The sequence below is a fragment of the Falco punctatus genome (genome assembly GCF_963210335.1).
Source record: "Falco punctatus genome assembly, contig: scaffold_28, whole genome shotgun sequence".
NCBI lineage: Eukaryota > Metazoa > Chordata > Aves > Falconiformes > Falconidae > Falco > Falco punctatus.
The window spans coordinates 670098-812152 of record NW_027660251.1 but is presented as its reverse complement, the minus strand read 5'-3'; the positions used below and the strand labels follow the sequence as shown (position 1 = coordinate 812152).

The window sequence follows — 142055 nt, the reverse complement described above, 5'->3', positions numbered from 1 at the left end:
CCCACCCTTCAACACCAGGCAGGCTGGTAGTGGCTTCTTACCAGTGCTGAGAGGTGGGGAAACCTTCTGCTTCCCTAAGCAGCATCCTCTCTTGGCTCTAAAGCTTCACTGTAGTGCATGAACTGATGTTATTATTTCCGTTTGTGTTTAGTGCTAGCAGACGCAGACAAACTTGTTTTGTTTGGTGAGTTTTTAAAGATCTTGTTTCCTGTGTTATCCAAAGGTGTAAGCCAGGCTCTGACACCGTGGTTATTACAAGAGGCTGCTCTAGCTTTCCCTTGGACTGTCAGGCATTTAAGAACTTTGCAAAGGGATTTTCCTTTCTGCTTGTCTCGGGTTGTGAGTGCATGTTGTGCTTTTCTTCCTTCACTTGTGAGAATTCCCAGCAGGATTGGCTAGTTTCTGTCGGACTTTTATGTTCTTGTATGTCTGCTTCAAAGCAAGTGCAGGGTGGCATATACTGTAGGCAAAAAAAGGTGTAAATAGGAGTTCGTGCAATTATATGTTGACTTTGCATCTTAATCACAGCAGCACTGCAATGGACTGAGGATTGGTAACTAATACTTTATACAAATAATTGGTTATATAGGCTTTTATAGTTCAAATCAATTAGAATGATGGGCGAGTATAATTGGTCTCCAAAGTGTTCCTTAACGTCAGATCAGCTAACAGTTAACAACAGTTTCCTGTCTTTGTTCCCCTTTTCCACAACTGCTTGTAACAATGATTTTTCTTTATATATACTGTTTTAGATAAGGTTGTTACATTTCTTGCAAACAGAGTATGGCCTTCGCCCCTCTCTAGGACCTTGTGTTTCAAAGCCGATGGTCTGTCGCTTTGAGGGTAGAAGAAGAGAAATTAGGTTTGTGCTTCATTTGCTTGATTTTTTTTTTTTTTTTTTTCCCATGGCTTTATATCTTCAAAACTACGTAACACCCCTTCTGACAAAAATGCTGCTAAAGCAACCTGTGGAGTTGACTGCAGGAGCACGGCTGGGGGGTGGGTGCTAAGAGGGCTATTTGGAGGTTAAAAGTCCCCTTTTGGCTGTTTTGTTCATCCCCAGAAGCAGACTTCCAGGTGACGCCGCCTATCCCGTTCTTAGCCTGTGAAGGATTTCTGGAAGAATGTAGTTCTCATCTCTTTGCAGGGCATCCTGGACTGCAGCTTGTCTCTTCTATCATCAATGGAAATCACTAGTACGTTCTTAGGTGCCATGAACCCTGGATGCATTTCAGGGCAGAACTGACCATTCATTAGTCTCCTTTCCTCGTGGATCAATCAGCGTTTGCTGAGAAGCAGAGGAGTAGCTTGAAGGGTGATTGATTTATGAAGTGGCGTATTAAACATGCCTTTGCCAGGCAATCAGAATGAAGATTCCTGCTCTGTTTTTCCCCGTGGGCCAAAAGCAATGTTTCAGTTGATCAGGGACCCCAGCGTACCATGGCTGTAGTACCAATAATGATTAAAAATAGCCCACGGCATCCTGGATACGCGGCAGCGCTGTCTTGCGTTATCCAACAGTTTCATTGTCCTTTCAATCCATTCTGCGAGTCTCCTTCATGCTGGGCAGCACAAAGCCTCTGTGCTGGCTCCCAGATATTCCTGTGCTGGAGTATTTCATCCTGTAACAAAGCCAACAGCCCTTCCTAAGCACGGTGCGGAGGAGGTAATGGGTAATACTTTGGGTGATCCATTACAGGAGGATGCAACAAGGAGCCTGGTGGAAAGCAAAGTGACTCCTAAGTGCAGGAGAGCTGTCTGAAGAGCCTGCGACCTGTCCCGTAGACGCTGTGGCTGGTCATTGCTCTCCATCTCCCTTTTCCTCCCCATCTGTTGTCTCACGGTGGCTTGCATGCCCTGGGGTAGCAGATCCTTTCCTTGCAATGGGCTGCATGGGCTCAGAGGGGGCTTTGCTGGGGACTTTAGCTGTTGACAGCATCACCTGTGGCAGCAGTGATGATTAGGGTGCCCTGAGCTTTGTTGTAGCCTGGGCAATGGTCCTGCAGAAACCCCTGTGTTGGCAGCAGTTATTTAATGGTGAGGTTTATAAACAACCTGCTCCTAGGGCTGGAGTAACCAGCACGATGGTTTTAATGATGTCTGAAGGTAGCTCATGAACACTGCCTCAGAGGAACACTTAAAAATGATTGTCACTGCCCTGTGTTTTGCTCTAGTGCTGGAAATACAAACGTGGGGACTGACAGGTGGCCTTTGTCAGAGATCCAGCACACTTTGAAGGTGATGCCATAAGCTTCCTGACACCAAAACAGCTCAGAGCAGCGCTCCTGACTCTGATCGAGGCAGCTCTATGGGAGGTGCAGCAAAAAGCATATGGTGGGGAGGGCTGGATCCAGCTGCAGGGGACTCCTCTCACTTTCCAGAGATTGCTAGCCTGGTGAAATGACTCCCGTCTCCGGTGGTGAAGTGGTACCAGTAGACCTTTGCATGCTGTTTGAAAAACCAGAATATGCTGGTGGTGGTGAGGCAGTTGGGTATCGTGATAGTAGCAGGAGCAAAAGAGCTGCTCAGAGGGTCGATGTGGAGGTACAATGACACTCTTCTGAGTGAAGAGCTTGGCTTTCGTTGCTTGCTTGTATTTTCAGTGAAAAAGCAGCAGGACCTGCCTCTTTTAGAAGAGGTGAGAGCCAGGCATAGTTTTCTGACAAACTGGGCAAATTAACTTAAACTTGCTTTCCCTGTTACCCAAATATTCTGAACCTGATTGTCATGCACTCCTAAAAAGGTTTAAAATCCAAATTCAGCAAGGAGAGAGTTACAGGGATAGAAGAAGAATATTATGGTGAGGACGAAAGGCAGCAGAGTGCTGTTTTGTTTCTCTTCAGCCGTATCCATCTGGCTACCAGATTCCTAATATTTAGAGCAGTAATCGATGGAGGAAGGTACTGGCTGTTGAATGCTAGGAACACATTCTTCATAAAACCTGAAATTTGTTTTGAAATCGTGTTCAAGGGTTTGCTTTGATCAAGGGAAAGATATTTTAGCTCTTCTGTAAATTCCCTCTCCTCCTGCACAACAGGCCCCACAGAGGATGGCCCAGTGCTGGATTTCTTACTTTCAGATAGTTAAAAGTTACCATGATGTGCTAAGATACCGGTGTCCATAGCCATGCAGATGGATGCTGGAATAAAACACGGTGGTGTTCCTGCTGTCTCAAAAAGCATCGTTCAGGAGTGCACAGCCGAAAGCATCTGCTCTACTGCTGTATAAGAAGCCTCTCTTTTAATTTCAAGTTCAGGTGTCACTTTGTTCAGGTTGCAGTGAGCTGTGTCCTGCTCATGTAAGAATGTAAGAATGAGAGAACTGACAGCCTGTAATAAGATCGTGTTGTGTAAGTAACGATAGGGCAGGTACGTCTGGCTTCAGTAAACGTGCTTTCATGGCAGCAAAGCATCCCAAACCACAGACCCATGGACATTACCCCGTCAAGTGAAATACCTAGGGCTACATTGCTGTTACAGTACAGAGATTGTTTTGTTGTGGTTTGTTTTTTTTTTTCCTCCAGACTTATATATTAAACAACCAAGAGTCTTAAATAAATGTCACATCTAATTTGGCACCCAGGACATGAAGCCTGCAGCTGCCCTGGGCCAACCCTGACAGCTCTGCTCTGTGTCAGTTTATCTGCCTGGCAGAAAGACCTGCTGCTCCCTCCTGACTCGCTGGCATCCGCACGCTCTCGTCTGTACCGGGAGGTTTGTGTGTTTACACAGTCAGCACGATGCCAGATCCTTCTCTCTGTGGTAGAAGGTGCTCCGGCAAAGCCCTCCAGCCTTCGGAAGCATCCTCGGTGCCTGCAGCCAGGAGTGTAAGTGCTCTCCAGGAGAGCAGCAGTAGGGGATGCTCAGCAAAGCGTGTAGAAGCAGGCAGTGCATGTGCTTTCTCCCTCGTGGGCCTTGGAGGTAGCATTTTTCTGTGCTGGAGGCTTTATTCACGTCTTTGTTTAATCACTTCTGATGGTTTTACCTTCCAAGCCTTTGTCCAGTTGCTTTGTGGATTTATAGCGGTGAGCGTCTGCAGGCAGCTATGGCAGCATGTTCCAAAGGAAGGAATATTCCTTGGAAAAGTACTAGTACTACTTTTCTCTAATTTTGACTAATACTATTTCAGGCCCTCAGGTTCCTGTTTTATGACAAATGCTGACAATTTTTTCCTCGTTCACTTTCTCCCAGGCCATTCATACTTTTACAAACCTACCTGTCTCCTATATCATTTCTAGGTTGAGGAATCCTGTTCAGTCTTTGTATAGAAGCTGCTCTGTACTTCGGAGAAGGGCAGAAAGAACAATTAAATTTCAAAGGCTTCAGCTTGGCTTTTTAAGATCAGAACTATACCCATTATTTCAAGACCCACGTGGCCATGGGTTTAGAAGTGAGACCATGATAGTTTTCGTGGAGTTTATTTTGCCGTAGTTAGTTGTCCCGTAGAGCATTAGGTCATGTTTCCATGAACCGGAGTTGTGCATGCTCAAAGCACTGTGCATGTCTCCCATTTCTTGGGTCCTGCTTCCTCTGCTTGCCAACGTATGCCGAGGATTCAGCGGAGGGGGAAGGCAAGGCTTATAAAGCACGCCTGCCTCTGTAACGCTTCTGAACCTTATTTTTGTACGCTGAGTTGTCTGTTATAGAAAGCAGGCTGTCCAGTCATTGGAGACATTGCTGTTTCTCGCAACATAACTCATGTCTGGCCACGAATCCCTCCCACTCCTCCTGGGCTCCCTTAAGAGCAGAGAAGTTGAGGTTATACAGGCACGAAGGCTGAACTCTCCATGTGTGGAGATGAAGGAATGGCTGCAGAGATCTGTTTGAAGGGTGATTCATTCCCCAACCTCCCTTCAAGAGAGGGGCTCTCTTTCTTCTGGCACGACTGTGATTCGCCGCATTGTGTCTGGCTTAGGGTTTAAGGAGTCCACCCAGAAGGCAGCCAGCTCTCCCCCGTGCTGTTGCGTGGCAGCCTTGGAAAGGCAGGTCCATCCCCTGGCTGCCTTGCTGTAACCCGTGCAGCGAGGGGAAGGCTCTGCCTCGGCAGGGGGATGCTCTCCAGGGATGGCCGGGTCGCTGCCCTTCTCAGCTGGGGCTGGCTCTGAGGCTTTAAACACGCTCCACAGAAGTGCCATTTCAATTGAGAATGTCTCGTGTTTGGGGTTTGCTTCTCACCTGGGAGACCCTCACCTGCAACAGGCAGAGTAGGCTCGGTGCTCAAGTTTGAGCTTAGTTGACTCCCGGGAGTTGCTTGGTTGGGAAGAATGAAGGTTTGGAAGCTCTGGCAGTGAGGGCGCTTTGGTGGGGGTCTCTTCTGGAGGGTGAAGGGCTGGCAGGTGCTCCAGCAAGACTCCAGGCGTTAATCGGCTGCTGTGCGCAGCCAGGGGCTCTCTCCTCTTCGGTCTGAGGTGGAAGGCAAAGGTGTGCTCGCTCGGGTTGTGGGACAGCTTGGGAATGCTCGGTGCAGGCTTGCACGCTCGGGCACAGGCACCGACAGGCTCCAGGCAGAAGAAATGGGCTTGCAGGGCTGGAATGGGCAGGTGGGTGTGGGCCGTGCCCCACCGGTCTCGTTCCGACCTATCTTCACAGACCCACAGCAAGTGAGGGCACTGCTGCTCCAACACGGTGAAGTTCTCATCTGCGTCCCATCCTGCCGTGGGCTGTCACTTTGCCTGTTTCTTTTTATCTCCCTCTTCTGCCTACGTGCCCCAGGCACCTTCACTTGTTGGCAACAAGGGATCAGGAGAGACACAACCCTGGTGGCGTGCTTGCAGGAGACTCTGGGCGAGCTGTGACCGAGGTGGGGTCTCCTCAGTCACCTGAACGACTCAGATGCAGAATTCCCTGTGACCCGCGTGGGATGGTGACCCAAAGGCCACCTGGGCACACTGAAAACATCTCCCTGTAGATAGTGTCGCCTTGGGGATAAATCTTTACAAGCCCACCCAGAAATAAGGTGCTTAAGGTGGTGCCCAGGACATCCTCATGCTGTACACATGCAGCTCTCGGGATGCAATAAATATATTGATCTGTGGAACTGCTCACACAGCTAAAAGCTGTGACACTTCTGTTCCCTGTGGCTTCCTCCGTTCCTTGTACTCCCATCAGCAAGGGCGATGAGCAATGTCTGCCTTTTGCTTTGTTCTAGGTGAAGATACGCACACAAGCCTTCATGGAGCCGCTGAAGATGTCAACATTAGGCTGGACAGAAACTCCTTGGCAGTTGGGAAGACCTACATCACGCTGTCAAATCACAGATGTGTGGTCATCCACAACCGGAGTAAAATCATAGCCCACTTCCAGTGGAAGGCTTTTCTTACTCAAGAGGAGGAGGATCAGGAGAAGCTGAGGTTCGTTGGAAAGATTCCTTTCAGTAAGACACACTGCCCAGGGGTGAAACTACCATACGGCCTGAGAGGGATGTTGGTGCTTTTTTGGATGGTGTAGGAGAAATAAAGCATCCACCGCATCCGGGTCTGTGTCCCTGGGCTTCAGGGTAATGGAGCTCGGTGCTTCCCATTCTGGTTCCATCCATGTTCCAGCTGATGTTTTGGGGAGGAAAGGTTGATTGCAAAGACTGCATTTCCTCGGAGAGCAAATTCCCACCTGTGGGAGCCCTAAATCAGTGAGGCCTGGTCCCTGGGCTGGCAGGGGGTCTGTGAGGCTGAGGAAAGTGTCGGCACTCCTTACCTGGGACGGCGTTGAGCAGTAGCACCTAACAGCTGCAGGCAGCGTACCTGCTGTGATATTCACTGCAGTTTCTTCCCCTCCAGCTCTGGTTGGACAGCAACCTCCTTCAGCCTGCTTTTGCAGTAGTGCGCAGGGCAGGGTGCTTTGCTGGCCCCGAACGTTGAGGCCATCCGGCTGTAGGATGCTGAATTGCCTCGCGCTGTCCCGGCTTCCAGCACAACGAGGTATCCCTCACGGTGCTGAGAGGTGGGGCAGGCTCTCCAAAGGGTGTCTCTGAAGCTTTGAAATTCCGTTTGGGGCAGCAAGGAAATGCTTCTGGCCCAGGGGGAGGCACTGGAAACGACACTTCAAAGCTGGGGTGATTTAGGGAGTCCTTGTGTGACTTTTCAGAGTTGGACGGCTGTAGGTGTATAGGAGTTAGTCTGAACCCAGAGCTGATCAGGAAACTGCCTTCAACTGGAGCACTTTTTAAGGGCTTCTGAGCAAATAAAGTTCAATGTAATTAGGTCAGAAATGCCTTGAAGGCCAAACCTAGTTTCCCACTGTTCTCTGTTTTTAATTGCACAGTGCATGACTTCTCTGCAAGATCAGTGTGTTAATAGAAAAAGTCTGTAGTTACAGAAAAAGTTTGTAGTCCCTGCATGCACAGGCTATCTGCCCTGGCTGAAACCTGACAGGATAACAAACGGTGATTGCTTCAGGCAGCTTCCCTATGCAGATGTCCCCGGAACCCCTTTGGAAGAGTAACCCAGAGAGGGTGCTTCAGGGAAACCGCAGGCACTTCCAAAGCGTGGAACTAATGAGCAGGACATGCACGGGAGAGTCTGTGTTTAGTAGCCACCTTATAGCTTGAAGTGAGCGATTCTTATTTGCTTTCCAAATCCATTTTCCTCTTGCCTAACCCAATTGGAAGAGTGAGTTCCACCGCATTTTTTTGTGATGTACTGAATGTATTCTTTTTTAAAAGCAGGTGCCACCTTCTTGGCTTTGCTTCACGCTTTGTGCTGTCCCTTTTTTCTATGTACAAGAAACCCCACTGAAGACAGAGCGTTGATGGTTCTATTCAGCTGCAGGGGAACTGCCATGGCGGCTGTAAGAGAGGGGCAGGGCCGGGCGCAGGCCGGGGGGTTTATCCGTTCTGAGCCCCTCGACCCCAGCTGCGCATATCTGACAGCCCTGCCTCGCTCACAGCCGCTGTCCCAGAGGGAACAAAGCCCAGGAGAGAAAGTTCTCTGTCGGCTCAGGGGAAGCACCATGCAGGGGTGCAGCACCCTCGTGTTGCAGCCAAAGTGATAAACGGGCCCTGCTTAGCGCAGCTCTCCGTGCAAAAACCTCCGTGGCTGCAAGGATCTCAAGCCTCGACTCTGAGCGCTCGATGGAGCTCCCTCCCAGCCAGCCGAGATTCCCGACCGTCCTGACGTGGCGCTTTCCCTCCCAGCAGCGCCCATGCCCATTGACTGCCTTTCGCTTGCGGCCGGCTGTAATGCCGGCATCAACCCTGCACTCCAGTTCTTGGCCTCTCTGAGTGTTGCTCACTAGGATAGCCCCGAGAGTGACACCCCCCCACCCCCACCCCCACCCCCTCACCCCCAACCCCCGTGCCGGCTGCCCCCATTGTGTCCATAGGGATAGCGGTTTGCCTGCGGGCATGGTGGGATGGTGTTTCTTCCAGGAACCACACGGGTGGCAGGGTGAGCCCTGGGGGGGCTTGCGCCGCCCGGGCTCACAGCTGGGGAGGCGGATTCCCCGCTCGCAGGGGCTGGGGGCCAGAGGGGAAGTGTTTTAGGGACGGACCGTGGGGGCCGGAGGGAGGGGTTTGAGGGACGGACGCCGAGGAAGGCCTCATCCCTGCAGCGATGGCTCAGGCCCAGGGCAGGGCTCTTCTCTGGATGCCACGGGGTCGACTGCAAAGGACCAGGCTGCCCCATGCAGGGAGCAGGTGCGTGCCGGGGCTGCCAGGGGCCCTGCCTGCCTGTTCCCAGCCCAGCCCCAGCTGGGGCCAGCCCTGCGCTGCAGCCCTGGGGCCGAGGCGCACGGAGCCGGGCATTGCTGAGGGTGCTGCACCCTGACGGGCCCCGCCGCCGGCTGCCGGCTGCCCTGGGCTGCCCCTCGCTCTCCCCAGCTCTGCCTGCTGCCAGTGCCGGGGTACCACCACGGGGCTTGCCCTCTGCCCACAGCTGCCCTGACCCACATCTGCAGCTGTACGTGGTGCCCACATCGCACAGCTGGGGCGGGGGTGGCAGGTCTCTCTGGTGGCAGCCTGGGACTGGGGGCAAAGCCAAGCCCATCCCTCGCTTGTGATCTTTGTCCCCAGGGAGAGCCAGTGCAGACGTGTGCTGCGCTGGAGAGTGTCGCGCAGAGAGGTGACGGCCGACTGCAGAGCAGCACTGAGACCCGCGCGACAGCAACGGCAGCCGGTGGCTGCAGAGCAGCCCAGGGGAGCTGGTTCCCTCGACGGGCCCCAAAGCAGCCTTCCTCAGCCCCAGCTTTTGGTGACGTGTGGAGCAGCGCAGGGATGTCTCTCAGGATTACAAGGTTATGGTATGCCACTGGTTAAGCGAGTAAAGTGTTAAAGCATGTTATTGTTATGGACAGAATGTGGGTTTGCTGACCTGGGTTCCTGGGGTAATGGTAGTGTGATCTTGTGTTCTGTGTGTGTGGGTTTTTTTTTTGTGGAGAGTGCCTTTTCTCAGCTTTTTGGCCTTTGCAGGGTTTGGATGGGGGCCATTGGTTTGTGTACGAAGTTTCTTCTGGTTGTTTTTCTGCTGTGCTGGTGGATGGTGGTGTTTTTTCTGTCTTGAAACCATCGTTACTGGTCTAATATATCTCCTGCAGGTCAGGCAGTGTCACTTCTGGTGTGGTCTGACTCATTTCTGGTGAGTTGGTAGGTAGGTATGGAGGACTTGTGGTCCCTCCATGGAGGATGACTGCTAGAGGACTAAGAGGCAGATCTGTGGAGGGGTGAGAGGACTGCTGGCCCATAAGCAGTGACTGTCAGAGGACTAAGTGTACTTGAATTTACGTGGGCTTCCAAATTCATGGTTGTTTCTCCTGCCTTGCGGAAGAGCCATGGGAAGTCACCAGCCACACGGAAGGACAAGGGGTTTCCCAAGGCTACGTGGCTTTTTGGGGTTTGCTTTTGAGTAAGAAAGTCTTGTCTCTACATGAGCGCAACTGTGAACGGTCAATTTTGCTGACTTTAGAGAGCAGGGAGCTGCACTTTTGTGCTGTGCCTCACATGGCTGTAAGGACAGAGTGAGAACCAGCAAGAGGATTCCTTCCTGTCACCTTCTCCAGGGGAACAGTGCTGCACTTTCACAAGGTGAGCTCTGGTTCTGCATGAGTGCACAAGTTTTTGGTCAATTTTCTCACCACAGGAAGCAGGGAGCAGAACTTTTGCTCTGTGCCTCATCACATGGCTTCCAGGTCAGGGTGAGAAACAGCCAGAGAATTCCTCCCTGTCACCTTCTCCAGGGGAGCACTGCTGCACTTTGTCAAGGTGAGTTTCTTTGGGCTGTACATGATTGCCAATGAAAAGAGGTCAATTTTCTCACCACACAAAGCAGGGAGAAGAACTTTTGCTCAGTGCCTGACAGGGCTACCAGGGCAGGGTGAGAAGCAGCAAGAGAATTCCTTCCTGGAACCTTCTCCAGGGGAGCCATGCTGCCCTTTCCCAAAATGTATTTTTTGGGCTCTGCATGAGTGCAAAAGGTTTTGGTCAATTTTTCACCACAGAAAGCAGGGAGCAGAACTTTTATGATGTGCGTCATATGTCTGCCAGGGCAGGTTGAGAAGCAGCAAGAGGATTCCTTTCTGGCACCTTCTCCAGGGGAATTTCCCAGTTCCCGAGAGACTGCTGGTGCCGGCTGCAAGGGTGCTGCCAGACAAAGGGTGGTCCTGTGTGATGCTGGGGTTGGAATTGGTGATGTCTCCTTTCCTTAGTCTCGTTAAGGCTTTGCAGTGACAATTTGGTGCTTCGCTCCTATTGCTCTTTTATCATATCGCTCACAGTAACTGCCACTGGTTCCTTTTATCATATTGCATGCTATTTTCTTTTATTGCAATATAAGAAACTGCATTTGATATATTCCATTATTTGATATAATTGGTAGATTTTATTATATTTGATGTGGAGTTCAGCTTTGCTGGGTATCCAGCCGGTCAGCAAAACATAATTTGCTGTAGTCGGCAGCGTACGAAGTAAAAATCTCTCTATTTAGGAAAAAAAAAAATGTTCCTTGACTTGCTGTTGTCAGGTGGGAACCATTGCCTTATGGTGTTTGGGCCAGAGTGGTCTGGTGGTGCTGGGCAGTTGGGCCATGCCAGGGACAGAGGGACGGGGGCAGGGGAGGGGGCGGGGGGAAGGGGTTTAGGGACGGACGGGTGGGAATGGATGAAGGTGTTTAGGGATGGAGCGGGGTGTGTGAGGGTGGGGCAAGGATGTGTGTTTGTGGGAGTGGGTGTATGGGGGGTGGGGGGTGGGGGGAGGTGGGGTGGGGGAGTGGGGGAGGTGGGGGTATGTGGGGGGGTGCGTATTGATACACGGGGGGGGAGGTGTTGAGGCTGTGTGTGTTATTTAGAGAACAGAGTGGGGAGTCTGGGGGAAGGGTTTTAGGGACGGATGGGCGAGGTTGATGAAGGCCTTTAGGGAAGGACGGGAGGGGAGGTGTTGGGGTTGGGGGAAGGACTTTAGGGACGGACCGAGGGTGGGGGAGGGACTTTAGGGCCGGACCAGGGTCTGGGGGAGAAGTTTTAGGGCCAGGGCAGGGAGGTGGAGGTGGGGGATGATTTCAGGAACAGCCTGGGGTGGAGGAGGGTGTCAAGGGAAGTCTTTCAGGGTTGTTTGGGGGGAAGGATTTTAGGGACGGATGTGGTGTCTGGCGGGACGTTTGATGCCACCGTATAGATTCCACCGTATATACATTTATGTCCAGGGATTCTGCTAAGGGGAAGCTGCTGGCTCGGCAAAGGGACAAGATGTCTGAGCTCCCCAGTTGCCACGCTCTGATTTGCTGTGTAGCTCTACGTTAAACACACCTGCGCACAAAGGTTAGGCCAAGCTGACTCTCTAAAGCTGTTAGAAGTGACGAATTAAGGGACCTCTCATCCAGGGAGTCAGCCTTGGGAAGGATGGGGAAGAAAGAATGGGTGGGGAAAAGATCTGCGTTCTCTTCGGTGATGCAGAAAGAGCCTCCGGGTGAGGACGTTATGGTCGCAGGAGGAGACAAGCTGATAGAGTGCTGCGATCCGCAGAATGTTGGTTGGAATTCGGACAAAGGTAATTGTTGTGGGGGGAGATCGTGACCTCTGACTCAGATAGCCCCCCGAGAGAGGGCAAGGCCCCGCCTGGGGAGCACGGGGAGCTAGTAAAAAACCTCAGCAGTGCTGTCTGAGGGTGTGTGCTCGTTTGCATTAAAGCAAGCAACTTGTAACCCATCCCGTGCCTGACTGAAAATGCATGTGTAATGCGCTATGAGTGTGCAAGTGCTCTGCTGTCCATAGTGCGTACCCTCGAGGAACTGGGTGAGCACGCTCAGAGGAAACATTCCCCCGTGCTCCCAGCACTGCCATAAAGAATGCCGGCCTTCTGAAACTTGCAAGCAAGTCTTAGAGGGTTTTTCTCCCTGACCGACTTTATGGTATCATTCCCACCATACTGGAGAGAGCAAATCTTTTTCTCTTTGGTGGTGAAAGCAGCTTGGGGAGCGTCACTGAAGTGCAGCACTTTTTTAACCTCAGGTCTAAAGTGCCACTGGTCCTACCGGGGAATACATCCTTCCTCAGGCTTTCACCAAATGGAAAGGATGCATCAAACCCACCCGACAAAGACGTCCTGTGTTTCTTTTATCTTTCCTGGAACGTGGGGACATGACCCTGCTGGGCCATCAGTGCCACCTGCCTGGGAGCCAAGATGGTGCCTTTACATTCCAGGCTAAGGACTTACCTTCTTTTTTTCCTTTTCAGCGACTTTAGAGCCATCCTTAGGGAGGCTGGTTAAGCTGGTTTACTGCACAGCTGGTCGCCAGTGGAGGGAAACGGTAAGCTCCGCTATTGCCTTTGGTGTTTACTTGTTACCTTGTCGCTCATTTGAGTGATCTTACCATGCCCCGGCAAGCAGAAGCTATCACTCCACTTTAGGCCTTGGTCTAAAAGCCATGCAAAGCAATATTGAAAGTCATTCTGAGATGTGGAACAGGTCCCAATATACATTTTATAAAAGTGCATCTTGGCTGCTCTTTATCTTTGTATGGGTGTTTTTCCCTTTTCTCCAGACTGTTGAAGCTCTGAAAGGCGCCAATGAGCTGCTCTCCCTCAGTTTGCTCCTTTGCCTTTGGGGAGTGCGTTTCATGTTTTCTTCATGGCTTTGCAGAGGAGAAAATCCATGAATACACAGCCTTGCTTGAATTGATCTTGCTGGAAAGTGGTTGAAAGCTTATTGCTGCCCCATCTTGCAAATGGCATACATTCTGGTTCTGATTTGATGGGCAGCGTGTCGGCTTGTCAGATAACTGTAGAACGATTCAATTGCTCAAAGCAGCAATGCTGATAGGGAGAGTTTATGTACTTCCTTGCACAAAGCAGTACCGGGCTTTTTTCCCTCTGCGTGTGTTTCTGTGCAGACATGTGCGTGAAACACAGGTGTCTCTCTGTGCCACAGGTGGGACTGATGACAGCTTTTCATTTCATTTCAACTAGAATTTAAACAAAGATTGTGCCTGCAAAAGAATTTGAGCAGCTGTCCTTGTTTCCCAGAGCAAGCATCCAAGCACTGGGGAGCAGTTTGCAGGATCAGAACCTGAGCCTGCTCTGGGTGGTAAATCCTCAGGAGAGGAAAGAGAAACCCCAATTTTTTCAATACAGATCTAGTTCCCTTAATATTTTGAGCAGCAGAGGGGGGTGAGATGGGGTGGTGTGGTGACAGGAGAGGGACAGGAGAGGGACAGAGGAATGAAGAGAACAGGGGTGGATCTGGGCAGGGAGTGGAGGAAGGAAACCCCTGCTGAAGAGTCAGCAAACCATGAAGTATTCCTATGTGCTAAATTTCATCACACTAGCCTGTTTTCCACAGCAAAGACTCCAAAGTTACCCAAAGAAACAAGGAACAGAGCAATTGGTACTAGTGATGGCAAACACGATGGAGTTCTTGGCAGCATGAGGAAATAGATAACTACTGTAGGAAGTTCAATGACCTAAACTGATGGAAATAAATCTCTGAAACATTTAGGGCAGCTATTGCATAATTTTTATGTCTGTCTGACTATATATCGATCGATCGATCGATCGATCTTGCAGAAGACCCAGTTGCAAGACCCTACAGTAATATACCTCTGTTCCTGGTAATAATACTTAGCCCTAAGACTCGACCTTAAGACTCAATATTAAAACTCAACCTTAAGACCTAACCCTGAGACCTAAATTTAAGACTTAAGCTAAGACTTAACCCTAAGACATAATCCTAATACCTAACCCTAACACCTAACCTAAAGACCTAACCCTAGAGACTGAACTCTAAGACTTAACCCTAAGACTTAACCTTAACACTAAACCTTAACACTTAAACCTAAGACTTAACCCTAAGACCGAACCTAAAGACTTAACCTGAAGACATAACCTTAATACATAGCCTTAAGAATTAACCATAAGACTGAACCCTAAAGACTCAACCTTAAGACGTAACCCTAAGACTTAACCCTATAGACTTAACCCTATAGACTTAACCCTAAGAACTAACCCTAAGACTTAGCCCTCAGACTTAACCTTAAGCCTTAAATCTAAGACTTAACCCTAAGACTTTATCCTGACTCAGTTCTAAGACTTAACCATAAGAATTAACCTTAAGAATTAACCTAAAACTTAACCATTAGGCCTATCCCTAAGACTTAAACCTAAGAACTAACCCTAAGACCTCACCATAAGAATTAACTCTAAGATTTATCCTTAAGACTTAATGCTAGGACTTAACCTTAAGATTTAATCTTAAAACAGCCAGAAGACATAATCCTAATACCTAACCATAAGGCCTAACTCTAAGACTTAAGCCTAAGACTTAACTCTAAGACTGAACTCTATAAACTTATCCCAAAGACTTAACCCTAAGACTAAATCTTAAGACTTAACCCTAACACCTAAACTTAAGACTTAAGCTAAGACTTAACCCTAAGACTTAATCCTAATACCTAACCCTAAGAGCTAACCTAAAGACCTAACCCTAGAGACTGAACTCTAAGTCTTAACCCTAAGACTCAACCTTAAGACTTAACCCTTTGAATCTATCCCTAAGACCTAACCCTAATACCTAGCCTAATGACTTAACCGTAAGACTGAACCCTACGACTTAACCTAAAGACTTAACCATAAAACTTAACCTTAAGACTTAACCCTAAGACTAAATTGTAAGACTTAGCCCTAAAACTTAACCCTACATATAACCTTAAGACTTAACCCTAAAACTTGACCCTAAGACTCAACATTAAGACTTAACACTAAGACCTAACCCTAAGACCTAAAATAATGACCTAACCAGAAGACTGAACCCTAAGACTTAACATTGAGACTTAACCATAAGACTTAACGCTAAGACTTAACCCTAAGACCTAAACGTAAGACTTAGCCTTGAATCTTAATCCTACGACTTAAGCCTAAGACTTAAACTTAAGACTTATACTTAATACTTAAACCTAAGACTCAATCCGTAAGATTTAACCCTGAGGCTTAAGCTTAAACTTAACCCTGAGACTTAATTCTAAAACATATCCCCAAGACAACTCTAAGACTTAAACCTAAGACTCAATCCATAAGATTAAACTTAAAAATTAACCTTAAGACTTAAACTTAAGAATTAAACATAAATCTTAACGCTGACACTTAACCCTAAGACGTATCCCAAAGACTTAAACTTAAGACTTAACCCTAAGACTCAAAGCCTAGGACTTAAGATTTATAAAGACTGAACACAAAGACTTAACCCTAAAACTTAAATTTATGAGTTAACCTTAAGACTTAACACTAAGACTTAACCTTAAGACATAACCAGAACACTTAAATTTAAGACTTAACCTTAACACTTAACCGTACGACTTAACCTTAAGATTTAACCCTAAGACTTAAATTTAAGACTTATCCTTAAGACTTAACCCTAAGACTTAAATTTAGGTCTTAACCTTAACAGTTAACCCTAAGACATAACCCTGAGACTTAAACCTAATACTTAATCTTAGAGACTTAACCCTTAGACTTAACCTTAAGACTTAACACTAACACTTATAATTAAGACTTGAGCTTAAGACTTAACCTTGTGACTCAACCTTAAAAACTGAACCTGAGACTTAACCCTAAGACTTAACATTAAGACATAACCTTAAGACTTAACCGTAAGACTTAACTCTTAAGATTAACCTTAATTCTTACCCTTAAAACTTAACCCTAAGACTGAACTCTAAGCCTTAAGCCTTACACTTAAACTTAAGACTTTATCTTAAGTCTTTACTCTAAGGCTTAACCCTAAGACTTCATCCTATCTTAACTTAAGACTTACCCCTGAGACTTAAACTTAAGACTTAACCCTGAGACTTAAAGATTTTAACACTAAGAATTGACCCTAGGTCTTAAATTTAAGACATAACATTAAGACTTAACCCTAAGACTTAACCTTAAAACTTAACCCTGAGACCTAACCCTAAGACTTAACATTAAGACTTAACCTTAAGACTTAACCAAAAGATTTAACCTTAAAAATCAACCCTAAGACTCAACCTTAAGACTCAACATTAAGACTTAAGCCTAGGACTTAACACTAACACTTAACCCTGAGACTTAGCCTTAAGAAGTAACCCTAGGACTTAACCCTGAAACTTAACCTTAAAACTTTAACACTAAAATTTAAGACTTAACCTTAAGACTTAACCCTGAGATTTAACCTTGTACGACTTAACCCTAGGACTTAAATTTTAGACTTCACCCTAAGACTTAACCCTAAAAGTTAACCTTAAGACTTAACCCAAAGACACAACACTGATACTTAATGTTAAGACTTCACCTTAAAACTTACCCCTAAGACTTAACCCTGAGACTTAATCTTAAAGATTTTAACCCTAAGAATTAACCCTAGGTCTTAAATTTAAGACTTAACCCTAAGACTTAAACATAAGACTTAACCCTAAGACATAACGCTGAGACTTAACCCTAAGACTGAACCCTAAGACTTAACCTTAAGACTTAACCCTAAATCTTAACCCTGAGATTAACCTTGAGACTTATCCCCAAGACTTAAAATTAAGACTTAAACTTATGACTTAAAATTATGACTTAACCATAAGACCTAACCCTGAGATTAAATCTTAAGACTTTAACCCTAAGACTTAATAGTAATACTTAACCTTAAGACAAAACCCTAAGACTTAACCCTAAGACATAAACCTAAGACGTAAACTTAAAGATGTAACTATAAGTCTTATCCTTAAGACTTAACCCTAAGACATAACTCTAAGACTTAATCTTAAGTCTTAACCCTAAAACTTAACCCTAAGACTTAACCCTAAGATTTAACCATAAGACTTCACCTTAAGACTTAACCTTAAGATTTAACCTTAAGACTTAACCCTAAGACATAACCCTGAGACTTAACATTGAAACTTAGCCTTGAAACTTAACCCTGAGACTTAACCCTAAGAATTATCCCCTGTTGCGACGGAGGGAAGACACAGTCACTCAATATGAGTGATCAGCAGACTTCATTTATTGTCCCTTACAGTCACCTTTTATGCCTTCTTATAATTAGCTCATACATATTACAAAAGTTAAGCTCATTATTGGTTAGTTGCCTAAATACCAAGCCCGCCCCTAGTTTCTCTTCTGTAGTTACCTGTTCCCACCTGCAACATTCTTTTCCCACTGCAGTCTTCCTGTTATTGTGTAACTTTTGCTTTACTTCAGATAAGCTGAGAGCGATGTGCATTTTTGTCCAGCCAGCTGGACTATGTCTATGAGACCTTTTTCAGCTAGCCAGTTATCCACAATTCCCCCGTTTTTATTTTGGGCGACATAGGCTTGGTTGACCATTTTCAATAACAGTGTTTTAACACAGGAAAATACACAGCCAACTTATAAAATCTCAGTTCAGAAGGATAATTCCAGAAATACTTGAAAAATAAAGTTAGCTTGAAGCTTTAATTTAGATGCTCTTTCTGTTCCAGTGATATAAAAAGTTTTAAAACTTCAAAGGTAATTTTAAAGTTCTGAACATGGACTAATGCAAGCTCAAAACCCAAAAAGAAACCAAACTGATGTTTGACTAGGAATATTTGCAAATATTTTAGTGGAAAATCCCTGACCATTAACAATTTTCTGTCCAAATAACAACTGCCCTTATGCAACCAACCAGTCCATACATTTTCTGAAGAATACCTCATTGATATCAAAGAATTAACAAAGGGAAAAAATTAGTTCTAAGCTATATACATTCATAAGTGGATTTTTCAACAGTTACATACAGATTTACACACTAAGCCATAATGGCTTGTAGGTGATACACACAAGAAGAGTACCATGCTTATCTGTCTGAATGTCTATGCTAAATTTGACAACTATGCCACAAGCCAAGCCTACATGGGTACTGTGTGTTATGCACGTTCCTTAACAAACAGTATAATAGACAAATTCCCAAGATCTAGTCCCCAACCTAATTATATTATTTTGTAGCCAATTAAGGAAAATAACACAAATGTGCATATCTACGTGTGCACACACCTTTTAGTTCAGAACCAATCTGTGATAAAAGGCCTTAGCCTTATGGCATCATCAAATCTTAACGAGTACAGTAATTAAAAATGCAGTCTTACTGTAAGTGCGATTTATGCTGACATTCCCTCAAATGCTACACGTGAGTATTTCTCACTCAACTGCCTCAAGTTAAAATAGTAGTATTTGTTAATATGTATTAAAAAATCATTAATTCTCTACAATAGCAGTTGACTTCCACAACACTATGTAAGCAAAAGAGGCTTAAGATGGGTTTTCTGAATACTAACAACTTATTTTAGACTGTCTAAACTCAGGTCTTGAAAGATTTCACTCTGCCAGACATAGAAACACTGTTGCACTCCAGTTGTGATATCCCTTTTCCCATGCACATCCCTTGTCACATGCACATCTCGCTCAAGCAACATTATTGTTAAAGTTTCTCTCTGCTACATAAAAGCATATTGCACTTGTAGATATAAAAGCCAGCACCCTTACTTAGCTTATTACCTTATTACCTCATAACTCTTAGTATACCTTGTATCTCTGATTTCATCACTTCAAAAATTCACCAGTAGCAGATAAAACCACAGCATCAGACTAAACTACACCTTAACTGCTGATTCAAATAAAGGCATTCTCTTCAGATATGCCTAATGTTTACAAAAAATTTTGGCTGGTTTTGATCAAAAAACTATTATTACAATAATGATCAAAAATAATAATCCCGTTTGCAAAATGCCTTTAAGCCAGCCTCCTAGTCCCAACCAATTTCCACATTCAGAATACAGCATAAATACAGAATACAGAATAAATTATCTCCATCAAGGCAAAAAGGCTTCATTTTAAACACAGAGATGTTTGCTAGTTCAAGGCAGAAACCCATTTCTTGTAGAGGACATCTGAAGCACTTTTTTTTTTTTTTTTTTTTTGGGGGGCTTGTAATCAATTCCGTATTTTTCCTTGAGAAGCTTAAGCTGTTCCTCTTGTTTCAGGAGTGTTTTCAACTCTGATTTGTCGAATAGGTCCGTATTTCCCAAATATATCATACATTTCCTCCGCTGTGATTTTATACGGCAGGTTCCGAATATAGAGGATCCGATTGACCTCTGGGGGCAGCCAGATGTTAGCTCGCTTGGCCGCTTGCATCGCCATGGCGACGATCGGAGGGGGGGGGGGGGGGGGCGGGGGGGGTGCCGCCTTGGAGAGAAACCGTGGCCGGGAAGGGGCCTGCCGGGCTGCGCGCCGCCGCTCGCCGCTGCCGCGGGGGTCCCGGATGCTATCCCATACGCTAATAACCCGGGTAATTCCTTGTTACAATCTATGTCCTGCACGCTCCGCTTCTCTAAAAAGCATATGAGCGAATCGTACGTCGCTTGTCTCTCCACACCTTCGTTAGCGCTGCTGCAGCCTTTGCGAGACTTCGGCGACGCGTGGCCGGCGGGACCCTCTGTAGCTGCTCCCGGGCGCGGGGACTGTGCCCTGCCGCCTCCTGCGCTGCTTTCAGGACCGGTACCCGAATCTCTGTCGAACCGTGGCTCGCAGGTTCAGACCTCTCTAGGGTCCCTGTTCGGGCGCCATTTGTTGCGACGGAGGGAAGACACAGTCACTCAATATGAGTGATCAGCAGACTTCATTTATTGTCCCTTACAGTCACCTTTTATGCCTTCTTATAATTAGCTCATACATATTACCAAGCCCGCCCCTAGTTTCTCTTCTGTAGTTATCTGTTCCCACCTGCAACATTCTTTTCCCACTGCAGTCTTCCTGTTATTGTGTAACTTTTGCTTTACTTCAGATAAGCTGAGAGCGATGTGCATTTTTGTCCAGCCAGCTGGACTATGTCTATGTGAACTTTTTCAGCTAGCCAGTTATCCACAATCCCCAAGACTTAAACTACGGACTTAACCTTTAAGACCTAACCCTGACTCAACCTAAAGATTCAACCTTAAGTCTTAACCCTGAGATTAACCTTGAGACTTAAACCTGAGATTAAACCGTAAGACTTTAACACTAAGTCTTAAACTTAAGACTTTAACTTAAGACTTAACCCTGAGATTTAATCTTAAAACTTTAACCCAAAGACTTAACCCTAGGACTTAACCCTAAAACTTAACCCTAAGACTTCACTGTAGGACAAGGCCTCAAGGACAGGAGTCCAAGTACTGATAGCCTGATGAACAGAGACTTGTTAGAACTTGCAGGGCACAAGCCCTGGGAACCAAGGAACAAGCCAACTGCAGACCCCTGAGCCGTTACAGCTGAGGAGGCAGCCAGGCGGACAGAGAAACAAGTAGCCAGATAAGGGAACGGATGGCGCCGATATGTAATCAAGAAAGCCGCGTAGAAAGAAACTCCTTAACTTTGGAATAGAAATTATTGCTATGTCAAGATAAACTAATAAGTTCCTATTGTTCTAACGGTGTGCCTTAAATATCAACCAATCAGTGTTTTTTACGCTTAAGATTTAACCAATCAGTGTGTAATATGTAGAAGGTAGAAACATATGTAATTGTAAGAAAATCACTAATAAACCGACAACTTGCTTGCATCAAGCTGTGTCCCGTCTCTTCATTCGCTGCAAATTGGTGACCCCTACGTGATTTGGTGAAGGATCTGATGTGGAGGGACTCTCGAATCGCCTGACTGAGCAACATGCAGCAAATCCCACAGAACTTTGAATGATCTGCTGAAAGGAAGCAGGAGCCGGCCTGAAATCCCTCCGGAGTTGAGAGGTGAGCTGTGGGAAATCCGTAATGGGGAATCAGGTTTCGTCCCCAGAAAGAGACGTTTATGAGCTTATGAAAGGTCTCCCTAACAAACATGAGAAAAGTATTTCTGGGCATGACCTTAAAGCAATGCTTAAGTGGGTGCAAGTAAATATGCCTGCAGTGACCGCAACTACAATTTTCACGCGGGAACTTTGGGACGACACAGGGGTGAAATTGTGGGATTCTGCGACAAAAGGCAATACCGAGTCCCACCGTCTGCTCTCTTCGTGGAGAGTTATTTTTGAGACTCTGAAAGCACAAAAAGAAAAGGCAGAGGAAGGAGAGGAGGAGGAGGAGTCGCAAGCTCCTATAGCCCTGTCCTTATCAGCCTCTAAATCACAGTGCTCTAAACCCCTGGGTGTCAATGCAGTGGAGTATCTGCCAGAAGAAGATCCCTTTGACCCACCACTGGTAGAGCCTGAACAAGAACCTGATTTATACCCTCCTGATCTACGTGATGTGTGGGCAAAAATAAAGAAAGAAGCCTTAGAGGAGGGGGATCTAGAAATGGCTAAAACTATAGTTGCTCCGGTCTTGTATTCTCAGGGTCGGGCAGGGGGAGCACGATGGGAGGCGCTTTCTTTTTCGGTTGTTAAAGAACTGCGCCGCACGGTTATGGAACGTGGTATTTCTTCTCCCTGTTTTATAAGTCTGTTATCTTCTGTGTTTGATACTTATGTCATGACTCCTCATGATTTGAAATCTTTAGCACGATTGCTGCTAACCCCGACTCAGTACACGTTATGGGAGTCGCACTGGAGAGGGGGACTGCAAGCACTCCTGCTCACGTACGTTAACCATAATGATGCTGCATCAGCTGCACTGGCAATAGAGCATCTTACGGGCACCGGTGCACGTGCTGACCCGGTAGCGCAGGCTCAACACTGCCCCCGTGCGGCTCTCGAGGCAATTAGAGAAGAGGCGAAAAAGGCTTTTTTCCAGGTCCCTGACGTACAAAAGCCACAAAAAGCTTTTACTAACATCACTCAGGAGTCTCGAGAACCTTATATGCAGTTTATTGGTAGACTAAAACAGGCTTTGGAACGTCAAGTAGATAATGCGGAAGCTCGGGATATATTGATAACAAAACTAGCTGTTGAAAATGCTAATGTTGATTGTAAAAGGCTACTGAAGTCTCTTCCCAACCCGAACCCCACTCTGGTGGAAATGGTGGAAGCATGTAACCGAATCGGTACGGTTGACCACAAGTTTGAAGCTATGGCTGCTGCTTTTGCAGCAATGTGTGGTGTGGGAAATTGCTATGGTTGTGGTAAGCCTGGTCATCTAAAGAGAAATTGTCTTGTGAGGGCTGCGGGGAATAAACAACAACCTCCTGGTCCTGGATTTTGTCCGAAATGTCAGAAAGGGCGTGATTATGCTAATCGATGTTGACCTAAGTATGACTTCCAGGGACAACCGATACAGGGAAACTGACCACGGAGCGCGGGGCAGCGACGCACGCAGACACAAGTGCCACAGCTGACATTTCAACAAGCTCGGAGAGAAGCACCGACACCTCAAGTCTCTGTCCAGCAACCTCAGGCAGCGCTGGACTGGACCTGGCAACCTCACACACAGTAACACTGCTCGATTCCTTGGTTCATTTATTATCAACAAATGTCAAAGGACCATTACCCCCCGATACACAAGCTCTGTTAATCGGTAGATCTTCCACAACATTGTCTGGTCTCTTTGTTTTACCAGGTGTTATTGACTCTGACAGTGTGGACGAAATCAAAATCATGGCACGGACTCCATTTCCACCTTGTACGATACCTCAGGGTAGTCAAATAGTGCAATTGATTCTGATTCCAGCAAGGGTAAACTCTCTTATCACTGATCATCCTCTGCAGAGGAGAGGAGGTTTTGCATCTACAGGGTTACCTCACATTTTGTGGGTACAATCCATTTCTCCACAGCGGCCTATGTATCAGTGTACCCTTATTTACAATGACCAACAAATAGCACTGAATGGGATCATTGACACTGGAGCTGATGTCACAGTAATTTCTCAAGCCAAATGGCCTCCGCAATGGCCACTGACTAATGTCTCTCAGACACTGGCTGGGATAGGGGGGACTGGTAACAGTCGTCAGAGTTTGGAACTAATTCGAATTCAAAGACCAGAGGGACGTGTGGCTTCTGTTAAACCTTTTGTGCTGCCTGTCCCTATGGTTTTGTGGGGATGTGATGTATTGTCACAATCGGGAATGTCCATCCGTACACATTTTTAGATGGGGCCACTGAAGTGCGCAATACCCTAAAAATAACCTGGAAAACTGATGTTCCTATTTGGGTGGATCAATGGCCCCTTCCTTTGGAAAAACTTCGCGCACTTCAAAACTTAGTCTCAGAACAACTGTCCCAAGGACACATTGTACCTTCTACTAGCCCATGGAATTCACCTGTTTTTGTTATTGAAAAACAAACTGGCAAGTGGCGCTTGCTCCATGATCTTAGAAAAATTAATGATGCTATGGAAGATATGGGAGCCCTCCAACCCGGGCTCCCATCCCCGACTATGATCCCCTGACATTGGCATCTAACTGTCATAGATCTTAAAGATTGTTTTTTCAGTATCCCGTTACATCCAGATGATGCCCCGAAATTTACCTTGTCAATTCCAAGCATCACCATGCAAGCTCCGTTGCAGGGATATCAGTGGGTTGGACTGCCACAAGGTATGAAAAATAGCCCTACAATGTGTCAATGGTACGTTGCAAAAATACTCAGTCCTGTCCGAAATGCTATGCCTACTGTGTTATTGTATCATTATATGGATGACCTTTTAGTGGCAGCACAACATCACAAAGTCATGGAGAAAGCTGTAGCCCTTGTCACAGATGCCGTGAATTCGGCAGGTCTCTCTATAGCACCAGAAAAGGTCCAGAAGTTTCCCCCTTGGAAATATCTGGGCTGGCGAATAAGAGCACACACTATTGTTCCTCAACCATTGCAGATCAATACCAATGTAAGAAACCAGCATGATGCACAAAAATTACTGGTAACAATAAATTGGGTTTGACCACTATTGGGAATTTCTAATACAGACTTGGGTCCTCTGTTTGACCTACTAAAAGGGGACACTAATCTTTGTTCGCCACGTAGTCTTAACTCTGAAGCAGATACATCTTTACAAAAGGTTGCCTCAGCTATCGCTTCTCGACAGGCCCACCGATGGGCTCCTGAACTACCTTTTTACTTGATTATTTTAAACCCTGCTCGACAGCCTCATGCCCTGATATTTCAATGGGACCTTCAGAACTCAGACCCCCTGTCGATTATTGAATGGATCTTTTTACCTAACCAGTCTACAAAAACTATTTTGACACAACACGAAGTGTTTGCCTCTCTGATTGTTCAAGCTAGATCACGCCTGTTAACCTTATCAGGGAAGGATTTTGTCTCTATTTGTCTGCCAATAACAACAGTATACTTACAATGGCTTTATCAGCAATCAGACACCTTTGTTATGGCACTTGCCGACTATACAGGTCAAATAACTTCTCATCCACCTTCACACAAACTGTTTAACATTGACTTTCGTCTGATGTTAAAACCCAAAAGAAGCAAACAACCCTTACAGGCACTTACTGTCTTTACAGATGGATCAGGCAAATCACATCAATCTGTTCTCCTATGGTGGGATGATCAACAGAGACAATGGGACTCGGACATAGAGACAGTCTCCGGTTCACCTCAAATAGTAGAACTGAATGCAGTTGTTCGTGTTTTCCGAAAATGGAACGCACCACTCAACCTTGTTACTGATTCCACTTATGTTGCAGTTGTTGTTAAACGAGCCGAAGCTTCTGTGCTGCGGAATGTTTCACATTCACAACTTTTTACCCTGTTACAGGAACTTATTTTCCTTTTGGACTCTCGATCTGCACCTTATTTTGTTATGCATATTAGGTCTCACACCTCACTACCTGGTTTTCTTGCAGAAGGTAACCGACGAGCTGATCTATTGACGTTACCAGTTCAAGTATTGCCAGACCACATTGCACAAGCTAAACTAAGTCACTCTTTTTTCCATCAAAATGCTGGAGCTCTTAAACGACAGCTTGACCTTCCTTCTCAACAAGCGCCAAATATTATTGCTGTCTGTCCTGATTGTCAAAAACATTCTTTCCCATCAATTGCTGCAGGAGTTAACCCTAGAGGATGACAAAGCCTACAATTATGGCAAACAGATGTCACACATTATTCTGAATTTGGTAACCTTAAATATATCCACTCTTCCATTGATACATTTTCAGGTGCCTTGTTTGCCTCTTGTCACACAGGGGAAAAGGCACGAGATGTTCGTAGACATTTAATGCGTGCTTTTGCTACTTTGGGTATTCCCTTAAAGATAAAGACAGATAATGGTCCAGCTTATGTTTCAACAACTATAAAAACCTTTTTTGCCCTATGGGGTATAACTCATATTACTGGCATTCCTCATTCCCCCACCAGTCAATCTCTCATTGAACGGTCTCATCAGTCGCTAAAACATCTATTACAACAACAAAAAGGGGGAATGGGAATGGCTATTCCAGAGGAACGGTTACAGAAAGCATTGTATGTTTTCAATTTTTTAAATTGTTCTTTAATAGATAACAACCCACCGACAGTTCGACATTTTACTGCAAATACCTTCTTCAAGGCACGGGTTAAAGCCCCAGTATTGGTTCGAGATCCAGAAACAGGTAAAATTATGGGACCATATCCTCTTGTTACATGGGGAAAAGGTTATGCTTGTGTCTCCACAGAAAAAGGACCCAGATGGATCCCAGCAAAGAATGTAAGACCTTTCCGTGAACCTTTACCGCAGACAACTGATACCGACACCGACCCTACAGAATGAAATAAAAACTGTGTGAGGATTTCTGTTTTGCATTAATGTCAGGTAACCAAATTCAGGATATAGCATCTAGATTTCACTTTTTACAGCGCTTGGAACGGACAATATCGCCCTGGATTAAACCACTTAACAAAGGTAATACGTTTGGACCAGACCAGATCCCCAACGCACTGACGGCACCGCTAGCAGATATTATCTTCCATTACATCGACTTTCAACGACACTGTCATGAACCAGATTGGACAGCGTCTCGATTTCTACAGTTATGTTGCTATGAACATGGACCATCTTGTCGACCGTGGATCAAGGTTCATCGTGAACTCTGTGATCACGATCGCTGGTGAGTTGTAAGACTAAGGGACAGATGGGGTCATTGGATGTGTTCTGAGTGTAATAATCAAATATTAAGGTTTAATCATATACAGTGGGCTGAACGTTTTATGGGAAAACCTCTTTTGGAATTAGAGGGAGTTATAGGGTTAGGTTCTGAGATTTTGCCAGACTTAGTTTTTGCAAATTTTTTATCATTGATTGAAAGCCTAGAAGTACGGGCTATTGCACGGTTGTTGTTTCAATATATTGTATTAGCAAGCAGAATTTATATTATTAACAAGAACATTACTGTAGGATTAGAGTGTGGACAATCAATTGCAGTGCCTCGGTCATGGACAGTACGACCAGAAGAATGGCTGGTTGTAAAAAGACGATGGAAAAAGAAAAGGAGAAACAAGCGTTGTCAGTAATATGGATAAAGATGTTCACATCTGGACCTTGGCCTATTGAAGGTGGCTCTTATCCCCCTTTTCTACCAAAGGTAAATATTTGGGTCACGTTGGCGAACTTGACTGGACAGCATACTCTGTGTCTTGCTATGGCCACTCCGGATCAGCCTTTTTCCACGTCTTGTGGGCTTACCATTAGATGAATGGCCTATACCTAGGGACCTTCAAAGTCTTTTTCCACCCAAAAACGTATCAAAAAATGTGACAGACAATTGGGATGTATGGATACCCCATCTCCCACTGGCCACTTTGGAACCACAAGAAATTGAACTCCTTGGTTCTGTAAAAATGGATTTTTGCATAAAATTTAACTACATGGGAAAGAATCAATCTAGGGCATGGGACGTTTCCCCTACTCATCCTGTTTTTAGAAATGCAAGTATCTGGTGTAATTACACTGCTAACGACTTGTCTAAATCTAGCAATGCTCTGCTCTCACTACCTGCTGGAGTATTTTTTATTTGTGGTGATAGAGCATGGCCTGTCATTCCTTCTCATATAAAAGGAGGTCCGTGTAGCTTAGGGCGACTTTCCGTCCTGACTCCTAACACATCTATGATTTTACAACATTGCTACTCTCGAAGGACAAAGCGTGGCGTTCATGCATTTGCCTCCGACTGTGATGATAACATGCAATTTTGGTCCTTTGGCCAACGCTTTATTGCATCTCTTCTGTTGCCTGGAGCTGCTGCAGGAAAGGCTCTGGCAGCATTAGATAAGCTTGGCTGTTGGCTTGCCAAACAAACTAATGCCACAAGCAGTGCCCTGTCTGGTCTTTTATTAGATGTTGATAGTGTTCGCCACGCGACATTACAAAATAGAGCTGCAATAGATTTTTTGCTTCTGGCACAAGGTCATGGTTGTGAAGAGTTTGAAGGGATGTGTTGCATGAACCTTTCAGATCATTCGGAATCAATTCATGCTAGCATCCAAAGATTGAGGGATGGAGTTTGTCATCTTCAACAAAGTGATACTGGGGATTGGTTAGATAAACTGTTCAGTGGTTGGGGCATTTCAGGATGGTTAAGAAGTTTAGTGAAGATGATTATATATGCTTTAGTTGCTTTTTTGTTTGTTTTATTACTTATACCTTGTCTTTTACAATGCTTACAAAAATTAATAACTCATTTGATTTCAGGGGTTCTTTTTGTGCAACAGGAAGGGGGAGATGTAGGACAAGGCCTCAAGGAAAAGAGTCCAAGTACTGATAGCCTGATGAATAGAGACTTGTTAGAACTTGCAGGGCACAAGCCCTGGGAACCAAGGAACAAGCCAACTGCAGACCCCTGAGCCGTTACAGCTGAGGAGGCAGCCAGGCGGACAGAGAAACAAGTAGCCAGATAAGGGAACGGATGGCGCCGATATGTAATCAAGAAAGCCGCGTAGAAAGAAACTCCCTAACCTTGGAATAGAAATTATTGCTATGTCAAGATAAACTAATAAGTTCCTATTGTTCTAACGGTGTGCCTTAAATATCAACCAATCAGTGTTTTTTACGCTTAAGATTTGACCAATCAGTGTGTAATATGTAGAAGGTAGAAACATATGTAATTGTAAGAAAATCACTAATAAATGGACAACTTGCTTGCATCAAGCTGTGTCCCGTCTCTTCATTCGCTGCAGCACCTTACCATCCAGACTGGGTGGAAGCAGCTCCCCAGTGTGGCTCAATGCCCTTTCGTCCTCCACAGCCGCCATCCAGTTGTATTCCAGGGCCACATTCCCCGTGTTGGACAGCATGGAACTGAAAAGCAAGAAGGAGGAGTGAAAAGACAATGACCAATAAATACAAAGCAGGTAGAAAAGTAACACTGTATGGTGAGCTTCTGGTACCCCTTCCTTGATGCTCAGGAGTATCTTTGTCCCCAGGCAACTCTGCCATGTCTAGACCACTGCCCTGGGCTACCCGGAGACAAAGTGTTTCAAAGTTTGGAGGTTAAAGAGGAAAGGGCAGGCATGGTGCCCAGGAGACTTAATCCAAGGGTCTTATTCTGGTCTTTACATCTCAGTTTGACATTATTTTGACTGCAAACCTGTCCTCGAGCAGATGAGGACAGGCAACACGCAGTGGAAGCAAATCCATGGTTGTTGTCAGCAGAAAGGCATGGCAGAATTGAACCTTTCCTGGCACGCCTTGGCAGGACGGTGGCCACCATCTCCTGCTTGGCTTTACGTGCAGATACGCAGGCCCCAGCACCCTGCCAGGACTTGGACAGGATGAAACAATACATGATTTGTTTAAAGAGAAGAACAGCAGGTGAGACTGAACACAAAGCCCTAGAAGGGACTCGAGTCCACATGTGAGGCATCTCCAGGCGCCCAGGATGTGTGGAAGCTGAAACCTCAGAACCAGCAGGCAGCAGCACACACACCCCTGCCCCCACCCCCCGCCAGGCCTAATCACCCAGTTAGAAATTAGAAGAGGTTTATTAAGTGGCCAAACAATAAACATGTCAGTGTTTTATTTTTTGCCTTTATTGGCACTTTATTGCCTTTATTTTCACCAGACCACGAGCAGAAGGAGAAGCAGAGGCCACCAGAGAGCACGGCACAGCTCCGGCGAAGCAGGCACCAGGTCAGCCCTGGGCAAAGGCAGCTCCCACGCACGGGTCCCTGCCTGGCCTCTGGCTCTCACGTGAATGTCCTCGTCTGGAAGGGCAAGGTCTCCTTGCACTGAATCGTGTCCGTATCCAGCTTGAGCTCAGCGTAGTCGACAACAGCACTGAGGCAAAGCTCCACCTCACGGCTGCTCTCCTCCAGGACAGTGTGAGCTGGTTCTGGGTCTGTCTCAATCACCTCCAAACAGGAAAGGGAAGAATCACTGAGCAGAGCCTAGAAAGCCTGGCTGAGCAAGAGGAGGCTTTTGGCCTCCAAGATCAGCCTCGTACAGGGGCTAGAAAGGACCATTCCCATTTATTTCCCCGGGAAGGTGACAAAATTTAACCCTTCCATTACAGTGTTTGTTTCTACCAACTGAACACCATAATCACCACCATGACTGAGAATACACCCATGGGGACAATGACTGGGTCATAGGTACCTGTCCCTGTGTTTCAACCCTGTAGAGTGTCAGACCTTTTTCATGGCCCGCTACAGATCCAGCAGGCCTCTAAATTAGGATTAAGTTCCCCTGTGGGAGTTCTGTGGATGGAGAACCCCAAGACTGAACAAAACCAGAAAGCACCTTTTCCCTCTTGTCTTAGCGGGAGGTGCTTTCCAGACACCATGTGTGGGGCAACAGCCACGCTGGTGAGGGCTGGGGACGGGCGTTTTGGAATGGGGACGAACTCACTAGGAAAGCCTCCGACTGCTGCTGCTGATGGGGAAGAAGAAGGGGTTTACAGCTCTTAAAAAGGCTCAGAAACTAGGGAGGAACACGTGCCAGGTACGTGTGTGTGGCACTTTCTGGAGCGATGCTTCTCCAGACTGCTGCACGACTGCCACGCAGCACCTGGGCTGCTCCACAATGAGATATCCCACACAACATGGGCACCACCACCAAAATCTCTGCTATTGGTGTAGGCAGAGCTGACAGCTCACCCACCATGTGCCGGTGGGCTGGCCAGCGCACACACAAGAGCACTAGTGTGGCTCTCCACTCCAAAACAAGAGTCAGAGTGCAGCGCCTTAAACTCCTTGTTGGTGAAAAGGCACTGAATTCGACGAAGAAATTTTAACACCACAAAACGTGATAAAATCGTAAAATGTGCCCTCCCGTTCAACACAGGTTGCAACACTTCAGCTTTTGGCAGAGACCGGTAGTTTGCATGTGGCTAAACATGTCTTGTCAAAAGACATTTTGTGTTGGTGTCACAGGTCACTGCATCTGCCTCTCCCCCAAAACGCACTGCGGGTGAACCTCACGGGTGGATTAAACGTCAGGAGGACGCAGGAGCTGCTCAGCCAGCAGAGATGGTGGCCTGCCAGGGTTTTTTGTAGCAGCTCCGTTAGCTTTTCCTGTTTGCGTTTCTTACCTTCTTCTTCACAGGCCACGTGGCTCCTGGGCCCCTCATGGTGGTATCCACCCACTTGATGGTGCGCAGGCAGTCATCCCAGTCTTTAATCTGCTCCGGTGGCAGCGGGAAGGTGATCCTAGCCACCTTGCACTTCACAGGGTGCATTTTGAAGGTGACCGCGACATCCGATTTCAAGGTCACTGTGATGGCCTTAGCACAGCCAGCATGGAGGTGTCCCACCTAGGGAGAACCAGAGAGCCAAGACCTAACTGGAATCACTAGCAAGGGCAGGACTGACAGCAAAGAGATCGATCGATGTGGTGAGCAGCTGTGCCAGGAATCTGCCTCTTACCGTGTATTCATCTGGGGTTTGACAGAGGAAAATACAAAAGATGCCACCTCCCGTAACACTGAGCCTTTTCTGTGGGGTTGACAGCCCCGTGCCAGCTAAGCCAGGGATTGCAGCTCCTTTGTGGCACTGAAACAGGCTCTCACCGGTACGTGGTGACTCCCTGCCAGCTCCTGGGAACCCGCCGGGCAGGGCTGGAGCAATGGGAAAAGGCAGAGCCATCCAAACTCACCTTGGGGGAGAAGTGAAATGGGGTGTCTGCCAGCCACTCAAACCGCATCGCCTCCGTCCTGCTGCGGTTGGTGATGGTGAAGGTCACGCTGTAGGGTTTCCCGATGTGACAGTCCCCGAATGGGATGTGATTCACTCTGGGAGCTGCTAGGAATGAGAGCAGGAGGTCTCAGTGTGCCTGAGGTCCATCCACCCTCCTCACATCCACAGAGACAGGCGTGGCCAACTCTTCCTTGCTCCAAGCCTTCCTCCCTGGGGAGACGCAGTTCCCCATCCTACCGCTTCCATGGAAGCGCCCTGCCACATCCCTAAACCCGTGGCTGTGGCTGTGCAGAGCCACGCAGCACAGCATGCACTGCCCCTCTGCACAGAGCCAGCACGCTCCCAGACCGCCAGGCCAGGGGGTGACAGCACAGGCTGCGTATATCGAGGGCACAAATCATTAGACACGGGCTTCATCTCCATAGCATACCATGGGCTGGCAGCCCTCCTTTTGGAGATACTCAGCTGAACGCGGGTATCTCTGACCCTTCCCTGCTAGCCTGCAAGCTTCTCCCTTGACAGACGATCTTCTCTTCTGCTCTCAAGCTGCCTCTTAAGCCTCTGCAGGCTACAGAAGGCAGCAGGATCTGGCTGCTAAAGCTGGACCGCAGGTGCGTGGCACAGGGTGAGCAGAAACGTCTGTTTTCCTGTTCCTTGATCCACCTGGGCAGCCTTTCCTCTCTTACCCTCAATTACGTCTTCCTCTAGATTGCCCTCAGCATTCTTCTCCTCCTCACTGTCTGCCACCAGTCCATGGATGTTATCTAGCGTGAAGTCATCCTCGTAGCCTTCGCCCACCAGCTGAATGTCGGTCTCCTCATACGGGTTGTTCACCACCGACAAGTGGATCCTGCCTTCCACATGCTGGGCCAGGGTGGGTTTGAAAAGCACGTCAAACTCTGCTAATTCCCCACGGAGCAGGACCAGGAGAGCGGTGTGAGGCTTCCTCTCTGCACAGCAATGAAATCAGCGACAAGTGATACAGCTGTACCGCTGAAATATTTCTGTGGGGTGTAAGGGGTTGAAACCCAGCTACCTCTAAGCACAGGTTCTCCCACCAATGGTGCCAGACCCTCCTCCTATGTTCACAAGGCTACGACAGCACCACGCGTATCACTGCTGAAGTGCCTTAAACACAGGTTAACACCCAGCGCTCACTCAAACTGCAGTCAGTCAGCTCCTGCCACACGTAAAGCTGAGCCAAAGAATGGGTTTGGCTTCTGTTGGCTGGCTGTGGGCTCAGGGGCTGCCTCCATTCAGGCTGCTACTCCCACACGCAGCAAAGACCTCAGATGGTCCGCTGAAGTGGTGACAGCCCCCTGCAACTCAACCCACCATGTCCAGAGGAACAGAAAAAACTTCCAACCACTTTCTAGGAGGAAGCCGTGCGCAGAGTCCACATGAAAAGCTGGGGGTACGGAGAGCCCCAGCGAAGAAACAACATCTAACATTTGGCGGCTGCTTGGCCAAGCCAAGAGCAGGGCACACATTTCTCCCCTGTGTGGATGACCGCGCTTCACGCTTACTGGATTTACCTCCTGCAGGAGAGTCCTCCTTCACGCCCCCAGCTTGGTAGACGCATTGTGTGGTGGGCCTGGCTTTCAAGAAGAAAACTCCCGCTTCATCCAACAGGTCTATCGTCAACTGAGAAAAAGGAACACAGAGCACAACCACACTGCTGTGGGTACAGGGTGACACGTGGGTTGGCACCGTACTGGTGCTGGTCCAGCACGGGGCATCCAGCATGCTTCCCCGCTTCAAACACAGCTCTTAGCTAAACTTACAAAGTTCAAGTAAAACTAGACAGAAAAAAGAAGCGTTCAGAGGCGCTGGGATACAAAAGTAATGAACAGAATTTTTCATTAAAGTGTAGTAAAATGGGATCAAATACAATCTAATGCAACTAGGACATCACACGTGCCCACCCGAGAATCAAAGCGTGAGAAGAGAGATGGGGGGAAAACACCCCACCAACTTTCTTGCGTTGTATTTAACTGAAAAGGATAGGCTAGTCAGAAAAATCGCATTTCCAAGAGGAACTCTCTTCCTGGAAATTACAAGTCAGTCATTTGCTTAAAAAGAATTTCTGAGAGCTGTTTCCAGGTCTGCCATGCTTTCTGGGACCTTTTCTCCACGAGACAAGCACTTGTTCCCAGACCAGAGCGTTCCCTGAGCAGGTCCTCACCTGGACAGGTAGGGTGCCACCATTATGAAGGACCAGAGGGAGCTTTTGTGAATCACCCAGCAACAGCTTCTTAAAGACCAGCAGAGGGTTCCCTCTCTTACTGTGAAGTACCGGGCGCAGGACTGTCACCCGAGGCAGAGTCCCATCTCCACTGACACGGAAGGTCAGGCTTTGCGCTTTAATTGCTGCAGGGCTGCAGGAAAGGCAGAGGAGAGATCGTGACGGCCGGCACTAACCAATTTCCCACCTGGCAAGCAACAAAGAGGGGCCACCCACTGCGTTTTCCCTGGCTGGTGCTCCTGTACCCCACGACACAGGTCTCCTCCACCCCCCTCCTCCCAATCCAATCAGGGCCATTCACAAGAGCTCTGAAGAGCCAGAGCCTTCCAGAGTAGCAGTTAAAGAACATGTCACTGAATCGAATCATGCAGCACAGCAGGTAAATAATGAGGCGACAGGTGAGACATGGCAAATTCACTGGCTGCGATGATATGAGACACATGCAAAAAGCACGAGCGCAGCATGGAAATAGTATAAAAGCAAGAAGGGAAAAATAAATGGCACCATCAGTAATGATTATTTCCAAGGACGCTAAAAAAGGAATTGCATACTAGAGCAGAAAGCTGACTTGTCCTGACTCAGCCACTAAACGGCTGGGGAAGAGCCGGTCAGAGCCCTGGTACACACGTCCCAGGACAGGGGAACTGGGCTCCTCTTTTAGAAGGGCTCCAGTTGCTCCTTTGACAGAGAATAGCTTAACATACCCCAGGTAATCACATACAATCATCTCATTTTAACAGAAACAAGGAGGAAATAATGCACGCTGGCTGGCTGGCACAGAAACGGCTTCATCTAAACCTTTGTCCTTGGAAAGCCCCAGCTCAACTGTTGCACATCTCCATTTCTTGCTGATTCACTAACTCCCAGCTGGCTACCAAATGCTGCACTGTCTTCACAGTCACTCGCAGAGGCTAAGCTATAACCCCTTCTCTTTCTACTCTGTCTAGTAGTTACCGCCTCCTCTATTCTCTAATGCTAAGCACTCTGCCTAAGGCTACCGAGAGCATCAGGGTTAACAAGAGGTCGGGGTCCTCCCAGAGGAGGGGCACCCATCAGGCAGGTCCCCCCGCCCAGATTTCACAGGGGGAGTTACCTCGCCAGGACATCGAGGGAAGCCTCAAAAGTGCACTGGTAGCTCTGCATCATCTGTGGAGTGAAGGTCACCGTAGCAAAGGCGTGGGAGCAGCTGGGCACGCACATCCGAATGGGATCCACCTTGAAAATGTCACTGATGGGGCTGTGAAACTTGGGGGAACCCACAGAGCCGTGTTAGGAGGAAACATCCTTCAGTGTTTCGTACGCAGTCTTATTCTTATATGCGTCACCGGGAACAGCCCCAGACAGCGTGTCTCCCTTCCTGCTTGCCCTGGGCAGGCTCCTTCCATCGCAGGGGTGACTCCAAAGCGGTGCTGACCTTGCACAGGGAGCCCAGGAGCGCAAAAGCTGGCTTTGAGCACTGGGCAGCCACCCCAGCACACAAGGGAGGGGGGCACTGCACGGAAACCCCGCAACTAACCTCAAACTGGCCTTTAAAGAGAAGGAAAAGGCCAGGGAGCCTGAGGGAATGGTCTGCTTTGAGCCCAGGCACGTCAGGCCAGTAAAGGCCCCCTCTGAGCGGGCTTCCAAGAGATGTGCAGAAGGGTTTGGGTCTCCCACCAAAGACCCAGCCAGAGCGGTGAGCCAAAGCCTTGCTCGAGACGTGCCAAATTCAGAACTGCCACCCTGGCACTGCTGCTCCCCCCTGTAGCCTGACCTGCACGGAGCTGGACTAGGGCGGGCAAGAGGAAGCAACGAGTCTGGAGAACAAGGCAGCGCAGCCTGTAAAGAGCAACGGTCACCTTGGCCTCTTGTTCTTACCTCACCGGCGATGGGTTTGATGGAAAGGACCACATTGCAGGGGACTTTGTTGACATTGTGGATCTTGAAGCGAGCTGTGGCCCGGTGCCCAACCCGAACGTCGGTGAAGATAAACTTGTTCTCATCTCTGACATACACACCCTTGTCTCGCACCGTCTGCGGGGTCTGGCAGAGGTTGACGTTGCTGCAGATTCGATGCTCCTCAAAGATGGACTCGATGTCATCAACCACAAATGCTGCGGAGCAGAGCAGAGGGAGGGCTGAATGCTGAATTCCTGATGAATTTTTCGGGACCCTGCTGGCCTCTCGGAAGGCTTGATAAACCCTTTCTGCCCAGGTCACTGCAAAACCCAGCCTTGGGCGGGGAGTCGGCTGCGAGGATGGAGCTCAGTCCCAGTCAAGGAGTATTGCTTTCCTTTTATCCTTCCATGCATCCCTCCCAGCCTCTCCCCGCTGGCTGACTTGAAAAGAACTGGAACCTCTGAGGATTTTAGGGTTTAGCTTCAAGGTCAGGGCGCCTCTCTAACCAAGCAAGAAGTTCAGGTGCTGACCAGCAGCAGGTCTGGCTGTGGGAACCTGTGGACGGGGCGTACCTGGGAGGCAGGACTCAGCCAGCAGGGTATAGGGGATGCCGAGGGGATTGTCCTGGGGGTCTCTGTCGCTGATATCGATGCGCAGGTGCTCCTCGCACGTCCCCAGTGATTCCGCAGAGCAATCCACCGTGATCATCTGCTGGCCCCCAGGAGGGATGGAACCAAAGCCAGGGTACACCGTGAACATGCCTAGAGTGAGGCGAGCCTGCAGAGAGTCCCAGGAGAGGCTGACGTCCAGCAGCCCAGCCTTGAGCATCCCCAGCAAGGAGTACGCCACTCCTCAACCTCCAGCCAGGCCGAGCCCCCAGTCCCAGGGCAGGGAGGGATGACTCCACGGCCCAGAGGCAGCCCCAGGACGAGAGGGACAAGCCAGGAGGAGCTGCAGGCCTATCCTGGCTGGCACAGAGGACGGAGTTTGGGTGTAAAAGGTGAAGGTGCTAGCTGGGATCCTCCAGCCTCAGGGGTAAAACAGGAGAGCAGAAATAACTGTGAGAAGTGACGGGAGGGAAGGGAGGGGACTGGGAAGACGAAAACACAAGGTCATCTGGTATCTATGGAGTGGGACTTCAAACAGGAACGTGCCCACATCTGTGGTATTCACAGTCCTATTTTGGCTAGCAGCCACCAAAACACGGGACCTGCTCCTCTCTCTTGACCCCACAACTCCAAGTCTGAGCCAGAGCACGGGACTGTCAGTGCAACTGAGCAGCTCCTGCCTCTGCTTGTGGCTGGGAGATGACGGACCTCCATCGTGCAGACCATGTCCCACCCCACGGTGATGAGCCCCCATCAGCGTCCTCCCCCAGCACCCGCAGCAGTGTGTCTTGGGGAGCGGGAGCCACCCACCTGCATGGAGGGGCTGGCAACCTTCTGCAGCGAGCGCTTGCTTTTCTTGGCTGAGGAAGTCCTTTGGTGTAAGTTCTCACTCTTGCCAGAGTGGGCAGATTTCATTTGACATCCACTAAGAGCAGAAAGCAGAAACACCCATCATGCTGAGCCCCCACCCTGCCTTCCTCTGAAGCCAAAGCTGACCTTCCCCTCCCCACAGAGGAAAGCCTCCCTGCCCCTCGCAGCCCCGGCGGCACCTCCTGCAGCTTACAGACAGCTCAGCTGTATCACCAGTTTTGCCCGACACACGGGGACACTGAGGCACTTCTCCACTCCCTGTTCACAAGCAGGTGACGTGAACTGGACAATAACCCAGGTGTCTGGGCTGCCTGTCACACACCAGCCACGCTGTCGTGCCTCCTCAGGCAGGACAGGTGATGCAGGTCTTCTCTCACCTTTTCTCTTGCAATCGGGATGCGTCCTGGTCTGCTCGGTAGATGAGGAATTTAAAGTCAAGGCTGCCTTTGTTCTCCAGCATGAAGGTGCAGGTTTTCCTGCTGCCCTTCACCATGGCACCGAAGTTGATGAGCGAGGCGGGGTGAATGCTGTACTTGCTGAACACAGCTTTCGCCGACACCCTCACTGGGATGACGGCGACGGTCTCGCCTCCTCCGCAGATGCTGGGCTCCATCACCTGCAGCCAGAGGAGGGCTTGGTAAAACCAGCAAAGAGGCCAGCCTCTGACTCTGTTCCCTGATCCCATCCCAGGTCCCCATCAGCTCACCCTCCCTGTTTCAACGCCTCCTCCGGAGCCAGACTTTCAGCTCCGCTTAGGAAGCATCACAATGTTTTCTGAGACATTGCTGTCACCTATGAGAATTACCCAGCTAAAGCCCTCCTTCCAGAAGGCACCTGTCCTGCTCACGCTCCCAAGACGTGCTGTGCCACCACTGCCTGGCTGGGGCAGCTCACCTGGTAGTGCAGGACGGGTTTGTCCTCGATATTCACTTCCGTCTTGGGGTGGAAGAACACCTGGACCTGCACAGGGCGCCCCGAGGCAGCCAGCAGGCCCTTCTGCGGCTGGATAGTGAAGTGGCTTGCCAGGTCTGGTATGGTGGTGCCTGCAGCTTTCAGCTGGAAACTGGGGAGAAAGGGAAGGAACAAAGACCTCTGCAGTTAAAAGTACAAGTGCCACCAGCACAGCCAGGACTTGACATAAGACCATAAAAAAATTAAAAGGGAAAGAGTCCAGCTCTGCTTGGGGAATCTCAGATCTTGAGAGAGTGCAGACCATCATGAGTGTTGCAAACTAACCTCGACAGCCAATTTTCTCATCCCCTCCTTTAAAGAGTCATAAAGAGAAAGGAGCTGCCCCTCAGAGGAAGGCAATGGATCTCAGCAGTGAGTGGCTTCAATTTCAGGGCCTCTCCTTCTGGTTCCTGCTCAGCTGTGAAGGACTTCTGGTGTGGGGCTGCATTCTCCCTTAAAGTCTTTGAGATTAGGGAGCCCGGGCTTTTTATTTAACCAGACCACGAGGCAGCCAGCACGGGAAGCGGTTCTAGCCATGGGCAGGAGGAGAAGGCAGGCCTGGGCAGATGGTGGCACCACGCGTTCACAGACCAGGCAGCTGGACCCACCTGTACGCAATCTCGTACTTCCCCTTGTTCCTCAGAGTCAGCACTTGCTTCGCATCATCCAGGACTTTCAGGACTCCAAAATCCACGGTGCCACCTGCACCTGCAGAAAACCCGCAGAGCCAGGCAAGAAACGGGGAGTATTAGTGAGCTGCTACAGACCACACCAAGTGACAAGACAGATATTTCAACACTTCCAGGCCCATTTCAATTGGCCTCTCAATACTGAAATGGGGCTTATAAGAAAGGTGGGGACAGGTGTTTCCTGGGGGGCTGTAGTGACAGGACAGGGGGCAATGGCTTTGAACTGGAGGAGGGGAGATTTACATGAGCTGTTGGGAAGAAATTCTTCACTGTGAGGGTGGCGAGGCACTGGCAGAGGCTGCCCGGAGCAGCTGTGGCTGCCCCACTCAAGGCCAGGTTGGACGGGGCTTGGGGCAACCTGGACTAGTGGAAGGTGTTCCTGCCCATGGCAGGGGGGTTGGGACAAGACAATCTTTGAGGTCCTTTCCAACCCAAACTGTTCTATGACACCGGGAGTTCTCAGGCAGCCCAAAACCCTTCTCAGGAAGTTTCCGTTCTTGGAAATTTTCTTTAGCTACTTTGCTGCCCTTGCTCTTCTTACTCGGAGAATATCTGCAGGGTTTAGCAGGTGAGGAGCTGGGTTTCTGTCTTCTTGCTTCCAAGCACTGATCCAACAACTTTATGTGCCCTGCTGAGCCCTCAGGAGCTGCCAATTGCTCGCTCACATCGCTGTGGTTTCTAAGCCCCCAGACCAACCTGCACACTGCAAAGCTCAGGGGCGAGAGACTCGAGGCTGGCTGTGCCCTGACAGCCCTTCACTCCACTCAACTTGCAGGATACGCGCTTTATGTGACCGGGCCACGCTTGCATGCTACCCCATCCCAAGCGCTTTGGTTGCTCACCTGCCAAGGCAAGGCAACGCACCCAGACTGCTTTGTTTTGGGGCATCCACTGACCTTTAGGAATGTTGATGATTGGAGCAACATCATAGCCCTCTGCAGAAATGAGGATATTTTCGGTCTGGACAATCCCCAGGATGTTTTCTGCATCTGAAACCTGAGGCAGCGAGAAACGAACAGTGCTTAGACCGTTCTCTTAAATTCTTTTGGTAGACAACATACGAGTCCTTGTCTCTGCTGGCTGCTTCCACCATGGCCTCCCCTGCTTGACAAGCACTTGTAGATTCCCAAACTCTCCCAACCTGCTCATCTCACGGGCTGACCCAGCGAGATGCTGCTGCAGTAAGAAGCCCTACCAGCCCAGCTCGGCACTCCTTCAGCAGGGAGTGCTGCCGCGGAAGCACCCGGGGAGACACAGCGATGGAAAAACAATCTCAAGAATTGTGAGGTGTCCCAGAGCAGGTGGCATTGACCGTCAACCCTCTCCCCTTCAATCACCCAGCATCCTCACTGAAGTGCAGCCCCCAAACACGGGGAACAAAAGCCCAGGGTGACAGCTTGTTGCTCTCCGTTAAGAGCCCCGGACAGGCTCCAGCATGGGCGCAGGGAGCACGCCGAGGTCTGGACAACCAAACAACAGCATTCAACCACACACAGCGGCAAGGTGGCTGTAACGCGGGCTCAGGACACAGCGCCTGGTTGTCTGGGCTGACGCAGATGCTCAGGGATGCACCATGTGCTCTGGTGAACCCAGGCTGAGGCAGCAGAAGTTGGGGTCACAGCAGCCTTGTGTCCCTCAGGTGCAGCTCTTCCTGGCCCGGCAGCACACATGCCCCCTGAAGCTCAGCTATAAGAGCAAGTTCCTTGCCGCTAAGGGCCTGCCCCCCCGGCGATGCGGGTAGAAAGGAACCTCGGGAAGGCTCATCCTTTGTCCCCCTCTTTGCAGGGAACCCTTCAAGCACAGCCTCCACCCCAAAGATCTCGTTGCCCTGCCAGGGAGGGCACAGTCCCCCTCACCTCCAGTCGGATCTTCTTCTCAATGTTGAGAGCCTTTGTGGGCTTGAAATACAGATGCACGTCAAACTCCGTGCGCGGACCAACGATGCCCTCACATTGTGACACGGAGAAGTCCTCGCCCAGGTTTTCCAGCCCACAGAGCCGCCAGGCCACAGGCAGCAGGGTGCTGTTTCGCAGGACCAGGGTCTTGCTGTCCTCCCTGCAGAGGCAGAAAGACACCCTGCACCAGCTGCTCGATGGTCAGGATAGGCCTTGCAACTGAATGCATCTTGGAGCAGCCCTATGCATTAGTTTATATATATATCTTTATCTATACACATCCAGTATTTATAGTATCCATAACATTAGTTAAGTGTTTTCTCTGTGTCACAAGTCTCAGAGGTGAGGTCCTGGGGAAGGGCTGGGTGCTAACGGTGTATCCAACAGAAGGGACATAAGGAGGAGCAACTGCACTGCTCTCCGAACCAGCAGACGAGATACAAATGAATCAAGATGCCCATTGCACCACGTTGCTGGGGGGCTACAGAGCTTGCGGCTGTCCTGAGAGAACCAAGCCAGCAAGGAACGGTGAGCAAGAGACCGGGAACTGCTGGCAGAAAGAGGGACGCCAGCCCAACATCCAGCCTGAAGGGCCATGCAGCCAGCCAGAGAGGCTGAAGGGGAGCTCACCGACAGCACCCGTCCCCAGCAGAGGGGCCGCGGGATGACTGACCTGTGCAGAAGCAGCCTGTTGAAATGCACGCGCTTGGGGCTGACCCTCAGCTCCACCTTCACCCCCTGGCAGCACAGGGGGAAGACCACCGGCTCTGGGTTCTCCTTAATGCGGCAGACGAGCTTGTCTTCCACCAGACCAGCTGAAGTGGGGTACGCCCAAATGCTCAGCTTCTAGCCCCGTCCCCGAAACAAGAAATACAGAAGAGCACTCAGTGAGCAGGAGGAATGGCTCCTGGGCACTTACACCAGTGCCTGCCCTACCTGCTGTCCCCTACCTGCTTCTCGTTCGGTTTCAGCCTCATGCTGGGAGGTTCTACAAGGAACGTGTCCGCCTTGAGAGCGCGCTCAAAGGAGAAATGAGCCTCTACTTCCAAGGGGGTGACGTTGAGGATGGTTATCGTCTCACAGTTGCTGGGACAGTCCAGTGCCTTGTACCTGTCCGCAAAAGGGGAGAAGGCTGCAGAGGAGACCGTCGCCTTCATCCCACACCAAGGAAAGCGCCATGTCCTGGCAGCGGGAGGCTGCACTGCAAGACCATGTTCCAACAAGCAGGCCAAGAAAAAGGATCATTTTCAGGGGCACACTGGATGCTATGTGTCTCCATCCTTGCGTTACTTTGATGTCCACCCCTGTACTTGGTGCCTCCAGCCCAGACACGTGATGATGCACAGGCCACTTAAAGAGCATTTTACAAATTAGAAATTCAAAGATGCCTGGAAAAACAGAGGTACTGCAGGCACGTGGGTTCTCCCCCTTTCTTTGTTGGGTTTCCTTCCCTGCAGGGTAGAAAGAAATGCTCTTGGAAAGAGCTTTTAAAAATAGTTTAGCTTTTGTCTTCCAAAACAGTCACGAGATTGCCTTGTATTTCACAGGTTAGCTCAAAGCCTGAGGGAAGGAAATAGAGAGGATTCATTCCCAAGAGGAATGCTGAATTTAAAAAAAACGTCCCTTCCCTCGGGTATGGAGCAGATTTGGGAGTTAAAGGGTTAAAAAGCACAAACAGAAACCCAAGGCCATGCAGCAGCCTGACTAAAGATCCTCTTTTGGTTTTTGAACTGTTTTGATTTCATTTGCTTGGGTTGTCAAAATACCACTAGCTCTCCAGAGCTCCCATGAAGAGGACAACTTAATTTCTACTATTGAAAAAAAAAGCTATGTTAAAAATAGAAATGCGCCAGCAGCTACAATGGCAACTTTTTCAGGCAGACTTTGTCCAGCATTGAGGACGGGGAAACAGAATTTCCATTTTCATTCCTCTGCAGATCCCCCACGCCCCCATATCGGCAGGTCGAATCATAAGGCCTTACTAATATTACAAACGGATGAATGTTTTACAAAACCATCAGCAGAGTAATTGCTTGTTCAGTCCACCTGTAGAGCTCAAAGCACTTTTAAAAAACACCATAAAGTTCATTTCGTAGGTGGCGAAGCTGAGATGTGGCGGGGGGACACAAGCTGCTCCAAGTGACCTTCAGGCTGGAAGCAGCACATGGCTCTGGCCACCAAGGCACCCACCAGGGAGGAAGATCAGCTCCGTCTCTCCCCTGCTCCTCCAGGACTCACTTGCCCATCATCTGCTCAAGTTCACACATCTGTGGCCCTTCAGCCCCCTGCATCTCCCAGGCAGGTCTCCACCTGGGCCTGCCCTGAATTGTGCCTCTGGGACGGCTCGTCCCCAGACGTGTCCGTGACAGCACGAGGCCCTGGAGGTGCCATCCCAACGTCCCATGCTGTGCAGGCAGCACATCAGGATGCTCACTCAGGGCGGGGAGCACGTACCAGTCTCTTGACTTCCCACACAGCAGCGGTCCAAAGTGGAAGACACCCGTCTCCGTGACATACTGCTTGAAGACAATGTCATCGTCTCCCTTGCTCTTCCTTCGGTGGGGAAACACCAGCCTGGGCAGAGAAAACAGGGAATGAAGAGCTGTGAGATGCTCCAAGTAGAAAACCTGGTCAGAAAGCCGTAACCCTTACTGGTGGCCGCGGTACCAGTACGCCCAGCTCCAGGCATGGGACAAGATGCTGGGCGGCTCAGGCAGCACGCTCTGCCCGAGCCAGAAGGTCACCGGGGTACAAGGGGCAGCCCTGGCTCTGAGCCCAGGGGGGAGCAGCGTGGGAGGCTCCCAGGGGCAAGCCTTACCGTGGGTCTTGGCTGATGGTGGGGTACAGGCAGGTGCCCCTGCAGGGCAGCTGGTACAGTCGCTTTGTCCCCAGGATCTCGAAACACAGCGTCTGCTCAAACTGGCCCAGCACCGTGGAGCTGAAGTGGACCTTCAGTTCCACCTCGCCGCGGGCAGGCACTATCCACCGGCAGCTGCTCAGCCTGGCAGTTAAAGAGAGGGCTTCAGACACGGCTAATGAGCAAACAAGACGAGGAGGAGGGTTGTGGACTCGCCATCCCACGGAGGCACCAGCAGAGGGGCCCTGAGGAGCTGGGGATGACAGACCTCACTTGACAGGGTGGCCGCGAAGCAGAAGGATCTCCTCAGCCCTCAGCTCACCTGACATGTCTCGGCGGGGATGGGACCGTGTCCTCGCCGCTTTGGTGCGCCCCAGGAGAAGATACGGGTCCTTCCCTGTCCAGCCCCTGGAGACATCTCCTGCCCTGACTGGAGCTCTGCTTCTCTCTCGCAGCCTCCCAGCTGCCCGCAGCTTTCTCCTCGCTCGACTGGCTCCTCACAGGGGCGACCTGCTCCTCTGCGGTCTGAGCCACAAGGGGAGGGAGAAAACAGAGAGGTGAGACCTGCCCCGAGACATCCCCCTCCGGGAAAGCAAGCTGTGGGTTTGTTAACAATTAGGGGAAGCACTAAATAAACAACCACATCTGCCCAGGGACTTGGTCTTCCTCATCAGGTTTAGTTTTGCCTACAACACTCTCCTTGCCCAGGACCTCAAGGCAAGGCGAGGGCTTGAGGGGTTTTTTTAAACCGTTATTCTCATCTTACAGACATCACAGTGATCCTTCCCCACCCACCCCCCTGCCCTGGCACCTTCACTTCGGGCACAACGGGGGCATCCACGAGACTTACGGCAGCATTCTTGTCTTCTTCTGCAGTGGCGCCTTCTGGCACAACAAAGACAAAGTGCTTGAGGGCTTCTCCTGCTGCAGGGGCCATCCGCTCTGCCGGGTAGTGGATCACGGAGTAGAAAGCAGTAGGGGGAATGGGAAGCCCGGAGGGACCCAGTCCAAGGCTATCCAGGACCTAAAGCGTAAGAGAAAACCCTGTTTGTACCCCTGTCACCTTCATCCTCACACTCACTCCTTAAAGGCACGGAGCTTTCGGCAATGTGGTGGGGCTTTATTTATATGGGGCACAGCGCTTCTTCATGCCCAGTGGAGTGGGTAGGCTCCAGAGCAGTGCCAGGACCTACAAGTGGGACCTCGAGAGAAACCTCTCCCCGGAGTGACTCAGCTGAAGGAAACCTGAGCTGCCCTGCCCTGGGACCATTTGCAATGATTTCCAGGCTGGGAAATTCTCTCAACAGACGGGATGCTTGTACAGAGAGCACTCCTGCTTCCCACCCACCTGAGGGATGGTGAGAACCTCCCCAGCCATGGGGCTGCTGCGGAGCCATTGTGGAACATCATCGGTGGCCTGGACCGGGGCCCAGGAGCACGGCAGGCTCAGCCTCCGAGCCTCACAGGGCTCTACCTGCTCTGCCGCTGGCAGCTCGCTGCTCTCCAGGATCTTCCTAGTCATATCTTCTGAGCCCAGCACCTGGATGTCCAAGCAGGGCACCCCGACACCCTGGCCTCTGGCTGACCCTTTTGCACCTTCCCCTTCCAGCTGAGGTATTCTGGCATCCTCAAGAGCCTTCAGTTTTGCCAGATGCTCTTTCTCCAGCCTCTCCTGATGCTCCTTCTCTCTGTCCCTCCAGCTCCTGGGGCTGGATGCGTGCTGGGGCTGCTCTTCTGCTGGGTGCCGTGCGTCCTCGTGGTTCAGGGGGAACAGCAGGATACCCTGAACCCTGTCCCAGGATGCCAAAATACGCGCAACATCCCTCTGCGACGTCTCGTAGATATTAAACCTCAGGGCCAAGTTCTCGCTGTCACTCTGGGCCTCATTTTTTGTTTCCCCCTCTTCCAGGTCTGTGGGGTGTGCAGCCGCTGCCAGGTGGGCATCCATCAGGGTGACCTTGCTCTGCTTTTGCTCATCTTCCTTTGTGCAGCGTGCAACAGAGCCCAGGCGCTTCCTTACAGATCGTGTCTTGACCACCCCCTTGGTGACCTCCGACCTCTGGCTGTTGGATGTGTTGGTGTTGCTGGTGGGACTGTTCATGCCCTGGGCAGGAAGAGCAAAAAAAGCAGGGAGCATTTCAAAGCACTGACTCAGGTGCTGTAGGGCAGCAATGATCTTTACAATAGCACCCCAAACCTCGCTCCAGACCTGTGCTAGGCACCCTACAAATCCCAGTTCAGAACATAGCTGGTACCCAGTTTAGCTCAACAAACCAAACTCTTCAGTGTCAGACTGATGAGGGGTCCTGCAAGCCAGCTGAGGAACAGAACAGGTTCCCAAACCAAGCAGAGAACTTAAGACACCTCCTTACTCCCGTGCAGTCCTCTGGGTTCATTTCTGGTGCGCTGAGCATCCCTGTGGCTGGCTGATTCTTTGCAAAGTCTGCCTGCTTCTTTGCAAAGTCTGCCTGCTAATGAATACCTAAGGCCTGGGGGCATCTCCTGCCAGACATGTAGGAAAAGACCCCACATCCCAGACAGATCATGGCTCACAGGTGTAAGTCACAGGCAGAGTGGGAAGAAACGCTGGACTAAAACTACCTAGGGCTTCAGTAGTCAATATGTGGAGTTACATGAAGCCAGGACTCAAAGGCAGCATGATCTTAGTAGAGCAGCTCTAGCAGCAAACCCATGGGAAGACACCCCGGTGCAGCAGCAGCACGATCAGACCCCGGTGGTTGTTTCCCAGCGCAGCCCCACATGTTGCTCCTGCCAGGTGCTCGTCCCCAGCACTGCGTGGGGCTCCCTGAGGCACGGCGCAGCTCCGTAGGAAGGTCCCCAGGGCTTTCAGTCATCTCTGTAAACAACCACGCACCTGCTTGACACCAGGCCGGCTTTTCCTCCTCAAAGCATTCTCTTGGTCTTTTCCAGTCTTTCTCTTCCCCTGCTCAGAATTCTTCAGCTCTTCCTCCTTCAAGCGTTCCAGCTCCTGCCGACGCTTTTCCTCAAGCTCTCGAGCTAGCTGCTCCATCTCCCTTCAGCAAGCCAAACAGAAAACACGCCCGAGAGTCACCACCAGAAGTCTGGGCTTGCCGCCATCCCAGCTGGTCCTGCACTTCATTCCCTGACCCTGAGGCCAGGCAGAACCGTTAGGCCATCTCTGTGGACCTCCCTCAGCCTGGGGAGGCTGGGAATATCCCAAGTGAGGAGAGGTGGGAGGGGACCTCCAGGGCCAGCCAAACCTCAGCCTTGCTTCATAAGGTCAGCCTGGGCTGAACGAAGTGCGGAAACACACGCTCGCTTTAAGCGGGTCCCCCTCCCAGTTTCGGACTTAGCCTGCGCATCCTCCTCAACCCCTGCGGCCTCCCCTCCTGGGCTGCTTTGCTGGATCAGAGCTTCTCCCAGGCTGACCTGCTGCTGCAGCTGAGGGTGAGCCCAAGAGCCACCGGCTTCTATGGCCGGTGTCGCTCAGGAAGGAAAAACCTGGGAGATCAGCAAGGACTTCCCCTACGGCAGGACTGGGATCTAAACCAAGCCAGCACGGCTGTGCCTCACACCAAGCCACACCACAACCCCTCTGGTGTGGGGAAGAAGGGGGGTGAAGATGAGAATCAACGTAATTAACTTAGAGACACTTCTAAGGAGCAGCGGCCAGGCAAGCCCAGAGCCCAGGTGCCGGCAGCCACCGTCTAAACCCGCGGGCTCCCCGCTCAGCTGGAGAGAAGATGTTCTCTCCCGGGAGGAAGGGCCTTCCTCTGCTGGGAACCTGGGGGTGGAACTGCCCACTTGGAGCAGACCCTTTCGGGCCTTCGCTCCGTGACCCCTCTGAGCTCAACCGAGGTCTCCGGAGCAGGAAAACCCTGCAGGGGCACCCTCCTGGGGAGTTACAGGCGCACAGACCTCTGCCTCCTCTCGCGCTGGACTTGGCGTATCTGGTTATGAAGCTGAATTTTCTGCTCCGCAGTGAGGGCATCATACTCATCCTCGTCCATCTCCCAGAGACGTTCTCTCTCCCTGCGGGCAGCTTCTTCCTGCTCCCGTCCTTCAGCCAAGGCCAGAGGAGAAACCATTAGCAGAGCTTGCTGTTGGGGGTGAGCTGCCAGGATTCACAGCTGTGTCCCGAGCCAGCCGATCATCCTGCCAGGAGGTGCTGGGGAGCTCACAGCCCTGCTCCAAAATTCAGATCAGCCCCTGAACTATCAACAGTTCACGGCGAGTTCCCGCGCCTTGCCTGGCTCCTGCGCACCAGCGTGGCGGGCAGCTGCTGCTGCTGCTTCGGTCCTGAGCCACAACAGCTGGCACTTGTGCCCAGGCTTTCACGGTAGAGACCAAGGGAAGTCTTCACAGCCTCAGCTCTGCTCTGCTGCATTTTAAGCAACTGTGAGCTGAGCGCTGGCTACACCCAGGCAGAAGGTGGAAGGATTAATAAGACCACTTCTTACAAGCCCTGCTGGTAACCCAGATACACACAGATAAGGCTGAGTGCTTGACAGGGAAGATTTGAGAGGTGCGGAGATGAAAAGTCTCACCTTCCTGCTCTTTTGCAGCTGTCTCCCTGGCTTTAAAGGACACATAATCCTGGAACAGGTTCACGACATAGATGTGAGGCCGATTTCCAACAGCTTTGAGCAGGCAGAGGAGAGCAGATGCCATGTTGTGCGCAAAGAGGGTTTCCAGGCCATCAAACACCACGCCCTGGTAGCAGTCACTCAGCTGCGAATAAAGTTGAAAAGGAACAGCTTTTCTAGCCAGCTGTGGCACACACGGGGCTCTCAGCCAGTCAGTAAATGTCCACTGTCAGCAGATGTCAAAGGACACCAGCCATCGTTGTGTCCAGCACATCGGCCCAGACAAGCTCTGATCTTTCCCCACGTTCTGCCACCTTGGGGCATCTGCAGCTTCCCCCAGGGATCCCTGTGTGCAGCTCGGGGCTCCTCCGAGAGCAGATACAGACCTCCTCTCCAAACTGCCTCGCTGCCTGTCTCTGCGGAGCAGGAACGCAGCATCTGCCCCCACCCCACCCCACCCCACGTACCTGGAGCCTTTCGGAGAGGATGGCCACCAGCAAGTCCTCGGGCAGCACGCAGCTCAGACAGCCCAGCCCTCCCTCTGTGCTGCCACCGATGCTCAGCCATCGCTGCGCAGGGACGCAGGGAAGGGGAGGGTGGAGATGAGAAATGGAGGAGCCCTGCAATGTTGAACGCCACAAGTAAACCAAACCACTTGGGTAACCCCTGAACAGTTCCAACTGCTGGGCTTGCAGCCAGGGTTTCCCACTAGCGGGAGGCTCGAACCAACCCTGCAGGCCAGCAGCTCCAGGGGACAACCCTGGAGGACACATCCCGTGGCTTGCAAGCCCCCGGCACAGCATCCCGCAGCTTTGCCCACTGCCTGCGGCCACATTAGCCAGGACTGCACTTTGCCAACAAACTGTTGAGGCCCAGTCGAGATTTCTGCCAGAGCACAGGGGTTTGTTCCCACCCCAAGCATGCCCAGCTGGCGCTCTGCACCACACACCCACACACCAGCCCCCACTCTAAGCAGCCCCTTCGCTTCTCAGATGCAACAGAAAGGACCCAGGCATTACCCAGCGCAGATCACGCTTCACCTGGCAGCTTGTCGAATCCCTTCGATGCTGTTCCCGGGATTGGGATGCACGGCCATGCGGCTTCCTCTTGCTTGCTGCAGTGCTCACCGGCCTTTGGGAACTCGGGGACTGCAGGCTGCCGTCCTCCTCAGAGCTGGACTGGCGCAGCGCTGAGCTGTGCCCGGCCTTGGCGCGGCACTGCACGCTGAGAGACACATCTGCATTGTGACCTGCAGAGGGGACAGACGGCTCAGCGGGGCTGGCGATGGGTGCTGCGGGGAGCAAGCAGGCACCTTCCACCCCTGGCAGGGACACAGCACTTGTCCCCCAGCCTGCTGGGCACTAGCAGCGCTGCTCTCCAGAAGCAGCTCCTGCCCTGCTTCCCTTACTAGCACGATAAAGCTGAGAGAGGACGGAAAGGCCAGAGAGTTTGTCGTGCACAGCCCCGTGTCCCTCCTTAATAAACATGCACACAGGTGACACTTTGCACAGCAGCTCCCCTATGGATCAAGCCAAAGATTCGTCCCCCAGCACCATCATTTTCCTACCTTGCACCCATCCTGCCTTCTCCCGTGGAGACTGTAACGGGCAGCCCTGCCCCAGCAGCATCACCCATCTCCATGGAAGCTAAACCCTCTGCCTGGGACAACCCCACCTGGCACCCAGAGCCTTTTCCCTTCCACCAGCTCCCAACCACCCAGGTTCAAAGCTGAGCAATGTAAAACGTCCCCTGCCAAGGCCAGCGTCTGGCCTCACCCTGCAGAGCTCAGGGCAACAACTGCCCAAGAAAGTTTCCCCAAAGTCTCCAGTCTCACATGGAGCACAGCACAGCACGTGCCAGCTCCGCAACCTGACAGTGTCAGTATAGGGGGAAAAAAAAATACATTTCCAGAGAAAAAGAGCTCATCTGCAGTGCGTCTCATCCAAAACTCCTCCAAGAGGTTATTCTTCCCTTCCTCTCATGTCTGTGAAGCCACACTCACAGTCAGTCACCTAGAGCTTAATGAGCCACTTCGGAGGGTTATTCCTTGTTCAAGCGGGCAGCAGTTCTGCCTGATGGCCACAGGGAGCAAGCTGGATTCAGCTCGGAGAAAATGTGTTTATAAAGCTCTGAGAAAGGTATGGGTGTGCTTCACCACTCCCAGAAAAAGGAACGTGTGTCAAGAAGCCCAGAGGCAGTAAAAATGCCTTTGTCTGACCCCTCAAAACAGAGCTTCTTATTCACCCGAGCTGTGTTATGAAATGGCTCTGCATTTCTACACGCTTGCACCCGTGCTCCCCAAGAGACCCAAGGGCTGCCAAACTCCTCTGGAGCAAGCAGAAGCAGGTGGCCATGGTGGGTTTCCAAAGCGCCGCTCTGCGCCCAGTGTTCCTCCTTACCCTCATCCTCTGTCTCCTTGTGGCTCTGCTCAGCGGCAGCCCTGATGCACAGCTCCCGGGCACGGAGCCCTGCCGCGCTGCTCCCGTCAGAGATGGCTTCTGTCACCACGGCGTCGATGGACAAGCAGGCAGCGCCGTAATATTTGGACAGGGCGACCGCTGCCGCTGTCTTTCCTTGAGAGAGAGAGGAAGGCGGCTTGGTGACATTTGCAGGTGAAGCATTCTCAGCGACAGGCTCTGGAAAGCCCCCCCAGAGGCTTTGCAGGTTTCAAGGACGTTCAGAAAGCACATGTCCCTTTAGGGGACACCACGAGGGAGGCAGCTTCAGCACGGTCAGAAGCGCTGAACTCCAGAGCCAGGTGGATCGCCTCCACCTCCGGTTCAGCCCAGGACTTTGTCCCTTGTGGTGTGACCTCAGCCCTGGGCCAGGACATTGTTTCGAGCCCTGGCCCACCACCACCGTTCGCTACCCTGTGCTGGTGGGTGCCAGCTGGGCGCAGTCTGGGGGTCAGCATGGGCTAGGGGCTGCTCCCATGAGGAAACACGGGCACCAGGCAATGTGGTCCCATGCAGCAAGAGGGACATGGCCACCCCATCTGGGGGGACAAGAGCCTAGCTATAGGGACACAAGATGAGCCACAGCACTGGCACCAGCTAGGCAGAGGCCTGGGACCGTTTCACGGACCAGCAGAGCTGTGGCTTGCCTCGCTTCGCTTCAACTGGCCGACCAAGCACCACGGCCCACCAGGATAAGTCTCTCCTGCTTCCCGCTCTCCTTGCAGCCAACAGCTCACGCACCTGTCCGAGGTGCCCCATGGACGATGATGACGATCCCTCTGCGGCTTCCGCCTGTGCGCCGTTCGGCAGAGATATCGATGCCCAGGTGGCGGGCGATGGCCCTACGGACAGGGCTGTCGGCCAGCTCTCCTGCAGCCTCCTTGCTGCTGCTGGTGCTCTGCTGGTGCTCTGCTGTGTAGAACCAGGTAGAAAAGTCAGCCTCCTGCCTCCCTGGGACCCTGATCGCCCTCCCCATCCCCTCAGACCCTGGGAGAGGAGACTGCTGAAAGCAATGTCACAGCCCAGATCTCATCGTGCCCGTCCTCGAGGCTCGCGCAGATCCAGCTGCTGGCGAAGGGGCCTGTTCAGAGCACAGTAAGTGGGGTGGCAGGAGGAGGAAAGAGCATCTGGCAACACCCAGGAGGCCTGGGCCACATCTTCCATGAACCCTCCCCACGGTCCTCATGGGAGTTTGGTCCCGGGTCCTGGTGCCTAAGGGGGGTGACAGGTGCAACTGGGCATTGGGAACAGTCCCGAGGGAGATGGCACCAGGCTGCAGTGAAGCAATGGAGGTGGCACTGAAGTCCACCGCTGGGGCCCTTTTGCCACAACGGACAAAATAGGTGAAGAGCTTCGGGTTACCACCCGTCCCGCGTCTTTCCTTAACACCTTCCTCCTCCTCTTCCCCGCATTCAGATTCTGAATTCACCCTGTTGGACTGGCTTTCATCGAAAAGGGAGGGGGGAACGACCGAGCTACGGGCTGAGGTGCTGCCAACAACCCCAGCGGAGTGCTTTCTGCCCCCATCTGACAGGTGCCAGGCACCTTCAGAGCTGGCCGAGGAGGAAGGACGTGGGGAAGGAATGGCAACCTGCTCTTGGCCATTCCCACTTTGCAGGGCCACAAGCAAAAGCAAAACTCTCCTAAGGAGGGAGACTCCCAAGGCACCGAGGAGCCTGTCCAGGGGTATTCTGAGCTTGTGCTTGTGTTGCCGCGAAGGAACAAATCTAAACCAGCTCGTTATATTAGACTTGGTCCTACAGGCTGAAGAACTCATCTGAGCCTGCTCTTTGTGGCTGAGGGACACAAGGGGACACCCTGATGATTTCCCCAGTGTGTGGCAGTAAGATATGAGCTTGCTTTAGCTGCACTCAGAGCTGCGAGAGGATGCGTCTTACAAGCCACAGGTTTTCACCTAGCAATTCCTCCACCAAGCTGGGGAACAGGCGGCTGCTAAAAGCACGGGCTTTCCGTGGAGAATGAGGTCATGGAGAACTCAGGGTACGCAGCCTGGACTCCCTGCTGTGTCCACACTCAGGACAGACCATGCCAAACCCTCACCCTTGTCCTGGTCCGCTGGGTCCCCAGTCTTGGGCTTTGCTTGATCATCCTGCAGCCCCTTCTGGTCCTGAGAGTACTCCAGCACCTCTGGGGGCAGCTTCTCACCCGGGCCACGCAGAGGCAGCAACAAGGTGTTGCGGCTGTCGTAGTCTTTCAGCATGCGCAGGACCTGTGCGTGGAGGGACGAGAAACCACATACAGGAGGGGTTTCTTGACCACACGAACACACTGCCCAGCCAACCAGTCTTCTCCCTCATGCCTTCCTCCCAGCACGGACTACCCAAGCACCCCCCTCGGCCTGGCAGCAGGGCTGGCTGCCCCTCAAGTGCCACCAGGCTGTGCCCTGGGGACTGCCTCCATCTCCCTGGCGCAAGCCCGGGAATGCCACCACAGCACTGTGAAGCTACGGCAGCACGCACACGGGGACCAGACCTTCCCGCTCACCTGCTCCTCCTCACGGTACTGCTGGTCAAACTCCAGCGAGTAAAACTCGATGGGAAACTCGCACGGGTTCTTCACCACCACTGTCCCCTCCGCCCCATGGCTGTATGGCAGCACCGGTCCCAGCTCAAGCACTGGGGGGCTGAACTCCAGCTGCGGCTCCAGACCTTGTCCCGAGACCTGCAGCTGGAGGTGCTGGCTGCTCTGGCAAATGTTAGTCTTCAGCCTCCTTCTGTAGGACTTCTGAAAAGAGAGAAGCACAGAAAGGTCCTGCGCTAAGTCCCAGGTGACAAGGGCCTGGAATTCAACCCTTGCCCCAAGGTCAGCGGTGTCATCGGTACCTCTAAGGTGAATGGAAAACAGGTATTTAATTATAGCAGAGGCTGCAGCACCTGCATGCTGGCTCCAGGTAACTGGGATGGATCCTGGGTGAGGTGTAACTGGCTGTTTGGTGTCAGATCTGAAACAGTCTGTCACATGTTTTCACCCAGTCACGAGGGAGCGCAGCGCTCATGAGAAAGGTCCTCGGGGTTACGCTGCCCAGACACAGCTGTGGCACTGCTGCATCAGGCAAACACCAGCCACGCAAGAGGCAGATGAGCTCTCGCTGGCTAGAAATAAGGGTCATCTTCTCTGCTCAGCGTTTGGCTCTGGCCAAAGCCCAACACAAGCTGGTGGCATCCCTACTAGCAATTATACCGTCCCTGGGACTGTTCCCAGGCATGGAAGCACTTGTGTCCATGCTGTCACACACTGCCAGCTTCCAAGTCACTGTGGCCACATGCAAACTGCCTTTGGGAATGCTCCATCGCTTAAGCTGACTCCCAGACCGCGTGGGAACACGCAGGCAGGTTGGGCCAGAGCCACAGGGACTGCTGGCAGTGTACCGCTACAGGTGACAGTCCCGCCGTGCCCAGGAAGGTGTCTGGCGGCTGTTTTGTCTGCTGGTACCGGCAGCAGGATTAGCCCAGGTTGGCCCTTCCAGGGTTGTCCCCCGCGAGCATGCCAGCTGCTCTGCGCCGGGGCGTTGCAGCCTGCAGATATGCCCACACGAGGTGGAAGGTGAGGGGAGACAGGTGGATCTCCTCCATGTGCCGAGAGGGAGCCACACCGCCGAGCCTGGATGCTCCCTGTGCAACTCCCCGTGGGGATTCCAAAGCGCTTCTCAGAAGTGCGCGCTACAGGGGAAACTGGGGCACAGTGGGTACGGGGCTGGCAGAAAGCTCCATGCGGAGGCCAGACCTCATCCCCTGCGCTGGGCTCTCATTTCCACACTGCCCTGCCAGACCTCCGCGGGGTGACACCTGCCAATCTCACCTCTTCCACGGGTGAAAACCTGACTCGCATGTTGCATCGCTGTCCGGGAGCGAGGGTTCCGGCCGAGGGCAGTGCCTCAAAGACACGGGGCTTGGCTTCCAACTCCTGCAGCAGCTTCCGACGCATGCTCGCTGACAAGCATTTGTCCACCTGGGCACAGAAACCAGGCGTGTGAGGTGGCCTTTGTGGGGACAGACTCTTGGTTCCTGCCGTGCTCTGAGATACTGCCACGGTGCGAAGAGCACCCACGTCCAAACCAGACGTGGCCACCATAACCTGGTGGCACCATAAACGGGAGCAAAGATGTGTAGGCAGGGCAGGCAGATGGGGAGGCGCTGTCCTCAGAGGAGGAGGAATGGGTGAAGATGGCAGAGAAGTGAAGCATCAGCTAACGAACAGGTCCAGGCGAAGCAGCCTTGCCCCGTACCCTCAGAAGCTTCCTCAGCCGAGCTGTAGCCCAAGCGCCCCGGCAGCCACGGGGGCAGAAAGGGCAAGAGAGGCAAAGAAAACCCAACCAAGAAGTTACGTGTCACACCTTGTCTGTGCTTTACCTTAACAGGCTCGTGCACGGTGACGAACCATTGACAGGGGACCTGGAGCTGATTGTGGAGCTGGACAGTTTCTTCCCGACACTGCCCACACTGGACAGCGGAGAACTCCAGCCTGTCCCTGGAGAGGCAGAGGGACGGCACAGTCACGTCGGCACGGAGGCGGACATGGAACGTGGGGCCACCTGCTACCTAGTGAAGGACAGAACATCCAGCTGAGAGACCAGGTGACATCTGCTGCTGTGTCCAGCCTGCTGCCTGCCCCAAAAGGTGGTACCTTGATGGGCAGGAGCACGTCCACCTCTCCCAGTGGCAGGTTGGCGCTTTGTGGGTCAAAGCGCACTCTGAAGGTCTTAGTCTTGCAGCAGGGCAGGCACTTCACATGGTCCAGATCCACACTGAAACCTTGAACAGATGAAAATAAAGCAGCTGAGATACATCTCATGTCGCTTGTGTGTCACAAGCACGTTAAGGCCACGCGGGCGTCCTGGCTGGCAGCTCTGCGAAAGACCCCCTTGTATCCCCGGAGAAGCCTGCTGCTCTTTCTCCCTTGTCACCGCCCAAGGAGAAAGCGTTTTCGCAGCCAGAATCCAAGGTCCACATGGTAAAAATGAAACCCATCAGGCTGAGCTTCAGCAATTCCTTCCTTGGGCATCTCAGGGAAGGATGCACAGACCTCCCCGAAGGAGAATTTCCAACGAAGATTCCGCCATGCTGCGGTGTTCCCTGGACAACAACTTAGAGAAGACACCTGACCACCCCTCAGACACAGCAAGTCACCCTTTGATGGGACACAGCCTTGCCTCAGGGCCTGTCGTGGAAGCCTGTTTTGATACACCAGAGGATCTCACAGGCTCTTTTCTCAATAAAGGCTCAACTGAAGGGCTATGACATCATGAAGTCTAAACAAAGCACTTCCAAACCACAAAGGGTCCCGTCCGTTTGCAACACGAGCCCACAGAGAGCACAAAACCTCGGCTGTCACTCATGGTAGCCAAGAGCAGAAGATGATGAGAGGTGACCAAGGTGATCAGCCCACCTAGTCCCTGAAATGAGGTGTCAGGGCAGTCCCAGGCAGACCAGGTCTCTGGGCACTGCTGGCCAGGAGAATTCAGGCTCTAAAGCACCGAGCAGGGGGCAGTCAGGAAGAAAAAAGCTGTACAAACAGGCACGCAACACGCCCCCACACACCCAGTGACTTAAGCTCATCTGTCAAGCCCACGGGAAGTCCCTCCAGCACTGGTTACCTGTGCCACACAAGGCACGTCTATCAGCGAGGAAGGACACAGGCAACCGCCCGGGGTTGGTGATCTTCACAAGGTGCGTGCGGACGGTACCAGGAATGACACAGCCAAAGTCCAGGATGTACTCAGGCAGCTGAACTCTGAAAGGAAGAGAGACATTCCTTAAACCACAGCCCGGCTACATCTCCAGGTGGACAGAAGACACAAATAAAGTGGGTATTTGCTGCTGTAAAAACCCAGCTCAAGCCTGTGAAAGCCAAGGCCTGACCACCTGGTAGTAACACTTCGGTAAGTCATGGAGGGTGCAGGTCCTAGGTTTTATCAGCTACCATTGGGACCTCAACACAAAATTGTGTTTAACTGGTCACAGCTCCTCGGCTACAAAGAGCCACTGTGGCTAAGTCCACCAGACCTCCACTGGCCTCAGTGGAACTGCTAACCTGGTGTACAGCCCAAGCCTGAAATCGCTTCAGGACCTTGCAATGAGATTCGCCTGCACAGGCAATCTTCCCCGCTCTGCAGCCAGGTCTGTCCCCAGAGCAGCCCCGGGAAAGGCAGGAATCGGCACCGACAGCGTTCAAGGGCAGCTCCTTCTCCAGAGCAATCCCACTCGGGAAAGCGCATAAGTGGTCTGTTTTGCAGAGCATTTTCTTCCTGAACTGGAGCCTACCGTGCCCCTGCCTCATCAGGAAGGAGCAGAGGGAAGGACCAAGTCACCCAGGCAAGCCCTACGGTCCCACCAGCATCTACACCCCCTGCTTTAGGGTTTCTCAGCCCGTGCGATTCCCTGCTGGCTTTGCTTAGCGTGGCCTGTTAGTTGGAACAAAGATGCCAGCTTTGAGTTGCCTCTTTCAGAGCTGGTCAGCAGGGACGGTGTCTGTGCTGTCTGGAGGGGCTGGATGGTCTGCACTGGACCCCCTCAGCACTAAGAGCAGAACCCAGCATCTGTGGGGAGCTGAGCACCCCAGGGTGGCACTATGAAGTGAGGACACTCGGCTGCTCACAAGGAGCACGTCAAAGCTACCAGGGTCAGACCCTTTCTGCAGTGCCCAGCTACTGCCAGCTCTGCAGACACCAGGAGCTCTCGGGAGCAGGGGTGCACTGCTGGGTGTCACCCTCGGGGCACCTGGAGTCTCTACTAACTTGAGAAGCCTCCGACGAGCACGCTGGTCAAAGGCCGCTTCCTCTGGGGGGCCGGAGCTGAGAGCTTTCTGCTGCTCCAGGGCATGTTCCTCTATCAGCAACTGCTCCACCTGCAGCTGCAGCTGCGTGTCCCACTGAGGCAAGGAAAGAGAGCGGCTGGTTAGCAAAGGTCCTGCCCAAGGCACAGGCTTGTCTCTGAGAGAGGATCCCACCCTGATCTTGTTGAGAGGGGCGATGGAGTCCCTCTGCCTCGCTGCTCAGCGTCTGTGACACCTCCTGCTCCCTTAGTCAAGACCTGATCTCAAGGGAAACAGACTCCAGCACCTTCGCCTGCCCAGTCACTGCCATAAAAGCTGATCTGGCCAGACAAACAGACAGGCAGGCCAGGAACCTTCCAGAGCTCCGAGTATTTGCCTGCCCCCAACCAGTGCCAGAGCAGCTTGGACAGCAGCTCTCTTGGAAAGGGAGCCACGAGAAAGCTGATGCCTCTTGGAGATGACCGCTGACAGCACAGCCCCAGGGCGCAGTCAGGCTGCTGCTGGTAAGCTGGGTCGTGAGCAACAAACCCCTCAGACACGACCCGCAGCTCCTTCAAAGTGCCGGGAACTCAGTCACTTGAGCACGGCCTTCAGGAGCTCTCCCTGAGGCAGTCGGGGAGCTGGTGCATCTGCTGGAGGGACAACAGCCAGAGCTGGGCAGCCCCTGGGGCAGCGCTGAGCTGACACATGCTCGTGGCCAGGTGCGGGCAGGGAGGTCCCAAGTGCCAGCAGGGCCCCAGGAAGCCTGCTGTGAGGTGCCCAGGGCTCGAGTGACACAGGGGCAGGGTGGCACATGCCAAATGGGGCTTCTCACTGCGGTGTCCGCGTCGTCCCTGGGTGGCTCCGCGGCTGCAGCCTCCCCCAGAGCAACTGCTTCAGCTCTCTGGCTGTCCTTTGCCATCTTCTCTTTGGCCTCTTTGAGGACCTTCTCATATTTTGCATTTCCTGGAGGAAGAAGCGATCCACAAATAGAAGCGTGGACGCCGTGCCAATCCCACTTAAGCTGGGAAGCCCCACTCCCCTGATGCTGGCCTCTCCCAGAAACAAACTCCTTGAGCAATCTATGGGAAGTGGATGCTGCTGCTCCTCTCTGAATCCTGACGTTCACTACCACCCACCTTCCCCCCTACAGAGGAGCATCCCATCCCCTGCAACGCGATGGCAAATCCAACCCTGCCAACATCCCTGCCAGCCCGCGTTACAGCTTCCCCAAGCTTTTCTGCCCGGCCGCCACCTTCCCAGGCCTCCGACAGATATGCTGGCAAGCTCTGCAGGGTGGTTCCTGGGGCAAAGCCCACATGGGCTCACCTGCTAGAGACCCAGGAAGCAACCCGAGGGTTGAGTGTTGCTCTGACAGCCCTGAAACCTCCAGGCTCGGTGGGGGTGGGGGTGAGCTGCCCTGTGGGCATATGGCATGGGGAAAAAGCCAGGGGACCTTCCCGTGGAGCAGAGAGGCAGTGCTCACCGCTGATGTTCCTGGGCAGGTCCAAGCAGATCCTGGGAAGGGTCCCTTCTCCTCTCAGGGTGATGCTTGCTGGTTCCAGGTGACCCACTTGAATCTGCAAAGCCCTGCAGAAGACTCCAGGCACTCCTGGCAGGTAACAGACTTTGAGCACTTGCTCCTTGCCAGGTCCAATGTAACCCTGCAGGGCATGGGAGACAAGAGAGGGAATGCACCAAAGAGCGTTTGGTGGGGGGACGGCTCAGGCGATAGGCACACTGAGAAGAGAAAACAGCTTCTCCTATGGAAGAAAACGTCAGACAACACGGCCTTCTAGCTTTCTCGTATCCTAAAAGCTCGAGCCTCCTACACCAGGGTGCAGTATGTCCTTCAGAGGGCTCGTAAGGCTGCATTCCCACAGCACAGACTGCCCTTTGCTCAGCGGGAGCGCAGCTCTGCTGCTCACAGTGCTTACCCTCTGCTAGAAAGAGCCAGACTGAATAAAGAAAAGCTCTTTTACCAGCTGCTGCGGAAGACGAGCTAAGGCCCATGCCCTCAGCAGGGCCAGCAGCTCCTCACACTGCACGTCAGCGGTTGCCAGGCTGCTGCTGAAGGGCCTGACTCATTCATCATCCCAACCAAACATCTCCTGCCTGCGTGGTTACACCAGGGGTGCGTGAGCCCATCCAGACTCACAGCGACCTGCAAACATACATCTCTGGAAATGCAGGAGCAGACCAGGACAAATTCTAGGGAAGAAGGTGTTGCTGGGAAGGACATCTCCTCCCTGGGCTTCCAGAAAGGCTCTCCAAGCCTCAGGCTGGGCTCACACCAGCCACACTGAGAGCACATGGAAGCAGACAGCAGCATGGCTCTGGGTGACCGGGCACAGACGCAGACGCCTTTGGCTCGCCGTCTGCACGCTGGGCTGGACCCTCGGCTCCCCGCTCCCCTGCATGCTGCAGGGGAAGCCGCTGAGCGGGACAGCTCCTGCCACTTGGTCCCCTGAGCCCGTACTCCAGCGCACAGCGCAGCTGCAGCAAAGGTGAGCCCTGCCAAGCTGCCAGCACCCACGCTGCTGCTGCAGCAGCTGGCTGCACGGGTCCAAGCAGAGCTGCGTCTTCGGAAGCCCGCGGGAAGAGGGCATCAGTGTGTCATCCCTTGTAGGAGACGGGCATGAAAACAATGTGAAAGCCATTTGGCTTCCTCTTCCCCTTGCAAAAGGGACAAAGATAGGAACGCTGCTTCAGCTCAAAGACAGCCACGCGGGACTAAGAAGCTGGGGCGCCGGGATGCTGCAAACTCCTCTCCTGGCTGTTCCAGCCCCGATCCTCCCTGACCCCCTCGCTGCCCCACAAAACTGCTGCAAAGCAGCAAAGCTGGAGGAGGGACCAATACAAGGGCTGCTAAAATTTCTGGCAAAGCAGCTTCATGCCCAGGCAAGACAGTATTTCAGCCCTGCTTAGTGCTGGCAGGGGGCAGGTGAGTTCTTACAGGCAGGGACAGGGAGTACGTCCTGCTTGACCACACAACCTGGGGAAGGTGACCCTCACAAGAGCCTGCACCGTCTGGCTCCAGTGTCGGCACAACCACAGAGCTCAGCACTCGGGGTCCAAAGAGCTACCGAAGCCCTCGTGCCTCCCGCCGGCGGCTGCTGCAGGATGCCAGAGCCACCCACCAGCAAAGGCCATGAAGGGGCTCTAGTAGGACCGCGCTTGCTCGACCTTCTCTGCCACCCAGCAGCAGTTGCTTACAGCCCTGGCTCTCCGTGCCGGTTTTGTGGCTCTGTCTTCCTTTTCTTTTTTTCCACCTGCCCCACCACCTTTTTTCCCTATAACCCTCTCCTGCGCAGCCTGGCCAGGGTGAATCACTTGTGCTACTCACCGTGCTGGGCACGGCCAGGGGCACGCCGAGCGGAGGGCTGTCCGCAGCGGCTGCGCTGGAGCCGAGCACCACGTAGGTGAATCCCACCTTCCCTCTGTTCTGCAGGGTGACCTCCGCTTCCTTGACTTTGTTAAACAGCTGGAGAGAAGACAGAGGAGCGGGAAGTTACAGACGCAGGTCTGCTGCTGGGAGTCTCCTTCCCTTTTCCCTGGCTTGAAAGCACATGAACACAGCGCAGAAGCAGGGAGCGCAGGGGAGGTACAGGCACTGCGGTGTCCTGGGTTAACCTGGGCGACCCCCAGCCACAGGGTACCCCTTAGCCCTACGCAGGAACACTATTGACGGCAGCACGTAGAGGTGCAGTAATAAATAAACCAGGGGATACAAGCCCTCTGCTCTTTAAGGTGTCACCTAACAGCCAGCTGAAACAAAAGAGGAGGCATCGAGGCATTTCAGAATAAGAGGCACCTGCATACAAGTATTTGCAAGCAAAACAGAAGCAAAAGTAGAGACAGACAGGGCAACAGCCAAACAGGGCCAACAGCTGGAAGGGTCTGTGGGGATTTTAACTGAAAAGAAGTGCCAATTGTTCTGGGACATTCTCTCCAGCTGCAGTGACTGGAAGCCCAAGTTAACTTCCTCCCCAGTTTATTTTGTTGATTAATCAAGAGCATTAAAAGAAAGCATCTCCTTGGACCTCAGGCTTTAGGAACGGATGGGCGGATGAGGGTCCTGGGGACATGTCCCTTTGGAGATCACCACAGGGTCCTTGCCTGTCCCGGGAGGCAGCGCTCGTTACCTTGAAGAGGAGGAAATCCCAACTATTGGGGGGTAGGGATGGCCATTAAAAAACAACTCTGATGCAGAACGTATCACCCAAAGGCAGTACTTCCAAGCGACAGAGCCAACAGAGTAGCTGGGAAGGGAAGAGCGCCCTAGACCTAGGTGGGCAGCAACGCGCCGGCGACAGTTCCAAGACAAGGACCTCTGCCAAGAGAAGCGTGCGGTACCTGCAGCCCGCAGTCGATCTCCGTCACGTCAAGGAAGTAGTTGATGAGCGAAGCCTCCCCACTCAGCGCAATCTCGTAGGTCGGGCCTCCCTCCACACTGCACAGCGCCGTGACACGGGCAGCAATGTTTGTGCGGCCAACGAAGGTGAAGGTGACGCGCTGGCTCTTGCCCGGCGGCAGCACGCCGTACAGTGGCAGGACATCAAAAACCTGGAGGCAGGGGAGGAGAGATGGAGATGTCGAGCGTGGAAATTGATGCAGTAGAGCAGCCGTGGCTTGGAGCAAAGTACAGATGTGGCTGGAGGGGCCTCTTCATCACAGGCGAGATCACCCTAATCTCATTCTGCATCCATTCCACTTACCGGTGGGAGAGACCCTGGGAAAAATCTTCTCCCATACTAATTAATGTATTAATACACTAAATTAATTTGGGATGTCTCCTGGCAGCAAGACATTCTCTCAGCTGAAGAACTTGCCTTTAAAAACACTTTTTACTGCCTTCAGAAAGACACAAGACTTGGAGATGAGAGCCCTTGGAGCTGGGGGTGGACTCCAGCCCAGCTCGTCTAACTCCTGACACTTTTCACTCTCTCTCCGACCCGCACACTGCTCTCGCAAAAGCTACTGCAAAAATTTCCTACCGAGCACCTGATGAGTAACAAGACGAATAACACCCTCCACAGGCGCTGCACAGGCAGGACCCTCGGTCAGCCCTACATGGCCGGTTGCTTCAGCAGCGCTGCGCAACGTGCTGGGAGGGATGCGAGGCCACTCCGTGAGCAGCACCGAGGGCCACCAGTGGCAGCGGGGGCTACGTAACTGCTTGCCACGCTGGGAGCCCAGCGGGGAAGTGAGACAGATGCCCACTTACCTCCTCCGGTCCCGAGGGGAGGGGCTCCACCTCCACAAACCGCATCCTTTCCTGGGTCCTCACTGGCCTCCGACTTTCCAGCTCCACAGCAGCGGACGGCAGCAGCTGGAAAACAAGCACCATGGGCTACAGGAGGCAGCTGGCTGGGCTGAGGGGGATCACTGTGCTGCAGGCTCCACCGCCTCATCGAGCCAAGAGCAGCTAAGATGGGACACAGGCACACACCAAGTACGGGGACGCCTGTGCCATTAGCCGAGTGTGGGTCCAAGACCCGTGCGGATGAGACACGAGGTGCAGGTGGAGCCCGTGTCACACCGGCAGGCGGGCTCGGACCCACCGGCTTGCACGAGGAAGCGGGGTGCTCCCAGCACCCTGTCCTGGCAGGGACCTCGAGGGCACGTTGCACCCTCATGCCACCCCAGCTTTGCTCACTCCTGCCCAAGAAACGCACCAAACACCCCACCCCTGGACAGCTCAGGTTCTCCATGACAATAATAGGAATGCAGCTGCAAGCGAGAAGTGTCAAAAATGGGAAATAAGGACTTCAGAAGTCCTTGGCACAGCTGTCCCATTTCAGGTGGTGCTTAGCTTTCCCCTTGTGCACTCATCAGTGCTGGAGGGCTGAGGATCGCCATTTCTCTCGAATAACACCATCCTGAAAAAGGCAGCTGAGATGTTTTTCTGTCTTGCAGCAGCTGAGGGCTGGTGTTTAACCTCAGAGGTGCCATCCTTTAAACGGAACCTCGTCCCTGGGCTTCTGACCCCTATTTATAAGCAAGGGCTTTGTGATTGCTCTTGAAGTTTAAGAATACCTGCTGCTTCGGTAACATGAAGGAGGGCTTTGCGCTGGGGCTCTGACATGGGCAGGGTATGTACAGCACATCCTCAGACCTAACCAGAGGCTACATCTCTCCAAGGAGATAAAGCACTGGGGAGGGCTGAGCCTTCTCACATCTCAGTGCTCTTTCTGTTGTCTCCACATCTTCCAGCCTGCAAAGCTTTGCCAAGGGCATATTCCCAAAGACGCTAACCCACATCTTTCCCAGGCTTATGGTCTCCCACCTCCCCAGGAAGGCTACATGGGCATTGCCTTGATACAGTGACACAAGCAGAAGACAACGCTGCAACCCAGATATATCCTTTGAAGCAATTTTGGATCCTACCTAGCCATATCCCCTTGAATTTCCCTGCTTTATCTGTGCATACATGGCAACAAAGCAGGGCACAAAAATGATTTCATGCTTCTATCTGAAAACATTCAGCCGCGCTATTCTTTATGCCTACCAGGTATCCTTTTTCCTGATTCAGAAAACACGTGCAGAGCTACAACATTAAAACCACTGATATTTAGATGTCAGCAGGTGCGACCCCCCTCCTTGAACTTAACACCAACTCCGGCACTTTCAGAACCTCCTGTGCTCTCCTATATCCTTTTTTATTGCCCCAGGAGCAGCCTCTGTCCCACGTGATGCAAAAGGCGCCATCAGCTCCCACTAGCACCGAGGCCAAGCTCCAAAGCACCGAGGCTCACCAGGAAGGTCAGCAGACCAAAGGCTGTTTTCCATACGAAGAGGAAAAGACAGCAACTTTGTCAAGTCTCCATTTATAAAAAGGCAGCTCTGTGGCCATCGCTGCAATACCAGGGCTCGGGCGAAGGCAGAGACGTGACAACGGGTGGCTCTAGCTGGGGCTGAGAAGATGGCACATGGAGACCAGTACTGGGCAGGGCTTGACAGAGGAAGGGAACTGGAAGCCTCCACATCACGGTGCAGGTAAAACCCCTCCTTTCACAGTGCAAAAAAAACCCAACCAAAAAACCCCAACCTCACCATAGGTCAGGAGGACCTGAATGGGCTTCTCCAAACAACACTACCCTACTTGTCCCTCCCCATAAGCCCCGTGTCCAGCTGCTGGCCCTGCTGCCCAGCCCACTCTCAAGGCACATGGCAGCAGGGCAGCAAAAAAGGGACGCTGGCACCAGCACGGCTTTTTGGTGGCAAGCTGGGGGAGGCAACGCAAAACAGTGAGTGTACAAGAAAATCTACCTTTGCTTCCAGGGAGTCCTCTGCATCTGCTGGCTCTTGGGCAGGATCCCCCACTGCTCCCAGGGCTTCAGCTGGCTCCTCTATGCATCCATCAGTGACACTGCTCTCTGCAGATGCCGAGTGCTCCGAGCAGGCTCCCTCCTCCTTTGGTGGCTGGGGTTTGATGAAAGGTTTAGGTGCTGGAGGGCTGAACCTGGAAGAAACCGTAACTTCAATCATGAAGCTGCAGCAGGAGGGAGGAAGACCTGGAGAAGCAGTTCCTTGGCAGGACGTGGCCCCTGGGTGGGCACTGGTGCCGCCAGCCCAGGAATGGATCCGACCTGGCAGCTCCAGAACCAGGATGCAGCAGGTCAATGCTGGGGGCTGCCCAGGGACAACGCCGGTCCAGCAGTGGCAACTGCTTGCAATGAGGAACTGCAGATATCAGAGGTGAACACCTTGCAGGGAGACAAAAGGACAAACTGCACAAAAAGGTGGGACTGAGACACAAAGGGGCAGATCTGGATGGTGATGAGCCAGCACAGACCCAGTGCCGCAAGGAGGTTTTCAGCTCTTCTAGGTATTCACCCTGAATTTTCCCCTGGGCGGTTACGCACAGCTGCGGGTCAGGACCAGCAGTGGCGATGGCAGGAGCAGGGACGGAGCCCGCCGCCTGCTGTGCCTGAACCCCGACGGAGCCGGCACGAGCCCAGCACGGGACACCTTCGCACACGCAAGGAACACGGGAAGACATGTCAAGCGGCTCCAGGCAGAGACTCACAATTAAACAGCCCATTGATCCCCGATGAGCACCAAAGCAGCCGCGATTAGTGCTTTGGGGAAGGAAACGCTGGTCATTTTTAATCAATCTATTCCAATCGCGACACCGAGATTCAGCTCCCTGCCGTGCCGCAGGTACTCCCTGGCTGCAAAACAGCAGCTCGAACCGCACCTCGCGCCAAAAAGGCTGCAGCTCTGCTGAAACGAGCTTCTAACCGGTGTGGCACGTCCTGATGCCATCATTACCTCCCCAGCATTTTCTAAACACAAACTGTTGGAGGACAAATTTGACAAATGGTTCAGCAAAGCAGTTCAACCGCTCGTTTTGCAAACAGAGCCGAGTTTATCCTTTGAGCAACAGCAGCCAGTAAAAAGCGTATGGGTTAACGTTTTCAGAATTCCCAAATGACTCCAACTATGGTCCCTGTATGAAATTGCAGCAGGTGCTCACAGTAGCTCTGCTTGGATTTCCAACGCCACGTGGAGGGACGCGCTCGGGCCATGCCTACCTGCCGCTGTTCCTATTCGTAAACGTTCCCCCCGCAGTCAAACACGGCACATTTTTTACAGCTGGGAATTCAGTGCCTTGAACCACGGGCTCCAAACAAAGATTTGTCTTTAGTATCTAAGGCTGGTTTTCGTTTCTGGATTACAGGCTCTGCTCTTTACAACCTGGAAGAGATCCCGCCTGACTTGCCCTCCCTACAGCGACATGCAAGAACACGGCTTCGCCCAGGTGAGCCCCTGACAGCCCTCCCTCCGCCTGCTGCTGGGACGCCACGGGGACCCCGAGCAACAGCTCGGCACCATCCGTGGGGAAGAACAAACCAGGGCTGGAGGGGATGAAGGCGCTCGCTCAGCCCTGCAGCGCATCGCCCACCTACGGTCCCACCCACGCAACCTCTGCTCCTCTCAGCCCAGGCACCCGGGTGCATGTTGGGGGGCCCTGACGGGCGACCAAACTGCCCAACACCTCCAGCGGCCGCTGACTTGGGCAGCTCCGTAAGGATGAGATAAATCCAGCTCAGCTGGGACAGTGGTGCTTTTGGGCAGCCTGCAGCTGCACGCTACCTTTCCCTGGCGGCAGGGGAGATGCCCACAGTGTCGGGCCACCAAGAGGAGCACCTCAACACCCTCCAGCCACGCACCAGCCCACGCACCCGTTGGGCGCCTGGGTCCGGCTGTCATCGCGGCAGCTGTCCCAGAACCGCTCGCTACGATGCACATGGTGAGGAAATGAAACCGCAGCTCTTAGAGTGGCTCGTGATAAATAATGCGGCTTAGTAACAGCTCCCGAGGAGAGGGAAACCCCCAAGATGGAAAAGCCATAATCATTTATTAAGGTACCTCTAGTTCTACAGAATGGTTTGAGGCAACTTCACCAGACCGTGGTGCCTAGACAACAACAGTATTTTTCCCTCTAAAGTAGAAGCCCTCCGGGACCCAGTGCTGGGAGATGATGTGATTAGCAAGTCCTGCTGCAGAGAAGCGTGAAGCAGCACAGCCAGGGACTCTTTCCAGTGGGGGAAAGTCAAAAAGAACAACAATGAGCATCACATGAAAAGGAAGGGAGTGAGGAACCTGAGATGTCAACAGAAAGCTGACCCCAAGGACACGACATCTTCCTGGCACTGAAGGAAAGGGGGTTGGTCCTGGGAAAGAAGGGCAAGATGATGAGATGTTCGGCATCAGCCCAGGCTTGAGGTAACCCTTTCTCAGAATCGGGACCTTCTGGGCAGCCTCCAGCACTTTCAGAGCAAGGCTGTGAACGCAGGGATGAAGGCAAGGAGCAGAGAGCGGCTCCTCCACCTGCAGAAGGCACCAGCCCCAAAGCAGAGGGGCCAAAGGGCTGCGGAAGTGCCTCCACCAGCACGCTGGAGTGGAGATGAGGAGCCTCCTGACATAAGCAGGTCAGCCTGGGGCTGGAGGGGCTGACAGCAAGGTGTTAACCCCCCTGCGTCCATCTCACCCAACCTGACCACCCGTCAGATGAGACAAAATGGATCCAGGTATTAACAGGGGGGATTCAATGGCAGCACAGGCACACTGACAGCAGGGAGAGAAGAGTCCTTCCTGCTAGGGCCAGGACAGCCTTGTGCCACCCACCATCCAAACCGCTGAGACATTAGGAAAAAAAATCATCTCAGCCTGTCTCTTGGTTTCTGAGCCTCCTAAGGACACAGCTTCACACCACTCCCCACACCCACCTCCCAAAATAGAGGAGCCAGAAATCACACCGCTTCTGCAAACCGCACGTGAAGATTCAGGCAGGATGACGTGACCTTGCCAGCTCAGGCTGTGCGAGAGCCACCACCAGCAGGACAGACACCCCAGAACGGTGATCGGAAGGCCCGAGGTCCCTGCAGGTCCTGCCAGCACCAAGGACACGTGCCAGGAGCCACCACCCCTTTGCATTAAATGCAGGAGTTTTAACAGCGCTGAGGCTGCTGCCCTGGTGCGTGGCACCCACACGCCCAGCATCCTTGCCCAGGCCCCCAGGAACCACACGCTGGTGCATCCCTTAGGCACAGCCGAAGTACCGGGGGAAAACAAGCCCCCCAACAAAGCCCCAGCTCTGTCACAGGGCAAAGCACCAGAGACCATGCACCCCTGAGGCATCTAAACAGGCTTATGGACCCCGACGATGCACTTTGATTTGTCCTGCAGGCCAACAGACTTAGATTGAAAAGGGACTTTGGAACAAGCAAGACAGCTCAAGGGTGTTTGAAACTGAAAACAAAACAATGTGATACAGAAGTAAACTCAAAACCTGCCCAGTGCACCCTGTGGGAACACGTGGCTTGAGCTGGGCCACCTGGCCAGCAGCTGGGGAAGGTGGTGGTGATGGTCTGCCCTCGCCAAGAGCAAACTCGAAACTGCATTTTGTCCCAATGCCCTGATGCCTATTTCTTTGCTAGGATAAATTCCTCTGCTGAGCTAAGATTTGTGCATTTACTGAACCACCTGTTGACATTCAGACCAGGCAGCGCGGAGACAGAGAAGCAACATCATTGCAGTGAGATCCGACACCTCCAACTGTCACTGTGCGCGCCCTGGAAATGACTAATCGCACAGCAATGGCTGGACTGTGTTGCTGATACGATTGCTCAAAGTAGCAGCAGTGACTAAAGAGTAAGGAGGAAAAAATGGGTTGACCAATTAGAAGAAACAAAAAAAACAAACCCACTTTAAGCACAAATAGTCTTGTCCAGGCAGAGAAACAACATTTTTCTCTCCTGGCCAAAATAAATGTGTGTGTCTGATTGATGCTGGGAGTCTCTGGCAATCAGCTCCAGCAAGGTTAGAAGTGTGGACGCTTCAATTCTATCGATCTCGCCTTCACGAGACCTGATGTTTGATTCCCTCGATGTCAGACCGAGTTAGTTTGATCTGATAATTTAGAATAGCAACAGTGCTTAATGTAGACCAGAAATAATATCTGACATGCTGCCCTTCTGCTGGGCTCTTAATGAGCAATCTGAGGTGTTAATAGCCTGGAGACCATCTTCATTTCCAGCCCTGACATGGAGAATCACATGGTGTCTGCCGAGGGACCCAGAGCGAGCACATTACTGCTTAATTAACATGCAGAGCAGAAAAGGGAGCTGTCCTAACGTCCACAGCACTAACGAGCCAGCAAAGGGGCTATGCCAAACCCTCTGGAGCAGGGGCTGCTATCCTGCCAGATGCTCAGGACCCTCAGCTGCTACCAACTCAGAGCTGGGTGACTCAGCGTCTGCCGGAAGAACCTGCAGGCTCAGGTCCAGCAAAGCCAACTTAAGTGGAGATGGGGGAATTAAAAGCTGAAAACTGATTCAGCAGTCACATTTCCAAAACCCTAAAAAAAAAAAAAAAAAAAAAAAAGTCGATACAAACAGGCAACTGGCCAATAAGTGGCCCCAGAGGAAATTCATTCCACACAGGCTTTGCTCCAATGTGTGTGTTTCTCTGTTATCATAAAATATATGCATTGTTCTATCATCAACGTTAGATTTTTCCCTTAGCTTGTAATTAAACCCTAATCTAATTTACCAGGAGATGACAGGGGCTTCCGAGCAAAGCTTACAGCCCTGTTACTCTTTCCCTGTCCACCTCCTTGCACCTGCTTTTGCAGACTTTCCCCTGCATTTTAGGGTCTGTTCTTGAAGGCGCCGCGCATGAAGGGCCACACCAGACTGGCTGTTACCTGGTAAGACCCCGCTGTGAACGGGCTACCCCAGTGTCCACAGCTTCTCCCCCAAGCCCTCCTCACCGCCATGGCTAATGCCAGTGCCCAGTCTCCTCTAAGCCAAATTCCAACTCCCTAAACAAAACTGTTTATTTATGATCTCTGTTATTTGCAATAGCAGCACTTCAACGCGCAGTGGTTAACTTTGCTCGGTTTCCCAGGGCATTATGGAAAAACCAGTTGCTACTGTCATTAAAACCGCCCAGACTAGGCTTCTGTACTACGCAGAGAGGCCACAGCGGGAGGAACTGCTAGAAATGTGTTTATAGATGTGCTGCAGCACCACTGCAAGAGTGCTCTTGGGCTTGGAAACCACTGACCAGGGCTGGATGCCCTGCCTCCCAAGGATGCTCAGACAAGCGCTCCCACCGACACCTGCAGCTGGACCTACAGCCCCAGCAGAACCTGCCGTTTTGGCGAAAAATGCTGAATCAACTGCACATCGCATTCACAAAACAGCTAACAGACAAAAACTCCCTTCTCCAGGGTGGTGTTTGCCTCAGGCCACCAGGGTCTGCGAGCACAGCTCTCCACAGCAGCTTTCCTTCCCGGGGAACCAGTACGGGAGCTACAGCAAAGCAGCAGCAAGGGACCGGGGCAGCAGCAGGTCCTTCTGGTGGCAGCGCCTATGTAGGTTCTTAGGATGAAATGACAACGTACAGGGTCGGCAGGGATGGAAAACCGGTGATGTTACCGTCCACCTGCCTAAGCGTGGCTTTGTAGCTCCAGAGGCACAGCAGGACTCCAGGGTATGGGCTAAGCAAAAAGCGTTAGTAGTGTCATACAGCCCCAGCTCGGCTGGAGAACAGGGTCTCCCCCCCAGCGTCCAGCTGGCGGAGATCACCTTTTCCCTGAGCATCTAGCCTGACCACGGCTGGCAGGTGTTATTCCCACCAGGGAGAGCTGACAGCTGCTTGCCAGATCCCAGGCAAACGGCCTGGGTCTTCGCCAGGTACAGACAGGACACTAGGAAGAGGAGCTTCAAGGAGAGGGCAACGGTGCACATACCTCAGCTGGCTCGTGTGGCCGCCCGTCAGGAACGACCAGTGGTACCGGACGAGAAGCAGGCTGCAGTTGGTCATCTCAATGTAACGCTCCACCTCAGTGTCATTCAAGATGCACCCAAAGTCCACGGCCATAGTCTGGAACTGGAGATTGGGGAAGAAGACTTCTCCCCGAACAGTGACCTGCTCCTCGCGAGGATGCTCGAGCAGCTGTATCTTCAGAGCCTTCTCTGCCACCCAGCTATTCAGATGCTCCTCGTGAGCAGGGTTAAATCCGATGGAGAAATGACGTTCCTCCCCTACCTCCAGCTTCATTGGCTGCAAGGAGATTAAAAAGATCAAACACCAGCGTAATGAAGTCCAAGGCTGGATAGCATGGAACATGTCAATGTCTTAAAGCATGACCTCAGCGTGGGCTTCTCAGCCCACCCTGCACGTTCTTTACAGCAAGTGCCTGACTGCAAGCACCACGCTCTCCTCAGACTATTGCAGGCTCACGTTTCTGTGCTTTGCATCGATACCAGGGGGAAATAAATATTGTCCTACTGAATTCTGGACCCACAGAGGCTCTGTGCTAAACACACAGCCAAACCAGCACTCCGGCAAGCCAGGGCTGCTGCCCTGACTCCAGAGAAACTCCTTTATCCTCACAGCACAAGTGCACCGGCACGGCAGCCTCAGCCTCGCAGGGGCCAGTCACCGGCACGGCACAGGAACGGTGCCCGCACCTCCACCAGCACGTGTCCAGCACAGCCCACGTCCAGCACCTTCCACCACCGACAGGGCAGGTGCCAGGCGACAGCGGGAGGAGCATCCTCAGCCTTCCCGAAGGCAGAGCTGCCCTCACAGAGAGCAAGCTGCTCTTGAGGTTGGCTGAGGACGGCTGCTGCAAGTCCCAGGAGATACCTTTACTCCATGGCTTGCCCAGCCCTAGGTGCCTGCTCCCTTCTCCTCATGGCTTTGAGCCACGAAGTATCTTCCCAACTCGGGTATTTTTGTTTCTTCCAGCAGCTCACTTCAGATCTGATTGAGTTGGGGCCAGGCTACTGCTGACTCTGCAGAAGACACTGCCAGAGGACTTCCCAACAGGAACGCACCGCCACATCCCTCCTCCTCAAAGCCCACCGTGGGAAGGTCCTGCTCACCTGGACATCTGCAGGGAGGGGCTGCTGGGCCGCATCACAGACTCTGAAGGGTTGATCTAAGGCCAGGACGACACTCAGCGGCAGGGAGGACATGTTTTTTAAAGAAAGAGGCTTATGCTGTAGGCTGAGGACGTCACTGGGTAGCTACAGAAAGAGGAGACAAGAAGAAAACAACCTGAAGTGGCCACGCACCTCCCTTCCCTTCCGACGCATTTCAGAGTTTTCAACCCCAAAATTGCACACATCTCTTAGTCACTGTCTGTATTAGTTTCTACCCTTCTACAAGGTTTTTCTTTCAGAATGTCAGGTGCTTTTCACGTTTAGAAACCACAGCATCCCCCAGGGGGCAGGGAAACAGTCTCACATACAGACGAGGGAACAGCACCTTGAGAGGAGGCAGCTGCTTGACCAAGGTCAAAAGCAGAAAGCGAACCCAGAGCGCTTGTCTCCAGTTTACCCTCTCTTGGGCAGAATGGCACAAGACGATTTTCACCCCCAGTCATTTCCTACAGCCTTAGTGGCTCCAGGAGCCTCACAAAAGCAGGGATGCTAGTCAGAAGAGAAAAGCAAGCAGGATTTGGCCTGGAGCAGAGAGCCTGCAGTAGCCTAAGGTTAGCTTGGAACATTTACACGCACAAACAGCCAGCTAGAAACCTCAACGGTCTGGTTGCAACGTGTGTCCTGCTGTCCCTGCTCCAGTGACAAAGTGTCTGTAGCCTCACAGTTAAGCTCAGCCTAAGCTATTTCTTTCTGTTTATGCATCGCTCTGGCCTTCCTGTAGGGTTCACATCAACTAGGCAGCGGTTGGGAAACTAGTTCTGGCTGTATCGATATCCAACAGCTGCAGCGTCATAGCACTTGATAAACTAGAGCACAGGGCATCAAGCAGAACACAGGCAGACATCAGGAACAGCTGAAAAGCTTCTCATTAAGTGTGAACCACCCGCTCACAGGATTTTGTGCTTCTCTGGAAGCCTGGGAACCAGAGGAGAGGCCTGAAAATACAGAAACTAAATAATGAACCATCTTCTCTGTTTCAGACACCGCGTGGGAGAGGGAAAGATGATGGAGGAGTCAGGACCCAGAGACTAAAGGGCTCCTGTTTTGCATCGGTGTTGTCATCACTGCAGCTGAGGGATGACTGCAGGTCCTTTGAAGGAGGTGAGGCTGAGGGAAACGCAAAGAGCCAGCATCCATGCCAAGAGCAGGGAAGGCAGAGAGACAAAAGATGACAGTTTTCCTTCACCAGCCTGAGGAATTGGCAGGAAGCTCCATTCTTCTCAGCTTCCCTGCAGGATCGGTGTTCAGACATCCCCATGCCTTGGAGGAGCCTCAAAAACCTCCCTTCATCTTGACTACACAAATGCGTGTCTCTCTGCAAGTGGCTACGATCCCCCCTCAGCGCAGCAGCTGCAATCTCAGCGTTACTTTGCTGAAGTCAGAAAACCATCTCATCGCTAAGAACATCCTCACTTACTTCACAAAGCACCTCAGGAAGGGCGAGGAGGGGTTTAGCATCGCTCAGCTGCAGCGATCGGCTCTCCCCCCGGCAGCCCCAGCGCACAAGGCGGCTGTGCAACGGCCACGCTGCGCTCGCGGGTCCCACTGCCTCACCTGTGCCCTTGGCGCAGCAGCTCCATCCTGCCTCCACCTCGAGAAGGGCAGAGCTGTGACTGTCCCCGACCCCAGGGCAGCAAAATCACCATCTCGGCGGTAGAACCATCTCGTGGTAACGGCCAAAGCTTGCTCTGGCTCGAATCGATAGCCGAAGCCCCGTGGACTTGGGGAAGCGGTTTAACCGTCCCCATCCCCCCCGTGTTTAACAGGCACGCACACCCTGCAGGCTTTCGGCCATCAGCCACGCTCTTCAATGCCAGGATGCAATCCTGAGACTTACCTTCTCCACCCGGAATGCGATTTCTCTGGTAGACACTTGCAGAACGGGATCAACGAACTCACACGTGACGTCCACCTGCATTATCTGTGCCTTCCCCGCCTTGCTCCCCACCACGGCGTGACACAGCAGCCGCTCCTTCACCACCTGCATGCAAGAGTCACGCGTCACCCAAGCAGGTGCTGGCAGGGCATCCACAAAACACGCTGCAGTTGCTAGCCACCCAACCACGGACCCTATTCCTGCCGCAACTTACAGCCACTGCCCTCCTCAATAGCCCCCTCCTCTTGTTATGCTGCATCCTGTTTATGAGGGCACTCAGCTAGGTGAGCGATCAAGCCTTCTGCAAGCTGCCACTGAGGCAACCCTTGCAAGCACCTTTCAGATCATTAGGAACAGCAGGAGCTTCCTGAAGATTCATTCCACATTTGCTTAAACACCTGGGCCCAGCGGTCCCAGAGCCAAGGAACGTACACCAGGGTTAGCTGGCAGCTCCTCTGCAGAGTGGGATTTCCCCTGGCCTGGAAAGAAGGGCCCGGGGGGGAGAACACCCCGTGACCCTGCTGAGCTGCCACCCAAGGGTGCTGCCAGACCCGGCTGCCCTTGGGACACCAAGGCTGGCTGAGAGTCTGGGGTGAGCTGGTATGGAAATACCGACAACAAGTCAAGCTGTCAATTATAACGGTCCCTGGGAACACTTTCCCACGTGGATGAACGTCACTCTGACCATCAGGGCTGGCACGCACTGTTTTTCTCCTCCAGGACTCAGCGCTAGACAAGCCTCTGCCCATGTTTGTCTGCAGAGGAAAAATGATGCTGCTCTCGGACTCTCCCTCTCTTCACAGGTTTAGTGCTTGGGTTTTTTTAACTCACTCTTTTCACCACATCTATGACCTCACATGTTTTCATTTATTTACAGCCTCTGCTCCTAGCCTAAGTGTAACTTATTTTCTCCGCCCTTCCTTTCTGCCTCAGCACATGACACCCTGTAACCTGCCCTCTGCTTCTGAAGCAGCAACATTCCCTTCAGCCAGCATTTTGGTACCAGCGAGCTGGGTTTATGGTGACTATGGAAACACTGATGGTGGCCAGCAAGGAAAGCAGCCGGTGCTGCCATGGTAACTTGTGGCATTAAAACAGTTTCTGGAAAGCGCTTGCTCCTTTTCCCAAGGCAAATGTCAAGGGGTCGGAAGAAGCCCCAGCGGAGGTGACCTGGTGGGGAGGGCGCAGCCCTCGTGGGGCAACTCACCTGGGGAGTGCTGGAGGAGCCTTCCAGCACCATCTCCACAGTCTTGCCCGGCATCAGCTCTGTCCTCAGTGGTTGAAGCTTAAACACAGGGCAGGCAGGTTTGGGGCTCTGGAAGGAATCTGTGCCCTTGGTGTTACTGACGGCACGGAGACGGTCACGATGGCTGAACATGGGGAAGCCTTCTGTTGACCAACACAGCTGGTGGGTGCGTCGTCCTCTGTTTGTCACCTTGAAATGGTAACAGCAGCGATCAAAGCTAGAAGAAGAGATGGAAAACGTTATGGGGGCTGCTATTTCCCAGCGGTCACCCAGCTTCAGCACCCCAATGGCGTTATCTGACCGCACGCTCAGCAATAATACCACCTCTGAAAAGGCTGACCTAGCTCGAAGCTTCAGCCAAAGCCAGACCCCGGCTGGCCCTAAGTTCAGCAGCCAGCAGCTGGTCAGTTTGTGTACAGCAAGGAAAAGCTTCGCAAAGATCCGTCACCTCAGGTACTCGTGAGCAGAGCATCACCCTTTGGTGCTCAGCACTCAGAGGGTTTTCCCAAGGTGCGTCCTGCAGGTCTCCCTGCACCAGGCACGAAGCTGGTCTGACCTGGCTGCAGGTGGGTGGACGAGCAGCTCTGCTGCCATTTCACCTGCTCCTGGGGAGCTGCTGCCTCAGGTGGCTTCCTCTGAAGATGCTACTGGGGAGCTGGCAGGGTGCAGAGACTCATCTGGAGATCTGGGCACCAGTTATCCCACCGCCGGGGCCCATCTTACCCCCCCCCTCACTCCCCCATCTCTTAGGGAGCATCCAGCTCTCCCTGCCCCCAACGCATCAGCTGAACAGGGCAGCTGGTTTTGTGTCTTAGGAAGGTAAATGCACTGTGAGAACGCAGGATCAGCATAAGCTTCCCCCAAGACAAACACAGCAACAAGACCCGGTCTACCAGCTGAGGGAATGGAGTGACAACAAGAGATTGATCACTACAGCTAGATATAAACCGAAACGAATATTCAATGGAAATTGGTTCCATTATGTAAAGAAACACTAACTGCAGGCCAGCGTGGAATAATTATTCTACCCTCTATAAATCTGAGCGCCACCAGGAACAGAATTGTTCCTACAACAATTATTGGGTTTTTGAAAGGTACGGAACACGTGTCTTGCAAAATGCACATCTGCCACAAGCAGCTAAACACCAACACAGAAGTGACAGATTAGAACAAACGAGTCTTTGAAACACACTTTACAAATGATGTGTACAAGGCTTAGTATGAACCGGTTTTCTGTTGTGGACAGCGGCAGATGAAGGCTGGGGGAAGCTCTGGGTAGGTGCCTGATTTGTGGCTCTGGGAAAGCCCACCTCATCTGGGATGTCACCTGGGTCCCCCCAGCTCACCTGGTGGCAGCTCTGCACCCACTGCCAACGGCGGCTCCCAACTAGCTTGCGGGCAAAGACACGAAGGGGGGCAGAGGACAATGACACCAATCCCACCCACGCTCTCCCCTCCACTGTGCAGCCCATCTGTGGCTGCACAGAGCACAGGGCACGCTGGCCAAGTGCCAATCTCCCTGTAACGTCCCTGCTTACCTGGGGGGCTTGTGGGTGCATATTTAACACACCCCAACACCCCACCCCACCCCACTAGTCTAGCCTAAACGCTTAAGGCAGCATCAACCTCCTCTTTCTAGCCCAAAATTTAGGTATCGGAGCACTGTGGAGCCTCTTTGCAGCCAGCAAAAGGAACAGGCACTTGGAGAAGAGTATTATTCTCGTCCCAAGAGGACTCCGACAGCAACAGCGCTTTGAAAAGGCTTATTTTTTCTCCCATTTGTAAGAATGTAGCCAGTTTCAGACACACGCACTAGGATCCGTGAATGCCCCCTTCCGAGCTAAGCTCTTTCAGGTAGCACATGCAATTTATCCCACCCAACCTCAGCCAACTTCTCCTCTTCTCCCGCTCAGAGCTGCTCCTGCAGGCACCCTCGCTCGCTTCTGCCTCGGGCTGCCGCCGCCGCAGTGCTGGCAGACCGCAAGGAACGCGGGCAGGGGAAACGAGGGAAGAGCGAGCGCCTCTAATAAAGAGCGGCCCAGCAGGGGAACCGGGGAAGACGAGCAGACTGATGGATGATACAGGGCAAAGAAACTCTGCAGCTCCTCCAGGACTCCCAGGCAGAAGGGAAATAAACCAGCACCATTAATTCAGTCGAGGAGTTGCTAACAAGCTACCACCAAGGTTTTCCACTCTTGCGAGAGAATAGTCCATAGCGAGTGGAAAGGTAAGCAACGTTATTGCAAACAGAAATATGTTTATACTTGTAATGTAGCATTTTCCAGCAGGAGGCTTCTGGGACCTGCTGTTTTCCTCCAGCTCATTCTTTGATAAAGTACAGAAATAAATATATTCCAACTAAAAACAAATCGGGGACAATCTAGCAACTGGTTTCCATTTTGGTCGTTTCTGAGGGTATCTAACAACTTTCAAACGGCCATAGAACACTCCTAAAGGAGTTCCTGTGGCTTCGGTGAAGCAGAGCCAGGACCTCGAGCACTGAAGAACAACTAGCCTGAAGGACTACAGCAAAACTCCTTGCCGAGCCCATGTGGGAAGCGGGAGCCGAGAGATCCCTACCTGAAGTGGAGGCCCAAGTTGAGCTCTGGAGCAATGGGTTTGTCGGTGACAATCGTTGTGCCCGTGCCAACAGCCTGGACAGGGATGACGTAGGTGTGGCTGTTCTCTATGGACACCTTCACCTCATCCTCAAATCTCTCGGTGTCGTCCAAGTTTGCTATGATGGCCACAGACACCTCGCTCTCGGGGGGGATCACTCCTTTACTGGGTTCAATCCTCCAGCGCGAGCGTTTGCCAGCCTGTAAGATGAGCCAAACAGTAACTTAGGATGGAAACCATGGACCCTGGTCTCCTGCGGGATGCAGAAAAAGGATTAAAGACATGAGGGTAAAAACCATGAAGGCTTCCTTTCCCCAACTCGGAGCTACAGTGCCTGGAAACAGCACCCGTGCAGGAGCTCATACAACCTCTATTTTACCCTCCCTTAACAGACTCACTTTGTTAACCCAGCTCTGTCTGACCCAAGGGATGCTCACCCTCAGGAGAATGCTATTGTCCCTCCAGCCTCCCTCTTGGAGGGCACACCCAGGGAAGCCACTTGATATCTCCTGGCTTCCCGACAACGGCGGCCGGCTCTGCCGTAAAGGCTCCAGGCCAGAGGAAGCCAGGACTGCTCCAGTCCCCCCGCAGCAGCCACACGGCTGGGGGATACTGCTGAGACCCCAAAGAATAACTTTGCAAAAGCGGTTGATAAAACCCCAAAGTCTTCTTTCCCAAGAGTCAGGCTTCTCAACAGCCCCTCAAGGGCTGCAGCCCTCTGTTCCCACGGATCATCACCTGCAGTGAGGTGCCCCAAGGCCCTCTGCTTTGGCAAAGTCAGCTCTAAGTGTTTATAGCAGGGCAGCGAAACAAGAAGCAGAAAGAAAACCACAAGACATGTGCCCTGTGGGCACGGCCTGGGCTTCCCAAGCACTCTTTTCCTCTGGTTCCTCACGGGCCTCCCTCTACGGATGGGGCAACAGAGGTGCTGGACCCCTCCAGCCCACCTAAAGCCACATTCACAAGGAGCAAGCTCGCAGAAGAGAAATGCACGCAGTGCTCCTGGGCCAGCAGGAAATGCACTGGGATGCAGACACGTGGCTTTCAAGTGTCCGTCACAGCATCGGTGCTACATGCATCACAGTTCAGCGCTGTGTTTGGGATGGCAGGCACCACTCATCCAAAACTCTACAGTACTGTCGAGAAGAGGGTTACTTTCCTTTTCTTTTTCTTTTTTTTTTCCCTTTAAATAGAAAACAACGGTGTGCTCAGAGGCCTGACATGATAAAAGCAAGTGCTCGATCCAGGTGAAGTTAGCTCGAGCTTCCGTCCGTCAGGCTGGCAGCTCTGAGCTCTAACAGGACACCAGCCAGCCCAAGGGAGAAGAGCAGCAGAAAACCAAGCAGCACTTTGAAGTCACAGAAACATTTAAAATAACACCCCAAAATGACCTCTGCTGACAAGGTGAAGGCTAGCTGGAGGCCAGGGAAGCGATAACTTGCTGAGCATTCAGGGTCCCAGCAGCAAGCGTAGGTGCTCCAGCTACGCTAACTCCTTAGGCTGGCTGTGCCCTCCATGTAGAGCAGGTCAGGGCTGCATGCCTGCATCCCGTAACAGAGTGTGCCAAAGGCATCAAAACGATTCCGGGCACCAGCAACATTTATACACTCAGCTCCATTTCATTTGTCCTCTAGGGCTTCAAAAAAAGAGTCTTGAAAAAAATTTCTAAAAAAGCAAGATGAGACTGGGATGGAGGCAGGTGGCTGCCACGGGGTAAACACTGGGGCCTCACTGACCACGGAGGATTCCCACCAACCCTCCCCTGTGGTCCCTGCAGCTGGTCGCTGGCCTCGGAGGCATCGGCTGCGCTGCCGCCAGCCAAGGGCTACCCAGCCAGCTCATTCACACCGAGCCAGTGGGCGTCAGGTTTTCACTGACGTTAATGTACAACTTCTCCTCCGATTCACGCTGACACAGGGTAGCTTGCTTGAAAAGGAGACCCGATAGCGCTGCTCCAGAGGTGAATCTGCAAGTCTGCTATCTGACAAAGCTCATTTATCACAGCTTGGCAACAAGCCGGGCAGGAAATTGTACCCAAGGAACTATTACTGAGGAATAATGACAGGCTGTCTCGATGGAGCCAGACTCGCAGTGTCCCGGGGTGACCCAGCGCAGACCCACCGTGCCCTGCCAGGCCAACAGCCCACTCCGGAGGAGCACGATTTGCATCGCGTCCTCATCCTTTCCGTTAGCATCTGGTGTGGGTCCCAGGGGCAGCACAGCGCACCACTGAACAGGAGACCTGCCAGGACCAAAAGGCTCTGCCGGACCAGCTCCGCTCAGGTTTTTAGGTCAGCTTCTGCCTACACCGGTCCAGGCTGTGTCCCAGAGACAAGAAATCCCTTGGGAACACGCTAAAAGCATCCATCCCCCTGCTCTGAAGGCCAAAATCTAACTTCTGACAAGATCCCTGCTCCTCGCTTAGGCTTGAATGCTCCAGAACACGATGCAATAGCTGCACGTGCTGGGCAGACAAAGACAGCGGCTATTTCTGTCCCTGCAGGAGCTTGTACCACTGGACGCCAGAGTCAGAGCGCCAGGCAAGGGCTGGCATCAACCGCTTCGAGAAGCTCAGCGCTGAGATCGTTAGCTTCTCCTGGGACAGATTTCATTGGGAATAAGAGCTGCCAACGTTTGCTTCTAGCGGGCATCAGCGCGCATCAGAGATGGACGGCTGGATGGCTGCCCCAAGGGATGGCTGAGGAGCCACCACGCTGCCCTCTGCAAGTTACTTTGAGCCCGTTAAGTGAAGTCATCTGGTCATTCCGGCCTTGCACGAGTGAAAGAAGCAGCAGAACTCAACATGAAAAATGCGGCTGTACTTTACCAAGCCATAGCTCTGGCGAGAGAGTGCTCACACCTCGTCAGGCGGATCCACCGACCCCGGTGGGGGTCACGCACGAAGGGGAAATAACCCCTCGCCACATCAGCTGCGCACGGAGCCTTGTCCCAGGGGCTTTAGCTGTCCTAAGGGGCGGGAGCCTGTGCTCTTCATAGCAGAGTGACTCCTCACCCGCACAAACGGCCAGTGGCAGAAAGAGCCCAGAAGCACCCTAAGGCCCACAGGGTGGGGATCAGAGCACAAGGCTGGCCGGATGCTCCCACCAGCCACCAGCCTCCTCCTGGCACCTCGGCACCAGCATCTCCTCAGCAAAATCAGGGGGACCGCTTTGGTTGAGCCTCTGCCCCAGAGCACCAGCAAGGAGATGTTTTGTGAAATCGAGGCAGAGCCTCTAAAGCCAGTAAAAAAAAAAAAAAAAAGAAGAAAAAAAAAAGAATTAAAGTGTGGCACTCACTGCCACCAACAACGGAGCCCAATTTGTCACACTTGCTTCAGCTAACAGCAGCTGCTGAGTGAGCCAACGAAGCTTGTCTCCATTTGTGTCCCCTGGCCATTGCTCAGCCCTCCAGGTCCCATCTGCCCTCCCCGCTGGGCTGGGGAGACCAGTGCCACCACTCTGCACATTGGGGCTCTCCAGCCAGGACATGGACACGGCTTGGCCAGCTGCTGCCAAGCACAGGATTGAACAACCAAAATCCTCCTGCTTTTCCCTCGGGAAGAGAGCTCAGCTGAGTCACTCTGGCCTGTAGCAGCGTAACTGCTTTGAAGACTTCTACCCTTCTTGAACCCTGTTGGCCAGCGGGTGCAGCACAACGTGACAAGTTCACTTTTCCTAGATGAGCAGAGTAACAATTTCTTCCATTACTGAAACACAGCAATTTTGAAAGACCATGAACCCATAGAAGATACCGGATGCCATAAAATCCAAACTCTTCCCTAAGGCCAGGTTTCAGGCACCTTTTCCAAGGTCTCCTCCAAACCTTTGCTCCCCCTTTTAAGGCCCACGTGCCCTGGACCTAAGCCTGAGTGACACTGGGAGGGACACAGCCTTCTACCTTCCTTGGCTTTTGGTACAACCCCTCACCAGCATGAGATTGGACACTCCTGGCCACGAGCCATGTTCACGACTGATGCTGTGTGTTTCCAGGCCCTGTCAGCTACAACAAAGGGCTCCGGCAAAACCAAACTGGGTGGAAATGCACAAACTGGTACTGCTGTATAAGCAAAACACAGCCTTTAAACCCAAACCAAGGGTTTCATTCTAAAGGTGAGCTTTTGGAGCACCATGAGGCTCTGGTGGGACAGCTCAGGAAAGAGTTAAGCCTATCCATCTTCAAAACTTCTGCTCACCTTGGAAGAGGCCACATATGCAGGGCTAGTGCTGCCCGTACCCTGGAAAGTTAATTTAACCCTAATTTCTAAACAGCACTGCAGATATCATGAGAAGGGCGCAGCACTGTCTGCCTCTGTCTCACTATGAGCAAACACTGACAGGCTGGCTAATTATTCAGCTGCTTTGGGGGCGGGGGGAGTGATTTACAGTAGATTTGAAAACCACCCTCTTGCTGATTGAAGTCTGCTCCGACTTCAGCGAGAGTAGCAGGGGAGAACTGCAGACAATGCTGATGTGCTCTTCAAAGCCTTCACTGCCCGCAACCTGCACGATTTGCTCAGAGAGCAACAGAATCGCCCGTCAGCCAGACCCAGAAACAGAGTCACTAAAGCAGCATCGGCACCGTTTGGAAGTTTATCTCCATGTTTTGCGGTCTTTCCATATGGCCATTGCATTAATAAAAGCAATGTCATCAAAAGCTTGAGGGAATAAGCAATGAAATTAGTAAATGAAACAAATCCTGCACTACGGGGGAGCAGAGAGTATGGGAACTGTGTGTTCTGCCCTTGCTTACACCGCACCTGACCAACAGCCTTTATACGCTGCCTGAAAAATCCATGGAGTTATCCACAGCGAATACCAGTGACAAGATAACCAGGTACAGCTTTTTTTAAAAAAAACAAAACCAACCAACCAAATCTTGGTCTAAGTTGAATGTGGCAGCAGCTCATCCCTGGGAACGCAGAAGGGGATCTGCACTGAGCCACCAGGCACCCTCCTGAAGACAACCCAGCTGGCTGTACAAGCACTGCTGGAAACCAGGCAGCAGTGAGCTTCACCTGGAGCACAGGGCTCTGGATCAGGGAGCTCAGGGCTCAGGCTGAAGGAGACAGCACCCCGCATTACGACTGTCATGAGACGAGGAAACCCCAAGGAAGGTTTTCTCTCTCCTCCTTGTTACAAGGCACTGGGAAACCATTTGCCACCCTGCGGTAGCACATAACAGACCCAGCACGGGGGTTATGCAGGCAGAAGAAAGCTGCCACTGATTAAGAAAAATTACACCCTAGGCCTGTCTTTTCTTTCCTGATCACAGAGACGTGATACGCAGCTGCCTTCTGTGATGCCAAGAGATGACAACCTTAGCAATCACACAAAAGATACCTGAGAAGACAGCATGACAAAGAACAAGTAGGAAATGATCTAAGAACGATGCTTTTCCCTTTCTGCAGGGAGAGCAAACACTTCCATCAGGCCATAACAAGCCTTTGGCACTTGTCAATACGGCAAAAATCAGACACTTCAGAAGGCAGGAAAAGAAAATGACAGCGGAGCAAGGAGGAGAAACAGCCGCTTTTGTCAGCAGGTTACATCAACCCCCAGCTAAGCTGCAACAGCTCCTTCATGTTGACCCATTGCTCCAGTCATTTTTACCCAAGACAGACACAAATCCCCCCCTCGCTGGATCCAGAGGATTCCCTAGCAGGCTGGGCTGCCTGGCAGCTGGGAAAGCAATCTGACAGGGAAAAGCACACCCGACAGACACAGGATTCGCTGGGTGAGCACAGGACGACACACTGGTCCCAAGGGTCGCAGATCTGCAGACACCCTGGCAAGCAGGGATAAGCCAACCGAGGACGCAGGTATGCAGTCCCTACACCCCTCTTCCCACCCAAAAAGCCCCATCTCAACACACAGATTTGGCGGGTTTTTATTTATTTTCTTCTGGTGGCAGAGATGCTCCCTGCTGCTCCCTGCAACTGAGAACAGAACAGACACAACTCACCCAGCAGAGAGGAGAGGGGTACAGGGAAGCTGGTGCCTGAGGGGAACTGCAAGTAATTCCTGAAGTCACTATCCCAAAGTGAAGTTCACCACAAATCATCCTGGCTTGCTCAGGTAATGATCTTGTCTCCCCCAAAGCGAGCAGCAAGCTTGCCTTAACAGGAAGAGCAATTTTCACTCGACGGTTAAGAGTACCATCGAGGTGGCAGCACGGCCATCTGCATTACAGCATTTTCCTTTTCTGTTTCAAACAAGACACCAGCCTTTTGTTTGCCCTGTGGCTGCCCCTTCAGTTAACCTCATTCAGTTTGTCAAGCTGCCGGTCAGTGCGCATAACATTCCCGATGCAACGCTCCTGTGAAAATTTCAGCCAATAACTCGCTCTTTCAAGTGGAGACCATGACCTCTGAGCCTCACAGCCACCGTTTGCAGATTGGCCAACAAATGGGAGACAGGGAAATGACGGCTCACCACCCTGCAGCAACCTCCAAGCAGGAATCAGAGCAGCGGCTTTGGCGCTTTACAGGACACAAGGCTTGGGTTCAGGGACACGGGGGAATGAAGGATGCCCGTGTCACCCATCAGCTGGGCTAAGGCACAGCCCAGCCTGCTCCGCTCTCAGATGGACACGTGTGCATCACCCTGACACCCGACTGCATCTCGGGCTTTATCTCCACAATTATTCAGTCCCCTCTGCTTCCCGTCAAGAAGCTGCCAGGCAGCGTAAGGCAGCCAAGGGCAAAACTTCAACTGGGGCAGCAAAAGAGCAGCAGAGCAGGCAGCTGCTGAGGGCCAGGGCGCAGCTCGGGCACATCTCGCCCACGCCCGCGCTGCTCCCATCAGGCAGCCTCAGCAGCACCGTGCCCGGAGTCTGGCTGAAGAGCCCTTGGTGAAGCGGCTGATGGAGCAGGTCCCCAGGACCTGCCTCCTGGCACGTCTCCATGAGAGCAGCAGCTGCCCTGAAAAGCAGAGATGCTCACCATGGGGGAACTCAGCCCCGTGGAGTCAGCAGGGGGGAGCATCACACACACACAGTCACAGGGCGGCTGGGGCTGGCGAGACCTCTGGAGACCATCTGGTCCAAGACACTGCTCAAGCAGAGCCCGTCTTTATTGCAGGGAAAGAAACCGTCCCTGAGCCACCTCGTATTACTGCCCTAGTGATCGATCAGCCCCAGGATTGGCAGGGATGGCGGTGAAGCACGACAGGCTTTATTGCCCAGTCCCATGGGTTAGGGCCCTGAGGCAACGGAGGGGCAGATGTACCCTGCAAGCCCCCCGGCGACACCGCGAGCTGCCCGGGGAGGAGGGAAGGCATTGCACCGGGGCAGCAGGACCCCAACAGCTCTGCGGGTCACTGCCTGCGACAGGCATGCAAACCCATCATTTCAACACCAGTACCAGCCATCCCTGGTGGCTTGCTCTCGCCACAGATGGCAAGCGGGTTTTCATGGTGGATTCAAAGAAAGCTGCCCTGGGAATCCCTCCCCCACTTGGAGGTTACCTTTGTCCCCCAAACAGCTGGAAAAGCCGCAAGGAGGAAATTCGCCCCCCTCCTCCTTGGCCCAGGGGGCTGAGCCTGGCCTCTCGCACGCTGCCTGATGCTTTACCCGCAGACCCAGCCAAGCCCACAGAGCCAGGCCTGGGTGAACCAGCTCCACAAACCCAACACACCCAGCGTGGAGCAGAACAAACCTCCCCCCAACCCTGTTTTTAAGCCCCTCACAGATCCCACCTCCAGTGAGCGGCACATCCCACCCAGCCTCTGCACAGGAGCCCTCCCTGGCTGCACCAGCCCTGCCCCCCCTGCCAGGGCAGCGACCCAACCTCCTCCTGCCACCTGCCACGCAGCTTGTCAGCTGCGGCCTCCATCAGTTAAACAGCCTTTCCCTGCGGCTGGCCCCCGGAGATGCTCTGCAACGTGACGGAGCCCACAGACTCTGTAGCTACACAACCCTTACCGTTCTGTGTTTGTGCAACGCCACAGCTGGTTGGGCCCCCAGCAGGTGTGAAACTCACCTCACCACAAGCAGGCCGAGGACAAACTTCACACCCCAGACTCTGTCACAAACAGCAGTCTGACACAAAGCAAACGCAGACCTAATGGGGAAAGCGTCGGGAAATCCATGCCCTTCCAGGAGCAAAGGGCCACAGGGGCCTCTTGATCTCTGAGCTCCAAAGACACGACTCTCCGTTAAATACCCTCCAGAAAACAAAGGGAAAACCTGTAAAGATGATCCAGACTCCTTTCTGCACAAACGTCTATGCAAGCTGTCTACTTTACTGAGGGGGTGCCCCAGCTAAAACTGCCCCCAGAGCCAGGCTCCTCTCGCTGCGTTGGGACGGAATATCTTGCTTTCTCTCCGAGACAGCAATATGGAAACATTGCATGTAAAAATCAAGCCACAGGCTGCTACAGACCAGTCAATTTTCATTGGGAAACAGCCCCACAGATACTTACCATCTCTACACAGAAGGATGCAGGGATGACAGCCTGATTGGAGAGGTGGAGACTTTTGGACGCATCTTGCAGAACTTCAATACTGCCAAAATTTATCTCCCTCGGATGCACGTAGACAACTGGTCCTTCTCCAACGCTCACTAAAGAGACATTCTGCTCCAGGAAGCAGGTAGGAAAGAAAAAAAAAAGCAGGGGAAGTTAAAAAATACGAGACAGCTCTAAGGGTCCTCCTCGACGAGGCGATAAGTACGGCTGTTGGAAGTTTTCAGCGTTGCAAGGCTGAAACAGAAGGCCCGGGGCAAGTGCAGGCTCGGGAGCGATCCCATCTGAAAGCCACAAGCTCCCGTTCTCAGGGGACAGAGAAACCCTGGGTCCCACGCTTTCCTTTCCAGACCCCCTCCACAGTTAGCTCTCCTTTCTCTGCCTTGTGCCTGCTCCCGCTCCTTCTGCCGCTCAGCCTTGCCCCAAACCTCCCTGATCGCTGCTGCTGCACAGCGACACTTGGACAGTTACTTCTTTGACATTCCCAAAAATGCACCTCTGCAAACCAGCACAAGCCAGAAGCGAAGCAGGCTCTTCAGAGCAGAGATCGTGCAAGTTATGGCCTCTGATGTGTGCCTAGGTGTATTGCCGGTATGACATGAATAACAGGCATTAATTATTCATTACATCATTCAAGCGGTGTTTTTTCTCTTGACAGTCAGACCCAAAAAGCTTTCTCCTTGCAGAACTGGCACAGACTACTGGAGGAGGAACACAGATCCCTTTGCTAAACCACCTTCCCACATCATTAAAAACAATGAGAATTTGTCCAGTCTTGCTGTGGATTTCACTGGTTCCAAACACCTCAACACTTCAACAGGATCTGAATGCATAAAACTCCCAATGCTGACCAGACGCTGTATGATTCACTGGAGGGCACAGAGTACGATTTAACCGAAAAAGAAACCAGCCTCCACCGTGTACAACCTTTAATGATGTCTGGCTCAAGGAAGTGGTATTGACAGCTGTCAGAATCACCAGCCCAACTCAGCCAGAAGCAGCAGCAGCATCCAGAAATGCTCATCCCTTGACAGGGCACTGCTGCGTGCAACTAAGCACCAAAAAAAATCACCTACCAAGGCTGGGGCCTCAAAAATAAGGAACTGAAGCCATGCACGACGATGCATGTCTGGGTGATGCTGCCCAAAGCTCCCAGGAAGGAGGAGCTGCAGGGAAGAGCTGCGCCTCGCCAGCCAGCTCAGCTTCCTGGTGACAGCGGGACAGCAGCAGCAAAGGTAGGGCAGAGCCCTTTGGGGATGAGCAGAACAACATCTGGAGGATGCCCAGGTGAGCTGGCTTCTGTCAGACTGTGTACTAACACCAGGCACCCTCACCACCAAGGAGAGGACTTCAAAAACCCCAACCCCTTTGTCTACAGGGTTCTTAAAAGGGACAAGAAAAATGCCATGCAACAGCGTTACAGGCAACATGGCACAGGGAAAGGAAGGCAGCAAGAAGAGATGGCAGCTCTGCCATCGGCAGTATTGCCACAGCTACAGACACAGCCACCAGCCACCCCCCCACGCCCCCCCCAGCACCGCTGGCTTTGTCAACAGTTAGGTCATGTCACATTTGATCACTTAGGAACGAAGAGCATCTGACCCTGGCGGACAGCTGTGCTCGAGTGCCCGCTTATTCTGACAGCGGCCAGCTGCCAAACCCCCTGCCCGCGGCACACGAGGCTGCCTTGCCACCAGTAACGCCAGGGCTGGGATTTACCAGCTCCTTCATGCAGATGATACACACCAGACTGGAGCTGGCACGTGGTCACCTGCAAACAAAATACCTGACAACAGAGCTGTGGAGGGACTCTGCACAACCTGGATGAAAGATCTGTACCACGTTCCGCCTGAAACGGTGGTAAAGACCAGGCATCGACACTGGGCACCCCAGCCTAAGGCAAGAACGAGCTTTGAAGTTCTATTGGAACACGCTGCAATTCCCAAGGTCAGACTTGCAGCCGTACGGGTAGGATCTGCCACCAGCGCAGGACATGTAACAAGACAGCCAGCTCTTCTGCCAGCCCAGAAAGCTTTGGGTGCGTCAGCTACCAGGGAACTGCTGGAACTGCACTGCAACCAGAAGACAGACCTATAGAAAATGCAGCACATCTAGTCCTTTCTTTAGGGACAGCTATGATTCTCCAGCTGAAATGCTCGCCCTTTGGGCAAAACATCAACACGTTCATGTCCAAATAGAAAAGATTACGGTAAGGTCAACTTTCAATTTATAAATTGTTAGCCCAAGGGTAAAAGCTTTTCAAGGGACCTGCAGCTCAAAAACCAGGTGACAGTTAAACAACTGGCTATTCCAGTGGGGAGAAACCCTCCTCTTCCAGGGAAGCATGCCTTCTATCTGCGAGCAACTGTTTTGTCAAACGTGAGACTTCCCTGCAAAGCCTGCATTGCCTGGCCTTGCTGTTGACTGGTTTACATGCACATCCCCAGCAGCCTGGGGTGAGATGATCAGTAGCATCCAGGGGATTTGGCATCATCGTTTCAATTCATTTTATAAAAAGTTTATATCCCTGCATTTGCTTTCAAAATGCCAGCCTTCCTTTCCATTACAGAAAGCTTCAGGTTCTCAGGAATCCTCTGATATCCCCTTCCATGCTCAGAGAGAGGACAAGACATTTTAAAACAGCTGCTTCAAAAGTTAATCTCCTTTTAAATTCAAAAGGTTTTTAAATTAAATTATTAACTAAATTTGTTCTCTGTTTCAGCCAGTGGAAGCCAGGACACCACATACAACATTCTCTTGCCTACACTTTGTTGCTGCTGTACATGCCTGAATGCCAATGTCTTGTAGGAGGCTTTAGTCCAGGAATGCTTCACCTCACCCCTTTCCAAGTTTGGTAGGGAAAAAAAACCAACAAAAACAGTCTGTGCTCCAGATGCAAGCAGTGTGGAGTCTCATGCATCTTTGGCTGGGGCTTTTGGCAAAGAGATACGATGGATATTTCTCAGGCGGGATGGACCTGACTTTCATGAAAGCTTAAATCCAGCTTTACAGAATTCATCATTTCAGCACGGCCTCCTACACCGCCCTTGCTTTAGCGGCATGCAGCAATGTCCCCGTGTGCTCCTGAACAAAAGTTCTAATGAAGCAGCAGTTGCTGCTCATCTAATAATGCAGGAGAGCGAGAGACCCAGGAATTGTTCTGGGTTTCAGGCTGGGCTTGTTATCCCGCCTCACACGCCCATAATTAAACACATCTCAGACACCTAAGAGGACACCACCCTTCTCTAGGTATTAGCTGTTACTTATGCCACGAACCCCTTCTTTCCTTGTCCACACCAGCCACATATTATGACCTTCTCCCTTTCCCTGGCAGAACCCCTGTACACTTTATGCCCCACCAAGATGAGTCACACAAAGGCATGCATCTCGCCTAGCACTCACCAGCGGGAAACTTTCATTCCCAAACACTGAGACACTAGCAATAGTGTCCTGCCTTCCTATCGCCTGGGCTTCCAGCGTAAACGGGATCTCCACCGAGCTGTGAGGCTGGATAATCCCACACGGCACAGGGCTGGAGTACCACACAGCAGCATCCTCCTTGTGCTCCTGTAAGGGACAGAATCAAAGACAACAATTGTCAGAATGTGACAGAACCTCAGAGTCTGAGGAAACTTCAAGCTCCTTAACATCTACCACAGCAGCAATTCACCCACATTTTTAAAAATCCCTAGGAGAAAGCAGAAAAGCACAACACAAGGTGCAAGATTTATATGGGGCTAAGTAGCATCCTCACAGGGTCCAAAAGCTGCTGCACCCACAAACACCCACTCCGGTGCTGGTGGCCTCCTTGCAGCCGCTTTTCACAACCTTCAAAGTTCTCCTGCATGAAAGCACCCCAAAGACTAGAACCAAAACTGCTTCCTAAAGAGTTCAAACCGCTCCTGAAGTTCATATTCAGGTAGCCTCCCGTTCTCTGCAAAACTTGAGGTTTGAACACTAAACAGCAAGGTCTTCTCCAAACCCCCCTTTTTTTCCTAATAAACCCCTCGATAACGACGTTGGAGGGCAGGAGGCGAACGCAATGCCAAACCTGAGGAAGGACTGCATAGCAGCCTGGAAGATCGCTGTTGTTCACAAGGGTCAGTGTCCGCTCGTAAGGGAATTTCAGAAAGCACCGTCCGAACCTCAGAACAGGGCTGAGCACGTGCAGCGGAGGAACCACACACCTGGGTGAAGAGATGACCAAAGGGAATTAGAGACACTGAGAGACTGTAGAAGTTGTTCACTCCCCAAACAGCGTGAAATAGACACAAAGCATTTGTCTCTGCCAGATAGACATTTCCTACCTCTACAGCAATCACTCACCTCTAACTTCTTTTTTCTCAACAGCCTCTTGTAATGGAGGGGCAGACCCCGAGACTCCCGTGGCAGAGGCTGCCCAGTGCCCTGCCCCAGTGCTCTCTCATCAAGCTTTGCCCCTCCTTTGCCCCGGGAGGCCGGCAAGGACCCTCCCACAGTCCCAGCAAGGCACGAGCTCTGCGGGAGCCTTCCCGCTGAGGATCAGCGTTCCCCAAAGCTCAAGGAAAACAAGACTCCAGCATCTCAGTAAAAGCAACTCCCTCCTCTCCCGTACCGCTCTCGCCCTGCCTGAAACCTCAGCCGCTTGCCCCCGCGATGGAGGGCACCAGCACTGCCTGCCTCTCGCACTGGGTGACCAGCCTCTCCCAGCTCCTGCAGCTGCCTGGGTCCTCCACCCACCAGCCCACACACTGACTCTTCCCATTCCCACTCGTTTTACAAAATTGCAGCCCAGGCACCGCCTGGCTGACCGCCTGGGAGAGGGAACAGCACCAGCGAACTGCGTCCCTCTTGTCATTAAACTGGCACCCGCTGCGGCGCAACGCCATTGAGCGTGGCTGCAGCAAGAGCAGCTTTTGGCTTAAGTCTGGGAATGTTCATGCTCAAGAGAACCAGAGAAAGCTGAGCTCACCTGCCACACCAAGGACGAGTTTCCCCTTTAGTTTCCCCCCACCAGTCCTGCCATAAGCCCCTTTCCCATTTGCACACGCCTTCATTAACCGAGCCAGACCCCAGCTTTCAGCAGGCTGCTCGCTGCCTTCCAAACAAATGCTGCATTTTGGGCCAACCCAGCACAAGCCCACCGCTTGCAGGGAGAAGCAGGGGCAGCCCTTTGCAGATTCGTTACTCCTCAAGTCCCAGACGACAGGCCAACAAGGAATATAAGCACTGTTGCCTTCAAAACAGAACAAGAAAGGCACAGCCCTGAGCACTGAGCACAGGTGCTTCTCAACACGGCCGCTGGCAAAGCACGGCTGTGCTCACAGCGAGCTGGGCAGAACCAGCTCATGAAGCACCATTTCTCCTTTGGGGCGGCAGCCAGCACACCACACGCCAGGCAGCGTGCTGGGCCTGGCTACGTGGGGAAAGGTGGCCAGCTGCAAGGAAAGCGCCGGTACCTGGCTGTGAGAGGCAGCGCCAACACCTCCTGGCCAACACCATCCACGTCCAGCACCAGCGCCAGCTCGTATTGCCTCACCGTGTTGGAACACAGGGTGACCTGGTAGAGGAGAAGAGCAGCGTCAAATACTTCAGCACTCCCAGAAGCCATCAGCCACGCACGCGTGGTGTCCTGCACTTCTCCTTCCACGCTAAGGAAAGGGAGCGTTTTGCCTTGGTTCTGCTGCTGCTCCACGTGTGGACCACTGCCTTTCCCAGGAACAAAACTCTGCTGACAAACCCCACCTGTGAAATACACCTTGCACACCAGGGCACGTGTAAGCTAAATCAAAGCACAACTCATGGTCTACTCACCACCGTATTAAGGGACCAATTTTTCATCGCAACTACAATAGCGGGAACCCAGGGGAGATCTGTTGACTTTCCCAGAATGAGTTCAGCTTTACAGTGGGAAGCTGAGGGCAAAACGTGGCCCAGCAAAAGCTGTGCAGTTTGTTCATGGCTGCTGGAGCTTTCTCAGCCCCCGCTGCAGTGAATGCAACTCATCCTGCTCAACAGGAGAGGAAAAATAAGACCGGGAAGAAAAGCAAACTGCTTTATGCAATGGCATCTCTCTTTTCAACAGCCACCTTCCGTCCTCACCCTTCCTCGGCCCCCTTCAAATCAAACAAATCGCTCTAAGCAGCTCAGAAACACATGCACGGCTTCTGTGCTTGACCACACGATACGTGATCCTTGGCTTACGACTCTGGAAACAAAACGCTGCTCCATCCCAGAGTCCCTCAGCTAACAAAAGCCCGTCTCTTACTTGGTTATGCCCAAAGCCAGCAGCGCTGCAGCCCTCGCGCGCGTCACTGACGCTGCAGCTCCACCTGTTGAAGCACGTATGGCCGGGCTCATCCCATACCTGGATATCCAGGGCTCCTTGGGAGCGGATGATGCCTTTGCAAGGCATTATGGTAAATTCCATTGGCTTGACGTGATGTTGGGCTCCCTTCCTCCAGGACAGGCAAGCGTTGTCTGAAATCTGAGCAAAACTGGTGACGCTGCGCTGTCCCGAGCCATCGCCAGGAATGCGAAGGTTGAAAGTCACAGGCACCAAGGAGGTGTTAGTGAGGCGACACGACAGGGTGTGAGGAAAGCCTGGGAAGGTGAGACAAATATCAGTTAAGTCCCCAGTTACGCTGTGATTCCTGCTGCAACTCTCCTGTTAGGATAAAACCCTGCTTGGAGTTGAGCTCTTGTCAATGTGCACGGCAGGTAACTGAGAAGCTCAGGGAGGAGCGAGTTGTGGCTGAAGTTGCCTTTTCTCTCGACGGCCGAGCTTGCTTCCTTGGGCAATGGGCAGCGGTGCTGGTGCTGAAGAGCACAAGTCTCTCTTTAACTGTGAGGAACCCTCTCACCTGCCCCCAAACCAGCCCCAACTCTTTCTCACTGACGAGCGTGCATCCAGACAGACCATTTATCCTGAAAATTCAGCCTGTAAAATTCCCCATTAACTCCATGAACATTCCCCCGGTTTTCAATATATGAAAGTAGCAGATTTTCCTTACTGTAGCTTCTCTTCAATAACAAGGAAGGACGAAATTGGGCACTACAACATGATGCACAGCACTCTGATGCAGCTTCCCTAGGCAGGATCCTTAAGGCAGCTCCTGTTTCGGGGCAGCCAGACTGAGCACAGCACGACTGAGCACAGGACAACTCAGCCCACCCCACTGCAGGCAAACCTGACGCTTCCTTAGAAACGAGCAGGAACGTGTCTCGCCTTACCTAACAAACGGGGACATCACATCCTCGCTGCCTTTGATTACTGCCCGCAACGCCTGACATCACTTTAGCTCTGACACTTGCTTTCCCTAATGGAAAACCAGTGATACAACCACACTGGGTGGCAGGGGATGTGCTGCAGAGGCAGGACACCAGCCCGCAGCTTGCTCTGGAGCGGACACCAGCTCTGCCAGAAGGAGACACCTCCCATGCCCTGCTTACCAAGCGCTATTTGCATACAGACAGGGAGGAAAACCACCTGCAGGCACAGCAGAGGTTTCTCCCGTGCCCATCAGCAGTGAGCATTGCCCACCGCCAGCAATTACTCTGGCCGGGGGGCAGGGGGGGCACAGAAAGGACACGCACAGACTGCACAGCCCCAAATGGGACCGAAGTCGCCAGAGGCAGACAACAGTCAGCAGCACAGTTCCAAGAAGCAAAAATACAATAGCTGCCTTCAGCTGAAAAGGCCTTGTTAACGAAATCAGATTAAGTAGGATGAACCTCCTATTACACAACCGTATTCCTGCCCGGTGCGTTTCTTGTGGGTTTATTTATTCAAAAGGAAACACAGCAGTGGCAGAGTGGTGACGCAGGGAGAGGGGGAAGTGGCTCGGGGAAGGTAATGAGCTTACTTAAAAAGCCCACAAACATCATGAAAACACAGAGGCATCCAGGGCGCAGAATGATAACGGCCCTTCAATCAATCCACAATTGATTTCACATTTAAGCTTTAGATCGTCTCAGTAAAAAGCCTTTTGTGAGACTCGAGATGGAGAATCAGAATCTGCATTTCAATGGAGACACTGGGGCTCAGCCACCCGCCCCGTCAGCGCTTCAGCTGGGGAAGGAGAAGGAGCCCACATCTCTGGGGACATCAGTGCCCAACGCAGAGCTACTGCCTGGGCTTATTACCGGGCAGGTGATAACGAGGAGCCCTCACGGCACAAATCAACAGCTCACACTAAAGGTCAAGTGGGGTAAGCATTCGCCCCGAGCAGCCACAGGCTAGCGTGTGGCTCAAACGCCCTTCTCCTTCAGCCCCAACCCCTGGGCCCTTCTGGGACAAGGGCTTTCACCATCATTCTGCCGCCAAGGATTGGCAGGCTGGGGCTGAGCAGGCTCTGAGGGCACCAGAAAAATACTGGCTTGCTATTCCTTTGGCCCTGTTTGCTCTCACAACAGCAAAACACCACCTGAGCAAGCACCAGCCCTGCTTTTAACACCCTGAAGGCTGCTGTGGAGGAACACAAGCGACAGACGCTCTTCAAGTGCTTCATTTCAGTAAGGCACAGACCTCCCGACCTGCGGTCCAAGCCCAGGGCACACTCACCAAAGGAGACATCACCGAAGTGGAGGGAAGGTACATTGAAATGGAGAGTCGGTCCAATGACACAGCCCCTGTAAGGACAAAGGCAGAGGAGGAACTGGCTTGGTTAAAAAGAACTGCAAAGCATTCAGCTTTTGTTACCACCGGGACAGATAAAAGCTGGTCTCAGCACCACAGTGGGTTTCAAACCAACCCGTCACCCTCGTGCTCGACTAAGACATTAGACAACACTTTTTGCTCTGCTCCATCACCAAATGAGGTAGGTGGGAGATGATTACCCAGAGATGGCTACAGATGTGCCCACCAGGCTCCTAGAACCCTCCTCACCTGACAGTCAAGGTCACAGGCTCAGGGGATCCACCCACACTGAACCGGAATTCTTCTGTGAATGGCCCCAGGACGGTGGAACTGAAGGAGATCCGGAGGATTTGGAGGCCATCTGGTGAAATGATGCCCTCCTGGGGGTGGAAGGAGAAGCAGGAGCCCAGAGCCGTTGCTGGAGGAACCAAGCTGAAGGGGGCATCGATGACTCCTTTGTTAAACAGGATCGCCTGCAGCAGCAAGAAATCAAAATGGAAATACATGAGGAATCTTCCTTCCTTACAGAAGGCTGATTTCTTCTCTAATTAGACATCTATAAAAGGCAGAAGATACTGTGTGTTGCTGCTTGGCTGAAGCTAAAGAACACGCAACGGGACAGGTTCTTCCTTTGGGCTTTTGCATGCAGAACAGCGACAACTTCACAGAAACGGAGTCACCCTGGGCTTATTCCACTGACACAGAGCAGTCCACTGGGCCTTGCAGTGCAGAGGACGTGCTCAGCATCACCAAGGCGATGCAGACCTGCCCCAAAGAGCAGCAAAGGGCGGTCGCAGCATTACTAGCGCATCGCCACCTCACTGCTTCTGCTCCAGACGAGCCCAGTCCCGCCAAGGGCAAAACACATTCAGCTCCCATTGCCGCCAACAAGCTCATCTGATGTGGAAAATACCTCGGGACAGCCCTATAACCAGCTTCAGCAGCACTCCCCGGCTCTGCTAGGGTACGTCAGTGAGGCTCATTTTATTCTTTTCTTTCATCTGAGAGTCTCTCTGTCTTTGCTCAACCAGACACGTCAAGAAAGGGCGAGAGTGAGGTGCATGGCAGCTCCACCTAGTCTAAAGAATTTCTCTTTCACAAATATTCGCAGCCATCATCTGCTAATTTACCATTATTTGCTGTTCCAACAAGCGACGCAATCCTGCGGCGCTTGGTGAGATTCAGCTCTCTTCACGTTCAGCAAGGAGCGCCCACACCTGCCTGTGAGTACCAGCACGCTGCTGGTCACCAGACCTACCCAAAAGCAAAGCTCTACAGTTTCCGATGGCTGCAGGTGACATCCTGCCATTTCTGCGCTCCCAACTACCTGATCTGGAGGTTTTTTCCCTAATTTCTGTCCCCACAAAACCTGTCAGAAAAACTGAGACAGAAGCAGACATACAGCCCTTATTTTCCAGTTTTGCAGCTGCTGTTGAAAACATTCACCTATTCCAACTCTGCACTGGTAACTGGAAAACTGCTCATGTGTTTTACACCTTAGTTACAAATTGCACTTAGGGATCCTATGCTGAGGTTTACCTCCAGTCTGGCTGCTCCATACAGCACCTACAGTATCATCTACTTATTCACATTTTCTCAAGTAATGAAAAAAAAATAATTTATATAAATAGACTCCTCCATAAAGTATCAGCATTAGCATAGAGCGCACAATATTTTGGAAAGAAAACCCCTTAACATGTCCTTCCCTGCCACAGTCAAGCTTTTGAAAGTGTCTGGCACGACGTATTGCCTCATTTTCTACCTCTTTCAGTTGCTGTATTTTTTTGGGGGGGTTAGATTTTTGGGGGTTGGGGGGTTTGTTTTTTGGGTTTTTTTGGGGGGGGTTTGGGTGGGGGTTTTTTTGTGGGGTTTTTTTTTTTTTTTTTGACAGAAAACTTGCCACCATGGGTGGGGGGAGGGAAAGCTCCTCTGCTTCATTTCCAGAACTGCTCTGCTCTGTTCATAGAGCCAGAGGGGCACCAGGTCTGAAGGGTGGCAGGAGGCTGCTCAGCAGGGACAGCGCTCCCGGTGCCTGCGCGGGCAGCTCTGCGCGGGGAGGCTGCCCGGCTTCCCTCTGGCGCCAGGAACCAGCTGGATGCACTTCACTGAAAGGTGTTTGCAACGGACTCGAGTTGGAACACAACACGTTTGTTCCAGCTGCTTTTTAACCGCCAGGGTACAAAGGTGCAGTGACTCTAGGGCTGAAACAAAAGCCTCTGGATCCCGACCTTTTTGACCCGGTGTTGCTTTCATGTGTCAAGGGCTGGTTTTTCCGCACGAAGCCTCCCAGCTGGTCTCAAAGGGAGGTTGCCAAAAAGCAGCGACTGGGGCTTTGGGAACAACAGACACACCCTTCAGACCCCATCAAAACTATCCAGGTTCCACAAAACCTCCCACATTTCACTCACGTCAAATATTCCGTGCTCACAACTGCCGGCGTTGCCAGAAATCCCACAGGCCCACAAAGCTCACCGCTGCCCCAGGAGCCATCAGGATCCACCCCAACCCCGGAAAACCCCACTGCTCACCTCATAGCTCTGGGCTGATCCAACAGAAACCTTCCCGATGTCCAGCTGGTCAAAGCTGAAGCGCAGCTGGGGCCCTATGCCGCTCCCTTTGATGCGCAGGGGCAGCCTGGTCTCACGGCCTGGGGAGAGATCACCATGTCAGTACGGAATTCCTTCTGTTCGCCTGGATTTTCCAGGCAGCCTCGGAGCCAGTCCCTGACTCCGGGATGGGTGGCACCAGCACTAGATGCTCCGCGAGAAGATACAGGACCCCTCTCTTCCCTCAGGAGATATACTTTGGGGCTGGCTTCTCATTTCTAACCGAGTCCTTGGGCTGCTTTATAACTTAGCAATCACTTTGCACCCTGAAGAAGATACGCTGCGCATAAAAGACGATTTCGGAATTCCTTCCCATGCACTTAGACAAGCTTTGAAAGCCGTTCAGTGAAGGCACAAAGCTCACAAAACAGAACCAAAGATAAAAACCTGCTGTCTGTATCGCTGCCATCAGAGACGACCGCACAGGAGCTGAGAAAGAAGAGCCCAAGCACGGCCCAGCAGCCGGCTGACAGCCGCACCCCAGCAGCCTGCGGAACCCTGCCCAGTTACCGTATCAATAAAAAGCTGTTTCATGGCCTTTGCATCCGCCAGCTTGGAGCAGTAAGGAAGGGATCAAAGCAGCTGGGTTAGTGATCTCAGCACCCTCCAGAATGGGAGCCTGGCTGCTGGGGACCACGGGCCTCGCACCTCCTTCCTCTGAGATGGGGAAAATCATTTCTCTAGATGGAAACCTGACAGGGACCTCCCGCTCTTGAAAACCACCTCAAGCAGCACCACACGGACGGAGAGGAAGGACAAGGTAACCTGAACCACGGAGCTTGCTGCAAGCATTCCCTGCCCCGTGCCAGCACAGCAAAGCCATCACCTCTGTAAGGGCAAAGGCAGCGTAACTGGGTGGGTCAGTGATAACCGCTGCCAGCAAAAGACGTGACAGCACTTCTGTCAGCCAGGAGGAGCATAAAGCTTGTCTAGCAGACTGCTCGCCCCGTGCTTCCTGGGCAGGGAGCTCACCCTGCTGAGGGCAGCGAGCCCTGTACAACACTACGCAGATGCAGCACGGACTTGGAGCCACGAGGTGACCGGTCCCACGCAGGGAGAGCGGCACACGCCTGGTACTTTCACAGACACCCTGCGCTCAGCGGGGCTCAGCCACCTACGGTCTGGCAGCGCCTGGAGAGCGGGAGGTGACCCAGGGGCAGGGAGCACGATTCACTCAGCTCCTACCGCCTCAGGAGCCTGGCAGTGCATCCATGGATCCAAGGCTCAGCTTGCAGGTCTACAGGGGCTTAGTGCTCCTCCACCAAAGCTCTTCTGCGGCGCAGCTCTCTGGCCTTTACAAACACCTTGCAGCAGAGCAAATGCCTGGTAGGAAAGCTTATCCCCTCACTGCTTTGGCTGCTCTAGAGCCACCAGTGGTCAGAGCCAGGCATCCCAAGCCCTGGCTCTGCACAGACCAGCTGGAAGCCACAGGGACAGCAGGAAGGTGCTGGCGCTGCCCTTCCTAGCAAGTCCACGGGGACCAAGTGGGCTGGAAGAGTATTTGTGCCCTGCCTTTGCGGTGGGTGGCAGGAGGAGGAGAAAGGAGCCGTACCTGAGATGTCGCAGTAGACTGTTTGTTGATAGACTCGGGCTTCTCGGGGTTTGAAGATCACCTTAACTTCAATTGAAGAATTTGGCCAGACATCTCCCTCCTAAAACAGAAGCAGACAACAAACCATTTATCCTCAAACGCTACATTTCTTGTTTGCAACCACAGCCCTGTAAGCCTTTATTTAGAGCATCAATGAAGAGCAAGAAGCAAACAGCACTTATCCAGGTTTGTAAGACTTTGGAAGCAGCTGCAAAAAATGTCAGTCCCTTACCTTTACTAGCACCTGGTAAAGGCTTTTTTTTTTCCTTAATTAGGGTTCTAATAAAGGAACCCAACTGGCTGGCTTCAGCAAATCAAGCATTTCTTCAGAAGTACCAGCTGATCTAAGCACAAGGCACCTTTTTCCTCCAACCCTTCCCTTGCATCCCTGTCTCCCTATGGCCATGGGAATGTTTTACCCAGATCAGAAGAGAGTCAGCAAGTCAAAGGGATTTTTCCACTCTTCGTTACAAACGTGCTGCCTCTTATACCCTCAACCTGTACGTGCATGTAACTCTTTAATGGATTCTGGTGAGTCAGGGCACTCGGCACCAAGTAGAACAAGCCCTCCTGCCTGGGGAGCAGTGAAGACCAGGTTCCTCCTGCCCTGTGCCGCCAGCACTGAGCCAGCTTGCAGGCTCCTCCAGCTGATGGATGACCTGAGAAGGGAGCTGAGAGTCACATGCAGCCCGGTTCTCTCTGCAAGGTGCGTACATCCCTGTTTCCCTGAACACAGGCTCAAACAAGAAGAGATGGCATTTGCTTACAGCTCCACACCTACTGCAACCAGCAAGCTCTTTTCCTTGCCAGGCTCTTGCTCCGGGATTTAAGTCCGGCCCATGGTACCAGTGTGTGCGCAACCGCTGCTTCCTCAGGGTCTTCATTCTCTCCCCCTCTCTCAGAGTCCTGGCACTGGTGCTCAGTCCCAGGGAGCCTCGTCATGTGTTTTCAGAGACATCCCTGGCTTCTAAAGGCTCTTGCTTCTTGCGACCGGTTTCAACAAAGGCACCACTGACATTCCCCTCCGTCCCCAGCACTACAAATGCTTCCTCATCCATTTGTTGGCATAAATATATGCGTCTCTGACAACCGTAATAATATTTTAAAGCAATGAAAAAAATAAGGAAGACCACAAAAAGAACAGTTATTTTTCTATGCACAAAGCTTGATTCTGCTTGCTGCTGGGTATTCTCCGTACTTTGTCCAGAAGAATCTTGAACTGACTGGAGCCTCCAGCACTGCCGCAGCATAAATATTAAACAACTATAATACTTCCCATCAACTTAGCACATAAGAGCTCAGAGGCCAGCCCCCACAAAAATTAAAGAGCTATGACATGCTGAGTTACTGGGCTGCACCTACAATGATTCCCTAATGCACAGCCTGCTCAGAGGGAAGAACAGGTAGAAAGAACTGTTTCCAACTCCAACAAACCAAGCGTAAGAACACAGAAGAAACAATAAAGTCACCTGGATTTTTCTCAAAACCTAGAGAAAACACTTTGCCAGATCAAATGGACTTTGTGTTTCTACCCAGCGAGCAACTGGAGGAAGATGAAGCATTACTATACGATAACACACTCGCTTGAGGAAGCAAACTGGGGACACCAGCCTGCAACCCACAGTCAGCGTACGAGACAGCAGATCCCTCGGGTCCTGCTGGGATGCTGCACGGACTCAAAAGCGTCCAGAGAGTAATCTTGAATTTATAGGAATAAAAGCCTTTGGGGTGCTGCTCCAAACAACATAAGCTCTGCTACGACACCTGGAGCTTGCCTAAGCCGAGCCACTGAGAAGAAACACTCAGATGACGGATTTCCCTGGCTTGGCTAATTAGAGTCTAATAACTCACCAGCGCTCCTCACCCAGCTGCTTGCTGTATGTTTAACAGACTGAATTCAGTGGTCTCACCCTGGGCAGGCAGTCCCTGGGGGGGCGGGGGGTGGGGTGTGCATTAGGCAGCTGCTTGCATTTGCTTCCAGCCTGACAGCTGTAGCTGAACACACACCCCGGCTCACCGGCGTTCTGCGCTCCTCCTTAAAGGGCGCTGCGTGGGCTGAGCTGCCCGGTGGTGCCCTTAGATCCTCCAGCTGCTGGGGTCCTCTGCCCAGAGAGCTGCTGACAGCCCTTGCTCGGCTCCTGCGTGACAAACTGTGCCTTGCCAGGCTTACCAGCACCACCCGCCACACAAACCATCGCTGCTGCTGTGCTGAGGAAGGACGTTAATGACATGCTGAGAGTAGTGACGATGCTTGAGGTCTTCATCTTAGAGGGGCACCAAGCGGGGAAGGAGAGCACATCCTGAGCCTTCAAACCAAATCTCTCCTTCCACTGGGGCCAGAAAACAAGCTTCTGGCAGCCTAAGGCAGCAGTATCAGTCTTTCAGGTCAACTATCTAACAAAGTACTCTTTTGCTGCTCGTTTCTGCTGGATCACAAGTCAGTGGTACTCACTGGTCTATTTTATGTGCCGCCATCAGATATATTGGCCTTGTGGACGCTTCGGGGCAGTTTGGTTATTACTCAGAGGCTGACAGAGGCAATACATCTCCCGTTAACGGAAGCAAGCGTAACACAATTCATAAGCAAAAACGAAGCTAAGCAGGAAAGGAAGAAAATTAAAAAGAACCGTTGGCCTGGTGAATATGTATCTGCTAACAACAGCGCGCTTTTCCAGCTGAGTGAGTTTAGCTGACTTTGGGATTCGATGAACTCCAAGGCCAGCACATCTGTGACAGAAATACAGCCGACATCTCCGATAAATCAAATCGGAGACACGCTCAGAAAGCCAGACTTACACAACAGCTTGTCTCCCACAGGCTTGGATGGCTGCTCAGAATGTTCATGCTCACATGCTAATTCCAAAATCACTGCCTCCTTTTTTGTTACTATTTTCATCCACAAGTTAACCCCATACAGGCTGAAATAACCTGCTGCAGCTTCCACAGAGAGCAACACCTGGCAGCTACCGGCCCGCTTACACAGCAAAGCTGCTGCACAAACCCTGCAAAGCCACCCTGCCCAGAGAGCCTTTCCAAGGCTATCGTCCCTCCAGCGGCCTCCTAACCTCTGGGAACCTCCAGCCGCTTCTTCCAAGGGTTTGATTCTTTCTATAGGGTGCTCCCAGGGTGATAGGTGGGAAGAGCAGCAGCCGCTTTTGGCCAGAAGGTCTGAGGCAGCAATGTCCAGGCTCTGGCGGGGCCCCTCCAGCAGATTTACACGGCGCTGCCAGAAGGGGCCTGCCCAAGCTAAAAGTTACGGGGCTGTCACCGGGGAGAAGGTTGTGGAAGTCGGCGGCAGTGCATTCTTAGATTTTACACTTGATAAAGAGGAAAAAATACTAACATTTGATGTGAAGACACCCATATGCCGGGGGGGAAGACAGACACCAGCGAAACTCTGAATGTGAAACTCATTGTTCCACAGATCATAGAATTAATGGGAATCAGAAGATTGATAATGCTGGACAGGACAGAAGGGAGAGGCTCCTGCAGTAGCCCACTTACGCTCAGTCCTAGAGCAAACTATAACATCAACACAGCCATTTAGGAAAGGTTTCCACTCAAGACTTGAGGCCAGGCTACACTCTGGCTCCGTACAGCGCTACACGGAGCACCAGGACTCAGTGGGCAGCCAGGCTGCTGGACCTCACCCTAATGCACTTCAGGAGCCCAAGAGCAGGTTAAGCTCGTTATGGAGGTATAGTCGGCTGTACTGGAGCAGGAGCCCTGGGACACGCTCCAAAACCGGCTGACACACTGCAGGATGCTCTTCATGTTCAGCTGATCAGCTCCCACTCCCTGCTACAGCCCTGCTGCTCCGACACAGGCTCTTGGTCACATCACACTGCTCTCAGCTGCGGCGGTGTGAAACTGCAGCTGTGCTGACATGGGGGGCTCTCAGCCTTGTACGGGCTATAGGAGCAACCAAGAAGAGAACATGATCCCCTTCCTTAAAAATAAATAACAAAACAATAGTTTCCCCTATTTTACAAGAAAGAAGAGGCTAAGATTATTCTAGGGTTTGCTCCAAGATGAGAAGGGATTTTACACTGCTCAGGCAGCAGGCATTCATCATCTCAGACCATGCAAATATTGAGAATCAGGGCTCTAGTTAATTGAAGGACATGAGGTTTTGTTTGCATAAATACAAAAGCAAAAACTTTTCTCTAAGCGTGCAATAGAACTCAAAAAAGTCCGTTTAAACCCGCCAGCCTTGCGTGCAGGCTCACAGACGACACTGGGAGGGAGATTCAGGCACGGTCTAAGTCCAGATTATATGAAGGGATTGGTCTTGCCGCAATTAAACTTGGGCTGAACTTGCCCTCCTTTCCATAGAGGACCTTTTCATTCTTCAGTATGTGAACTAATACTCATGGTTAATCCCCACACACTACGTGTAAGGAGTGCCCTTATATATAACCATCGATACCTCGGAACACTGTCAGGACACTTAGGAAGTGCCCTTAATTTACAGCCCTTGCAGCAGAACTCAGCTTTAGGCAGGCTCTCAACACCTGCCCGGAGCTCGCAGTTTAGAAATGCTTTTTGCAACAATCTCTCCCAGCCTCACTAGAAACCTCACGTCTCCCTCTAGGCACATCAAGACACTGATGCGGGGATCTGCCAAGCGACCTCATTCAGGGAGAAGGAAGAGGAGGAAGAGGAGGAGGAGGAAGGGAGGTTCTCAGCTATCACTTACCACTGGCTCAATGGCAAAAATATCATCAGAGAAAAGCATAGAGTCTTCCTGCACCTTTGCCCTCTGGTTCTGGAAGGCACGGGAGAGAAGGGCAAGGCGCTCTTGGAGCGTGGGGTCCACCGCGCGCTGCTTGAGAAAAGAATTCCTCTCATTCTCCTCCTGCTTCTGCAGCCTGCGACAGCGCCTGCAGCCATGGGGAGAGACAAACCAAGCAGATCATTTAATAAACAACATATTTGCAGAGACTGTCATGTAAGCGCAGGAGCAGCAACGCACTGGGGGAGGAACAGCAGCAGCAGCTCAGCGAGGGGCTGACCCCAGGCCACGGGGTCCCAAGCAGATCAGGTTATCACTCCTGCACTGGCACGGCAGGCACTTTTACGCCACACTCACAAGCTAAGAAGAGGGGTTTGAAAGCTAGCAGCCCTCCGGAGAGCCTCCTGGCTCAAAGCTACTGCCACGACTAATGCACAACCCCACCAACACCCTCAGATGGCTTTGCCGCCCATAGAGGTGCTCGGGGGAGACGGATGGAGATGAAGGAGCACCCACTGCAGTGCTTCACTGGGAAGCGGAGAAGCAGCCGGGCTTCAGCTGCAGGTTACCAGCATCACTTGTTTATCTTCCCTTTTGCACCGGCAGGGATAAGCGAACTGGCTGCTCCGTTGCCTACACTGCCATCCAGCAGAGGATCCCAGAGCACTTGCAAAGCAAACTAATGCATTCGGGCATCGCATCACTTGAGTGAAATTAACGGGTTTAGGTGCATGAAGCCAGAGGCCCTGAGAGCCTTGCCTGGCATTGAAACAGAGCAAGGTCTTAAAAAGATTCGTCAGGATGTGTTTGGTACTGTGCTCTGGGTGATGCTCTCTTTGTGTTGAGGTAAGAGAGAGATGGCAGGGCCTATTCCCTCCCACTGACCACGTTCAAGTAGAGGAATGTGCTCTGAATGATTAGAAAAGGTAAAGGCCTGTACTCTGAATAATTAGGAAAGGTTCCACTGAGGATGTTAAAGGAAAACCATGAGTCAGAAGATCATTGAACAAAGAAAGTTGAAAGGTTTACTCCACCTAGATCCCACCTATTATGAATAGAATGATTAGATGTCGAAATCAAATGAATATGTATGTAAAGATGTTGTAACCTCTCACAAAAACTGTATAAATTACCCGACTTTTCACTGAAAATTTCGGAGCTGGTTTGTCCGGTGCGAATCGGTAGCTCCCCAGTGTTGCACGAAATAAATACCTTTGCTGCTTAAAGACAAAATTAGTCTCCGAGCTGTTACTCTGTGCCGTTTTGGCATCAGCATTAGCCAATAAAGAAGTCAGCACCAGCACCTCTGAATCCAAACCCCTACATCCAGCCTTGAACCACTTCACCTTTTTCCTCTTTTGGGCCTTCTCCACAGAGCTTTGACACAGGTCACCTCTGCCTTACTTGGTAGTTGTAGCAGCGATCACTGCAGCGTTGAAAGCTCACAACCGAGAGGTGAGGAGGGAGCACTGCTGCAGAGCACTTGCTTCCCAGCTGGCACGTTGCTGTGCCCCCTTCACGCTCCAGTCCCCTGGCCACCAAGAACCAGCAGGTGACTACTCGAGGGGGGTGAGGGGAAGGCTCCGTACACAGAAAATCGAGGCAACACGCTATAAACAGGACAGCAGTCACCACCCAGCTGAATTCCAATACAATCAGCAAGGAAACACAGTCACGGACGTTCCTAGCGGCACACAGACAGAGCCTCGGGCAGATGCTGTCACCGGTGCCAAAAATACTTTCTTTGGCTCGCTCCCAGTGGAGTGTCGTGGGAAATGTTTCTCCATGGCTGACCTACAGCGCTGTGCATGAGGAGGGCTTCCAGCCACCGACATGAGCAACCCTCAACTCAGCCTTCAGCAACGGACAAGAATTCCACCACTACATCCCAGAAAGTCCTGCAGGAGGGAGACAGAGCAAGCCCCTGGGTAGACCTTGTGACGAGCCAGGTCTTTCTGGGTGACAGCAAAGCACAGGCTGCTGCACTGCCTCCTCCCATTGTCAAAGTCCTCTCTGCTCTCAAAAGATCTCAAAAGCTGCTCCGACAGCAGCACAGTGGCCTCAGAGCCATGACCACCCCTAAGACTGCAAGTAAGGAAAAACAAAGCGCCCTGGTCACAGTAAAGAACACAGGCTGGCATGAGATCAAGCGTCACTGCAAAAAAATTGGGGAAACACGTTAACTCTGGCGAAAGCTGGTTGCTTCTGAGGGGAGAGAGGATCACTCAGGGTCCTGTCTGAGACGGGCAGCTGGGGAGAGATGCGAAAAGAATGGCACAGGGAAGTACTAAGAGAAGGTCATGAGATTTTTTCCTTTAGCACACTGCGCTTGCACCAAAGTCACACACTGTGCAATTAAAATCAGAGAACAGTGGAAAACTAGGTTTGGCCTTCAAGGCATTTCTGACCTAATTACATTGAACTTTATTTGCTCAGAAGCCCTTAAAAAGTGCTCCAGTTGAAGGCAGTTTCCTGATCAGCTCTGGGTTCAGACTAACTCCTATACACCTACAGCCGTCCAACTCTGAAAAGTCACACAAGGACTCCCTAAATCACCCCAGCTTTGAAGTGTCGTTTCCAGTGCCTCCCCCTGGGCCAGAAGCGTTTCCTTGCTGCCCCAAACGGAATTTCAAAGCTTCAGAGACACCCTCTGGAGAGCCTGCCCCACCTCTCAGCACCGTGAAGACACAGGTGCTGACACCCAAAGGCACTTCCAAGTCCTGTCCCTGACTTCCCCGCAGAACCCTCCACCTCCAAACTCTCCCCAGCCCCGGAGAAGGGGCAGGGATACCTCGTTGTGCTGGAATCCGGGACAGCGCGAGGCAATTCAGCATCCTACAGCCGGATGGCCTCAACGTTCGGGGCCAGCAAAGCACCCTGCCCTGCGCACTACTGCAAAAGCAGGCTGAAGGAGGTTGCTGTCCTACCAGAGCTGGAGGGGAAGAAACTGCAGTGAATATCACAGCAGGTACGCTGCCTGCAGCTGTTAGGTGCTACTGCTCAACGCCGTCCCAGGTAAGGAGTGCCGACACTTTCCTCAGCCTCACAGACCCCCTGCCAGCCCAGGGACCAGGCCTCACTGATTTAGGGCTCCCACAGGTGGGAATTTGCTCTCCGAGGAAATGCAGTCATTGCAATCAGCCTTTCCTCCCCAAAACATCAGCTGGAACACGGATGGAACCAGAATGGGAAGCACCGAGCTCCATTACCCTGAAGCCCAGGGACACAGACCCGGATGCGGTGGATGCTTTATTTCTCCTACACCATCCAAAAAAGCACCAACATCCCTCTCAGGCCGTATGGTAGTTTCACCCCTGGGCAGTGTGTCTTACTGAAAGGAATCTTTCCAACGAACCTCAGCTTCTCCTGATCCTCCTCCTCTTGAGTAAGAAAAGCCTTCCACTGGAAGTGGGCTATGATTTTACTCCGGTTGTGGATGACCACACATCTGTGATTTGACAGCGTGATGTAGGTCTTCCCAACTGCCAAGGAGTTTCTGTCCAGCCTAATGTTGACATCTTCAGCGGCTCCATGAAGGCTTGTGTGCGTATCTTCACCTAGAACAAAGCAAAAGGCAGACATTGCTCATCGCCCTTGCTGATGGGAGTACAAGGAACGGAGGAAGCCACAGGGAACAGAAGTGTCACAGCTTTTAGCTGTGTGAGCAGTTCCACAGATCAATATATTTATTGCATCCCGAGAGCTGCATGTGTACAGCATGAGGATGTCCTGGGCACCACCTTAAGCACCTTATTTCTGGGTGGGCTTGTAAAGATTTATCCCCAAGGCGACACTATCTACAGGGAGACGTTTTCAGTGTGCCCAGGTGGCCTTTGGGTCACCATCCCACGCGGGTCACAGGGAATTCTGCATCTGAGTCGTTCAGGTGACTCTGAGGAGGCCCCACCTCGGTCACAGCTCGCCCAGAGTCTCCTGCAAGCACGCCACCAGGGTTGTGTCTCTCCTGATCCCTTGTTGCCAACAAGCGAAGGTGCCTGGGGCATGCAGGCAGAAGAGGGAGATAAAAAGAAACAGGCAAAGTGACAGCCCACGGCAGGATGGGACGCAGATGAGAACTTCACCGTGTTGGAGCAGCAGGGCCCTCACTTGCTGTGGGTCTGTGAAGATAGGTCGGAACGAGACCGGTGGGGCACGGCCCACACCCACCTGCCCATCACAGCCCTGCAAGTCCATTTCTTCTGCCTGGAGCCTGTCGGTGCCTATGCCCGAGCGTGCAAGTCTACACCGAGTGTTCCCAAGCTGTCCCACAACCCGAGCGAGCACACCTTTGCTTTCCACCTCAGACCGAAGAGGAGAGAGCCCCTGGCTGTGCACAGCAGCCGATTAACGCCTGGAGTCTTGCTGGAGCACCTGCCAGCCCTTCACCCTCCAGAAGAGACCCCCACCAAAGCGCCCTCACTGCCAGAGCTTCCAAACCTTCATTCTTCCCAACCAAGCAACTCCCGGGAGTCAACTAAGCTCAAACTTGAGCACCGAGCCTACTCTGCCTGTTGCAGGTGAGGGTCTCCCAGGTGAGAAGCAAACCCCAAACACGAGACATTCTCAATTGAAATGGCACTTCTGTGGAGCGTGTTTAAAGCCTCAGAGCCAGCCCCAGCTGAGAAGGGCAGCGACCCGGCCATCCCTGGAGAGCATCCCCCTGCCGAGGCAGAGCCTTCCCCTCGCTGCACGGGTTACAGCAAGGCAGCCAGGGGATGGACCTGCCTTTCCAAGGCTGCCACGCAACAGCACGGGGGAGAGCTGGCTGCCTTCTGGGTGGACTCCTTAAACCCTAAGCCAGACACAATGCGGCGAATCACAGTCGTGCCAGAAGAAAGAGAGCCCCTCTCTTGAAGGGAGGTTGGGGAATGAATCACCCTTCAAACAGATCTCTGCAGCCATTCCTTCATCTCCACACATGGAGAGTTCAGCCTTCGTGCCTGTATAACCTCAACTTCTCTGCTCTTAAGGGAGCCCAGGAGGAGTGGGAGGGATTCGTGGCCAGACATGAGTTATGTTGCGAGAGAAACAGCAACGTCCCCATGACTGGACAGCCTGCTTTCTATAACAGACAACTCAGCGTACAAAAATAAGGTTCAGAAGCGTTACAGAGGCAGGCGTGCTTTATAAGCCTTGCCTTCCCCCTCCGCTGAATCCTCGGCATACGTTGGCAAGCAGAGGAAGCAGGACCCAAGAAATGGGAGACATGCACAGTGCTTCGAGCATGCACAACTCCGGTTCATGGAAACATGACCTAATGCTCTACGGGACAACTAACTACGGCAAAATAAACTCCACGAAAACTATCATGGTCTCACTTCTAAACCCATGGCCACGTGGGTCTTGAAATAATGGGTATAGTTCTGATCTTAAAAAGCCAAGCTGAAGCCTTTGAAATTTAATTGTTCTTTCTGCCCTTCTCCAAAGTACAGAGCAGCTTCTATATGAAGACTGAACAGGATTCCTCAACCTAGAAATCACACAAGAGATAGTGTAAAAGCACAAACGGCCTGGGAAAATCCAAAGGAGGAAAAATTTGTCACCATTTGTTGTAAAACAGGAACCCAAGGGCCTGAAATAGTATTAGTCAGAAATTACAGAAGTGTAGTACCAGCACTTTCCCAAGGAATATTCCTTCCTTTGGAACGTACTGCCATGGGAGCCTACAGAAGCTCATAGCTACAAACCCGCAAAGCAACTGGACAAAGGCTTGGAAGGTAAAACCATCAGAAGTGATTAAACAAAGATGGGAATAAAGCCTCCAGCACAGAAAAATACTAACTCCAGGGCCCACGAGGCAGAAAGCACATACACTGCCTGCTTCTACACGCTTTGCTGAGCATCCCCTACTGCTGCTCTCCTGGAGAGGAACCGGGCACACAGACACACTTACACTTACGCTCCTGGCTGACACCAGCATCCCCCAGGGAGAGACCAGCACGCAGCCACACAGAACAAGGGCACACTCAGCCTTTGCCCCTTACCTGCTCACTTGAAGCACCAAAACATGCAGAGGTTTTGAAAGAAAAGGGTTTAGAAAGAAAAGAGTTTAGAAGGAGCCTGCAAAGCAAGTTTAACAGTCTTCTGCTTTGAAGGACGCAAAGCGTGGGCACCATGCAGTGTCCAGCACTTACCTGTGTCGTAGTCTACTGTCAGGGACCCGGAATAATCACCCGTCTTCTGTGGGTGGAAGTCCACTGTTACTTGCACGGCATCGCCAATCCCAAGAGTCCCAGCAGAGCGATCAACAGAGAAAGGGCTGCAACACAGACAGGCACATCAGGATTACTGTGGGACATTTGGACACTATGTGGCTGTCTCGCTCACTTCAGCTCACCTGCGCAAGCAAGAAGCAAACAAACCACAGATAGCAGAAGAAAAAGAGAAGAGACAGTATCAGAAACTGAGCCACCAACTCGACTCCTGAAGAGCTCCAGCCCTCAGAACATCCTATGCTATAAAACGACCTCGTCTCCCCCATACCCTGCATCCAGTTCTCTGCAGCAAGGCTCAAGAGTCTGACTGCTAGCGGTACGATCGGAGGAGGGTTTTTGAAGGGCACAGAGATGGTGAGGGTTATTTGCATGCACAGCCTGACACGGACTTCCTCAGGAATCCGTCTTGTCCTGCCACCTATACACCTCAAGAGATACAAATGTCAAGGCAATGCCTGTCCCAGTGAGATTGCAGCCTGGAAATCAGACAGGGAGAAGAGAATTTCTTCTTGAAGACCAGAGAATAACTGGAGTTTAAGTTGCAGAATTCAACTCTTTTTTTTTTTTTTTTTTTTTTTACCTTGAAAGCATCCTGGTTTTGCCTCAGAAAGGGCACATTTTATCAGTGTTTCAGTGAAAGCTGCTCTAAGCAAAGAAAAATCTGTAGGAGTGCAAAGGCACATTAGAGTGATACAGAAACAAGAAAACAAGACACAAAAGGAGTACCCATTTACAGCCTGAACAATTAAATCTCTAGCTAAATGAAGCACCATTAGCAGGAGCATATCGAGGCAAGTTTAACAGGAGGTTTTCGGTGTATTCACAAGCAATGCAGTCTGGGGCTCTGGGTTGTGATCCAGGCTTGGTAACTGTTTGCTTGGCCCGCTGGAGGAATTCTGTGCAATGCGTTGGAAATAATGATGAAAAGGTGTTGGTGTACTTCGGATTTAACACGAGCAATTATGATTTGTGGCCAGGTAAACAGCTCTTGGCTGACAGACACATAATTCAGTCCTTTAACGCTCAGGGAAAAGTCAGATGCAACATGCTCCTGCACAACAGCAGCTGGGCTTTGCAGCTCCTGTACAGCCTCACTTGGAAAGCAAAAGGTACTGGCTTTAGTGCTTTGCTGGTGGTCAATTTGTCACCTCAAAAACACCTTCCAGAGAGTTTCCCAGTGATTGGGGAATGCAGCCCACAAAAATAATGTGAAAAACTGGAGCCATGTGCAAGCTGAGCTTCGTTCATGTAAGCAGTGACAGCTGATGAAATTGCTGGAGTTCCTGCTCATTAAGGAGATATTGCTGCAATTAGGGGCCTGACCTGCTCCCATGACAACAGCAAGAACTTTGGTAGTGACTAATGGGGAAGCACTGGGCCTGCAATGTTCACGTGCTGGACCTGAGACTTTTGAGAGGGAGGAGGAAAGCCAAGGTGCCACCAGCCTCAGAACCGGACTGCTCTCCATGGCCCTGCACCTGCACTGGGGGTTGTGCCTGGTTATACTGGGCAGGGCTCTGCTGGTGCTCAGCTGGCATCACTGCCTGCTGGGGGAAAGGCACAGAAAAATTCCCCCCCACCTTTTTTTTTTTTTCTCCCACCCCTCCCGCCCCAAACATGGCCAGAACAGAAAAGCTGCTGTTTAAGGGCCACAATTCAGCACCACCTCCTATCCCGTCCCCTTGTCTGCATATCCCTGCCCTCAGATAGCTGGGATGGGAATAACACTCCTGAGGATGACTTCAGGGGGTGCCCGAGAAAGAAGGTATCTTCCCATCTTCAAATTATCAGAAGAAGAGGATCCCACCGAGGTCAGGACTCATTCTCAGGACTGAGAAACAGAGCACAAGTCAGACACCGCACCTCCTGCCTCCCACCCCATGCTGTACCCACGGGACAACTTTGTTACTGCTGTCGCAGCTTGGTATCCCTCACGTAGACCTGGTTCTCCAAGACCCAGAGGGATGCAAGGTCCATGCTTAACCTGAACTCTGAACTTCAGTGCACGTCACTAAGCTGTTCCCTGCAGCCTACAGATAAGAGATGCTAAGGAAACGTCCCTGACACACTAATAGCCACATGAAAGCCACTGCCAAGAGATGAAGCTGGCAGGCTAAACTCTGGCCTTTTAGCCATTAATTGTGAGCTGTTCTTTAGGATAATTCTTGTCCTGTTAGACCTACCCTGTTAGTGAATCACTACTGCTCCTGAAACGACAGGAAAGATAAGGTTTGGAGGTTTATTAATAGCTCTTCTTCTGACATCCTTTTTAACTATGCCCATTTGTACGTTTGCTTTGTTGTACAACATCTAAACTGTCACAGGTCCAGATCTCCCAGCGGTGCCTTGCAATCCCCGGCTTGTATAAACTCATCTAGCCGCACCAGCCCGAGGGAGACCTTCCCAGCAGAACCTGCTGAGATCTTGCCCGTTACTGCCCTGCAGAAAGGGAGCAACTCCAGACTAGTAAGCAATTTCATAGGGATCTGTTCTGGCATCTGTTGTCCTGTCTTTGTACATCCTGTGGTAACTCTCCAATCCCACACCTCGATGTCGTATATGGGTCCTACAGGGGGCTCCTAGCACTGCACCTTGTAGCATCATTTCCTGAGCTTTCAGAGCCTGGTGGGACATTCCTTAATGTATCTTCTCAGACGGATCCTCTCTGACCCCAAAGCACAGCGTAGCACAAGGTCTGTAACATCAGGAAAAGGCAGTGCTGCGCTGAGATCTGCTTCCAGACGCCATTTTCAACTGAAACGTACTGGAGTGACATTTATCTCCCTGAATGCCATGGAGAAGAAACTCGTTATCCAGCCTTAACAATGAGAACGACAGGAAGAGACTTTCTATATTTACACTAGTACTGCTCTGACTCTCCAGCCTACTTGTCACGCTGGCTGGGAGGCCACTTCTTTCCTGCTGGGGTTGCTGGAGCCACTGAGCTCACCTGGGACCTCGGGGCAGGTACCTGGGCAACTGCTCACAGCACAAGCAGCAGGGAACCCACTGTCACACAGTGCAGTCCCCAGCACTGGCTGGAAGAACCGCTCCTGGCACACCATGGCCTCATCACACAGCGAGAAAGAACGTGGGAGTTCTGCTCTCGGGCTGCAAGGGAACGTGCTGACCTGGTCAAGAGGGGGGAACACTTGGATTCTGAGTGGGGGATACAAGCTTGGGGCACTACAGTCCAGATACTGGAGGGCTGGGCTGCCATTCACTGGGACACAGCAGAACTGCATGCAGCCGAGGGATGGGAAATGCAAACACCTGTATTTGGGGTGGAAGAATCCCTGGCAGTACAGGCTGGTGGGCACAAAAGCCTTTCTACGGAAAGGGAGCTTAGGGGCTGCGGCACAGGACACACAGGGAGATGCTGGGATAAAGGGCTTTGCACAGCCTGGAGGAGGACAGAGCAAGGCTGGTATTACCCGATCTTACTTCTCGTGTTGTGTGCACACCCGATCGAACTCTGACACTGGTCTTGCTTTGAGCGCCGTGTTTGCTCAGATGATCTCCAGAGGTCCCTTCCAAAGTTATTCTGAGTTTCTCTTCTCCATCAGCCCGATTCCATTTCACATAGCCCCCAAATTTCTCATATTTCCTATACATCTGTGCATATATGCAAACAGATGGTAGACAGACAGGCACTGGAGGAACTCAACCTCTAAGAAAGTTCCCAATGAAGAATTCATTATGACATTTTGCTGAACACTTAAAGCAAAAAAAATAAAAAGAGCAGAAACACAGGAACTTCAGAGTATTTAAAAAGAAATCTGAAGGAAAGTGGGGGTGACCTAATTAGAATAAAACACTGCTTATACTCAAAGATTTAAATCATCAGTTTGAAATTTCAAACTGGCTTTCAAAAATTTGTAATGAAATGGAAGAGATGACTGATGCCTTCAGCTGACATGGGAAATCTTACCAGCTTTTGATCTCTGCAGACACACACAATCCAGTTATTCAGAATTCTACTTTTTTGTGTGTCGTATGAAACTTTTGTAACGCTTCCCATCTCTCTGTTGCAAATCAGGACTGAAAAATTTAATTGTTGAAGTTCAGCATAAAATCCGTATCAAGCAGGATTCAACATACGCTGGATCACTCAACGGAACAGTTGGCAAGGACGTTGCCAAGAGATGCCAGACACGACTGGGTATCTGTTTTGGTGGTGACGACTAGATCTGGAAATCCCAGAGGGAAGCTGCACAGGGATTTACAAGGTCCTGCCTACGTATTTCCACAGTGACAAGCAGCAGCCTGCTTGAATAGCATCCTGGAAGCCTGCTTCAACAGCCTTGCCAGGCTTTGGTAGGAGCCTCTTGGACCCTCACGCTTCCCAGGAGAAAGAGCAAAGAGCCTTCTCTTGACCCCTGTTTTCCTGGGGAAGAAACTGAAGCAACTCAGGTGCACTAAGGCAGACGGCACGTCTTTGCTGCGTTCTGGACCTCAGCTCCTGCACCAAGACCTCTGGGACCAAGCAACTCGGAGCTAACTACCAGCCAGCTGAACTGGTTTCCTTGCAGGTGCAGTGTCAAAAAGGCACTACCCTCTCCAGTTCAGCAAACTGGAAAAACAGTGACTGTCTTCTGAGACCAACAGGAACAGTACAGGCTGTCCACAACACCGCACATGTCAGGCACTTGATCAGGAGACTGCCCAAATACCACGTGCTTGTGGCCTCCCAAAGAACGTGTATATTTGGCCAACAGGGCCACATACCCATTTCAGAAGGCACTGAAGATCAAGGAGCTTGCCGGTAGCTACTGCAAAGTGCTAGAGCACTTTCCAGGAGATCTGAGAGAGACAAAGCTCTACAAGAGGCTCCCAACCCACGCACCAGGTATTTGCTGCATCTTTGGCCTGTGCCCCCGCTGTAAGGCATTCCTCTTTGGGGCTGTAGTGCAGCTTTGAAGCTGCTGCCAGCTCATCTCCACTTAACAGCTCATTCTAATGAGGAATATTGGATCCCAGGGACCAGATCAAACCTACTGGAAAACCAGGTTCTGGACCCCACAGGGTTTTTGTCAGGGTCTCAATACCAATTGCTTTGATCTATCATCTCTGATTGCACTCGCTACTCTAGACAAACTGCTGATAAAGCTGCTGATAAATTCTTAAATGTCTCTTCCACCAGCTCAGAGCTTGCCCATTTCTTAACACTGCCCTTGGTCTGCAGGAACTGAGCTCCTAGAGCTGTCGTCTGCCCTGCAGGATCTTCCACAGCCCAAGGGCAGTCCAGCTGCCTTCTTACAATTGCTCTTTCAGTCTAACAGAATCAGCCTTGCACGACTGTGCACGGAAGACACCGTTGCACTATAAAACTCCACTCTGCAGCTTGCAGAGTTTAAGCAGAGGTTGCGCCATGCTTCAAACACTATAATCAACAGCAAACCCCATGTGCCCTGCCCATCTCCAGCCACGGCAGCAGCACGGCAGCTCACATGCTCTGGTTCCTTTTTGTCGCTGTTTCCCAACTATATTATCACACCACAGTGTTTTGCGCAAAAAGAGATGAGCTCCCTACCTCTGCGTGCTGATGCAGTAGCGGGCCACCCGGTTACCAACGTTGCGAACCAGCAGCGTTTTCTGGGTGCTGTACTTGACGGGACAGGCTGAGAAGTTCACCTGGTCGGGGAAGTCCAGGATAGCTCGGGCACCTATAGCTCGGATAGGCACAACAAACTTCTCCCTTTCTGTGATGCAGATGAGCTCGTGGAAATAATCCTGCAGGGAAAGAAACAATCTCAGCACAATGCTTTTAGCACCATTCCCACGGCAGAAGGAAAACTGCTGTTTTCTAGGACTGTTGCAGTAGCATTCAATAACGTAATAATAGTACCTTTTACCTTCATGACCTTTCATTCCAGTAGCATGACTTGCACAGGGTCGTTAACTTGCAAAGAAGAAACAAGCCCACTGATTCACCCGCTTTCGCAGCAAGCTGGCAGCACCACAATTACCTGATGCTTTGATTCCGAGGCACCAAAACAGAGTCGCTTCACGCAAGGGATCACAGCACTAATGGAACCTGCTTCAATCGCCACCGCAGACTATTGGAAGCACCACTGAGAACCCAGCTGTGCCACAGCACTAACTCCAATGCCAGCAACGCGGCGACCTCGTTGAAGCTCGGCAGGGGATGCTCAGGTACGTTTTCAAAAGGACTTCACCACATACGTGAGCAACGGTCAGTCTTTGGTGAAATACTTCACAAGCTGGACACGGTAATTGCTGCGATGCCAGGTGAGTGTAGGGTACAGCTGTATTTCTCACCCCCTCCCACAGCCTTACAGGGCCAAGGCTGGGGACACGCACCCTTCAAAAGCCATCTGACCCATCTCCCCACACCAGAACCGGCTCAGCTCTGCACCCAAAGTGTCCCTCCAGATGTTTCACAGGTACTTCAAAGCACTAACAACTCCACCCCTGCCCCCAGCAGCCTACGCCAGCTCTGCACTGCAATTCAAGAGAGTTCTTCTCTGCCTAATCTCAGTTTCCCTTTACATCTCACCCCAGCCCCAGGGGACACAGAGACAGCTCTGGCTGATGCCTTAATCACACCCCTCTGTAAGGTCTGTTCTAGAGGAGTAAGTGACGGGGTGCCTGGTTAGCACACCCACCCCAGGCAGGCGGCATCGGGAGCTGCACACGGGGGACACTCAGACACCCCGCCAGAGCAAAGCCGGCTGTGCAGTCCCAGCCACTGCCTTCTGCAGAACAGAGCCAGGCAATCCCCCCCCACCCCGGCTGCCTGGCGTTTAGCAGCAGGAAGGCAAATCAAATTACCAAAAGCATGTTACTGTAGGGATGAGCAGATCAGACCCCAGATGGATGGCAGGCACCGCTGGCTGCGCTGCAAGTACCACCTTGCCCCCATTGAAATCAGTGAGGAAACTGTTGCCCCAGGGCCAGGAGCCATTGCCCCCAGCAGGCTCTTATCGATGAGCTGATCAAAGCTCTGCTTCTCATCACTCACTGGCTGCCCTGATTTTTGCCCCGGTGCTTTTAACTCATTTGATATTCTTGTAATTGTTGAAGCAGGAAGCGCTTTGATTTAGGAACCGCACACAGCGGCAAACTCCCTTCAGCAGAACTGATCCGGATTCCTCCACGGCTGGGATTTCCTGCTCCCATCCCCTCCTGGAAGGGCCCTAAGGCAGCCAGCCCAGGCACAGACACGTACCCAGTGCTCCAACACAACAGCTGACACCCAGCGCCTCACCCACCACCCAGCGCCTCGCCCACCGCTAAGGTTGCCAAAACAGGTGCTGCCCCATCCAAGGCACAAAGAATAAAGAAGGATCTCTTTTTCTAGACATCTCAAACAGTCACCCTACAAACTGCACAAGGGCTTTTGCTTCTCCTATTTGGAAGGTAAAATACTAGCAAGGGAACTGCAGCAAGCAACCTGCAGGATTTAACATCATATTGCAGGCAAGGGTTTCATCTTCAGCAAGTCTTTGTGAATTAGCAAATTTGTACTCAATCGTGCAGCCCAAGCCCTCTAAAATAAAAGCTATGGGCAGCCCATATGACTTTAAAGCACCCATTATCTCCCGGGTACTTCACCTCCCAGACTGTTCAGATGCTCAGAAACTGCATTAGCAAATGGAGAGTGCCATTTGCTTTTGCTGTTGTTGTTATTTCGGCCACACTACTGTAACAAAGGCAAGTCCAATTGAAAGCTACCTGCCTTAGTCAGTCTTGGCATGCCATATTTACTTACCTCTCTCTTCCAGATGCCAGGTAGACAGAGGAGGATGCAAGTACAGATCAGCAGGGAGATTAAAAAAAAAAAGGAACTTCAACAATTGGAGGTATTTGAGGGAAGTAAAAGGAAGTAATTGTCAAGTCATTGTCATTGCTAAGGAGCAAATGGATCAACAGCAATGCAATTAAGAGCCCAAGAAATAAATACCCCCCAAAAGCAAGCATTGGCAGCCTTCCCAGCTCCCTTGCTGGTGAGGGGCACTGGGACCACCTGCACAGCAACGAACAAGGAAAGGGAATTCTTTCTCCAGGGACCTGAGGGCAAGGCTAAAGCAGCAAGGGTTTGGTTTCACAGAGACAACCACGAGCTTGGGAGAGAAAGCTGCCTCTCGCCATTCACGCAGATGCACATTATGCTCCAAGCCCCCTCTCCAGGGACACCGTGGGACATGGCATCCCGTGCAAGGCTTGACTCAGCACTTCAGAGCGGGCTGACCCTTCAGCCACGCTCTACCACCCCACCAAAGTGGGACCTTGCACCAGGCTGAATGCAGCGTCAGCCCAAACAGGGGGAAAGCCAAGGCAGAGGGGTGCTAGGCAGAAGCTGGCTGCTTGTGTCGCTGTGGACCCATGGTCCCTTAAGCTTTTGAAAGCTGAATTGCCCCCCTGGGGGGGGAACGGGTTGCAGTCTCCCCTGCAGCACTGCCTCGTGCTACCGGGACACTACCTCTGCTACACGCTTGCTTACAGCCTGGGCAACTGTTGAGACCAGTTCAAAATCTCGTTCTGCTTCGCAACTGCAAACCCTTAGCAGACTGTTTAAGACCAGGTTTCTAAATAGACATGCCTGGATGACAGAGGGGCTGCAACCCATCTATGCTCTAAAGTTTGTTGTGTTTAGACACAGCTTCAGGCTACAGATTTTCATGAAAACATGACTTCATCCTTCATACAACTCCCCTCTCCATTGCAAGGATGACAGACAGTTGTACGATGGTTCCCCTTCTCTCACACCCCTGTGACAAGCAGGAAGTTACAAGCTCTGGCCTTCCAGGTATCACCACTGGCATCTGAACTGGCACCCGCCGGAACTGAAGCAGCTGCTCATCTCTGATGTTGTTTCAGGCTCTCTGCAAACTCAGGGGCTAACGGTAATACTGCCACAGCGATATCAACCTTAGCTGCCCACAACACCACACTCGGATGTCAGATTTCCTGCATAACCCATCCTAAATCCTGCACTGAATTCCTTGCAGCAGACGACTTGCACAGAAAAGATCCTTGTAGCATGAGGTCACATGGCAAGCCAAGCAGGGAAAGCTCCCGCTGAAACCCTGATATCAAAGGCTGGAAAATAAGGGCCATGACAAGAGAGGAGGGACCGGAGGATGAAGATCCAGTCGCAGGAGAAGGGGGTGCCCCTGCGCCTGCCCCCCTCAGCTGCCGGTTCGCAGCACTCTGAAATGAGTCGCTTAGCTCCAGGTTCGTTTGGCACCGGGCCATTTGCCTTGGTCTTCTGCCCCTTTCCTCCCCACACGAGCCATCTGGAAAGTATACTTGGAATAGCTTCTGGGCGCTACAAAGCATCTAACAGGGCTGCGCTGAATTGTAAAGGACTTAATTTCACCGATGCAGTAACTCACTGTCCTGTCGTATTTCATATTAATCAATGTGCATTAATTCAGTCTCCACCGAGCACCAGTAATGAATTTCACAAACCTCACAGACTGAGCTGGCATTGCCGGAAAATAATGTATGGCTACAGTGAAAAGAGCAAGAGGGCAAAACAGAATAAGCTGTGCTGGTTTTATATGCTTCTTCCTTCCTTCTTCCTTTACAATAAACTATTAATAAGCCTGAAGGACACACAAATGGAAGTGTTTCTCTCTGTTGTTAATCTGCCAGTCAGTGCCACAATGGTTCCCAGTTCAGCAGAGACTGTCAGACCATAATGCAAGGACACGCAGGAATGTGGGCTGGCACAAGAACACCCACGCTGTACAACTGGAGCCACAAAACAGAAACGTGCAAATCAGAAGCAGCAAGAGTAACTAAGTGGAAACGCTGCCCAGCAGAAAAATTAGCAGTTCATTTATAACACAAGTGCCAATAAACCAACAGACACGTCAGCTGTTTATTTATTTTCTGACAGTCCGAGCACGTGGCACATTCCCAAATGACTGCGAGACAGTAGGAAACTGCTCATTTTCCAAGAAAGGGCTACGTGGCATTTCAGCCACTAACAACTCACATGGCCCAATTACTTAGGGCTTAGCCACAATTTTACTCCTCTGAATCAGGAGTGACTTCATTGAAGTCAGACTTACCCCAGGGAAGAACAGATTCAAAGCAAGAGAATTATACAAACCAACTCCCCATCAGGAAGACCCGCATCCCAGTTCACTGGGTTACCCACAGTCCCTGTGGATCGTGCAGCATCAGGGATGTAGGGGTTGTTCAAAGGCAGCACTCCTGAGCCTTCCACAACTAACACACAGATACTCTGCAGGCAAGCAACTGCAAGCCCAGCGCAGGTGGCTTTACAGAACCATTTCCCAAAGCCTGCCTCTTGGCCAAGGGCTTTGCAAGGTGCTCTGCGCCTCCTGACCACGCTGTGGATGCATTTCTAGCTCAGCTACAGCACTCTGGCACTTCGCTGATTCACACTCCATCACGTATGAGCCAAAACATTCCGTTTGTACAAAATTCTGGTTCTGCTGTACAATCCCCATGTGCTCCTCACTGAGCAGCACGCATCCCTCTCCCAATGCCCTGCAAGGAGCACAAAACCCAGTTTGGCAGAAACCACCGTGGTGTCGCTGCAGCTGTGCAGAGGACCTTGCTGGCACAGCTCCCTAATGCCACACACTCACCAGTTCAAGGGCAAGACAAGGGACAAAGTACTGGACATGAGTGCTCCTGGGGGTTCTCTCACCCTACTTCTATTTGGGGTGATGTTCATCTGTTGCTCTGCTGCTTCTCTCTAGTTGAAGAGCAGCAATTTGCCCTTCATGGGAACCAATTTACTTCCACACCCAAAATGAATGCTAATTCATACTAATAAATCACATTTTAAAGGAAACAGCGTCCTCTGCAAAGCATGCCTCAGTGAGGTTAAGCTCTTGTGTCACTTGGGCAGTATGGAGAACTGCCCTAGGCCAACATCATTTTTACCTTCCATACGAATGACGTAAAACCATTTCTCAGTCCCTCCCCAAAGCAACAGATCATTTCACAAGCTCAGGGAGCCAGGGACCGCAGGGCATTTCCTCTCTAGTTTGCTACAGCCACGCTGTTTGAGGATAGGACAGGGCATTAAACTAAATCTAAGCAGCGAACGCAAGATGAGAGAACAGCTGTGCCCAAAGGGATCCTGCGCCTCTGGCCTGGTGCGGAAACGCCAGCTGGCTCAGAGCGACCCCCTCACCTTGCATCACCCACAAAGTCACACAAAGAACCCTGCCAAGAGGCAGCAGAGTGCTGGTGCAAAGAATCAGCCTGTCTGTGTTCCCCTGCGATGCTTCCTCCCTTCCATGCCATGTGCTAAACTCTTCTGCATTAACAAGCCTCCAGACGACACTGTCACCCCTTCACATCACGGCACAGTGCAAGGCTTGCCAGGGCCACAGCACCGATGCTCCAACCTCCGAGCAAAAGCATGGCACATGGGGCAGGGAATAGGTGCCAGCTGACACAGCAGCCACAGCCACATGCACGCAGGCACAGCCACACCAGCGTGACTGCCCAAAGGCTCCGGGGTAAGTGTCTGCCTGCAGATTCTACCTGCCCCTTCAATGCCTGGGTGTGCTCCAGATGTCTCTGTCATCTGCAGCACACCGACCCCCTGCTGATTAAAGACATCTAGAGCTCAGTGCGGCTGTGCCAGGCTGGCTCCCCGCCACGAGCACAGCGCATCTTCTCCCCTAGAATCACAGCTGGAGCACAGGCAGGCAAGTATCCTCAGGGGCAGCACAGCGGCAAGGCTGGAACACAGAGGCTATGAAAAAGCATCACCTTCGCTCCAGCCCAGGGTGAGGAAGGGAACTGGTTGCCAGATGGGAAAGAGGAAAGCTCTCTGCATCTATTCACTCCTCTAGTCTTTTCCGTCATAATTAAGCCCCTAACACTGAGTAGAGAGGTGGGATGGCTAAACATCAACACTCCTCCTGGCCATTTTCCTACTGTCACACGTGCACCTTCCCCTGCAAATGCCCAGGAAAGCACAGGGAGGGAACGCACAGCCCGTCAGTCCCTGCTGCGGTGGCATCGCATGGTGCTGCCAGCCAGGCTGCCTGACCACAGCCTAGAGCAAACCTTGCAGCACGGCACGGGTTATAACCAGTGCGCAAGGAAAGTGCCGGCTTCAGACAGAACGTTCCGCTGTCTCACTGCTGTGTCCAACGTGATACACATTCCAGTGACTCCAGTTTTCAAAGGTGGTGGTCCTCACTCTGATCAGGCTCAACTTCGTGTCCTCCAAACAACAGGTCAATTTTAAATAGGCTTTTGTTATTTATAATTATCAGAACAAACCCATAACCATACAGCAACGGACAGATATTAGCAGTGCCGCAAAACCCACAGCAGACGCCCCGTTCTGAACCCAGCCCCGCAGCTTCGCCTCCCGCTGAAGGCACCTGTCTCTTGGGACCTCCAGTCTCACCTTGTTCTCATTGGGGGTGAAAACGATGTGGAAAGTCACAAGCATGCCAGGCGGTACTTTGCGGCACACGGCATGGTGGCTGATCAACTTGAAATAAGGTGACCTCTCCAAGGTGACCTTCAGCAGCTGAGGAACCTGCAGAAAAGGTAAGAAAGTATGATTTTGCAGCTCGTGGAAACAGGAGAAGAGACCTGCCGACAGCCTTCCTTAACCACCTTTCCAAAGCACTTTTAGCTCTGGAGGTACGTGCACATAATACACAAGAGTCAACATTAATCCCTTCTGCCTGGGCAAAACAGCTCACGGCCAGAGGCAGCAGGGCAATGAAGGAAGGGCCAAGCAGGGAAGACACCAGCAGCACCGAGATATAATATCTGAATCAAGCCACCCGTGTATTCAACAAGCCCAAAGAACCTGCCTTCTTCTGCCCGTACACATCCAGGCAGTCATGCCCCTAGAAGGGGACTGTGTTATCTGAAGGCCAAACAGTACGTGTTAATCCTGGGGGAAGGAAGAAATGCACTTTAACATGCTGCGTTTGAGCGGGGCACTCAAGCTGCGGTGCTACAGTCATGCGGGCAGACCAGCAAGAGGAGGAGACCACACATACTGTGGCCTCACTGGGAATAAAAGCAGGCCTGAAGAGCAAAAGGAGGACCATGGGAAGACAAAGAGACAACCCCACAAACTGAGGATGGCTAGGAAAATTCACAGGGAGCTGTAAAGAAGCAAGGGAGAAGCACAATACGCTACAAGGAAAGGCTGATGCAGAGGATGAGAGCCAGCAACTTGACAAAGTGATGGAAAGCCAGGCGACCCCCCCCCCAGGCTGTGCCTATCAACTATGGGCTCCAAAGGCATCTTCTGCCTCGAGATACATGACCGGCACTGACTGGCGCTGGAGTCTCGGTTTTAAAAGCCAACCTCTGCTCTCTGGAGGCTCCTGCTGCCTGTGACCGTAGCCAGGCAGCTGCCAGCGCAGGCAAGCCAGATCCCTGGGGACCCCTGCCCACCCCCAGCAGTCCCTGCAGGCACCCTGCTGCACGGTTCTGCCCTCTGGGACACCACCAGCACACAGACAGCACACAGGCATTTCTCAAGCACATTGAGAGCGACGCCTGAGCACCAAATCTCAAAGTCTAAAGCAGGTGATTTGGACTGACGGGCAGCTTCACTGACAAACAACAAACCCACAGGAGGCTTGGAAAAAATGGAGGCTCGTTCTGCACCACCCACCCGAGCCTGGTAACCCGTGGCCAAGGCAGTCCTGAACTCTCCAAACGCCCTTGGAACCCAGCAGGGTCCTGGGGCAGCGGGTTCCAGGAGCCAGTTTCACAGTGCACACAAGCAGTTTGGTCACCAAGTCCCTTAGGAGAGGAGCACGTGTGGCTAAGACCTTCAGCAAAAGCCACCCGGAACACCTGAGGGTGCTGAGGAACAGCCTGAAGACAGAAAAGCAATTGTACAACACAGGTAAGAGCAGTAAGTATATAGCGAAGCACTTCTGTAGTTGCACGATTACAGAGCCTCTATTTGGAATATATTTTGCTGTCAGCTGGATTTTTAGGGGGCAAACAACTTCAGGCTGCCGTGCAGTATAAGATTCAGAAGAATCTGGGAAACCAGCGCGAAAACTCTGAGACAGAGCACAACACTGCTCTGCTCTTCTCCAGGACATCGCCAAAAGCCAACAAAATTAGAATAGAACACTCTCTCAGGATTATCATCTCTACCTTTCTGTATTTAGAACATACCAAGGATTTTCCTTAGAGCTGATCTTACTTTTACACCCACGCTCTCCAATGGTTGAGGTCTTACCGGCTTCAAAACTAGTTCGGTTTGGAAAAAAACCCACATTCACACATTGCCTCCCCCTTTACAGGGCACGTAAATCCCAAGGCGCAGCTGGACAAGTTTATTATTCCTTACTGGGAAGGGCAGAAATGTTATGCAGATGATCTTTTCCACCCGAGGAAGCATGAACAGAGCAAATCAACTGTTTGCCTGTTGGCTGGTACTTGGCAAAGATAACCATTTTGAAGTGCTGCATGGATAATGGAGCAGCTGAAGCCAAAAGACTCAGTGGGAACGAAGCAGAGAGTAGGAAGAGAGAAACTGAGGCACATTTTAATTGGGGAAGAAGATACCTACAGCAAGGGGTGCCCAAAACCCAGTGCAGACCACACCAGTGGCATTCCCTGGGTGCAGGCACCCATGCCACATCTTATCCACGTTCCCAAGTTAAATGCCAGACCAGGAATGGTGCAGTACTCTCCAGGAATAACTGAGGGACCACACACGCATCCTTCCTAGCCAAAGGGTCTTCCCTTTTCGCCCACATCCCTGTCAAAACCTGTTCTCTCAGGAGATTCTTGGACTTCTCCCGCTGTCCTTCCACCCGCAATACACCTTGGCAGCTTTTTTTTGTTGTCCACCTGTTTGTCCCCCCCAGCAGGTAAATCTGGAAATCTGGGGGGAATTCACTGGCTCTTGCGCACACTTCCATCTTCCCATCCCACCCTCCCCTCACGCATACCTCTTATTCTTCATTACAGAAGAGTACCCTTAATTACACCTCTCTTCCTGACCTTTCTCTGCTGCCAGTGCACTTACTGCTACAGATCAAGAGAAACCCTTGCGTGTAGGAAAGCGCGCAGGGAGAGAACACCGAGCTCAGCTCCTTTCCTCCCTCTGCCTTTTCCCACCAGCTTGCTCTTGGCACATGCCTCATTCCAGCAAATATTTCCCCAACTGAAATTCAAAAGGTCTCAACTTCCCTCTTTACAGTGGAACAAAACTGCTGACATTTTCCAACTTTTCCATTTGCAACTTTCTTGGGAAATCTCAAAATGATCAGGTTTTTCAAGCAAAGGTGGAGACCTCCGAGGGCACTTGACTCTGAACGTGCTGTGGCTCTCCAAAGGGAAAACAGAGCATCACGTTGCCTCAGAAAAACCTGAGCAGAACCCAATTAAGCTTAGCAGGAGCCTGAAGCGGCACCTAAAGGCCTCCCACTGCTTCTGCTACATCAGTCTGTTTCCACTGCTGTTTCAAAACGCCTTTCCTGAAGCGCTGTTACCACTAATTATAACTTACTCCAGCATAAAGTGGAGAAGACCCCACCCCGAGCTCTGACAGCCCGTTCAGCTCTCTGTGCAGCTCACCCAGAGGCAGAGGTGCCCTGTGGAAACCAAGATTAACCACGGAGCCACCAGGACGCGGTGCACACTCGAGGGAAAGCATGAGGGCAGGGAAGAACTGTACAGCCCTCAACATTCCCATCCGTGCAGGGCTTCCACGGGGAAAGGTGCTGACTAGAAAAGCTCCTTTCAGCGAGGTACTACCAACACACAGCCAAAACCAGGGCAAGAAACCTCAGCATGGCAAGATTTCCACCATCTTGCAAAATAAAGGTGGCGAGACCTTTTACTCCGGATGCGCTGTGCTGCAGCAGGCGACTGGCTACGCTGTGCACCGCGCGGACAACACTGCTCTCCAGTTCCAGCACAGGGTTAAACTTCCACATCCCAGCACCTACCTTGTCCTCGTTCCTCAGAATCAGTGGCACTTCATAGACCTCGTAGGGGACGTAGCTCTGGAATACCACCTCTGACGGGAAAGGCTGGAACGAGTGCTGTTTCGGGGAAGGTGCCGAGAACTGCAGATGCAAAACAGAGTTTCAGCCGCTGGGAGAAAGATTCATCAATCAGAGAATACTACGTCGGTCCCCAGTGAAGTACAGTCTCCCGGTGAGTACGCCTGCCCAGCTCACGCCAGGGGAACGGCAGCTCACCCACCTGTGCTCTGAGCAGATCAAAAGTTTCTGGGCCACACCGAGCAGGCTCAAGCGAGCAGCTCTTTTGCTGGCCGTTTCTCCAGGTTTCCTGCTCCAAAAGGCAAGGCAGCGCTTACCTCCGGCAGAGCGCTGGGCTAACAGTCACACAGCTCCAGAGCACTTACTGCGAGAGCCGTAAGCACTCGTGCAGCAAGTGAAAGCCAAGAATTTACAGGAGACTCCATGGGAAACAGTCTGGGGATTATCTTTACCCTGAGACAGTGACCAAGTCCAACCCATCCTCAAATCTCTTTTTTGATACACAGCCTAGAAACCATGAGGAAGAGAAGACAGGCCAAAAAGGAACACCGCCGTTAAGAAAGCAACAGATGAGGTGATAAGGTTCAGCTCCTTCCCCAGCACTACTGCTCAACTTGAGTAAGGCTGGACTTGGCATCTCCTTTTCCCATGAGCTCTCAACGGATGCTTCATTGCAGTCCATTATTGCCATGTCAGTTAGTACCACCACCGAAGCGTGCCTGACGACACACAGAAACAGCAAACGCTTACAGCGCAGAGGCATTACTTGGAGAAAATCCCTCCCTGCTTTGTCTCCCCCCTTCCAGCTGAACTCTTCGCACTCACAAGACACAGGCACATCTCCTGCTTCTGCACAGCAGTCAGGGTCGTGCTGAAGCCAGGAGCCACAGCACCCGGCCAGTTCTGTGCGTGCTCGTCCGAGGCGTTCCCAACCTCACGCGCTGTCTAGGGCAATCCCCAACCAATTTGTTACAGGTCTCTTGCTGGCACTTTTCCACTCAACAGCCTACCTCAGTCATCTACCCCTTTGGAACGTGCGTTACACTAAGCAGATGTGTAAGAAGAGCAGCTTTCAACATACGTGTAAACAAACACTGATCCAGATAAAGCACACCCGCTCCCCTCTGCCCAGCGCCATTCCCCTGTGTACCTGGCAGCCTGCAAAATCTAACACCCCGTAAGGGTCCCACTCGATGTTCCAACCCAAAGCATTCATGCAATTGCTTGAGCTACACCTTGAGTAGTTACCGTAGGCCCTCAGCCCCCAAAGGCCAACGCAGCCACCACTGAGGGCATCCGATGACCCCAAGCGTTTGACAGAGACTACACCCAACCAAGGGCTGCCTATTTCAGCAGGAGGGTGGGAAATTGCAAGCTTGCATCCTTGTGGCCCGCCCCAGCCTTCCTCCAGTATCATGCTTTAGCCACAGAAGCTCGTCTCCAGCAAAAGCCACCAACTTCAGCAGAGGTGCTTTATATGGGCTTAGTGCAGGCCAGGACTTCAACAGCTCACTGGGGGAAAACGTTTCACCTTTCCCCCAGCAGAAGGAACTCCACCACCACCAGCAGCAGTTTGAAACGACAACAGGACTTAGTCACCAAAGTATTTAGATAAGCTGGAGGCAAGCCTGTCACAAGCATCGGCCCACTTCAAATGTCACGTCAAACAGCAAGGAAAAGGGCAAGAAAAGGCTACCTTTTGACGGGAGGCTTCGCTCACGTCGAGAAGCTGGGTAATCTGGGGCCGCCGCATGTCCCGAGTGCTGGCCAGCCTCTGCTTGGTGCTAAGAGTCATCTCCTTCAGGAGGGCAGAGGGAGTCAGCTGAAATGCAAAACACCAGCAAGAGCTACAGAACTGCCTTCATTCAGAAAGGCTTTTCTTGTTCAAGAGCCACCGATGAATAATTTGTGATCACAGCCACTAGGATAGTCCTGGAAGCCCCATAATTACCCGCTGAAATATTTAACATCAGTAAAGTAATGATAGAGAGCAGAATACACATGCTCCAACCAAGTGGCTCTGTCCCATTAGCTTCTCCTTTGTGATTTGATGTGACATGTTGGGGGATTTGGCTCTTCGGGCATTTGTTTCCTCTTCAGATTTGCTGGATTGAGCCAGTGACCTTTGAAGAAGGTCGGGAGGAGTTACCAGCAACCCCCTAACTCCATCCTTGCACAACGCTTACAACCACCACACGCATGGAGACGTCACTGCTGGGTGAGTCAGAGGAAAGCAGAGAAGCAGTGTTGTGCCAAGACCGAGGTGGAGAGGAATGGCTCCAAGTTTTAGTTATCTCTTTTGAATTAGCACTTGTTTTCTCTGTTCTGGCCTCCGAGACCCCTCCACAGAAGTATGCAGAGAGATCTCCTCGACAGAGCCTCAGCACCAGGTCGCCTTCAGTCAGGTGAGCTCTGGTCAGCAAAGGACGTCTGAGGATGGGAAGGAGGAATTGCCCTGACTCCGCTGCTGCCTGCAGCGCTGGGTCTGTGCTCCACACGGGATACAGGACAGAACAACTGGTCTGGAACCTGTTCCATCTGGGACCAGCCATGCCTCTCAAAGCCTTTGGGCAGAGTTCGAGCAGCCCACCACATGCCCAGCTGCCTGGAGGGCAGGTATGGTCAGAGCAGCGCTGGCAAGCATCCCGACGTGACAAAACATTGCTGCCCACACAAAGGGGACAGAACGAAGCACACGCTCACGCTTCAGCTATTCCGGTGCAATGCCCGGTACGTCCATTTAAATTGGCTCCGGTGGCACATCCAGACAGACTCTGGGCTTGCCCTGAAGCAGCACACAGTCCATCCCCTACTGCACCATGATCGCCACCTCCGACAGAAGCATGGCAGCAGAGAGACGGGGAGGTGGTGTCCAGCTTCACAGTGCGGCCAGACAACAGGAGGGGCAGGTAGAGGAAGGACGCGGGGGCAGTTTCCAGCCTTACACAGCTCCTACCTGGCCGCAGCAGGTACTTACAGTTGCGGGCTTCTCTGTCCCTCTGGCTAGCTTCAGATTACGAGGCACTACCACTTGCCTCGGGAATCTAGTGGCCATCCTGGAGGACCCCGTGAACCAGCGGGGCTTTCCGGTGGCCATGCCTCAGTTGACCTGCAAGGAACAACAACAGGACTTTGAAAATCCAGAATCCCCTTCATGGCAGACCCAAAGGAGACAGCTGTGTCTCCAGGCTGTAGCATCCTTCATAACTGGACAGCAGGCGGCCTCCCCACCCTGTCTCATCATTAGACCATGTTGAAGCAGAAGAGTGAAGATTGATAGAAGTAAAACCCCACAACAAACATTCCCTGAGCCAAAACAGCCTTTCACAAGCCACACGCACACATCAGAGCCTGCTGGCATTTCTCACCTTCTCCCCCCAACTTCCACCTGTTTTGGAACTATTTACTGGAATTTTTATCCAAATCTCGATTAATACCCAAACTGTCCTTTATTACTCTTCAAAAGTTTTTCGGTGGGAACAAAAGGGAAATGTCACTTCACTGCTTCATTTTGCAAAAGCAGCTGACCCAATGCGACTCTGCGCCTGACCCTACTAAGCGCTCAGATTATTAGGAACAACCTTAAAGCCGGGGATCGCTGCTGCCCCGAGCATGAAAATCAGACGGCTCTCCTACTTTGCAAACCAAATGCCCACCCTTTGTGCAAGGAGGTTGGTGATGGTTTTAACTAATGGAGCACAGAGCTCAGTACTCTGATTATCAACTATGGTTTCTCAAAGCTAATTTGGTTAAGTTGCAAAAATGATCCAGCAAATAGGACTCCCTCCAGGCATGAAATTGCCACAGTGACCAAGAACCTTTCTCCATGGAGAACGAGGGCCCCTTTTTTCACTTATTAACACCCAAACTCAAGGCTCCCTACAGGCGTTTGAAGCTGTAACAGCAGAAAGAAAAGCATGAAACCATTCAAGCTGCATGAGCAATTAGCTCAAATAGAAACGCAACGTATGTGAAAGCAGGGCCACTTATAGGCTATCCTCATGGCAGCTCTTCTCCAGCATCCTCATCCTGCAGGCTGCATGGGTCAACAGGTCCATGGGCCGTTCTTTTTCTACCACCAGCCTGCTGACGACCTCTCCATCTGCATCTCAAAAAGTGCGGGTGCAAGAAAGGGAAAGAGGAGAAAACACCCCCAGAAAGCGGGTCTCAAGCACCGACAAAAATCAAAGAGAGGTCTGTACAGCACTTACTAAGCACTACTTTGGGCTAGAAATCATTTCCCCTCCCTTCCTGGCTAACTGGACCAAGGGACGGATGGATTTGCCCACTTCTTATTTTATGGGACTTGAAAGACCCGGCACTACCCTAACACTTTTTGACATCCCGAAATTAAGCAAAAACTCACAGATCCCAGCTTCAGGTAAATTCATCCAGACACTGCAGACAAGCTACTCATTTCTTTAAGGAGTACAGAAAAACCTCCACGCTGACTTACAAAGCAAGAACTTAATTCCTATTTTGCTTGCCTGGGGAGGACCCCAAGCACATCAACGCAAAAGAGAACAGGCAAATCACCGTGTTGCCACAGCTCCAACAATGCCTTTGGGGTGTCCTCTGTTGTTGCACCTGGTGAGCAGCCACCTAATGAGCTTGTTCCAATTAACCGTGCACACATCTACACACACGCCAGCCGAGGACATCCAACTTACAAGGCCATCTCGGCTGCCAGGGAGCTTCACGCATTTTCAGCGCAGCATACGGCATAAACAAACGCTTCCCATGAGACTCACGGCCACAAGGAAACCAAATCAGCACATCTGCTCGGCAGGGAACCAGGAACCCTCCGCTGGAAAACCAGCATACATTATCTGGAGCTTTACAGTCCGGTCAGGGAAGATAAAAGCTGGCTCTCCAGCCAGCTAGCTTGTGGCAGCTCACTGCAACACGTGTCCCACATGTTGTCCAGACACAAACCTGAGCAGGACCTGCAGAGCTCAGATATGACACCCCGGTGCGCTCCAGGCTCCAAGACAGACGCGCTCTAAAGAAAGGGAACCGGACGCTGGGTGATGCTTCCTGCCTCAGAAGGCAGAACTCCAAGACAGACGTCAAGGTGAGACCCATCAGGGCTCTCACGCTTGGCCTCAGATGCACTCACAGGGCTGCCACCACGTGCTCCTGCCCACCGCTCCCCCACCTCAGAAGCAATGCCAGAGCCTCCCCGGCTCGGCACAGAAGTGACTCCTGCCTGCTGCAGGCAAGCAGCACAGCTGGAGCCAGGCTTCACACTCAGAGTGTTACCGAAATCCCGGAATGAAGAACTTATCGACACCAATGTGATGTAGATAAGCAGACACTTCTTTATTAACGCCCGGGTGCGTGAGCGAGTCCTCTCACGATCAACGCACACAAGGTCCCAAAATCAGATTCCATATAGAGAACTTATTCATACATATTCATTAAATATTCATGCATAATCATAACATTTCCCGTAAATCATTAACATACTCTCCTCCTATATCCGATTCTGCGCAGTAAAGCTTAGAAAGGTCTAGAAATGGGTCTAGGGTACGATTTGGGTAGGTGGTATGTGAGTCGGTGGTCGCGATCTCCCCCTGCCGGAATTACCTTTTACTAAAGTTCACGGTTTCTTGGCAGGCACCTACAAGCTGTTCCAGTCGACTCTCCCCAGTTCCCATTCATCTCATATTCTGACGTTTCAATACACCTCTGCGTACAGAAGACTGGTTAAATACAAAGGAACCTTTCAACCCTAGAGTTATTACCTATGTTTTAAAAATGGTTCCAGGCCCTTCTTCTAGCCTTGCTACAGGACGTACAGAAGATCTCATAACAACTTTTACTGTGCAGCTATAAGTTTCATTAAAAATATTTCTTATCCTTCTATTTTTCAATTTTATAAAATGATTTTATAAAATCAATCAATCAATCTAATAAAATCAATCAATCTTAACTTATTAACAAATTGATAACAAGAGGACTTGACAAAGCAGCCGCAGGTGCTTAGCAAGGGAAACCGCTAGCTGCAAAGTGCCTTCATGGAGCTGCATGGCAGAAGCCACATGGAACCTGTGCAAAGCCTGCAAGCACCTCAGCATCCAATGCTGGCATCTCAGCCTGCTCTCAAACCCAACCACCCTGCTCCCACACTCAGCTGCGTCCCTGCCATTGAACTCCTCTGGTTTTCCAGCCCAAACCTTTCCGCCCTCCCAGGGAGATGGAGAGGGCCAAATCCATTCCTCAGCCCTGCTCGTCAGCCCAGACAAGATTTTTATCGATTTGTTAATAAGTTAAGATTGATTGATTTTATTTGATTGATTAATTTTTTATAAAATCATTTCATAAAATTAAAATATAGAAGGATAAGAAAAAAAATCTTATAAGAAACTTATAGCTGCACAGTAAAAGTTGTTATGAGATCTTCTGTACGTCCTGTACCAAGGCTAGAAGAAGGGGCTGGAACCATTGTTAAAACTTAGGTAATAACTCTAGGGTTGAAAGGTTCCTTTGTATTTAACCAGTCTTCTGTACGCAGAGGTGTATTGAAACGTCAGAATATGAGATGAATGGGAACTGGGGAGAGTCGACTGGAACAGCTTGTAGGTGCCTGCCAAGAAACCGTGAACTTTAGTAAAAGGTAATTCCGGCAGGGGGAGATCGCGACCACCGACTCATATACCACCTACCCAAATCGTACCCCAGACCCATTTCTAGACCTTTCTAAGCTTTACTGCGCAGAATCGGATATAGGAGGAGAGTATGTTAATGATCTACGGGAAATGTTAGGATTATGCATGAATATTTAATGAATATGTATGAATAAGTTCTCTATATGGAATCTGATTTTGGGACCTGGTGTGCGTTGATCGTGAGAGGACTCGCTCACGCACCCGGCCGTCAATAAAGAAGTGTCTGCTTATCTACATCACATTGGTGTCGATAAGTTCTTCATTCCGAGATTTTGGTAACAGTTTTGGCGACCCATATGGGACCTCCCTGAAGGAGACCGGAGGAGTCGGGGACTTGATCGGTTCCAGCCGGCACCGAGGATTTCTCGGGGATACCCATCGATCCCCGATCCGTAAGGCTCTTCACGACGTTCCCTGGATTTTTGGGTAAGACACTTCTTTTTTAATTGTAGTAAGTAAGTGCACTAGAGGAAGTGGGTAGGAGTCCCACTATAATAAGTGTATGGGAAAGAGTGGGATGGAGTCCCACCAGTGGGTTGGAGTGCCACTGAGTAAGTCTGCCTGTCAGACGCGGTGAAAGAGCTGCGCAGGGTAGGACTAGGAGTCTGCCCGTAAGACATAACGAAAGCTATTGCAGGGTTGGACAAAAGTGTAGACAAGAGAAACTATATGCTATAGTGTTCTCTAAGGTAGTGCCTCTAACAAGAAGTTAGAAGAAGTTTTTGGGTTTTTTTGTTGTTTTGTGAGTTTGTGTATTAAGAAGAAAATTAAGAGGTATAATATTGTGTTATATGTTTGTTTAAAGTAACTGTGGGAAAGTGTGAGTGTGGCTGTAAGTGTGAGACGTATAATTGAGCACGAAAGCGAGTGTGGAGTGTGGATCCGCGGATCGGAGTGACAGAGTTGAATAATTGTGTATTGTATTGTGAGTAATTACACCATGGCAACTAAGTTAACTCGGTCGTTTAAAAGTAAAAGCATGGGTAATCTTGCTGTAAATGACAAAATCCCAAAAAATTCTTTGTTGGGATGTTTATTGGCACGTTGGGGAAATTTACAGGATGATCTGCAAAAGAGCCAGATGATTGAGTATTGTAATAATTTGAGTATTGTAATAATTGGTGACCTTTGTATATACTAGAAGATCAGGAAAAGTGGCCCATGAACGGGACACTGAATTATAACACTATTTTGCAGTTAATGTTGTATTGTAAAAGAGAAGAGAAATGGAGTGAAATGCCATATGTGGATTTGTTCTTTTACTTGAGACAAAGAAAGGATTGGCAGGAGGAATGTAAGTTAACTACTGGAGATAATTTAGTAATGGCTGTAACCGCTGATAATAAGAAAGTGAAAAAGTGTTGTACAACTTGTGAGATTGGGAAAGGTTGTTTGAAGAAAAGGACTGCTATTGAGAATGACGATGGACCAGAGTTAGATATATCCCCTCCTAGGAGAGAAATGAATCAGGGTCGAGAATTAAGGATACAAGAACCGGTGACTGAACCAGATAGCAGTGGAACAGGAGATGTGGGAGAGAGATTATCGGAGATTGTAATTCATACTCCTGTTTCACGGAGAACTCGGCAACAGACCCATACAATAGCTCCCCTGCGACAGGGAGTTGGCAGCGACGGACCAGTCTATGTGAAAATACCTTTTACAGCTACGGATTTGATGACTTGGAAACAGGCAGCAGGAAACTATAGAGAAGATCCTGAAAAAGTGGGCAAGGTGGTAGATACTATAATTAGAACACAGAATCCAGACTGGAGTGATTTACAGGTGATTTTGGATAATTTGTTAGATGATACAGAGAAACAAATGGTATTAAAAGCTGGCAAAACACAGGCAGAGTTGGATGTGATGAGTGGAATAACAGGTGGAACAATAGAACAGAATTTTCCATCTGGGGATCTGCAGTGGGATCCAAATAATGTGGCACATAGAGAAAGATTGAAGCGGTATCAAAAGTGGGTTTTGTATGGGATTAGACATGCCATGCCTAAATCTTTGAATTGGTCTAAATTATATGAAGTAAGACAAGATAAAAATGAATCTCCCTCAGCATTTTTGGAAAGATTAAAGGAAGCTGCTAGAAAATACACTGATTTGCGAGTGGAAACAGAGGCAGCACAGATACAATTGGCTTTGATTTTTATGGGGCAATCGGCACCAGATATAAGAAAAAAACTCCAGAAACTGGAGGGAGAGAATTCAAGAAGTTTAAATGCAATGTTGGAAGTGGCATGGAGGGTATATAATAACAGAGAAAAAGAAGAAAGAAGAACAAGGAGAATAGATTTATTGGCAGTGATGGCAGGAACAGTAGATAGAGGAAGGGGCAGAGGAAGAGGACGAGGATTTAATGGACGAGGAGGGTATATGAATTGTGGTGATCGGAAATTTAATACCCTTTTAGGAATAAATCAGTGTGCCTTGTGTAAAGAGGAAGGACACTGGAAAAAGGACTGCCCCAGAAACAGGAGTGCTTCTCACGACCTTGCCAAAATAATGGTTTTAGATGACTGAAGGGGACCGGAGGGGAGCCCAGCTGAACCTCTGGTTAAAATTAAGCTGGGAGATAAAGAAGTTAAATTTTTAGTAGATACAGGGGCGACACTTTCAGTATTAAATACTTGTAAAGGAAAAATTGGAACAAAGACAGCCAATATAAAAGGAGCAACAGGGAAAGAAGAAAACAGGCCATTCCTACAACCCATAGATTTGAAATTTGGAAATAAAATAATTACACATGAATTTTTATATGTACCAGAATGTCCGGTACCTTTGTTAGGGAGAGATTTGTTATCTAAATTAAATGCACAAATTGTTTTTGACGAAGGAGAATTCTTTTTGAAAATTCCCAAGTCAAAAACGGGAGAAGTTTTGATGATACAAGAAAAGGTAAAGGAACAAGAAATTCCACCGGAGGTGGATTTGGCAGTGATCCCTACTGTATGGGAGACAGATAATCCTGGCAAATCGAAACTAGCAGAACCGGTTAAAATAGATTTGAAGGAAGGCGCAGGAACAGTGAGAATTAAACAATATCCAATCAAACCAGAAGTGAGACAGGAATTGAAGAAATGGAGTGATAAATTTTTGGAGTATAAAATTTTAGAAGAATGTGAATCTGAGTATAATACTCCTATTTTACCAGTCAGAAAACCTTCGGGTGAATATAGACTGGTACAAGATTTGAGAGCAGTAAATCAAATAGTTAAGGATATTTATCCTGTGGTAGCAAACCCTTATACACTGTTAACAGCATTAAGGGAGACTTATCAGTGGTTTACAGTGCTTGATTTAAAAGATGCTTTCTTTTGTATACCTTTGGAAAAGGAAACCAGAAAACTGTTTGCTTTTGAATGGGAAAATCCACAAACTGGGCGAAAGATGCAGCTGACATGGACTAGATTACCCCAAGGATTTAAAAACAGTCCAACTATTTTTGGAAATCAATTAGCAAAGGAACTTGAAATCTGGAAACAGGATAAATCAAGGCCTGGACATTTACTCCTACAGTATGTAGATGACATACTGATTGCTACAGAAGAAAGACTTACCTGTATGCAGGTGACTATTGACCTTTTAAATTTTCTGGGACTAAATGGATACAAAGTGTCCAGGAAGAAAGCCCAGATAGCCTGCCAGACTGTGATATATCTGGGCTTTGAGATTTCAAAAGGACAACGGCAATTAGGAAGAAATCGCAAAGAAGCTATTTGCAGTATACCTGAGCCGAGAAATATTCATGAACTCAGAGCATTTCTGGGAATGGCTGGGTGGTGTCGCCTTTGGATCATGAACTATGGGCTAATAGCTAAACCACTGTACGAGGCCCAAAAGAACTCTCCCTTTGTATGGGGCCCACAACAGCAAAAGGCTTTTGTAGAACTGAAACGTGCCTTAATGTCTGCACCTGCCTTGGAACTGCCGGATCTAACCAAAGATTTCCAGCTGTTTGTTCATGAAAGGCAACACCTGGCACTGGGAGTACTAACCCAGAGGATAGGAAGCTGGAAACGACCAGTCGGATATTTCTCTAAACAACTGGACACAGTGAGTAAAGGGTGGCCAAACTGCCTTCGAGCAGTGGCTGCAACAGTGATGCTCATACAAGAAGCTCGGAAATTGACTTTGGGAAGAACAATAACAGTCTATGTTCCACACATGGTGATAACTGTCCTAGAACAGAAGGGGGGAGGGACGTTGGCTGTCCCCCAGCCGGATGATGAAATACCAGGCGGTATTGACTGAACAAGATTATGTGATTCTAAAGACAACCAACCTGGTAAATCCTGCAGTGTTTTTAAGTTCCATACAGGAAGAAGGACGACTGGAACATTATTGCTTGGCTACCATCGAGTATGTTTATTCTAGTCGTGAAGATCTGAAGGATGTGCCATTGGAGAGACCAGACTGGGAACTGTGTACTGATGGAAGCAGCTTTATGGAACAAGGAGTCCGATACGCCGGATATGCGGTAACAACAGAGACTACAGTTATAGAAGCAGGAGCATCGGCGAGTACCACATCAGCCCAAAAGGCAGAACTCATCGCTTTAATTCGAGCCTTAGAGATAAGCAAAGACAAGAGAGTAAATATCTGGACTGACTCAAAATATGCCTTTGGGGTAGTGCATGTCCATGGAGCTTTGTGGAAAGAGAGGGGGTTATTGTCCTCTCAAGGATCAAACATTAAGCATCAAACAGAAATTTTACGATGATTGCAAGCAGTTCAAAAGCCAGATCAAGTAGCAATCATGCACTGTAAGGCACATCACATTGGGAATACAAAAATAATAGCTGGGAATAATTTAGCTGATAGAACAGCGCAAAAAAAAAAAAAAAAAAAAAAAGGGAGCAAAGAAACAAGCATTGCAAATGGCAATAATTCCTTCTAAAACAGTAACCCTTCCTAGGGAAAAACCGAGATATTCAGAGGAAGATGACAAATTGGGTCGGTTATTAAATGCTAAGAAAAACGTAGCTGGATGGTGGATAACTCCTAATGGACAGGTAGTAATTCCACCTCTTGTGATGAGAGAGATAATTCAAACGAGACATCAAGAATGTCACTGGGGGGCAGAAGCCTTAGTAACATCTTTACGAAAGCAAGTAATATCAGTTAAGATGTTGGGAATAGCTAAAATGGTAACTGCAAAGTGTGAAGTATGTTTGAAAAATAATCCAGTGATTAAGAAAAAGGTTCAAATGGGTAGACTGAAGTCTGGTACAGAACCTGGAGATTATTGGCAAGTAGATTTTTCAGAGTTACCTAGACAAAATGGGTACCGGTACATCCTGGTAAGGGTTGATACTTTTACAGGATGGCCAGAAGCCCTTCCCTGTCGCACCACACAAGCAAAAAGAGGTTGTGAAGTGGTTATTACAAGAAATAATTCCGAGATTTGGAGTTCCTATTGGAATTTCCTCTGACAGAGGTCCACACTTTGTGGCTGAAGTAGTCCAAAGTGTTAGCAAAGTATTGGGTATTAATTGGGATTTGCATGCGTCTTGGAGACCACAATCTAGTGGGAAAGTGGAGAGGATGAATCAAACTTTGAAACGACAAATAAGCAAGATTTGTCAAGAAACCAGTCTAAAGTGGCCTCAGGCACTTTCATTGGCATTATTATGAATCAGGGTACAGCCAAAGAGTGGAACCTCAGTCAGTCCTTATGAATTATTATATGGAAAACCATATGAGTCTCCAGAACCAAATCTAAACATACATGTAAAAGGAAAACAAGATGTGTATAACTATTTGCTTTTTCTAAGGAAAACTTTGGCTGTGATTTGGAGTGTAGTAATTTGGAATAGACCTTTACCCGTGGAAAATTCCGTGCATTATTTCCAACCAGGAGACTATGTCTATGTGAAGACCTGGGCCTCCGAACCTTTGCAGGAGCGCTGGAGAGGACCTTTCCAGATACTGTTAACCACTTTTATGGCTATCAAGATAGCTGAATCAGATGCTTGGATACATTATACTCGAGTGAAGAAAGCACCTACTCCATGGAAGATTGTCAATCGTGACCCAGAGACTTCAAAATTGACACTGAAACATGTCTAATTTTTATATTGGATTTTATTTTGGTCGGTAGTGTTGGTAGGATCATGGGCCAGCTTGGTGGACAGGAACAAAAGACAAGTAGAAACAGAACAAGTGATTGAAATTCCCAAACAAATGGCTGAGGAAAATTTGATGGTAGGATTGATTAAAGAATTTGCCAATTTACAAAATGTCACGCAGATCACTGCTTGTTTGCCAATACCAAGGGCAGTAGGTGAATCTATTCCATGGGGAATTTTAACTATGAATTTGACTAACCTGGAACATAAAAATGAAACCAACTATTGTGAACAAAGGCCAGTGACTCAATGGTACGAGCAAGTGAAAGTCATTAGAAAACAGTGGAAAACTCCAGGTAGTCTGGCGGATTGTGAAAAATTGTTAAATCATGTTTTTACCAAAATAGGGAGATTTAAGACTGTGGGATGGTGTTCTCATGATGAACAATTTAAAATCAATGTGAGCAAAAGTGTCATGGAATGGAAGTGTAACAAAACTGGCCAAAGCACCCAATTAGTAGACCAGTGGGACTCTATATGGTCTATGTCCATATTTTCCCATTTTCAGTATATGGCAAGAACTTCTTGGTGTTTTACCTGGGATGGAAAGGTTTTTTCAGTATTACCCTGGGTTGATGATAGGTCAACTACATTGGGAGAGAAGGAAAATAAAATAGTGCCATGGTGGAAATGTGAAAAAGTGTATGATTGTAGTAATGCAGACTTAGTAATCCAAAGAATTCCTCCGTTGGCCGCTGCTTTGAAATATGGTTGTTTTTGTCGAGGTCTTAAGAATACTCTCAATTTAACCAGCACTCTTACAGTCAGAAGAGGAACTTTGTTTAGTTGTAGAAAATCTACTATTCGAAGTCCAGGACATTTAGTTTGGGCATTAAGTGATGGAACCTGGACAACACACTTACCATTAGATGGTAAGGTGAAACAAATCACTTTAGGCATGCCAACATTGTGTCCAATCTGGAAGAAATCACCATTTAAAGGATCTCTAGAGAATTTAGAATTGAAACCAATAAAGAGATCTGGGATAAATGATGATATTTGGAATGAACCATCTACAGGAGTGAAAATTGGCTGGGCACTGGAATCACTTTTAAATCCTACAGCTTCATATAGAAACAGAGTATGGCTCTATCATTTAACTGGTCAAGTGGAAAAATTAGCAAACGTTACCAAAAAAGGGTTTAAGGAATTGAATATACAATTACAGGCAACTTCCAGAATGACTTTACAAATAGAATGGCACTAGATATGCTCCTACTTAAAGAACATGGAGTGTGTGGGTATCTCAAGGATAAATTGGACCACTGTTGTATCCACATTCCAAATGTCACTCAGGATGTGGAACATGATCTAGACCTATTGGGAAAAATTGAAAAAGAAACTGAAACAATTCAAAAGGATATGTCAGAAGATTGGCTTGGGAAAATTTTTAACAAACTGGGATGGAATTTGAGCTCTTGGATACAATCTATAATTAAGACTTTGTTTCTGTTACTAGTTGTCTTTTTGATGAGCATGCTAGCATATGCATGTTTCAAGAAAGAGTTTACCAATAGAATTGCAGTGAATCGTATGATTATGAGAGAAGTACCAACTATTTCACCAAGACATGATCCATTACCAAAATATGTTGAAACAAAAGATATATGAATAATGTGAAAGTATTGAAATAATGATTTTCAACACTTTCAAAGGGGGGAAATGTTATTGATTTGTTAATAAGTTAAGATTGATTGATTTTATTTGATTGATTAATTGATTTTATAAAATCATTTCATAAAATTAAAATATAGAAGGATAAGAAAAAATCTTATAAGAAACTTATAGCTGCACAGTAAAAGTTGTTATGAGATCTTCTGTACGTCCTGTACCAAGGCTAGAAGAAGGGGCTGGAACCATTGTTAAAACTTAGGTAATAACTCTAGGGTTGAAAGGTTCCTTTGTACTTAACCAGTCTTCTGTACGCAGAGGTGTATTGAAACGTCAGAATATGAGATGAATGGGAACTGGGGAGAGTCGACTGGAACAGCTTGTAGGTGCCTGCCAAGAAACCGTGAACTTTAGTAAAAGGTAATTCCGGCAGGGGGAGATCGCGACCACCGACTCACATACCACCTACCCAAATGGTACCCCAGACCCATTTCTAGACCTTTCTAAGCTTTACTGCGCAGAATCGGATATAGGAGGAGAGTATGTTAATGATCTACGGGAAACGTTATGATTATGCATGAATATTTAATGAATATGTATGAATAAGTTCTATATATGGAATCTGAGTTTGGGACCTGGTGTGCGTTGATCGTGAGAGGACTCGCTCACGCACCCGGCCGTTAATAAAAAAGTGTCTGCTTATCTACATCACATTGGTGTCGATAAGTTCTTCATCCCGAGATTTCGGTAACAAGATCACTTCCACGTCTCCTAGCAATGCTGCCTCCAGAAAGCAAGTGAGAAAAAGCTCGATCTGCAGGCTAGCAGCTAGGATGCTTGAGAGCTAAGGAAAACCCTTGGCTGGGGGGGCTCTGCTCCCTGGGTTACAAAGTCTTTTAGCTAATGACTCATGTGCGGCACATAAGGAGCCTCTGGAGAAAAAAATTAAAAAGATCAGGACAATCTTCAAGGTGACAGAAAAGGATCTGTTTCATGATGTGGGCTCACAGCTACTACAGAGACTCCTTGAGTCAGGTTAGGCAGAAAAGAAGGGTCTGCACAGGATCATCCTACTCCCAGGCGAGTGTTTTGGCCATGAGCTACATTAAGGATAAATAAAAGCACCTCTTCTCCTTAGGGCAGCAGTATTAACCTCTGAACACTGCCTGGCTCACGATACGGGCTAGGGCCGTACAGCCAAAGTATCTGCAGGCACAAGGCAGGGCTTCATGTCTTGAAAAGTCAGAAAGCTCAACCAATGCAGGCACAGAGTGGCCCTTCAGCACCCGTGAGCTTGGCAAAAGCTGTGCTGAGGAACACTTTGATATGGCCCTAAAGCATCCAAATCCCTTTGTGTGCATGTCCAACAGCTTCCCTCTATAAATGAAACTGAACCGCTCTCTGATGATACTGTGCTCAAACAAGACAGGAAATTAAGAACAAACAGCAAAATCCTTAATGCCCACTAGGAGAAAAAGGGCAGTTTGACGGAAAGGCACAGCTCTGTCCATACAGATCCTGCAGCTGTCACCATGCCATGTGTCAGTGCTCCTGTTCCGAAGGACCCCACGTCACTCGTGCTGCAGCAGCAGCACCACCAGCCTCTGAGCCGGTCTGACACCAGCCGATTGCTCTCCAGGCAGAGGCTGGGGATGGACCCGCACACTGCGCTACAACACACTACGCCCAGCTTTTCTGGTAGGAGCACAGACTGGTGGCTCAGTCTTGCTTTGGCATACACAATAAATCCTCTTCTTCCTTCCGCAAAGATAAACCATCTCTCTCTGGAGCAACTGCTTAATTTGCTTTCCTATTACACTTTGCTGGAAGAGCAAGACAAGGAGATCCGTTAAAAGTGAGAATCAGGATGCTATTGAACAATTTTGTTCAGTTAAACCATCTTGCCCTGGTCAGGCTTCAGTAGCATCATCACATTTCTTGCTTAGAAATCACCTGCTTACCTATAATTACCATATCAACAGCATCTCAAGGAAGCCAGGAAAGGAGAAGCAGATTTTCCAAGACTAC

The 142055-nt window shown here is 51.1% G+C and overlaps 3 protein-coding genes across 6 annotated transcripts; all 3 read right to left on the bottom strand.

Annotated features, from left to right (window-relative positions):
• Window positions 1–27811: 27811 nt before the first annotated feature.
• Window positions 27812–128426, bottom strand: LOC308057364 (hydrocephalus-inducing protein homolog; the record flags this gene model as incomplete). The annotated part of the gene is made up of 53 exons (XM_080411483.1): window positions 27812–29623; window positions 30802–31023; window positions 31365–31507; window positions 32092–32355; window positions 32941–33049; window positions 33591–33783; window positions 34744–34895; window positions 35508–35743; window positions 36101–36305; window positions 36947–37061; window positions 37384–37700; window positions 37901–38069; window positions 38566–38665; window positions 39543–39642; window positions 40503–40701; window positions 41215–41387; window positions 41492–41780; window positions 42996–43115; window positions 43360–43542; window positions 43721–43923; window positions 44249–44422; window positions 44873–45646; window positions 46253–46433; window positions 47299–47440; window positions 47928–48111; window positions 48434–48934; window positions 49094–49215; window positions 57684–57765; window positions 58029–58159; window positions 58680–58857; window positions 60540–60683; window positions 70340–70774; window positions 71602–71745; window positions 73499–73642; window positions 74745–75000; window positions 77364–77602; window positions 85823–85975; window positions 89267–89431; window positions 89916–90051; window positions 91303–91403; window positions 92211–92446; window positions 94407–94474; window positions 94731–94954; window positions 97010–97128; window positions 98640–98739; window positions 103378–103561; window positions 106769–106970; window positions 109548–109672; window positions 115162–115361; window positions 122011–122145; window positions 125549–125668; window positions 127302–127464; window positions 128419–128426. 53 exons carry the CDS (start codon window positions 128424–128426, stop codon window positions 29459–29461), a joined length of 9927 nt encoding a protein of 3308 aa, XP_080267609.1. The 3' UTR covers window positions 27812–29458.
• LOC308057380 (hydrocephalus-inducing protein-like) lies at window positions 49240–57513 on the bottom strand. 4 transcript variants are annotated; one of them, XR_013925239.1, is made up of 4 exons: window positions 57177–57513; window positions 56037–56173; window positions 51164–55194; window positions 49240–50539 (listed from the first exon to the last, which is right to left on the bottom strand). XR_013925239.1 is itself a non-coding variant. In XM_080411494.1 (4 exons), exons 2-4 carry the CDS (start codon window positions 52641–52643, stop codon window positions 50118–50120), a joined length of 753 nt encoding a protein of 250 aa, XP_080267620.1. In that variant the 5' UTR covers window positions 52644–55194; window positions 56037–56391; the 3' UTR covers window positions 49240–50117. The 4 variants fall into 4 exon arrangements, 2 of the variants coding, with proteins under 2 accessions (XP_080267620.1, XP_080267621.1); XR_013925240.1 differs by lacking the exons at window positions 56037–56173; window positions 57177–57513 and having other exon boundaries at window positions 51164–54391; window positions 54793–54981; window positions 55067–55491; XM_080411494.1 differs by lacking the exon at window positions 57177–57513 and having other exon boundaries at window positions 51164–51334; window positions 52484–55194; window positions 56037–56391.
• LOC308057382 (hydrocephalus-inducing protein-like) lies at window positions 60486–67862 on the bottom strand. The gene is made up of 3 exons (XM_080411497.1): window positions 64466–67862; window positions 62421–62525; window positions 60486–61759 (listed from the first exon to the last, which is right to left on the bottom strand). The coding sequence occupies exons 1-3, from the start codon at window positions 64682–64684 to the stop codon at window positions 61481–61483; spliced, it is 603 nt and encodes a 200-aa protein (XP_080267623.1). The 5' UTR covers window positions 64685–67862; the 3' UTR covers window positions 60486–61480.
• Window positions 128427–142055: the final 13629 nt, after the last annotated feature.

Coding starts and splice junctions, on each gene's coding strand:
- LOC308057380 (XM_080411494.1), bottom strand. CDS start 52,643: ATGCTGAAAGACTACGACAGCCGCAACACCTTGTTGCTGCCTCTGCGT. Junction 51,335..52,483: donor CCCAGCGGACCAGGACAAGG/GTGAGGGTTTGG, acceptor GGTTCTACACAG/CAGAGCACCAGCAGAGCACC. Junction 50,540..51,163: donor CCATGGGGCACCTCGGACAG/GTGCGTGAGCTG, acceptor CTCTCTCTCAAG/GAAAGACAGCGGCAGCGGTC.
- LOC308057382 (XM_080411497.1), bottom strand. CDS start 64,684: ATGATTGAAGTTACGGTTTCTTCCAGGTTCAGCCCTCCAGCACCTAAA. Junction 62,526..64,465: donor AGGACTCCCTGGAAGCAAAG/GTAGATTTTCTT, acceptor CTTGTTTTCCAG/CTGCTGCCGTCCGCTGCTGT. Junction 61,760..62,420: donor TCCCCTCGGGACCGGAGGAG/GTAAGTGGGCAT, acceptor CCCTGCCTCCAG/GTTTTTGATGTCCTGCCACT.